The sequence below is a fragment of the Anolis sagrei genome, chromosome 10 (genome assembly GCF_037176765.1).
Source record: "Anolis sagrei isolate rAnoSag1 chromosome 10, rAnoSag1.mat, whole genome shotgun sequence".
Classification (NCBI taxonomy): domain Eukaryota; kingdom Metazoa; phylum Chordata; class Lepidosauria; order Squamata; family Dactyloidae; genus Anolis; species Anolis sagrei.
Window position 1 is genome coordinate 30,470,441 of NC_090030.1, and position 144,179 is coordinate 30,614,619.

The window sequence follows — 144,179 nt, forward strand, 5'->3', positions numbered from 1 at the left end:
AGGGTTTCCCAATTCTCCGTGTCTATGCCAGAGTTTTTAAGGTTGGCTTTAAGCCTATATATATATCATATATTTCTGTCAAACAACATTTCGTTTTCTGTTCTTGAGTTTGGAGTAGAGCAACTGCTTTGGGAGACAGTGCTCCGGCATCCGGATGATGTGGTCAGTCCAGCAGAGTTGATGGCGGAAGACCATCGTTTCAATGCTGGTGGTCTTCAATGCTGGTGGTCTTCTTCCAGCACACTGACATTTGTCTGCTTGTCTTCCTAAGAGATTGGCAGGATTTTCCAGAGGCAGCGCTGATGGAATCGTTCCAGGAGATGCATGTGATGTCTATAGACAGTCCATGTTTTGCAGGCATATAGCAGAGTTGGGAGGACAATCGCTTTATAAACAAGCACCTTGGTATCCATCCCGGTCCTCAAATACTCTCTGCTTCATTCGGAAAAATGCTGCACTCGCAGAGCTCAGGTGATATTTCAGTGTCAATGTTGACTTTTGTAGAGAGGTGGCTGCCAAGGTAGCGGAAATGATCCACATTTTCTAATATTTCATCATTAGAGCCGTAGCAAACTAGGATTTTGCGAGAGCAAACTAAGCCAGCACGAGCGATGCTCCGCCTCTTTCTCCGCCTATTTCCCTTTGCTAGGGCAGCGTTGCGAGCGTACGCTCGTGCCGCAGCAAACTACAGGAAGCTTGTGCTTGGGTTTGCTCCGAAGCCCCACCTTTTTTTCCCCCGAGGCTGCTCTCTCTCTTGCTAGCGTGCCTCTTTTCCATTGCAGAGGGCAGGGATGCGAGCGTACGCTCACAGTTGAATTCTTTCAACTGTGAGAGTACACTCGCATCACTTCCCTAGCAAGGGAAAACAGGCACACTAGCATGAGAGAGAGCAGCCTCGGGGGGGAAAAGGCGGGGCTTCGGAGCGAGCTCGAGCACAAGCTCGCTCTCACTTCCAGTAGTTTGCTACGGCTCTTAAGCTGTATCTCGGGCATTGAAGAGGGATTGGCTGGTGACTGCTGGAAGAGCATTTTGGTTTTCTCAATTTCAATGACAGGCCGAGCTTCTCGTATGCTTTAGAGTGGCTTGTAGGTCTTCTTCTGAATGCGCACAGACAGACAATGCGCACGAGGCACACATATATGGCAAACATTCAATGCTGTTTTTTTGACCTACAGGCAAGCAGACAGACAGAGGTATTTGACTTTTCCACCTTTGGCGCCTGAAAGTTATGCTCTATTCTGACCACAGGGGGTGTCATTTCATCCATTATGTCACCAAGTCATTTTGATTGTTCCACCTTGTCTCCTGTGCTACACTAATAATATAATATATTGTATATACATATAATATTTATATTATAATGTAATACAATATTACTAATAATAATACTACAATATTATAATTATATATTTTATATTATATGTAATATTACTAATAATATTACAATATAATAGTACAATATAGTAATATGAGGGTTGAATGAAAAGTAATGCCTCCACCTTCGTAATTCCTCAACATATGGCAGTACTGGACAAGTAAGTTTAAAGATGTTGAGATGGGAACATCTGACTTGTGTGATGAACAAAGCATTGGATGTCCTGTGACAGCAACCACAGAATTTCACAAGCAAAAGGTTGACAGATTGATTCAGGACAATTGTCGTATTACTTAGAGAGAAATTTCAAGCATAATTGGCATTTCAAAAGAATGTGTGGGTCACATTATTGCTTTGCTTGGCTATCGGAAGATCTATGCACGATGGTTTGCGGAGACAGAGTGTCGACTTCTTCCATGACTGCTTCAGAAAACTTGTTAATTGTTGGTAGAAATGTATCCAATTGTCTGGTGATTATGTGGAAAAGTGAATAGTGGTTTTTAAGAGCACATTCTAAGGATTATGTCTGTGTTTGATTTATTAAAATATTCCCATCCAAACCCAAGTAACGAAGGTGCAGACATTACTTTTCATTCAGCCTTCGTATATAATACTGATATTGTGCTATGCTAATAATATAATATATTGTATGTATATATATCTTGTGAGCTGCTCTGAATCCCCTTCGGGGTAAGAAGGGCAGCATATAAATGTCATAAATAAATAAATTTCCTCCTTCCTCTTTGATCACCAGCATTTTTATGGTGTCGTAAAATAACTCTCCACTTTAAGCGGTCCCTAATTTCTCTACTCACAGCTCATTTGTTTTCAAACTGCTTAGGTGGACAGTAAACTAGACTTATCAGTCGGGTGCTCAATCCGTCTCAGGCTTCAAACTTGCCATCTTCTGGTTGGCAGTGATTAACTAACTGTGCTACATCCCAATCCTTTCATTGCTTTATTTAAATTTCTTCCGTTTATTTGAGATTTTTTTTTGTGTGATTATATTTCTTCATTATATATTTCCTAATTATAGTTCTTCTGGGAACCTGATTATGATATTTATTTTATACTATCTTGGGCACCTGGCGTTTCCTGGGTTATTTGAAAAAGTATTTTTTTTAAAATTGTACAAAATGCATACGTTTGTGGATTAAGTACAACTGACATCATGCCAGGTTAACTCCAAGAAACTCCATCAGTAATTAACGTTCGTTATGTTGAGCAAGTTTGCTCTGGATGCATCATTGATGGGGTTCAGTGTGACCTCTGGCTGTAGGTTAAACTACAACTCCCACTATGGTGAGCCAGTCCTCTCAAACCCTTCACTGGAAGTAGGTTGAGTTAGTGGGGCTTTTGTGCGCCAAGTTTGGTCCAGGTCCAAGTCACAGTTTCTCTGGTTGTGGGTGAACTACAACTCCCAGAAAGGAAGGTTGCCCCCTCTCCAAACCCCTCCAGTAATCAAATTTTGGCATATCAGGTATGTGTGCCAAGTGTGGTCCAGATCCATCGGTGTTTGGGTTCACAGTGCTCTCTCGTTGTAGGTGAACTACAACTCACCCAAATGAAAAACACAACAGACAGCAAAATCATAGAGGGACAAGATCATCTGGGGGTGGACCATCTGATTTGGCTTAAACCACTTGATTCACTGAAACACAAGGCTTTTCTAATGCATTGTGTTCCATAAGTCTTCATTGTGGTACTAGAGTCCTGCAACCTCTTTGGGAAATTGTCTTTCAGAGGAACAGCCACAAGGTGGTGGTGTAAGCACGCATTCTTAACCTTATTGCTTTTCAATGTATTGTCAAAGGCTGTCATGGCCGGAATCACTGGGTTGTTGTAGGTTTTTTGGGGCTATATGGCCATGTTCTAGAGGCATTCTCTCCTGACGTTTCGACTGCATGTATGGCAAGCATCCTCAGAGGTTGTGAGGTCTGTTGGAACTAGGAAAATTGGGTTTATATATCTGTGGAATGACCAGGTTGGGACAAAGAACTCTTGTCTGTTGGAGCTAGGTGTGAATGTTTTAACTGACCACCTTGATTAGCATTTGATGGCCTGGTGTGGCTTTGGTGTGGCTTTTTCTGTGTTTGGTGTGGCTTTTTCTGTGGTGGCCCCTTGGCTGTGAAACTCCCTTCCAAGTGAAATTAGATCTGCTCCATTCCTCCTGACCTTTCGGAAACAAGTGAAATCCTGGCTATGGGATCAGGCCTTTCCAGACTAGGCTGGCCTGCTGGCAAAGCGATGGTTTTAATATAATAATAATAATAATAATAATAATAATAATAGTAATTTTTATTTATACCCCGCCACCATCTCCCCGATGGGGACTCGGGGCGGCTTACATGAGGCCAAGCCTAAACAACAAATTACAGCAAAATAATATGGAAAATGCAAACCAAAAACACAGACAATAAACAACAACATCATAATTATATAAAACATATGAATACATAATGATATAAAATTACAATAAACACAATCACAGTGACAATGGGCGGGCTTGTGTAATGATTAAAAGAAAAACTAATTAAAAAAGAATTAAAAATTCTCCTGAAGCAGGTTATTTGCGGAGGAAGGCTCATTATAGCGGGGGTTGTGGAAGCAAGTTTCCCACAAGCGGGGGGGACGGGACGGGACGTTGACAGAACGTTGAGGCTAAGCAATAGTGTGAAGATGTAAATCTATTCATCAAAGGCGCAGAGGAAGAGCCAGGTTTTAAGGTTCTTTTTAAAGGTTTCTAGGGTAGGGGCTTTCCTGATCTTTCCAGGCAATGAGTTCCAGAGTCGGGGAGCCACTGAGGAGAAAGCTCTCTTCCTTGTACTTACCAGGCAAGCTTGTGAAACTGGCAGGGGTGAAAGAAGGGCCTCCCCAGAAGATCCGAGGGCCCGAGATGGTTCATGGAGGGAGATACGGTCAAGAAGGTAGGCGGGCCCCAAACCATTTAGGGCTTTATAGGTGATAACCTGCACCTTGAATTGGGACCGGAAAATAAATGGCAGCCAGTGGAGCTCCTTAAACAGGGGTTGACCGCTCCCTGTAAGTCGCCCCAGTTATTAATCTGGCTGCCGAACGTTGGACAAGTTGTAGTTTCCGGGCTGTCTTCAAGGGTAGCCCCACGTAGAGTGCATTGCAGTTGTCCAGTCTAGAGGTAACTAAGGCATGGAGCACTATGGTCAAGCCAGACTTCACGAGGTAAGGTTGCAGTTGGCGCACGTGTTTTAGTTCTGCAAAAACCCTCCCGACCATAGCCGACACCTGCGCATCAAGTGTCAGGCTGAGCCCAGGAGGACCCCCAAACTGTGGACCTGTGATTTCAGGGGGAGGGCAATCCCATCCAGCACAGGTTGCCACCCAATACCCTGGTCAGACGAGCGACTGACCTGGAGGACCTCTGTCTTGTCAGGATTGATCCTCAGCTTGTTTTTCCTCATCCAGGTCGACACAGCAGCCAGGCACTGGTCCAGTATCCTTGGGGCTTCCTTGGAGTCTGGTGGAAAAGAGTCGTGGAGTTGGGTGTCATCTGCGTAGAGGTGGCACTGCACTCCAAAATGCACTTGGATGACCTCTCCCAGCGGTTACATGTAGATGGACTTGACAAACTGCTTTTAGGACGATGATTTAAATTGGCAACTGTTTGAATGTTTTCATACTGTTTTTATATTGTTTTTTTAATTTAAATTGTATATTTATGCTTTTGGTTGTGGGCACAATGGTGTGCTGAATGATAGCCACCCCGGTCCCTCTGCGGAGGTCAAGATAGGACAGGATACAAATGTCCGGAATAAATTTACATAAATAAAAATGTAATGTTTGTTTGTGGGATTAACAGAACTCAAAAACCAGTGGGCCAATTGACACCAAATTTAGACGGCCTACACCTAACAACCCAATGTATGTCCTTCATTTTTGATTTTGTCATTTGGGAGTTGTAGTTCTTGGGATTTATAGTTCACCTACAATCAAAGAGCATTCTGAACTCCACCAATGATGGAATTGAACAAAACGTGACACACAGGACTCCCATGACCAAAAGAAAAGACTAGAAGGGTTTGGTGGACATTGACCTTGAGTTTGGGAGTTGTAGTTCACCTGCATCCAGAGAGCACTGTGGACTCAAACAACGATGGATCTGGACCAAACTTGACACAAATAGATATAAATATATATGATTTACACACAGAGAGATATAATATCATAGATTCCAAAGGGACGCCTAAAGAAGGACAATGATATGTTGCATATTCCATAGTAGGCAAATCAGACACTCTCCACATCAACACTGACAAAAAAAACAGCAAGAAATACTGTTAACCCACAAGCATAAAGAAATTACATAGATTAGAAACCATTACTTTATTTTCCAGATCACCAGACTGGGCCACAGCAACGCGTGGCAGGGGATGGCTGGTAAATAAATAATAACTATTCAGCAAGTCCAAATTGTAAATCCATCATCCAGTTTTTATTAATTCCCCACATTCACAAGCATTAAGATGACAAGAAATTGTGCTAAAAACAGTTCTGAGCATCCCCAGAGGAGGAAACATGCGTCATAGAGTCGAGCACATAAGCCATTGTAGATTTTTCCAATTTAAAAACCTGAAGGCAACATACATTTGCAGCCATAGTTAGAATTACATCTATAGGCCGCTTACAAGTATTCCAATTGAATTCAATGTTCCCATAAGAAAAGGTAAATAAAGCAAGGCCAAGAATACATCCCTGGTAAATGAAAGGTACCAATGCTTCACCTGCCTGGGAATTGTAGTTGGCCACATAATACTAATTCCCTGCACAGGTGGTGATGTTTACCTGAGTAGTAATGTTCTTTACAGATCAAGGAAAGTCTGAGTGGTTGCCATATTTTGGTCTTTCATCAGAGGTGCACACTGGATGCAACTTTGGGATCTATCATTTTGGGATGCCCTTAGAAGTCGCTGTCCGTTTGTCCTTCCAGGGAAACAGAGTAGTGCATACAAAGGTACTCTCCTGCTGTGCGTATATATCTCCAAATTCAATAGGATGGAGAGGGCAGTTAAAGTGACACATCGAGCAGCCATTTTGGACACAAGCGCATCATACGCATAATGTGACACTTTAGAACTGGATGCTGGGAGAAGTTCCTCCGAGCACAATTTCAGAAATGCTTGATTCTCCTTATCCTTCAAGGCAAAGCACTCAAGATTTGCTGTGACATCAAGGGAGAAGAAAGCAGAACGCAACCTTGCAGAAAGAGCATTGGGTTCTATTGGGATCGGAAGGGAAAGTCATCTTGTTCTGGGAAGGTGAGCAATCCGAGATGGCACCTTCCGAAGTTGACACACAGTTGGAATTTTCCTTACATAGGAGTCTTCCTTTAGATCAAGCCTGGGCAAACTTTCTAACTTGGGGGCCGCACGCTAGTACTCCCTGCTAGGAGGACTGGTTACCTGGTGATGGAAAGAAAGAAGGGAAGGAGGAAGGAAAGAGAGAAGAAAGAAAGGAGGGAAGGGAGGATGGAAGGAGAAAGGGGGAAGAGGGGGATGAAGATAGAAGGAAGGATGAAATGGTGGAAGGAATAAGGAAAAAGAGAAGGAAGAAATGGATGAAGATAATGATGGAAGGAAGGGAAGGATAAAGGAATGAGAGAAGGAAAGAGCCAAAAGGAATGAGAGAAGGAGAGAAAAAGGAGTGGAAAGAGCTGAAGAAAGAAGGGCAAAAGGATGGAAAGAGAAAGAGGGAAGGAAAGAGAGGGAGGTAAAGAGGAAGGAAAAAGAGAAGGAAGGAAATTCAAAAGGGAGGGAAGGACAAAAGTGTGGAAGGGAAGGGAGGAAGGAAAGATGAAAGGGAAGAAGAAAGAGGGAGGGAAGGAGGAAAGAAAGAGAGAAGGGAGGAAGAATGCAAAGGAGGAAGGGAAGGATGGAAGGAGAAAGAGGGAGAGAGGGAAGGAGAATGTAATGAAGGAAAGACAAAAGGGAAGCAAGAAATAGTGGAAAGGAAGGAAGAAGGAAAAATAGAAGGAAGGAAGAAAGGGATGAAGAGAACGATGAAAGGAAGGAAGGGAAGGATAAAGGAAAGAGAGAAGGAAAGAAACAAAGGGGAAGGAAGGAGAAAGGGAGAGGGAAGGAGGGAGGAAAGCGGGAATGTCAGAATGATGAAAGGGTGGAAGGGGATTGGAAAGAGAAAGAGAGAGGGAAGAAGGAAGTAAGGACGGACGGACAGAAGGAAGGAAAGATAAAAGAGAGGGAAGGACAAAAGGGTAGAAGTGAAGGGAGGGAGGGAGGGAGGAAGGAAGGAAAGAGAGAAGGAAGGAAGGAAAGGATGATGAGAGAGGAGAGCAAAGGGCAGGATCCCACCCCCAGACCTGTGTTTCCCCATACCTTCTCTAGATATTAATGGATTAAAAACCCCAGCATGTTTGGCTCCATTGGCTAGGGATGATGGGACTTGTAGCCTAACGACATCTGGAGGGCCATCATGGGGATCAAGAACATGTGAGACAAGTAGTCAACCTAGTTTAAAAACATCATTTTAAAAGCAATGGTGGGTCATTGTTAATACGGAGGCTATGGTTGATGGCACAATGAGTATAGGGTAGACATAGACCAACTTCAGCCCATCCTTCATAATCCGGTCTAGGATTATGGGTTTTCTGCTCTCCATCGGCAATCTAGACAGAGCTTTCCTTCTCGGAGGGAGTATCCGAAGCCTGGCTAGGGACATGTCTATGCACCAGATACCCAAAGGCGCCCTCGCCTTCCGCGCTTTCGGAGTTTGCGGATTGGAAAAACCCCACCAGCGCCGAAGGGGAAAAGGCCCACTTCTCGAGCGGGTTGTCCAGATTGGGAGGCATGATGGTGACATTGGGTGGAGGTGGGTGTGGGAGGGGATCAGGGTTGTCTGGAATGTAATACACCCCCATTTCGACCACTTCGGTGGCTTCCTCCTGTCTTCGGTTCCAGGCCGGGACCACGTTGTCCTCCCAGAAGTTTCTCAGCTGAGGCCAGTATCTCTCCTTGCAGTGACGGACCGTGAGCAGAAATGTGATTCCCACAAGGAAAGACGCAAAGGAGAAAAAGATGGTCCACTCTGGAAGAAAGAGAAACCAGTTACCGTATATACTCGAGATAAGCCGACCCAAATATAAGCTGAGGCACCTAATTTTACCACAAAAAACTGGGAAAATGTATTGACTCGAGTATAAGCTGAGAGTGGGAAATGCAGCAGCTACTGGTAAATTTCAAAATAAAAATAGATACCAATAAAATTATATTAATTTAGGCATTAGTAGGTTAAATGTTTTTGAATATTTACATAAAACTGTAATTCAAGATAAGACTGTCCAATTCTCATTAAACCATTCTTCAATGTAAATATGTTTACATGTCCTCCAATAATAATAGAGTAAAATAATAATAATAATAATAATAATAATACTAGAGTAAAATAATAAATGTAACAATAACAATAATAGAGTAAAATAAGAAATGTAATAATAATTATAATAATAATAACAACAACAAAGTAAAATAATAAATAACATTGACTCGAGTATAAGCCGGGGAAGACTTTTTCAGCCTAATAAAGGGACTGAAAAACTAGGCTTATACTCGAGTATATACAGTATTTGTGTTGGAAAGCCACAAAACTCCCACCATGGTTCCATTCTGCAACACAAAATATTATACCACTTTGACCATGCTTTCTGTGACCTAATGAATGCTGGGATTTGTAATCTACTGAAGCGTTAGAGTTCTCCAGTAAAGAATATTAAATACAGGTATATTTCATTCAGGTATAAAACAGGGATGTGTTATTGTCCCAACCTTATTCTCCATCTTCATCACTATGATACTGCACCTTGTTGATGGGGCACTTCCAGCTCATAGAAAAAGTGTGGGTGACTGAGAAAATCCCAGCAGACTTCAAGGATGCCACCATCATCACCCTCTTCAAAAAAGGGGAAAGAACAGACTGCGGAAACTATCGAGGTATCTCCCTTCTAACCTCTGCTGGAAAAATCCTCGCAAGAATCCTTGCAAACCGCCTTCTGCCCCTCTCAGAAGACACCCTCCCAGAATCCCAGAACGGCTTCCGCCCCTCCAGAGGAACTGTGGACATGATCTTCACTGCACGACAGCTCCAAGAAAAATGCAGGGAACAAAACCAACCTCTGTACATGGCATTCATCGACCTTGCAAAGGCATTCGACACAGTGAATCGCAGCGCTCTCTGGACCATCCTCCAAAAAATCGGGTGCCCAAGCAAATTTGTGAACATCCTGCGGCTCCTCCACGATGACATGATGGCAACAGTCTTGGACAGCAATGGCTCCCAAAGCGACCCATTTAAGGTGGAATCAGGTGTCAAACAGGGATGTGTTATTGCCCCAACTTTATTCTCCATCTTCATCGCCATGATACTACACCTTGTTGATGGGAAGCTTCCCACCGGAGTGGAAATCATCTATCGGACAGACGGCAAGCTATTTAACCTCAGCAGACTGAGAGCCAAAACCAAGGTCACAACAACATCTGTTATAGAACTCCAGTATGCTGATGACAATGTCGTCTGTGCGCATACAGAAGAAGATCTACAAGCCACTCTCAACACCTTTGCAGAAGCATACACAAAGCTTGGCCTGTCACTGAACATCGAGAAAACCAAAGTGCTGTTCCAGCAGTCACCAGCCGCCCCCTCTCCAATGCCAGAGATACAGCTTAATGGTGTAACATTAGAAAATGTGGACCATTTCCGCTACCTTGGCAGCCACCTCTCCACCAAAGTCAACATCGACGCCGAAATACAACACCGCCTGAGCTCTGCAAGTGCAGCATTTTCCCGAATGAAGCAGAGAGTGTTTGAGGACCGGGACATCCGTAGGGATACTAAGGTGCTTGTCTATAAAGCTATTGTCCTCCCAACTCTGCTCTATGCCTGTGAGACGTGGACTGTCTACAGACGTCACATGCAGCTCCTGGAACGATTCCATCAGCGCTGCCTCCGGAAAATCCTGCAAATCTCCTGGGAAGACAAGCGGACAAACGTCAGCGTGCTGGAGGAAGCAAAGACCACCAGCATTGAAGCAATGGTCCTCCAACATCAACTCCGCTGGACAGGCCACGTTGTCCGGATGCCTGACCACCGTCTCCCAAAGCAGTTGCTCTACTCCGAACTCAAGAATGGAAAACGGAATGTTGGTGGACAGGAAAAGAGATTTAAAGATGGGCTCAAAGCCAACCTTAAAAACTCTGGCATAGACACTGAGAACTGGGAGGCCCTGGCCCTTGAGCGCTCCAGCTGGAGGTCAGCTGTGACCAGCAGTGCTGCAGAATTCGAGGAGGCACGAGTGGAGGGTGAAAGAGAGAAACGTGCCAGGAGGAAGGCGCGTCAAGCCAACCCCGACCGGGACCGCCTTCCACCTGGAAACCAATGCCCTCACTGCGGAAGAAGATGCAGAGCAAGAATAGGGCTCCACAGCCACATGCGGACCCACAAGGAAACCCATGATGGAAGACCATCTTACTCGTCCAACGAGGGATCGCCTAAGTAAGTAAGTAAGTCCTATGAGTTGGACAGATGGCAAGCTATTTAACCCCAGCAGACTGAAAGCCAACACCAAGGTCACAACAACGTCTGCTGTAGAAGTCCAATATGCTGATTATAATATAGTCTGTGCTCATTCAGAAGACCTACAAGCGCCTAAACACTTTTGCAGAAGCATATGAGAAACTCGGCCACTCATTGAACATCGAGAAAACCAAAGTGCTCTTCCAGCAGTCACCAGACAATACCTCTGCAATGCCACAAATACAGCTTAATGGTGTAACATTAGAAATGTTGACCATTTCCGCTCCCTTGGCAGCCACCTCTCCACAAAAGTCAACGTTGACACTGAAATACAACACTGCCTGAGCTCTGTGTGTGTAGAATTTTTTTGAATGGAGCAGAGTGTGTTTAAGGATCGGGATATTTCTAGGGAGACCAAGGTGCTTGTTTATAAAGCTACTGTTGTTTTTATTGCTGTTGTTTTATTGAGGCCTTGGCCTTTGTAAGCTGCATCGAGTCCTTCGGGAGATGCTAGCGGGGCACAAATAAAGTTAATAATAATAATAATAATAATAATAATAATAATAGCCGTCCCTTGCCACGTGTTGCTGTGGCCCACATGGCTGTTCTGTGTGGGAGGTTTGGCCCAATTCTATCGCTGGTGGGGTTCAGAATGCTCTGTGATTGTAGGTGAACTATAAATCCCAGCAACTACAACTCCCAAATGTCAAGATTCTATTTTCCTCAAACTCCACCAGTGTTCACATTTGGGCAAATTGAGTATTCGTGTCAAGTTTGGTCCAGATCCACAGTGCTCTTTGGATGTAGGTTAACTACAACTCCTAAACCAAAGGACACTGCTCAAATGTTCAAAAGATAAAATTCCGGTTTCGGATCAAATTTCACTCCAAGGATTTTTTGTGTGTATTATGTATTGTTATCCAGTATTTCGTAATTAACTTACATCCCCACCACAGATGAAAGTGGGTGCCCAGCTCCTTTTCGTATCTCCGACATCTGTTATTGTAGTTTTTACTGAATTTTGAGATTTGTAAGGGTGTCAGATACCAGCGAAAATATATCTTGTACCATCCTTCTATAATATTTGTGGCTTTTGTAAATCTTAGCTTCTTCTTCCAAACATTCTCCCAGTTTTGAGTAATATTGGGTGACCTATATCTATGGCCCATTTCGTCATGTTTTCTTTTATTCTCTCTGTTTCCAAGTCCCATTCTAGCAGGGTCTGGTAAAGTGTTTTAAATAGTTTTTGTTCTTTTTGCATTATCTTATCCCAGCTTGAATCCTTGGAGTTGAACCAAACTTTCAGATCCTCTTTGAAACATTCTTTTGTATGCCAGTAATGAAACCAGCTCATTTTGCTGTCAAAGTCTCTTATATCTTCTAGAGGTTTCAACTCCCAGACGTTGTTGCATTTCTTTAATAATTTTGAGTAGGGGTGCCACTTCTCACATGGTATTTCTTTATTATGAAACGCTTCAGCGGGTGACACCCACATGGGGGTTTCTTCATAGAAGAATCTCCTGTATTTCTCCCATACTCTAAGGAGGGGACCACTGATATAGTGGTTTTTGAAATTGTTCTCAACCTTGGCTTTGCCATACCATATGTAGGCATGCCAATCTCTTCTAAGGTCCCACTCCTCTAGGGTTAGCAATTTTTGTTTTTGTAGAGTCGCCCACTCTCTAATCCAAGTCAAGGCACTCGCCTCAAAGTAGAGTTGCAAGTTGGGAAGGGCAAGTCCACCCCTATTTTTTGCATCTGTCAAAATTTTGAATTTTATCCTTGGCTTTCTGCCATTCCATATAAATTTTGTTATATCCCTGTTCCATTTGGTAAAGTGTTTTCCTGATTTTAGTATGGGAATTGTTTGAAACATGAATATCATTTTTGGGAGGACGGTCATTTTAATTACCACAATTCTGCCTAACAAAGATAACTTCAGGTAATTCCAGTTGTCTAATTTCTTTTTGATATTTTTCCAGCCGTTCTCAGACAAGCATCTCAAGCTCTGAGGATTACCTGGGAAGGAATCGCACCGGAGCATTGCAGCGCACCCAAATACCTGGGAGTCACTCTGGACCATGCTCTGACCTACAAGAAGCACTGCTTGAATATCTACACCCTACACCACTGGAGAAATTGTGCTGTTTAGTCAGTATTGCACCACCTGACATCCATCAGGAAGTAGAAGCCTGTAATGAGCTCATCCCCTGTTCAGATATCAGCCAGCACGCCAATGCCTTAAATCAAGATCTTAAATCTAAGCTCTACAGAGTTATTCGCAGGAACACCTCAGCAAGCGAGAGTCCAAAAGTGGCAGGCTCAAACCCAGAACCTCAATCAGTGTCTGATACCAAATGAGAGACTCCCTCCTGGGCACACAGGAAACTGGCTGACTTGGAAGGCACCAAACAAACTGTGCTCTGGTACCACGAGATGCAGAGCCAACCCTTAAGAAATGGGACCACAAAGTGGAGTCCACGACATGCGAGTGTGGAGAAGAGCAAACCACTGACCACTTACTAAAATGTAGCCTGAGCCCTGCCACATGCACAACGGAGGTCCTTCTCATAGCAAAACCAGGGGCACTCCAAGTGGCCAGCTACTAGTCAAAGGACATTTAATAGAATGCCAAGTTTGCAAACTTTGTGTGTGTGTGTGTTTTAAATATAATACAACTGTTTGATTTGCTCCTGTCACAATAAATAAACTACTTCTGGCCTTCTTATAGCAACACCAGAGGCACCCCAAGTGGTCAGCTTCTGGTGAAAAGATATTTAGTATAATGCCAAGTTTTTAAAACGCTGTGTTTTCTTAATACATCACAACTGTACTCTCAATTTGCTTCTGATATGATAAAAACTTGAAAGCATCTTCCCAAATCAATGCAAGGATTTTTATTTTATTTTTCCTCTTTCCCTAGCCTCCACGATTGCCACTGAGTGGCCAAACTTGCAAAGAACAGGGTTCCTGTACCTTTAATTATGGCTTTGCAGAAGAGGGAATTTCAGCAGGTGCAAACAGGTAACAGCATCTGCTTCTATGCAACCACTAAAATGCAGGAAGCCTGTCCTGTATTTGGCTGATCAACACTGATGTAGATGCACCCTTGGAGATGGGACCCGAGCCTATGAAAACCGAAAGCGAAAACCAAGGTCACAGTAACGTCTGCTATAGAACTCCAATATGCTGATAATAACATAGCCTGTGCTCAGTCAGAAGACCTACAAGCACCTCTAAACAGCTTTGCAGAAGCATATGGCTCATTTTGGCTTCATGGACAGCTTGTAGACATAGCTTGAAGCTTGTCTTGTCATTTGGTGCACAACACAGAGTTTCCGTCCATTGAAACATCAGAAAGCCAAGGTGTCACTTTCTCAGCCACCATCAGATGAACCACGTGATATGATTTTGGACTTCTGAATAAGGGATGCTGAGCTTGCATTTGCAAGAGCCACCTCAGTCTACACTGTTATTGTACTAGATATTCCATTGAGCAGGTTGAATGGGGTGAGTCTCACTCTCTTAGCCTTAGAGAAGGGAAATGCACACCTTTTCTGAAATCTTCCCAAGAGAATGCTAGTTTCTCAACCTTCCTAATGCCGCGACCCCCATGTTGTGGAGACCCCCAAACACTAAAGTATTTTCGTTGCTACTTTGTAACTGTCATTTTGCTTCTGTTATGAATCGTCAAGCAAATATCTGAGATGCAAGATGTATTTTCATTCACTGCACCAAATTTGGCACAAATACCCGATACGCTCAAATTTGAATACTGGTGGGTTGGGGTGGCGGTTGATTTTGTCATTATGGAGTTGTAGTTGTTGGGATTTATAGTTCATCTAAAATCAAAGAGCATTCTGAACTCCACCAATGATGGAATTGAACCAAACTTGGCACACAGAACTCCCATGGCCACTACTGGAAGGGTTTGGTGGGCACTGATCTTGGGTTTTGGAGTCATAGTTCACCAACAACCAGAGAGCACTGTGCACTCAAACAATAATGAATGTGGGCCAAACTTGGTATCAATACTTAATATGCCCAAATGTGAACACTGGTGGGAATTTGCGGGAGATAGACCTTGACATTTGAGAGTTGTGGTTGCTGGGATTTATAGTTCACCTACAATCGAAGAGCATCCTGAACCCCACCAAAGATAGAACCCCCATGACCAACAGAAAATACTGTGCTTTCTGATGAACTTTGGCGACCCCTCTGACACCCCCTCGTGACCCCCCTCGGGGTCCCAACCCCCAGGTTGAGAACCACTGAGCTAAGGAATTGGAAAAAGCTTGCTTGAACTACACTTTCTTGTTGTAAGACTGTTCTGCAGTCTCAAGACCATGAAACTCAACCTGGGGAACATGTTTCTAGTCCTTTCCAAGTTGCAAATCAAGCCTTACTGTAAGAGACCAGGTCCGATGGCAGAGGGTTGTTCCGGGGGTCCAGCACTCCTGGGACCACCGGGCGAGGGCAGCGCTGTTGGTCCAGGCGCTGGGCCTTGGAGGAGCAGCAATAAGGGAGGCTGCAGTTGCCGCAGCAGAACTGGGCATCCGCCTTGTTGCTCCGTTGCGGGCACTGGAAGACCCAGCCGGGAGAGGCCCACACTCGGCACCATTCGCCTCCTGGGTTCAAAATAGGGTCTCCCGTTGAGGGATGCACAAGCAATGAGGCCAAGAGGAGAAGCCAAACAAAGGCATACATGACTACAACGTGCAGACCCCTTTTGCCAAACCTCTCCAAGCACCTTCCATGAGCTGTGGCTGAGATGCACTCTGTGGACTTTATATTCATTTGCGATGGCCTTAAAGCAGGCTGGGGAGGATGAGAGTAATAAGTGGCCTCAGCTGATCTGGCCCCATCCCAAAGCCTTCAGTTCTCCTTCCCCGAGGAGCACCTCTCCCATCATCCTTGCCTTCTCCATCCTGATGAGAGCCCAGTGCCTCAGCCTTGTGCTCCTGGGATCACTGGGTGGAGGGGAAAGGTTTGGTGATAGTACATTAACTAGTTGGTTACCGTGTCTTCTTGAAGATAAGCCAAGTTTTTCAGCCCCCTTTATTGAGCTGAGAAAGCCTCCCTCGGCTTATAATGGGTCAATCCCAGCTTTCAGGAATACTGGGAGTTGAACTCCAAAACACCTTGTGGCCCCCAACAATGACAGAACAAGACCAAACTTGGCACACCTCCCCCCCCCCCCCCAAGACCCACTCTACATCCTGGTGCAGTTTGAGGGGGGATGGACCATGGATTTGCACTACTTTAACTCACTACCTTAGAGCTCTGTGACCCACACCAAACTTGGCACACAGAAGTCCAATGGCCCACTTTACAACCTGGTGTGGTTTAGGGCAGGATGGGTCATGAATGATGGGATTTGCAGTACCTTCACCCGATTCCCTTCCCATAGAACACTGCAGCCCCTACAAATCACAGACCAGGCCCAAACTTGGCACACAGAGTACTCATAACCCACTCTACGTCTTGATGCAGTTCTAAGAGGGATGGACCATGGATGATGGGATTCACTCACCGAAACCACTGCGACCCTCATCCAATGAATGATCAAGTCAAAACTTGGCACACAGAGCCTTCATTACCCACTTTCTCTAATAACCCGGGCAGCAGAGCCTGAAGACCATTGCTTGCAAAATATAATGCATTTCTCTCTCTCCTTATCTCCCTTAATAGTGTGTTTTCTTTTCCAGTCCAAAGGGAGGGGAGGACGGAAAGGAGATAGTTTTCATGTCCTCCTAATTTGTATGGCTCTCTTTCAATTTCCTGGCTTTTCCTATGTGTAACTGAATGTATAAACTTTATATGTGCATTTTTGTTCCCTTGAAATAGCATTTCTCAACTTGGGGGTCAGGATCCGGGGGGGGGGGGGCATGAGGGGCTGTCAGAGGGATCACCAAAGACCATCAGAAAACTAGGAAAATGAGTTATATGGGTTTATATAAATTGTTTAGCCCAGGGGTCCTCAAACTAAGGCCCAGGGGGCCGGATAAGGCCCTCCAAGGTCATTTACCCAGCCCTCGCTCAGAGTCAACCTAAGTCTGAAATGACTTGAAAGCACACAACAACGATAATCCTATCTCATCAGCCAAAAGTAGGCCCACATTTCCCATTGAAATAATCTATCTATACAATACAAGTGAATGTATGTATGTATGTATGTATGTATGTATGTATGTATGCGGAGGGCAGAAGTGTATGTGGCAGCTTTCTGATTGGCTCTCACTTTCACAGGCCACAGACTTGCACGAGCGACGGACCTGGACCAAACTTGGTACACATAACCCCCATGACCCCCTGTACGTCCTGGTGAGGTATGGGGGAGGACGGACAAAGGATGATGGATTTGTAGTACTTTCAACCCCTTCGGCTCCTACAGGGCACTGTAGCCCCCAACAAAGACCGATAAAGACCAAACTTAGCACACAGAGCCCCCATGACCCAATCTACTTCCTGCTAGGAGTTTGGAGGAGGGCGAACCATGGATAATGGGACTTCAAGTACCTCCACTCACTTCCCGAGACCGCTGTGACCCTCATCTGATGACTGATCAAGACCAAACTTGGCACACATAACCCCCATGACCCCCTTTAGTTCCTGGTGAGGTTTGGGGTAGGACAGACAATGGATGATGGGATGTGTAGTACTTTCCAACCCTTCGGTTTCCACAGAACACTGCAGCCCCCAACAAAGACTGATGAAAACCAAACTTGGCACATAGAGCCCCCATGACCCACTTTACATACTGGTGCGGTTTGGGGAGGATGCAGCATGGACGATGGGACTTGCAGTACATTCACTCACTTCCTGAGACCACTGTAACCCACACCACTGATGGATCAGGATCAAACTTGCCACAGAGACCCACCATAACTCACTCTACATCCAGGGGCTGTTTGGAGGAAGATGGACCATGCACAATGAGATTTGCAGTACCTTCACTAACTGATAACTGATAAAGAACACCTTTGCCACACAATGCCTTTCTCAAATAACCCGGGCAGCGCCGGGTCCCCAAGCTAGTAAGTTTACATTTGTTAAAATTGTTATTCATTTTAATTATGGTATCACTTTAAAATGTTTTTGCACTAAGAATAAGATATGTTAAGTGTGCATAGGAATTCATTCATGTTTTTTTCAAATTATAATCTGGCCCTCCAACAGTTTGAGGGGCTGTGACCTGGCCCTCTGTTTAAAAAGTTTGAGGTCCCCTAGTTTAGCCAGTACTGCACCACCTGACATCTGCCGGGAAGTAGCAACCAATAGTGAAAGGACCGAGACAGTGACATCTCCAGCTCATCCCCTGTTTGGGTATCAGCCAGCACATCAACGACTTAAATCAAGAAATCATTTTCTAAGATTTACAGAGACACTTGCTGGAACACCTCAGCAAGCGAGAGTCCAAAAGTGGCAGGCTCAAACCCAGAACCTCAATCAATGGTTGATACCAAATGAGAGACTCTCCCCTGGGCACACAGAAGACTGGGCAACTTGGAAGGCACTGAACAGACTGCGCTCTGGCATCACGAGGTGCAGAGCCAATATTAAGAAATGGGGCTACAAAGTGGAATCCACGACATGCAAGTGTGGAGAAAAGAGCAAACCACTGACCACCTGCTGCAATGCAACCTGAGCCCTGCCACATGCACATTGGAGGACCTTATTATAGTAACACCAGAGGCACTCCAAGTGGCCAGATACTGGTCAAAGGACATTTAATCAACTACCAAGTTTGCAAACTTTGTGTTTTGTTTGTTTGTTTGTCAAAAAAATGCAATACAACTGTTTGGTTGTACACGATAAATAAATAAATAACAGAAGTCACAACCTCTGAAGAAGAACTTTATTTTTCTACCCCGCCTACATCTCCCCGAAGGGACTCGAGGTGGCTTACATGGGGCCCAAACCCAAGGCAGAATACAATTAATTAAAAACAAAGCAATAACAGGGTTGTTGTAGGTTTTTTTCGGCCTATATGCCCATATTCTAGACTAGAGGCAATCTGTTTATTGAAGATAATTAAAAAGCAGTAAAAGTAAAAAAACATAACAAAAGAACATTATAAAGGTATAGGTAAATCCAATTAGGTAGGAAGATAAGCCAGAACAAAATAGTCAAAAGAATTAGTCCATCAAAGTTGATGAAAAACAAAGGCAGAAACTGGGTTGTTGTAGGATCAGTTAATATAATATAGGACATCAGATTGAATGACAAGGATGCTTGCCATAGATGCAGGCGAAACGTCAGGAGAGAATGCTTCTAGAACATGGCCAGACAGCCAAAAAAAAAAAAACAAAAAACTACAACAACCCAGTGATTCCAGCTGGGAAAGCTTTCGACAATACAATATTTTCTGTTCGTCATGTGGGAAGTTTGATTGGTGGAGTTCAAGGAGCTCTTTGATTGTAGGCGAACTATAAATCCCAGCAACTCCAACTGCCAAATGACAAAATCAACCCCCCCCCCCAACCCCACCAATATTCAAATTTTGGCGTATTGGGTATTTGTGCCAAATTTGCTCCTATGAGTGAAAATACATCCTGCATATCAGATGTTTACATAACGATTCATAACAAAATTCCAGTTATGAAGTAGCAACAAAAATAATTTTATGGTCGGGAGTCACCACAACATGAGGAACTGTATTCAGGGGTCGCAGCATTAGGAAGGTTGGGAAAGACTACGTCACCCCTACGTCCCACCTCATAATCTACGATCATCCGAGGAGGCCCTGCTCTTGCTTCCGTCAACAGCACAGATGCGTCTGGTGGGGACGAGAGACAGGGCCTTCTCGACTGTGGCCCCCTGCCTATGGAACACACTCCCAAATGAGGTAAGATCCGCTCCCTCCCTCCTGGCTTTTAGAAAAAAAATTAAATCATGGTTTTGGGACCAGGCCTTCAGGCAGTAGAAGTAAATGTATGCAGCATTCCAGAAAGACAATTACTGGAACAGCGATTTGACGGGTGAGACTGTTTTATTGTTTTCATGATTGTTTTATTGCTTGTGGATGTACTTTTAAACTTGATTTATGTCTAACTAGCTGTGCCCTGCCACGCGTTGCTGTGGCCTATAGTAAAACTTATCAAAGTTGAGGTAGATATCTGGACTATTATGAAAGAGAGGTCCCTACCTATTCCTTCCCCCTTTTCCTCCCCCTTTCTCTACTTTCTTCCTTCTCTACCTCTTTCTTTCTTTCCTTCTTTCACTACTTGGTTTCATCCTTCTCTTTCCTTCATTCCCTCCCCCTTCCTTCCTTTGCCTTTCTTCCCTCCCTGTTTGCTTCCTTCTTTCACTTTTTATTTCCTTTTATTTCACCACCATCATAACAATAACAATAATGCAATGCATTGCCTCCGGGACCTGACACCTCTCCCATTCCCCCTAAAAGGGTCTCAGAGGAACAATAGCATAATAATAATAATAATAATAATAATAATAATAATAATAGAAATAACAACCTTGACCCGCCACGTGTTGCTGTGGCCAATCTTCCCTCTTTCCCTCCCTCCCTCCCTCCCTCCCTCCCTCCTTCCTTCCTTCCTTCCTTCCTTCCCATCTTTCCTTCTCCTCTTCTTTCTCTATCTCTTTCCTTCCTTCCCCCTTTTTCTTTCTCTTCTGCTGTCTCTCTTTTCTTTCCTTCCATCTTTCCTTTTCTTTCCTTTTCTTCTTCCTCTAACTTTCCTTCCTTCCCCCTTTTTCTTTACCTCCATTTCTCTTTCTTCCTTCTTTCCTTCCTTCCTGTCTTTCCTAGATTTTGACAGGGCGGGAAGGGGCGGGGTGGGGTTTGGAGGTGGCCTGAAGTAAAAGGAGGTAAGATTGGGGCAGGGGAGTGATGGAGCGTGGGGTTGCGTGTGTGTGTGCGGCGGCGGGGGGAGTGATGGAGCCTGGGGTTGCGTGTGTGTGTGCGGCGGCGGGGGGAGTGGGGTTGCGTGTGCGTGCGGCGGTGGGGGGAGTGATGGAGCGTGGGGTTGCGTGTGTGTATGCGGCGGCGGGGGGAGTGATGGAGCGTGGGGTTGCGTGTGTGTGTGTGCGGCAGGGGGTGTGTGTGTGCGGGAAGCGGCGCGGCGGGGCTTGGAGTGGGCATGGTTTCCACAGAGGGAACGTTGGCCGGAAGGCCATGTGCGCGCGCGATGGAACTTGCGGCTGGGCGCCAATGCGCATGCTCAGTTGTTTTGCCGTTTTGTGAGTGTGTTGCTGTGTTGTTTTTCATTTTGAGTAGATATGTTTGTACCTTGTGGGTTGTGTTATGGGCACGGGGATTTTAGTTAAGTTTCGTTGGGGGATTTTTGAGTTTTGTTGTTTTGCCGTTTTGTGAGTGTGTTGTTGTGTTGTTTTTCATTTTGAGTAGGTATGTTTGTACCTTGTGGGTTGTGTTATGGGCACGGGGATTTTGGTTAAGTTTCGTTGGGGGATTTTTGAGTTTTGTTGTTTTGCCATTTTGTGAGTGTGTTGTTGTGTTGTTTTTCATTTTGAGTAGATATGTTTGTACCTTGTGGGTTGTGTTATGGGCATGGCAATTTTGGTTAAGTTTCGTTGGGGGGTTTTTGAGTTTTGTTTCCTCGTTGGATGCCCCTAACAAATTTATATATATAGATTGTAATGTATAATTGTAATTGTTTTTACTGGTATTGTTCTGGTACGGCTGTACCAGGAGCTCCAACTTCCTTTTCTTTCTTTGAGTGTTTGCATGTATTCCAAAGTTCCATCCATTTTGCAATAAGGTGGCTTCCCTTGGTTTGCAATTATAGGGCCAATGACACATCAATCATTGTTAAGTTTGGTTCTGCCCCTTTCCCCAGGGCTCTGGGAGGAGAGGGAGCCATTTCAGGTCAGTCTTGCATTGGAAAGCTACAGGATGTGGATTAGCTCCACCTGTAGAGAAACTTCGTTTCTCACAGCATCCGGGGGGAAACAGTTCCAAAGGACTCCAGCTGGAGAATCTACAAAGCCTTAACTGGTAGGTCTACTCTGGACCCAAGAAGCAGTTTGGAGCTGGGAGTAGAGCCCACACCAGCAAAGTTTAGAAAGTAGATTGCCCATGGAGGGGTTACAAAGGGTTTTCCTCTTAAAGAAAAGAAACAGTTCACGAAGCCAGTTGCCTGTCCCTTGTGGACAAGATTAAGAAAGCCACCAGTTGATTCAAAGCCTTGAAGTATTTGTTTGACTTGTTGAAGATCTGAGAAGTATTTGATTGTTTTGTTGAAGACCTTGTTAAATTTTTCAAGCTTCTAAAGACTTTGTACAGGAAAATCCTTAGGGCCTCTCAGCTGAGCCACCCCAGCTTCCCGCTGGGCACAAAGAGCACGTCCTGTTCAAAAACCATTTGCTATAGGCCCTGCGCGTGACAGCATAGGCATTGAATTTTGCCATTACTTATGTGTAAACCGCTTTAAGTCCCCCTCGGGGTGAGAAAAGTGGTGTACACATACTGTAAATCTATATCTATATCTATATCTATATCTATCTATATATATAATAAAGAAGAGTGTTTGTATGGGAAGGACAGAGGAAGTGTGGAGGGCGGAAGTGTATGTGCCAGCGTTCTGATTGGCTGCCGCTGTGGTGCTATTTGCATATGGTCTCTGATTGGGCAGCTTCAATAGGAGCCCCTGGTGGAGAAGAGGGTTCATGGCAGAAACGGGGACATGACAGAAGGAAATTTGCATATGGTCTCTGATTGGCCAGCCTCAAATCCAACATTCCGAGATGACAAAGAGAGGAAAGGAAAGGCCGGGGGCTGGGTCAGAACACTCCCAATACAGACCGAAATAGGCACACAGAGCCCCCATCACCCACTCGACATCCTACTGCAGTTTGGAGGAGTATGAACCATGGATGATGGGACTTGCAGTACCACCACTCACATTCTGAGACCGCTGTTAACCTTATCCAATGACTGATCAGGGCCAAACTTCGCACATAGACCACTCATGACCCACTTTATGTCCTGGTGTGGTTTGGCCGGGAATGGACCGTGGATTATGGGACTTGCAGTACCATTGCTCAATTCTTCATACCACTGCAACCCTCATCCAATTACCAATAAATACCAAACTTGGCACACTGAGTCTCCATGACGCATTCTACATCCAAGTGCAGTTTGAAGGAGGATGCACCATGGACGATGGGACTTCCAATACCTGCACTCCCTTCCTAAGACCATTACAACTGCCAACGATGATGGATCAGGACCACAATTTACACAGAGAGCCTGCATAACTCACTCTACATCCTGGTGCGGTTTGGAAGAATTTGACAATGGATGATGGGACTTGCAGTGACTTCACTCACTTCCTGAGACCACTGAGACCCTCGCCAATGACTCATCAAGACTAAACTTGGCACATGGAGCTTCAATGACCCACTCTACATCCTGGAGCAGTTTGGGGGACGACAGACCATGGATGATGGGACTTCAAGCACCTCCACTACCCAAGACTGCTGCAAAACTCATCTAATGGCCAATCAAGACCAACGTTGGCACACAGAGCCCCCATGACCCACTCTACATCCTGCTGCAGTTTTGGAGAAGGGTGGACCATGGATGATGGAACTTCCAGTACCTTCACTCACATTCTGAGACCTCTGCAAACCTCATCCAATGACGGATCAAGATCAAACTTGGCACATAGACCTCTCATGACCCACTTTACGTCCTGGTGTTGTTTGGAAAAATTTGGAGATGGACGATGGGACTTGCAGTACCTTTGCTCACTTCCTGAGACCACTGAGACCCTCGCCAATGACTCATCAAGACTAAACTTGCCACATGGAGCTCCAATGACCCACTCTACATCCTGGTGCAGTTTGGAGGAGGACAGACCATGGATGATGAGACTTCAAGTACCTCCACTCCCTTCCAAAGATTGCTGCAACCCTCTTCTAATGACCAATCAAGACCAAACTTGGCACGCAGAGCCCCCATGATCCACTCTACATCCTGCTGCAGTTTGAAAGGGGATGGGACTTGCAGTACCTTCACTCACTTCCTGACACCACTGCCACCCTCATCTAATGACTGATAAAGACCAAACTTGGCACACAGAGCCCCCATGACCCACTCTATATCCTGCTTCTGTTTGTAGGAGGATGGCCCATGGATGATGGGACTTCAAGTACCTTCACTCACTTCCTGAAAATAATGCAGCCGTTATCCAAAGACCAATAAAGACCAAACTTGGCATACAGAACCACCATTACCCACTTTCTCTAATAACCCGGGCAACGCCGGGTCCCCAAGCTAGTATATATAATAAAGAAGAGTGTTTGTTTGTATAGGACAGAGGAATTGTGGAGGGCGGTGTATGTGCCAGCGTTCTGATTGGCTGCTGCTGTGGTGCTATTTGCATATGGTCTCTGATTGGCCAGCTTCAATAGGAGCCCCTGGTGGAGAAGAGGGTTCATGGCAGAAACGGTGCATGACAGAAGGAAATTTGCATATGGTCTCTGATTGGCCAGCCTCAAATCCAACATTCCGAGATGAAAAAGAGAGGAAAGGAAAGGCCAAAGGGGGCGGGGTCAGAACACTCCCAATACAGACCGAAATAGGCACACAGAGCCCCCATCACCCACACGACATCCTACTGCAGTTTGGAGGAGTATGAACCATGGATGATGGGACTTGCAGTACCACCACTCACATTCTGAGACCGCTGTTAACCTTATCCAATGACTGATCAGGACCAAACTTCGCACAGAGACCTCTCATGACCCACTTTACGTCCTGGTGTGGTTTGGCCGGGGATGGACCGTGGATTATGGGACTTGCAGTACCATTGCTCAATTCTTCAGACCACTGCAACCCTCATCCAGTTACCAATAAATACCAAACTTGGCACACTGAGTCTCCATGACACACTCTACATCCAGCTGCAGTTTGAAGGAGGATGCACCATGGACGATGGGACTTGCAATACCTGCACTCCTTCCTAAGACCATTATAACTGCCAACAATGATGGATCAGGACCACAATTTACAGAGAGCCCGCATAAATCACTCTACATCCTGGTGCGGTTTGGAATAATTTGACAATGGATGATGGGACTTGCAGTCACTTCACTCACTTCCTGAGACCACTGAGACCCTCGCCAATGACTCATCAAGACTAAACTTGGCACATGGAGCTTCAATGACCCACTCTACATCCTGGAGCAGTTTGGAGGACGACAGACCATGGATGATGGGACTTCAAGCACCTCCACTACCCAAGACTGCTGCAAAACTCATCTAATGACCAATCAAGACCAAAGTTGCCACACAGAGCCCCCATGACCCACTCTACATCCTGCTGCAGTTTTGGAGAAGGGTGGACCATGGATGATGGAACTTCCAGTACCTTCACTCTCATTCTGAGACCTCTGCAAACCTCATCCAATGACGGATCAAGACCAAACTTGGCACATAGACCTCTCATGACCCACTTTACGTCCTGGTGTTATTTGGAAAACTTTGGAGATGGATGATGGGACTTACAGTACCTTTGCTCACTTCCTGAGACCACTGAGACCCTCGCCAATGACTAATCAAGACTACACTTGGCACATGGAGCACCAATGACCCACTCTACATCCTGGCACAGTTTGGAGGAGGACAGACCATGGATGATGGGACTTCAAGTACCTCCACTCCCTTCCAAAGATTGCTGCAACCCTCTTCTAATGACCAATCAAGACCACACTTGGCACACAGAGCCCCCATGATCCACTCTACATCCTGCTGCAATTTGAAAGGGGATGGACTTTGGATGATGGGACTTGCAATACCTTCACTCACTTACTGACACCACTGCCACCCTCATCTAATGACTGATAAAGACCAAACTTGGCACACAGAGCCCCCATGACCCACTCTATACCCTGCTGCTGTTTGTAGGAGGATGGCCCATGGATGATGGGACTTCAAGTACCTTCACTCTCTTCCTGAAAATAATGCAGCCATTATCCAAAGACCAATAAAGACCAAACTTGGCTTACAGAACCACCATTACCCACTTTCTCTAATAACCCGGGCAACGCCGGGTCCCCAAGCTAGTAAATAATAATAATAAATAAGACTGACTTAAAGCTTGTGAGAGCTTCTGTTCAATCATTTCAAAGCTCCTTGCTTGGGTGGTGATGGCATGATTGTCAGCATAGATGAAATGAATCGGCCAATATTATATATTTTATGTATTCATTTATTTATTTAACTTGTATACCGCTACTCTCAATTTGGCTTGGAGTGGTTTACAGAAGCAGATTAAAACAATACAATTAGCTTTAAAAATAACAATAACAAAACAATAGGCGGCAAGAACAGGCATAGTCCCCATTGTTCACCCATCAAAAGCCTGCTGGAAAAGAAAAGTTTTGCAGGCTTTCCGAAAAGCAAGTAGGTCTCGGATGGTTCAAGTTTCAACCGGCAAGGCATTTCATAAATAAGGGGCCACGATCGAGAAAGCTCTATGCCTAGTAGATGACAAATGATAAGTCTGGATGTTGGGGACTACAAGCAAATTTTGGTCTTCAGACTGGAGTAATTTCTGGGGTTGGTAGGGGGATAAGCGGGCCCTCAGGTACGCCGGCCCCAGACCATGTAAGGCCTTAAAGGTTAGTACCAGCACCTTGAAAGTGATCCGGTACTCAATCGGAAGCCAGTGCAGCTGTTGTAGAACTGGGGTGATACGACACCTCGCTGGCACCCTGGCAAGAAGACGAGCCGCCGCATTTTGCACCAGCTTCAGTTTCCGGATCACTGACAAAGGAAGGCCAATGTAGAGGGCGTTACAGTAGTCAAGCCTCGAGATGACCGTCGCCTGGATCACCGTAGCCAGGTCGTTCCTAGATAGGAAGGGAGCCAGTCGCCTAGCGTGACGTAGATGGAAAAACGCGGATCTGCTCATAGCAGAGACCTGGGCCTCCATTGTGAGCAGAGGGTCCAATAAGACACCAAGGCTTCTTACAGAAGGTGACGGACGTAGTGTCTCGCCATCCAGGCTAGGCAGCTGGATCTCCCTCCCACCCGGACGGCCCAGCCAAAGGATTTCTGTCTTCGCTGGATTCACCCTCAACCTGCTGACACGCAACAATCCAGTCATGGCCTCAAGGCACTGATGGAAATTTTTGGGTACGGAGTCCGGCCAGCCCTCCATCCTCAGAATGAGCTGAGTGTCGTCAGCGTACTGGTGGCACTCCAGCCCAAAGCTCCGCACCAGTTGGGCAAGTGGTCGCATATAGATGTTAAATAACAGAGGAGAGAGAATAGCTCCCTAGCGGAGACCTCTCGGAAACCATCCCTCCCCTCACCACACACTGTCCCTGATTCTGGAGGAAGCCATGACTGGGGTTAGGGGGATAACCCTTAAGTGAGTACTAGGCGGTGGGTTAGTAGATTGTGATCAACCGTATCAAAAGCTGCTGTGAGGTCCAATAACACGAGCAGCGCTTATCCGCCTTGATCCATCTGGCAGCGAAGCTGATCTGTGATGGCAACTAGCACAGTCTCCGTCCTGTGCCCACTACGGAAACCGGACTGGAAGGGATCAAGTCTGGCTGTGTCATTTAGGAACTGCTGCAACTGTTCCACTGCTGCCCTCTCCACCACCTTGCCCAGAAATTGAAGGTTCAAGACTGGGCAATAGCTAGAGGGAACCGAACGATCGAAGTCTGGTTTTGCCAGCAGCGGAGATACCATTGCCTCTTTAAAACCCTCTGGAAAAACTGCTTGCTCAAGGGAGCTATTTATTATATTCAACAGAGGTTCACGTAATCCCTCCAGGCAATATTTTACTAGCCAGGAGGGGCACGGATCGAGGGCACAGGTGGTCGGCCTAGCTGCAGTCAGGATCCTATCGACGGCCTCTGCATCCAGCGGGGTAAACGGTTGAGGATGTGCCCAGCGAGTGGCCACGGAGTCTCAAGTTCACTTACTGTATCAATCGTGGCAGGGAGATGCCGGGGGAGAAGATGCTATATCTGTGATGTTTTTTTTTTTTTTGTTGTGTCAGGAGCGACTTGAGAAACTGCAAGTCGCTTCTGGTGTGAGAGAATTCGCCGTCTGCAAGGACATTGCCCAGGGGACGCCTGGATGATTTGATGTTTTTTTAATCATCCTTGTGGGAGGCTTCTCTCATGTCCCCGCATGAGGAGCTGGAGCTGATAGAGGGAGCTCATCCGCCTCTCCCCGGATTCGAACCTGTGACCTGTCGGTCTTCAGTCCTGCCGGCACAGGGGTTGAACCCACTGCACCACCGGGGGCTCCGTGATGGTGAACCTATGACAAGCATGTCAGCACTGACACACATGGCTATTTTCGATGACACGCAGCCACATGCGGCCGCATACAGAGAAGTGCACCTTATAAGAGCCAATCTAATTCCATCCTTAAATTTGTAAAAGGCTCTACAAATTTAACATCTGCATGTTTGAGCATGGTTCACTCCATAACTCAGCATGGAATATACATTTTTCTTATTTAAACTATAAGTATATTTTATTTATATATTTATTTTTTCTCAAAGTGACACCCCACCCAAGTTATGCTCAGGTTTTTGGCAAATGTTGACACACCAAGCTCAAAAGGTTGCCCATCACTGTGCTATGTAATATTGGCCGATTCAACTCCTTTTCGTTGCAGGTGTTATTCCAGCTTCGGCTGCTTAGTGTCAACTGAGAAAAAAAAATACATCTCCCCCCCCCCTTCATTAAAGTATGGCCTTCAAGCTGCAGGTGGAGATCCAAAGCAAAGAAGGAAATATACTCCAAGGATTTGCTTCTTTTCTGGGGCTGGGCGTCTTTAAGTTGTAGGAAACAAGCAATGAAAGTGGCAGTGAAAATAATGGGGTGGAAGGTGCATCCACACTGTAGAATTAACACAGTTTGATACCACGTTCTCCTGGGGGTTTCCCCAAGGCAGTTCCCAAAAGTGCAAGCTGCAACTCCCAAAATCCCACAGCACGGAGTCATGGGAGTGAAAGTGATGCCAGTCTGCATCCATCCTCAGCCCAGTGGCCTCCTTGGCTCTTCTCTGCTTAAGCCAAGGGCAACGGTGCCCTTACTAAAGATGGCGCCTGAGGCTTCTCTCTCACGTCGGCAAACGCAACAGCGCACAAAACCCCGTCCAACCCGGAAGTCTCGCGATGTTTGGGTTGGAAGTCGGGGTAGGAAAGAGAGAGAGAGAGAGAGATAGAGAGGCCCGTGGCGGGCGAGAAGCGGGAGGGCTTCGCCATGGAGCACATCACGACGCCCAAGGTGAGTGCCTGTGGCCTCTGAGCATGGGCAGAGTGTATTCCATATGAATAGGGGGAGTCGCGTGGCCTCTGAGCATGTGCAGCGTGTCTTCCCAATGGATGGGAGGAACAATGTGACCTCTGAGCATGTGCAGAGTGCATTCCCCATGGATAGGGGGAGTCGCGTGGCCCCTGAGCATGTGCAGAGTGACTTCCCAATGGATTTGAGTGCAATGTTCCTGCTTCTTGGCAGAATGGGGTTGGACTGGATGGCCCAGGAGGTCTCTACCAAGACTTTGATTCTAGGATTCTTTGATAGGAGAAATAGTGTGGCCTCTGAGTATGTGTAGAGTGTATTCCCAATGGACAGGGGAAGTGGTGTGCCCTCCGAGCATGTGCAGAGTATATTCCCAATGGATGGGAGAAGTGGCGTGGCCTCTGAGCATGTGCAGAGTACATTCCCCATGGATAGGAGAAATAGTGTGGTCTCTGAGCATGTGTAGAGTGCATTCCCAATGGATAGGGGAAGTGGTGTGGTCTCTGAGCATGTGCAGAGTACATTACCTATGGATAGAAGAGGTGTAGCTTCTGACCATGAGCAGAGTGCACTTCCCAATGGATAGGAGAAGTAGTGTGGCCTCTGAGCATGTATTTAGTGCATTCCCCATGGATACGGGAAGTAGTGTCACATGTGCAAAGTGTATTCCTAATGGATGGGAGAAGCAGTGTGGCCTCTGAGCATATGCAAAGTGTATTCCCAGTGGATGGGGAAGTGGCGTAGCCTGTGAGCATGTGCAGTCTTCTCAATGCATAGAAGTAGTGTAGCCTCTGAGCATGTGCAGAGTGCATTCCCTATGGATATGAGAAGTGATGTAGCCTCTAAGCATTGGCAGAGTGCATTCCTATGGTAACTTCGCCCTGAGAAGTCCTTATGTCCTATCTGAGCATGTGCAGAGTGCATTCCCAACAGTAGCTATGAGCATGTCTAGTGTTCCCAATGGTATTGTCCTAGAATGGTTAGAATATAATATCTGAGCATGGATAGAGTGTATTCCCAGGGGTGGCGTCCCCAAGTAATCATAATTTAGTATGCGAGCACATACAGAGTACGTTCCCTGAGTAGCCATGGGCCACACCCTGATAATGTGCAGAATGTTTTCCCAATACTATTTTCCTGGATAGTACTGGGGGTGTGGCATTTGAACATGTGCAGAGAGTCCTCCCAACGGCAGTTTCTCTGAGTCGTGATAATGTGGTATCTGAGCATATATAGAGTATATGTCCAATGGTAGTGTCCCTGAATAGTCATAATGTAGTATCTGAGCATATGCAGAGTGTATTCCCAATAGTATTATCTCTGAATGGTATCTGAGCATGTGCAAAGTGTCCTCCCCATAATCCTGTCTCTGAGTATTCATGATGTGATCTTTGAGCATGCATTGAGTGTATTCCCGAGGATATTACCTCTGGGTTGTAGAAATGGTCTGGTCTCTGAGCATGTGCAGAATGCACTCCCAATAGTAGTATCCTGGATAGTACTGGGGCTGTGGCATCTGAGCATGTGCAGAGTGTCTTCCTTATAGTTCTGTCCTTCAATAGTAGATGCCATGTGGCATCTGAGCATGTGCAGAGTGCATTTCCCCCGAGTAGACATCATGTGCCAAAGGAAGTCTTCAGGAAACCTGGAATTGTAGCTGTGTTTACATAATATTTTCTGGATGTTCCATACTATCCTTTCATTCCTAAGCCAATGACACCCTTGAATTATTTTTGTTTGTCTACTTCGTTTTACTGCTGTTCTGTAAATATTATACTACTGAAGGGCAGTTGTTAACTTGTCACTTTATTGTGGTTTGTATTTTCAGGAAGTGATTCGATCAAAGAGAGGCCAACACAGCTTGGGGTGTATCTACTAGGACTGTGCTTTTGGGGTAAACCTTGACCTGTTTCGTGACCTGGCTTTCAGTGCGGGGCCCCATCCGTTTTTTTAGAAGCCTCCCAAAATTGGGAGGGCAGGTATCTTTTTTTGTTCTGGGGTGCCGAAAGATCAGTTTTCTATCAGCCTATTATTGGGAGGGGGTGGCTTCCCAGGCTCCCCTTCCTGTCATTGAAGCTATTTTACTCTAGAGGAGAGGCACTCAGCTGCAGGCAGGCACGTGCTTTAAGGAGGCTTATTACCTATTTCTACTCTAGAGGAGAGGCACTCGGCTGCAGGCGGGCATGTGCTTTAAGGAGGCTTCTTACCTATTTCTACTCTAGAGGAGAGGCACTCGGCTGCAGGCGGGCATGTGCTTTAAGGAGGCTTCTTACCTATTTCTACTTTAGAGGAGAGGCACTCGGCTGCAGGCAGGCACACTCTTTAAGGAGGCTTCTCACCTGTTTCTACTTTAGAGGAGAGGCATTCGTCTCCAGGCAGGTACACGCTTTAAGGAGGCTTCTTACCTGTTTCTACTTTAGAGGAAAGGCATTCGTCTGCAGGCAGGCTCACACACATGCTTTAATGAGGCTTCTTACCTGTTTCTACTCTAGAGGAGAGGCGCTCAGCTGCAGGCTGGCACGCTCTTTATGGAGGCTTCTTATCTGTTTCTACTATAGAGGAGAGGTGCTCGGCTGCAGGCAGGCGCACACTTCTTACCTGTTTCTACTCTAGAGGAGAGAAACTCAGCTGCACGCAGGTGCATGCTTTAAGGAGGCTTCTTAGAATCATAGAGTTGGAAAAGACCTCATGGGCCATCCAGTCCAACCCCATTCTGCTAAGAACCAGGAAAATTGCATTCAAAGCATCCCCAACAGATGGCCATCCAGCCTCTGTTTAAAAGCTTCCAAAGAAGGAGCCTCTACCACACTCCGGGGCAGAGAGTTCCACTGCTGAACGGCTCTCACAGTCAGGAAGTTCTTCATAATGTTCAGATGGAATCTCCTTTCTTATAGTTTGTAGCCATTGTTCCACGTCCTAGTCTGCAGGGCAGCAGAAAACAAGCTTGCTCCCTCCTCCTCCCTGTGGCTTCCTCTCACATATTTATACGTGATTATCATATCTCCTCTCGGCCTTCTCTTCTTCAGGCTAAACATGCCCAGCTCTTTAAGCCGCTCCTCATAGGGCTTGTTCTCCAGACTCTTGATCATTTGAGTCGCCCTCCTCTGGACACATTCCAGCTTGTCAATATCTCTCTTGAATTGTGGTGCCCAGAATTGGACACAATATTCCAGGTGTGGTCTAACCAAGGCAGAATAGAGCATGGGTAGCGTGACTTCCCTGGATCTTACCTGTTTCTACTCTAGAGGAGAGGTGTTCAGCTGCAGGCAGGCGTGCGCTTTAAGGAGGGGTGGCGCAGTGGATTAAAGCACTAAGCTGCTGAGCTTGTTGACCGAAAGGTCGCAGGTTCGAATGTGGGGAGTGGCGTGAGCTTCCGCTTTCAGCCCCAGCTTCTGCCAACCTAGCAGTTTGAAAACATGCAAATGTGAGTAGATCAATAGGTATCGCTCCGGTGGGAAGGTAACGGCGCTCCATGCAGTCATGTCGGGCACATGGCCTTAGAGGTGTCTACGGACAATGCCGGCTCTTTGGCTTAGAAATGGAGATGAGTACCACACCCCAGAGTCAGACATGACTGGACTTAATGTCAGGGGAAAACCTTTACCTTTACCTTACCGGTTTCTACTCTAGAGGAGAGGCACTCAGCAGCAGGCAGGCGCACGCTTTAAGGAGGCTTTTTACCTGTTCCTACTGTAGAGGAGAGGTGTTCATCTGCAGGCAGGCACATGCTTTAAGGAGGCTTTTTACCTGTTTCTACTCTAGAGGAGAGGCATCCAGTTGCAGGCAGGTGCACATGCTTTCTGGGCCTGTACACCACACATGCACACACTCTCTTTCCAAGACAAGGATGCAAGTTTACTCCAGAGGAGGTGCTCAGCTGTAGGCAGGTGCACACTTTCTGGGTCTGTACACTACACACACATTCTTTCCAAAGCAAGGAGGCTGCCCACGAAAAGCAGGCACAGAGCTAGGATCGGCTCCCACTTGCTTTTGTGTCAAGCTGATTTTCGGACCAGGAGTGGGCTTCTTGTTTCGTGCTCCTGAAGGTGCCGGAGGTGCTGCAGGTACCAGAGGAATGTGTATAACCCTAGCATATACGCTGTGGACTGAATGTGGTTTGACCCCACTTTAGCCTTGTAAAACTACAACTCTCAGGATTCTATCGTGTTGGGTTGTGACAGTTAGAGTGGTATCAAACTGCATTAATTCTACAGTGTAGATGAAGGCCTAGTGAGAAGATTTTGCATTAATTCTGAGCATCTGTCCACCTTTCTGCAAATTAAGAAAGTAAGCAAAGCTGAACAGAAATTAGAATGGCTGTGTGGGAAATAATTAACTTACAGAGTTAATTTCTAGTTTATGAATGTTTCTGGCGCAAATTAGTTACTAAGGTGGACTATGAATCTGATATCTGTTTTCCTACTGTCTGTTAAATGGCAAATGTATTATCAATTTGTAATTGCACATTTCCTGTAGTATCAATGAGCATGGAATCCTTGTCACTTGAATCCTTAAAGAGACAGAACATTAAATGTGTTTTGTCTTCAGTCCTGGCGGCACTGTTTGCTGTGTACTAATCTTGTTGTTATTATTATTATTATTATTAATAATAATAATAATTAATAATAATAATTAATAATAATAATAATAATAATCACTTGGGAAGTGTCCAATGTGTGATCCAATACAACAGCCAGCAGAGTGATCTTCTCTGCTGTGGACTTACCTTGTTATGTTTCTAATGATGATGATGATGATGATGATGGAAGCCAGATATAATTCAGTGTATCTTTGCTGTTTTCTGATTGCTTAAGAAACTTGGGACAAAATCAGGAAAAACAATTTCTTACCAAGGCTGATTGACTTTTGAATTATTTTTCATTCAAACGAATCCTCCCCTAGTATGAGTTTTGATTTATCTTTGCTTTCTGCAGCTGCAAAAATGCCTTCTAGTTAATGAGGTTGAGATGGTAATCCTGCCCTGAGCTGGGGCCGTGGATGACGCAGGAATAGCTTTTTGTACAACGAGGATCCAGTATTTGAACCACCCAGTTAATTCTGTCTTTGATCCAGCATCCGACGTTCGTGCAGCTGGATTTTTAGAATCATGTTCAGCCATTTTTAAGAACTAAATGGCATGTCATAAGAATGTTATGTAAACAAAGGCTTGCTGTCTTCTATTCCAAATTGCAAGAGAGAGAGAGATTTTCCTAAATATTAGAGTTGGAGTCTGGGGGTCCCTTCCTTACTGAGATTCTATGATTCTGAATTTCCAAGAAAAAAACACCTTAATGCAAACAAATACAGCGTTGGTTATCATGTCCAGTGCTGAGGTTAGGTCTCTATAATTCATGGCTGATGATTTGAACTCAAGACTTTCCAATTATCCGTTTATTCTTTGTGGTGTTTCTTGTTTCGCTGCTTGATCTTTGCATGCAAACAGTTCTTTTCCACATCTTCCTGAAAAAGTTGAGACACATAAAGAAACTCCATTTGATTAATTGATTAATTTGATTAATTTTGTGCATAGTTACATAGATTGATCATATTCAATACTGGATTCTGAGGGTGAAAAGAGCATGCCTGTCCCCAGATCTGTCTTTCTGTCTTCCTTCCTTTCTTTCTTTGCATTCACCTGTCTATCTTTGCACCCAGGCATGTAGCCGGGGGGGGGGGGGGGGGGGGGGGGAGGGGGGGCCTCGAGGGGCTTCAGTCCCCCCCCCCCCCCCGAAATTCTCATGGTGGTTCGCGAAAAGGCCTTACTGGTGCATTATTTAAACTGTTATGTTTATTCATATCATGATCTGATCACCATACTCAATATATCCCATATGCATGGGGGTATTGGGTAATGATACAAAAGGTTTGCTAGGGTAGACCCTCTTTCACTCAGACTCAGCCCCCCCCCCCCCGAAACTCAGCCCCCCCAAAGCCCCCCTGAAAAAAACTCAGCCCCTCTCGAATCGACATCCTGGCTACGGGCCTGTTTGCACCTATGCATCTATCTATCTATGTATGGATGCATGCATGCATGGATGCATTCATATGGATAGGTGCATCTATGGCACCTATCCATATATCTCTGCATACTTATCTATATCTATCTATGCATCTAACTATGCACCTGTCATCTTTGCACCTCTCTCTCTCTCTCTCTCTATATATATCCATGCGTATCTCCCTCTGCCTGTCTATCTAGCTATGCATATCTGTCTCTCTATGCATCTATCTATGCATATCTATCTATTTATCTATATATCTATGTATGCTTGCATACATGCATCTATCTACGCACCTATCCACACATATCTCTGTCTGTCTGTCTGTCTATCTATCTATCTATCTATCTATCTATCTATCTATCTGTGCATGCATGCATGCAGCTATCTGTGCACCTATTTATCTTTGCACCTATGTTGTTCATTCGTTCAGTTGTCTCCGACTCTTCGTGACCTCATGGACCAGCCCACGCCAGAGCTCCCTGTCGGCCGTCACCACCCCCAGCTCCTTCAAGGTCCGTCCAGTCACTTCAAGGATGCCATCCATCCATCTTGCCCTTGGTCGGCCCCTCTTCCTTTTACCTTCCACTTTCCCCAGCATCATTGTCTTCTCCAGGCATTGCTGTCTCCTCATGATGTGGCCAAAGTACTTCAACTTTGTCTCTAGTATCCTTCCCTCCAGTGAGCAGTCACGCTTTATTTCCTGGAGGATGGACTTTGCACCTATGCACCTATCTAAATATCTATTTATCTATGTGTATCTATCTATGTCTCTATCTCTGCACCTATCTTTGCACCTATGCACCTGTGTATATATCCATATCTGTCTGTCTGTCTGTTTATCTATCTATATCGATCAATCGATCTGTCAATGCATGCATACATGCATCTATCTGTGCACCTCTCTATCTTTGCACCTATGCATGCATCTATCCATCTATCTATCTATCTATCATCTATCTATGCATGCATTCATATGGATAGGTGCACCTATGCACCTATCCATATATCTCTGCATAGCTATCTATATCTATACATCTAGCTATGCATCTGTCTCTGCACCTATGCACCTGTGTGTGTGTGTGTATCTTTCTGTCTGTCTATCTATCTATCTATCTATTAGACTTGGTTGATCCAATTTGTTAATTTCTTAATTCGTTATTAATTCGTTATTTTAATACCTTTAGAAGCGATATCGACGCGTTTTGGCAACCCGAAAGTGTTTTTGCAATATCGAAGCCACGTCCGCCATCTTCCTTACGACTTCCACCAGTGAATCGTAAATGCTGGGGGCGTGGCCTTTAGGAACAGCTGTTCTTACCCACGCCCACCTCCTTCCTCTTTGCATTGCCGGCTTTGCGAGGTGGGCGTGACTACCTCCCTGGCGACAAGCGGCGATGTGGAAGAGCTGGGTGTAGCCACGCCCACCTCTCAAAGCCGCCGATGCAAAGAGGATGGAGGTGGGCGTGGCCAAGCACAGCGATCCTCGGAGGTGGCTGGGGGCGAGGCCTCCGAGGAGCTCTGTGCTTGGCCACGCCCACCTCTCCCTTGGACAGCTTGCCAGGGAGGGGAAAGAAAGGTGAGAGATTTAAAAACCAACACTTTTAAAATCTCTCACCTTTCTTTCTCTTCCCTGGCAAGCTGTCCAAGGGAGAGGTGGGCGTGGCCCCAAGCACAGAGCTCTTCGGAAGTCGCTGGGGGCGAGACCTCCAAGGAACTTGCTTGGCCATGCCCACCTCTCCCTTTTGCTGCAAGGGATGGAAGGGAAACTGCGAGATTTTAATGTTTCTGGGGGGAGGGAAGGGCATCTTCCATTAACGAAACAAAGGAAACGATTTGTATTTCCTGGTAATTTCGATCTTTTTTAAAAGAAAATTTCAGAAATAATTTAAAAATCGAACCTCCAGCACTCCCTACATACGAAACAAGTTTAGAACCATTTTTTCTTTTTTTTTAAATTAAATTTCAAAAAGATAATACACCAACCATATATGTTGCGAAAATATACACATACACAAGCAAACACACATACACAAACAACCCTCCATACAGTTACCCCTCCACCCACCCCCAGTGCTACCCACCACCTTGACTTCCGTCACTAATCCACGCAGGATTTATGCACAACTTATTTAACCCTCTATACTTCTAATTCAATAAATTCCTCTTGTTTTTATTTCTTTAGCTCTCCCGCCAAGTATGCTAAGGCCAGCTTCCACTTTCTTTCAAATATTTCATTATTTTCATATTTCAAATTGCTTGAAATCTTAGCCATCTGTGCATAATCCCACAATTTATCCTTCTATAACTTCCATAACTCCAGCCCTCCTAGCCAAAATGGACAGTTCACAAACAGGATCCTGTTGGAGGTGCAAAAGAAAGAAAGGGACTTTCTTTCACGTATGGTGGTCGTGCGAACTGGTGCAGATCTATTGGAAAAGAATAATAAAGGAAACAAATAAAATGATTTACAACAAAGTAAAAAAGAACCCAGGGATGTGTCTATTAGGGTTATTCAGAGACAGTTTAAAACAATCAGAGAGAGAAATTTGTTTGTACAGTTTTGCGGCTGCACGCATTACAATTGCCAAAAATTGGAAAGGGGAAAAAACATTAAGCATCAAAGATTGGAAGGAAGGAAGAACCATTTTTTTCTTGATCAACCAAGCCTACTATCTATCTATCTATCTATCTATCTATCTATCTATCTATCTATCTTTGCCTCTATCTATCTATCTATCTTTGCACCTATGTGCCTATATATATATCTATGCATATCTATGTGTATCTATCTATGCATCTGTTTGTTCACCTATTTTTTGCACCTATGCATCTATCTATGCATGCATACATGCATCTATGTGTGCACCTCTATCTTTGCACCCAAGTGTCTTCCTCCCTTAACCTCATTGCCTTTTTATCTGAGTGATAAAGATCAGAAAACCAAATGTTGCACGGAGGAATAATAGGCAGTGGCTTTTGGGTGGAATTCAGGGTTTATTTGCCATCTCGTGATAAGATGAGTGTACGCTTTCCTGTTTTGCTGGTTCTCAGCTTTGCAGAAGGAGGCAAACAGACCTCTTTGCTTAACCTGTTACCACTGCAGCCTGGCAAAGAAAAGAACTAAAATTTCCGTCCTTTTCCTTCCGGCCTGTCCTTCCTTCCTACCAGGGACTGAGGCCAGCAAATCTTTAAAGCTTTCAAACTAGTGTCAAAGTTGTCACTGATGGCACAATCACATTGGAAGGATATTCTAGAGAAGCGTTTCTCAACCTGGGGTTCGGGACCCCTGGGGGGGTCGTGAGGAGGTGTCAGAGGGGTCGCCAAATATCAGAAAATGTATTTATTTTATTTATTTCATGCATTTCTACCCCACCCTTCTCTCCCGAAGGGCAGCCTCACACAAGCGCCGAAAAACACAGTATTTTCTGTTGGTACTGGGAGTTCTGTGTGGGAAGTTTGGCCCAATTCTATCATTGGTGGGGTTCAGAATACTAGTTGATTGTAGGTGAACTATAAATCTCAGCAACTACAACTCCCAAATGTCAAGGTCTATTTCCCCCCAAACTCCACCAGTGTTCACAGTTGGGCATATTGAGTATTCGTGTCGAATTGGGTCCAGATCCATCATTGTTTGAGTGACCCACAGTGCTCTCTCGATGTAGGTGAACTACAACTCCAAAACTCAAGGCCAGTGCCCACCAAATCCTTCCAGTATTTTGTGTTGGTCATGGAAGTTCTGTGTGCCAAGTTTGGTTCAATTCCATCGTTGGTGGAGTTCAGAATGCTCTTTAATTGTAGGTGAACTATAAATCCCAGCAACTACAACTCCCAAATGACAAAATTAATCTCTCACCCCCAACCTCATCAGTATTCAATTTTGGGCATATCAGGTATTTGTGCCAAATTCGGTCCGGTGATTATTATTTTTTGTCGTGTCAGTAGCAACTTGAGAGACTGCAAGTCGTTTCTGTTGTGAGAGAATTGGCCATCTGCAAGGACGTTGCCCAGGGGACGCCTGGATGATTTTTGATGTTTTATCATCCTTATGGGAGGCTTCTCTCATGTCCCCGCATAATGTGCTGGAGCTGATAGAGGGAGCTTATCCATGCTCTCCCAGGAATCGAACCTGCAACCTGTCAGTCTTCAGTCCTGCCGGCACAGGGGTTTAACCCACTGCGCCACCGGGGGCTCTAGTGAATGAAAAAACACCCTTGCATATCAGATATTTACATTACAATTCATAAAAGTAGTAAAATTACAGTTATGAAGTAGTGATGGGGAGATATTGGAAAAATAGATATTTATTTATGTATAAATTGTATGTACTTTACAAGCATTGAAATGTATAGAAAAATCTGGTTCTCTCTGTGTAAGAAAGCCAGCAGGACAGAGAAGGAATGTTGAAAGGGGGAGAAGAGGGGGACATGTTATCTATACATTCCAGATACAGAGACTGGTGCCAAGGAGCCTATCCCCCCTCCCTCCTGACAAGTCAAAGGAGGCCCCTTGATTGATGAATGTAAGCTGTAAGCTGTACACTTCTCTTTAGAAAGAAATACAGAGACATGCGTTTTGTATGTTGGAAGATAGAATTTGATATTCCTGTGATGCTAAAGTGACACAGAGAATGTTGTCAATATATGTAGAAGCATGTTTTTTGTTTGCCTGCATGTGAAGGGTATAAAAGGCAGTCAATGCATTTATCAGATGCTCTTGTTGCTTTTGGACACAGCTCCACTCCAGAGTCCCAGCTGGAAATAAAACCATGCTTTTTCAGACCTCAGGAACTCTCTTTGTCTCTTTTCCTCAAACTTTCTCCTTGCCATTTCAGTAGCAGCAAAAATAATTATATGGTTGGGGGTCACCGCATGAGGAACTGTCTTAAGGGGTCGAGGCATTAGGAAGGTTGAGAACCACTGTTCTAGAGGCTTTTTTTTCTAATTTTATTGTTATTTTTGTTATAGGTAGAAAATGTCAAATTACTAGATCGCTACACCAACCGGAAGCCGGCAAATGGAACTTTATACCTGACGGCGACTCATCTTATTTACGTCGACGCTTTGGCCGAAGTCCGGAAGGAGACCTGGGTAAGAAGAGAGGCATCTGAAAGTGCATCTGCCTTATAGCATTAATGCAGTTTGACACCCCTTTAACTCAATGCTATGGATTCATGGGCGTTAGTTGGTTTCTAAGGTCTTTAGCCTTCTCTGCTGCAAAACCCGAGATCCCGTGGAACTGAGCCAGTTCAGTTATAGTGGCATCAAACTGCATTAATTCTACAATGTAGATGCACGCTAAATTGGGGACATTTATGTTTTTATCGTTTTATCTTGCACATTTGGCTCACCCTGTGTGATTGATTTTATTGTGATTTTATTGCGTTATTTTACATTGTCTACTTTATTTGTCGCATTATGTATTTTGTTGTGTTTAATTTTCTGTTGTTTTGTATTTTGTTTCGTTGTAGCCGCCCCGAGTCCCCACTGGGGAGATGGTGGCAGGGTATAAATAAAGATATTATTATTATTATTATTATTATTATTATTATTATTTTCCTGACACAAAAGCACAGTATGTCACAGCAAACAAGATCTATATGCTGGATTTCGTATCACAAAATCACAAGTCGAACACTTCCCAAGTGTCTAGGACTGTGATGTATTATTATTATTATTATTATTATTATTAGCTGTCCCCTGCCAGGCATTGCTGTGGCCCAGTGTGGTGATCTGGAAAATAAAGTAATGAGAAAGTGTTAGTTTCTAATCTATGTAATTTTTTATGCTTGTGGGTAAACAGTATTTCTTGTTGTTTCTTTGTCAGTGTTGATGTGGAGAGTGTCTGTTTGCCCACCCTGGAACATGCAACATATTATTGTCCTTCTTTAGGGGTCCCTTTCAAATCTATGTTATTATATCTGTCATATATGTGTGTGTATGAATCATTATCTATCTATCTATCTATCTATCTATCTATCTATCTATATCTTTGGCTGGATGGCTCTTTGTCAGGAGGGCTTTTATTATGTTTTCTTGCCCTGGTGGAGGGAGATGGACTGGGGTCCCTGGAGGGGGGATCATGAGGGGTGTCAGAAAGACCACCAGAAAACACAGTATTTTCTGTTGGTCATGGGGTTTCTTTGTGGGAGGCTTGGCCCAATTCTATCGTAGGTGGGGTTCACAGTGCTCTCTGGAGGTAGGTGAACTATAAATCCAAGTAACTACAACTCCCTAATGTCAAGGTCTATTTTCCCCAAACTCTATCTGTGTTCACATTTGGGCATATGGAGTATTCGTGCCAAGTTTGGTCCAGATCCATCATTGTTAGAGTCCACGGTGCTCTCCAGATGTAGGTGAACTCCCAATCTCAAGGTCAATGCCCATCAAACCCTTCCTATGTGCCAAGTTTGGTTCAATTCCATCGTTGGTGGGGTTCAGAATGCTCTTTGATTGTAGTTGAACTGTAAATCCCAGAAACTACAACTCCCAAAATGATGAAATCCATGTTTTTTGAAGGACAAACATTGGGTTGTTAGGTGTCTTGTGTCCAAAATTGGTGGCAATTCATCCAGTGGTTTTTGAGTTATGTTAATCCCACAAACAAACATTACATTTTTATTTATATAGACTAGCTGTACCCACTACGCGTTGCTGTGGCCAACCTTCCCTCCCTCTTTCTCTCCTTCCTTCCCTCTTTCCTTCCTTTCCTCTTTTTCTTTCCCTATCTGTCATCTTTCTTCCATCTCTACCTGTTTCTTCCCTCCCTCCCTCCCTCCCTCCCTCCCTTCCTTCCTTCCCTATCTTTTGTTCCTTCTCTCCTTCCTTCCCTCTCTTTTTCCTTTCACTTTTTTATTTCCTTCTCTCCTTCCTTGCTTCTCTATCTTTCTTTCCTTCTTTCCCTCCCTGCTTCTCTCCTTCCTTCCCTTTTCCCCTCCTTCTCTTGTTACTTCTTGACTGTCCCTTCCATTTAATATTGTATTTATCTTAGAAAGAAGGAAAGGAAGAAGGAAGGAAGGAGGGACAGGAAGGAAGGAAAAGAAAGAAGGCGGGACAGGGAGGGAGGGAGGGAGGGAGGAGAAGGAAGGAGGGAAAGAGAGTAGGTGATGAAGAAAGGGAGGGAAGGAAATGAAGGGGAAGGAAATGAAGAAAGGGAAAGAAGGAGGAAAGGGAGGGAGGGAGTAAAAGAAGGAAAGAAAAAAAGAAGGAGGGACAGGAAGGGATGGAGGGAGGAGAAGGAAGGAAGGAGGAAGAAAGGAGGGAGGGAAGGAAATGAAGGGGAAGGAAATGAAGAAAGGGAAAGGAGGAAAGGGAGGGAGGAAGGAAAGAAAGGAAGAAGGAGGGAGGGACAGGAAGGAAGGGAAGGAGGGAAAGAAAGGAAGGAAGGAAAGGGAGGAAAGAAGGGAAGGGAGGGAGAGAAGGAAGGTTCTTCATTCAAGCACTGTGGACCTTCCTCGCCTCCTCCCCCTGCCCCTCCCCCCCTCCCCTTCTTCCTTGCATGGATGCTCCGTTGCTGCTGCCGTTGCTGCTGCTTTCCCAACAGGGAAAGGAGGAGGAGGAGAATGCTCTCTTGACATAGGAGGGAAAGAGAAGGGGCTGCATGCCCCTTCTCTCCACCTCCACTCCACTCGCTTGTGTGTGTGTGTGTGTGTGGCCGAGCACGTGCGCTTGGCTTTAATGGCCGGCTGTTTCCCTGCAAGGAGGAGGAGGAGGAGGAGGAGGAGGGGGCGTGGCCATGAGTCTTTGTAGACATGCAGTTTCCTCTTTGTGGACATGCAGTTTAGAAGTCCTTTTCTGCTTTTTGTTTTCATTGTTTTTTTGAGTGGAGAACATACATTGGGTTGTTAGGGACATAGTGTCCAAATTTGGTGGCAATTCCCCCAGTGGTTTTTGAGTTCTGATGGTATCACAAACGAACATTTCTGGGAGTTGTAGGCCAAAACACCTGGGGACCCACAAGTTGAGAACCACTGTGGCAAACGCATCAGAGACGGAGGCGGGACTGAGAGCAGGGCCTCCCTAGGTGGTTCATAAGGGGAGATTTGTTCAGACAGTTAAGCTGTCTGAATGAATGGCCTTGCAGCTTCAAAGCCTGGCTGCTTCCACCATGGGGGAATCCTTTTTTGGGAGGTGTTAGCTGGCCCTGATCTGTCTCCCAGTATTTTAAAAAAACTAGAATCAATACAGTAAATAATGTATTGGGAGGGACCTCCCAACTGATGATATAGGCAGAAGACAAGGTGGAAATGTCTTCTGCTACCCTCTGTCTTCACTCTGGCCATTTATATAGTATATTGTATATACGTATAATGTTTATAATATTATAATGTAATACAATATAATACTAGTAATAATAACTATAATTATAATTATATATTTACATGACATGTAATATTACTAATAATATTACAATATAATAGTATAGTGCAATATAGTAATATATAATACTGACAAGCTGTCCCCTGCCACGCGTTGCTGTGGCCCACATGGGGGTTCTGTGTGGGAGGTTTGGCCCAATTCTATCGTTGGTGGGGTTCAGAATGCTCTGTGATTGTAGGTGAACTATAAATCCCAGCAACTACAACTCCCAAATGACAAAATCAATTTTTTTGAGTGAAGGACATACATCGGGTTGTTAGGTGTCTTGTGTCCAAATTTGGTGTCAATTCGTCCGGCGTTTTTTGAGTTCCATTAATCCCACAAACGAACATTACATTTTTATTTATATAGATATTGTATTATGCTAATAATATAATATATTGTATGAAAATATATTTGTAAGCCACTCTGAGTCCCCTTTGGAGTGAGAAGGGCGGCATATAAATGCCGTAAATAAATAAATAAATAAATCAATAAAGAGCAACACTCATAAAATAGGGGAATTCCAGACAGGAAACAATCAGGGCCAGCTAACACCTCTTTGGGCTTCGGTTGCTATTGAACCCCATCCTCCTGACTTGCACCAAGGTTAAGGTTTGCAAGCAGATAAGCTCCCAATCATCGTCCCTTCTCTTTCTGTTCCCAATAGATTCTTCACCACCACATTGCATCCGTGGAGAAGTTGCCACTGACCGCCTCGGGATGTCCGCTGCTGATCCGTTGCAAGAATTTCCGCACAGCGCACTTTGTTGTTGGGCAAGAGCGGGACTGCCATGAAGTCTACGTCTCCTTGCTGAAGCTCTCCCAGCCAGGTATCAGGCAGAAACATAACTCGTTTCCTGTGTTGTTGAAGGCTTTCATGACCAAAATCATTGGGTTGTTGTGAGTTTTCTGGGCTGTATGGCCATGTTCCAGAAGCATTCTCTCCTGACGTTTCACCCACATCTGTGGCAGGCCTCCTCAGAGGTTGTGAGGTCTGCTAGAAGCTAGGAAAATGGGGTTTATATATCTCTGGAATGTCCAGGGTGGAAGAAAGAACTCGTTTGTTTGAGGCAAATGTGAATGTCGAATATTTATTTATTTATTTGCGACATTTATATGCAGCCCTTCTCATCCCGAAGGGGACCCAGAGCAGCTTACAATATATATATATATATATATATATATATACACACACACACACACACACACACACACACACGCACACACACACACAAAATACATTATACCATTAGCACAGTACAATATCAGCGCTATACTTCACTATATTGTACTATACAATTATATTGTAATATTATTAGTTAATTTTACATGTAATATAAAATTTATAATTATAATATCATATAATAATTATTAGTATTATACTGCATATTATATATTAGAATAGCACAAGAGACAAGGTGGAACTGTCCCCTGGCCTCCCCTGTCTTCATTCTGGCTCACCTTGATGAACATGTAATGGTCTAGCAGCTTCAAAGCCTGGCTTCTTCCTGCCTGTGGGAATTCTTTGCTGGGAAGTGTTAGCTGGCCCTAATTGTTTCATGTCTGGAATTCCCATTTTTGAGTGATGCTCTTTATTTACTGTTCTGATTCTAGTTTGTTTTTTAAAAATACTCGTAGCTAGATTTTATTCATTTTCATGGTTTCCTCCTTTCTGTTGGGCTGTATGGCCATGTTCCAGAAGCATTCTCTCCTGACGTTTCGCCCACATCTGTGGCAGGCATCCTTGTGGATTTCAATGGCTTCTTTGTGTAGTCTGACATGATGGTTATCAGACATGATGGTTATCAGAGTGAATTCCCAGACTCCCCATTGGACATGCAGGTTAAGAACCATAGATTTGGAAGAGGCCGTAAGGAACATCTGTTCCAAGCATGGACCAACTTGCTCCCTCCTGGTAGACTGTTAGGAGTTGTCGGATTTGGAGTCCAAAACACCTGGAGGAAGGGCCGAAGAAATCTTATTTGCTCTTGACTTAATAAAATGGCTTCTTTTCTGCTTCAGTGAAACCCGAAGAGCTGTATGCCTTCTCTTACAATCCCAAAATGCCCAAAGACAACCGGGAAGCCGGCTGGAAGTTGATTGATGTCAGAGTGGATTACCAGAGGATGGGGATCCCCAATGACTACTGGGAAATGACCGACTTCAACAAAGACTATGAGGTAATACAAGGTTTTCTTTAGCCTGTATGAATGGGGCATTAATGCAACACACTCACAGCATATTATATAATACTTATTTATTTATTTATTTTCCGCTCTATCTCCTCGAGGGGACTTGGAGCAGATTATAACATACATAAAGAGTGTTTCACTCCAGACCAGGAAGAGCCCTCTGACTTTAAACACCACAGAAATGTAATCCGTTTATTGAAGATAATTAAAAAGCAGTAAAAGTAAAAAAACATTTTACAGGTATAGGTAAATCCAATTAGGTAGGAAGATAAGCTGGAACAAAATAGTCCACAGAATTAGTCCATCAATGTTTTTCATGGACTTTGATGGACTAATTCTTTGGACTATTTTGTTCCAGCTTATCTTCCTACCTAATTGGATTTACCTATACCTTTGAAGTGCTTTTTGCTTTGACTGCTTTTTAAGGCAGAAACTTCTATAGTAAAATCCAAAACACTGGAATCATGAATCCAAAGCACTTAAGCACTTAATCATAAAATCCAAGAATCAAGACATGAATCAAAGGCACTTAGAACATGAATCTTTCCAAGGAACAGGGACAAGATCTTGACTTGATTCCAAACGATGTTTCATCTGACTATAGATCCTGTACTTGGGACTTTTATCTCCTCGTTAAGCTATGTCCCAAGCGGCCAGAAATTGGTTTCGCTTTAACTTTGAATCTCTTATCTTTTGTCCTATGAGCACGGCAGAACACCGGAGTCACTGATCTATTTTCCTGTTTTGACTAATCACAACCCGTCTATCTATTTGCTCATTAATTTCTGCAGCTGGGCCAGGTGCCGAGCTGTTCTCAGTCTCCAAATCATGGGAATCCTCTGATAGCAATTCAGGGAGCACGCCATCATCCCCACACCCTTCAGGGACATTCTCATGAGAAAATACAGTTTGAACAGGTATCTCCTGGTCATTCTCTGCATCAATATCATTGGAAACACCATTACCTTCATGAACCACATTGTCATCGCTCTCCACATCCAAAGCATCCTGATCCTTAAACACAATCACAGGCAAACATTCAATGCCTTTAATACAGTGGGATAACAGTGACATACAAATATCACCGAACAAAGGTAAAGGCTTTGTCAGAAATTTTAAAAATTAACTAGGAATTTTTCATTACACAAATGTGTCTCAAGCACTGAAAGAGTTGGTAGGCCAAATCCTGTTAGAGTCAGTGGGCCAAAGCTAGTGTCATCCTGAGGAGTGTGAAAATGCCTCAGTGTGAGAAAGCTCCAGTATGAGAAGCCTTATGTTAGAAAACTCCAGTATAAAGGCTGCTGTGTGTAAAAAGCTACTGTGTGAAGCTCCAGTATCAGTTTGGTCTGAGAGAAGCCTGTGTGAGAGAACACCTCGGGGAAAATAGGACAGAGTGTGAGGGAGATCTCATTATGAGAAAGCCTCGTATGTAAAGCTCCAGTGTGAAGGTTGAGCTTTATTTGTGTTATGGAAACCTTGTTTTTGGATACCCACCTCAGCTCATTGGAAGTTGTAAATTACCTTATGCTTATGATTTTAATGCCTCTTTGTTTACTCTGTAATCAGTAGGATTTTACCATGGTAAATGTGTGTGATGTGTTAGATTTGTTTATTTCAAGTTTAATTTTGATTAATTTTGGTTTAGTTTTGTTTATAGGTTTATATTGAGATTGTTTGTTTTGATATGATTAATTGCTCGTCTGTTTGGCATTGAATTTTTGCCATTTCATTAGTTGTATCTCCCCTCAGTCCTTGAAGTGACTGGACTGACCTTGAAGGAGCTGGGGGTGGTGACGGCCGACAGGGAGCTCTGGCGTGGGCTGGTCCATGAGGTCACAAAGAGTCGGAGAAGACTGAACGAATGAACAACAAATCTCCCCTCAGGGAGATAGGGCAGGTTATAAATGAATAATAATAATAATAATAATTATTATTATTATTATTATTATTATTATTATTATTATTATTGGAAAGCCTATGGAGCTGTCTGACATATCCAGTCCTAATGCTAACCTCTTCTGAGATTTAAAAAATTGATACCACTTGCATCTTGTTGGTGCGTTTTGGTTACCGTAGATACCCAAGTATAAGCCAACCTGAATATAAGCCAAGACATCTAATTTTAACACAGAAAACTCTGGGAAAATGCATTGACTCGAGTATAAACTGAGGGTGGAAACTTCAGCAACTACTGGTAAATTTCAAAATAAAAATAGATACCAATAACATTACATTAATTGAGGCAACTGTAGGTTAAATGTTTTGGATTATTTACATAAAACTGTAATTTAAGATAAGACTGACCAACTCTGATTAAACCATTACTTTAACCTTCTTCAATCTAAATGTGGTTACATATCCTTCCAATAATAATAGAGTAAAATAATAAAAGTAATAAAATAATAATAATAGAGTAAAATAATGTAAATGTAATAATAACAATAATAATACAGTAAAATAATAAATCATAATAAAATAGAGAAAAATAATCAATGTAATAATAATAGAGAAAATAATAAATATAGTAAAATAATAATAGAGTAAAATAATGAATGTAATAATAACAGTAATAAGTAGAGTAAAATAATAAATATAATAATAGTGACACTAATAAAGTAAAATAATAAATATAAAATAATATTTATTTATTTATTTACTACGCTTATATACCACCCTTCTCAGCCCGAAGGCAACTCAAGGCGGTTCACAATTGGCAACAATTTGATGCCTCCGTAACTATAAAATGCAAGTTACAAAAACAATTAAAACATTAACATATAGTATGAAAAACAAAGCCATAAAACGCAATCTTCAACGTCTCCTTACTAAAGTCATTATCGAAGTGCATCGTCAATCTTCCGAATTGTTACAACAACAACAGTAATAGTGAAATAATAAATGTAAAAAGAACAATAATAAACCGGGTAAACTAATAAATAGAATAGTAATAATAATAAATAGAGTAAACTAATGAATGTAATAATAATAAATAGAGAAAATAATAAATGTTGTAGTAATAATAATAATAATAATAATAATAATAATAATAAATAGAGAAAAACAATAAATGTAATAATAATAATAAATAGAGAAAAATAATAAATGTAATAATAACAATAATGGAGAAAAATCATAAATGAAATTATAATAGAGAAACATAATAAATAACTTTGACTTGTGTATACGCCGAGCAGGACTTTTTCAGCCTTAATAAAGGGTTGAAAAACTCGGCTTATACTCGAGTATATAAGGTACTAGCTGTGCCCTGCCATGCATTGCTGTAGCCTATAGCATGAATTTTTGAAGTAGCGGTAGATATCTGGACTATTATGAAAGAGCACCTATTCCTTCCCCCCTTTTTCTTCCCCTTCCTCTTCCCTCTTCCTTCTCTACCTGTTTTTTCCATTCCTTCTTTTGCTCTTTGGTTTCATCCTTCCTTCTCTCTTTCCTTCTTTCCCTCCCCCTTTCTCTACTTCTTCCTTTGTCTGCTTTCTTCTCTCCCTGTTTCCTTCCTTCTTTCACTTTTTATTTCCTTTCCCCCTTCCTTCCTTCTTTACCTATTTCCTGCCTTTCCTTTCCTTTCTATTTTCTCTTCTTCCTTCCTTCGGTACTTCTTTCTTTCCTTCCTTCTCTCCCTTCCTTCCCCCTTTCCTTCCCTCCTTCCTTCTTTCCCTCCCTCCTTCTCTCTTTCCTTCCTTCCCTCTTTCCCTCCTACATTCCTTATTATTTATTTATTTATTACTTGCACTTATTTACCGCCACTCTCAGCCCAGGGGGCGACTCGTGGCGGTGAACAACAACATAGAAAAGACAATTTACAGTAATCAGAACAATACATAACATGCTACTACTATATACTTATACTAAAAATCCGCTTCGTCATATCATGGGTCATAGTCAGTCTCATAGTCGTGGTCCATTCCGGTCATCATTGCCAAGATATAGCACTCAGTTAAAGGCCAACTCGAAGAGCCATGTTTTCAGGCTCTTACGAAAGGCCATAAGGGAGGGCGCCTGTCTAACTTCAGCAGGGAGGGCGTTCCACAGCCGGGGGGCCACCACCGAGAAGGCCCGCTCTCTCGTCCCCGCCAGGCGTGCCTGTGAGGCAGACGGGATCGAGAGAAGGGCCTCCCCGGATGATCTCAAGGTCCTCGTGGGCTTGTAGGCCAAGATGCGGTCTGCAAGGTATTTTGGGCCGGAACCGTTTAGGGCTTTGTAGGATAGTACCAGCACCTTAAATTGGGCCCGGTAGCAAATCGGCAGCCAGTGGAGCTGGGACAGCAGGGGCGTTGTGTGCTCCCTACGCCCTGCTCCTGTTAACAACATGGCTGCCGCGCGCTGGACTAGCTGGAGCTTCCGGGCCGTTTTCAAGGGCAGCCCCACGTAGAGAGCGTTGCAGTAGTCGAGGCGGGATGTGACCAAAGCGTGTACCACCGTGGCCAAGACAGACTTCCCAAGATACGGGCGCAGCTGGCGCACGAGCCTGAGCTGTGCAAATGCTCCCCTGGTCACCGCTGAAACCTGGGGATCCAGGCTCAGCGACGAGTCCAGGGTCACACCCAAGCTGCGAACCTGAGCCTTCAAGGGGAGTGCGACCCCGTCCAGCACAGGCTGTAACCCTATACCCTGTTCGGCCTTGCGACTGACCAGGAGTACCTCTGTCTTGTCTGGATTTAATTTCAGTTTGTTCGCCCTCATCCAGACCATTACAGCGGCCAGGCACCGGTTCAGGACTTCGACGGCCTCCTTAGTAGCCTTTTTCCCTTTTTCCCTCCCTCCTTTCTTCTTCCTTCCTTCCTGCCTATTCTCCCACAATACTGTGGTAGAGTCCCTTCTAACTCTATTGTATGAGTCTATTTAATATAGTAATATTTTGAATTTAAAGGTATTTTTGTGGGGTTTTTTCAGTAATGGTCACTCCTTGGATTGTGAGGAGTTTTGTTGCTAAATTTGGGGTCATTTGGCCCAGTAGTTTTTTGTTTTTTGTTTTTAAGGTACTAATTACGCACAGCATTTTTATATACTCGAGTATAAGCCTAGGTTTTCAGCCCCTTTTTTAGGCTGAAAAATCTCCCCTCGGCTTATTCTCGAGTCAATGTTATTTACTATTTTACTCTGTTACTAGTATTATTTTTATTGCATTTATTATTTTACTCTTTATTGTTATTATAACATTTATTATTTTGCTCCCTTTATTATTATTGGAAGGATATGTAAGCACATTTACATTGAAGAAGGTTAGAATAATGGTTTAATGAGTTGGACAGCTTTATCTTAAATTACAATTTTATTTAAATATTTTTGAATATTTATTCTACTGATGCCCCAATTAATGTAATTTTATTGGTATCTGTACAGGAGTTGATTATAAATTGTATGATTTTAACTGTATTTGTGTTTTAATTGGCTGCAGTAATGCTGGAGCGGCCTAAGTCAGAGGAGTCCTCCATGTGCGTTGCCATGGAGACCGATGCAGGAGAGAGGGAAGTGGGAGGAGTTTAGAGGGGAGAGTTTGAAAAAACGAGTTAAAAATCAGTTAGGGTTTAAGTTTAGAGGAGTTAGGTTCAGAGGAGTGAGGAGTTCAGAGTTGGGAGAGAAGGAAAGGAAAGGTGGCGGAGTGACTTGTGAAGCAAAGCTTTGGGGCTTTGAAAAGCTGGGCTTGGCTATTGGAAGTTTCTCAGGCTAGTGCAGCCGAATGGTGAAACAGAGCTGGTATTCTTTTAGTCTAAGGAGAGGCTAAAGAATAGTTTACTTAGTATTTGATCTAGGGAGGCTCAAACAAGTGAAACATCCCTGTATTGAAACTTTGTCTGAAACAAGTTCTCTACGTTAAAAAGATACTGTGTTACTTGAAAGAATGAACTGTTAAAAGTTACAAGTATTATTCCAAGTGCAACAAGGAAAAGTTACGTCTTGCAACCACACGCTGTGTACTTAATAAAATTGTTAACTTTTATTTGAAGATTGCCTCAGCTCCGTCTATTCTGTGTCCAAAGTGCCATTTCTCACAATATTACAACTTACCTCACGTGGTGGCAGAAACTCAGGGAAAAGTAACCAAATAAATCTACATTCTTCTCTCCAGTCACGCTACAATATATACAGTGTAATTACTACTAAGTTATTACTTTCTTTATAAAGGAGGAGGTGCAATTGAACAGCCTCCCTTCCAACTTGATGGTAAATTTGGTTCCTAATCGGCAACCTCCATTGCAAATCGGCCAGTTCTTTTAAAATTGGGAACTGGGGTAAAACCTCCTGAATACTGGTTCTTTTCAGTATCTATTTCTATTTTGAAACTTACCAGTAGCTGCTGCATTTCTCGCCCTTGGCTTATACTCGAGTCAATACATTTTCCCAGTTTTTTGTGGTAAAATTAGGTGCCTCGGCTTATATTTAGGTCGGCTTATACTCGAGTATATACGGTATATAGGTTTGCAATAGCAAGATGTTATAGGCACTGTTGTGTTTAAATACCATTGAATGGACTTCTCTTCTTGCAGCCGATTTTGCTTAAATAACAGTGCGGGGTGTATGATAGTCAGCAAGCGCTCCGCTGCAGGTCTGTAATAACTGTTCCAGCGAGTTAATATCACACTGATGAATAATTTAACCTTGGAGCCCTCCTATTTATGTCTTTTCTTTGTGGCTTCAGGTCTGCAGTACTTACTCCCCGCATCTCGCCTTGCCCAAAGCGGCCACCAGGGGGACGGTGCTGGCCAGCGCAAAGTTTCGGAGCCGAGGTCGGATCCCAGTGCTTTCCTACTTCCACAAAGAGAATAATGTTAGTCGTGCATGTTCTGTTCTTTATGGGGTTGTAGTTTGACAAGTTATTTCACCTTCCCTTTCAAATAGGGCTCACCAAACTACAACAACAATGTGTTTCCTCCTCCTCCTCCTCCTCCTCCTCCTTCTTGAAGAAGGCTTTCATGGCTGGAATCACTGGGTCATCCCACAAACGAACATTACATTTTTATTTATATAGATTTAAACCCTACCTTTCTCCCTAAAAACACGGTCCTGGCTTACAAAAAATATATCCTATTACAAAAGTCAAAACACAATGAAGCCAGATTAAAATAGGTTCGAAGCATAGTAAAATAGAACAATCCTCCCCATTAAAAGCCTGGATGAAAGATGCTTGTCATTGCTTTTTTGCTTCTTGTGACCTTTTCCTGGAATTCCATCTGGATTGGAGGCAACCCAGATCTGCATCTGAAACAAGGAAATAGCTTGGGACCGGAAGGGTGGGGTGTTTTGATGTTTTCCAAAATGCAACTTGATGAAAAGGAAGTCCTTGCAGAATAAAATGCTGAATTCTGAGTTTTTCTCTCTGCTGGCTCTGCAAAGAGGGGCAAAACTCTTTCACAACCGAGTTTCCTGAAATGCCATTGTCTTCCTCTCTGAAATTGCACACAGATTTATTTTAATGTTGAGCAATACATTTATTCTATCCTACCTTGGGTATCCAGGTTATTTGAAAAAGTCAGTTTATTTGTTTATTTTTTTTGGTCGTGTCAGGAGCAACTTGAGAAACTGCAAGTTGCTTCTGGTGTGAGAGAATTGGCCATCTGCAAGGACATTGCCTGGGGGACACCCGGATGATTATCATCCTTGTGGGAGGCTTCTCTCATGTCCCTGCATGAGGAGCTGGAGCTGATAGAGGGAGCTCATCCGCCTCTCTCTGGATTCGAACCTGCGACCTGTCGGTCTTCAGTCCTGCTGGCACAAGGGTTTAACCCACTGCGCCACCGGGGGCTCCAGTCAGTTTATTAATTGTACACAATGCATAGGTTTGTGGATGAACTACAACTCCCATCATGCCAAGTTAACCCCCAGAAACTCCATCAGTACTTAAAGTTTGTTATGTTGGACAGGTTTACTCTACACGCATCATTGGTGAGATTCAGCATGCTCTCTGACTGTAGGGTAAACAACAAATCCCACTATGGTGAGTCAGTTCCCTCAAACCCCTTCAGTAGGTTGAGTTAGTCATGAGGGTTCTGTATGTCAAGTTTGGTCCAGGTCCATCATTGGTGGAGGTCACAGTTTCTCTGGTTGTGGGTGAACTACAACTCCCAGAAAGGAAGATCAATCCCCCCAAGCCCCTCCAGTAATTAAATTTCGGCATTTCAGGTATGTCTGCCAAGTTTGGTTCAGATCCATTGGAGTTTGGGTTCACAGTGCTCTTTGGATGTAGATGAACTTCAATTCCCTTAAATCAAGGTGAATTTCTCCCAAAGATCTCCAGTAATTTTTGCTGCTCGTGGGGGCTATGTGTACCAAGTTTGGTCCAATTCCATCTTTGGTGGAGTTCAGAATGCTCATTGATTCCAAGTGAACTAAAAAGCTCAGTTCCTACAATTCCAAAATGTTCATGCCAATTCCCCTCAAAATCCACCAGTATTCAAATTTGGGCAAATTGAGCATGCATGCCAAGTTTGGTACAGATCCATCGTTTGGATTCATAGTGCACTCTGGATGTAGGCGAACTACAAATCCTGTAAATCCCTCCAAAGACCTCAAGTATGTTTTATTGGTCATGTGGGTTCTTTGTGCCAAGTTAGTTCCAGGTCCATCGTTGGTGGAGTTCAGAGTGCTCTTAGATTGCAGGTGAACTATACATCCCAGGACTATACATCCCAACTCCTATAAATCATGTGAATTCTCCCCAAACCTCACTAGCAGGTTCAGCTGGTGATCAATGCCTCGGTTTGTTGTGTGGCATAGAAAAGAATAGGCAAGGGTTAAGGAAGAGGTAGTGGGCGGGGCCATGCAAATTCTACACCAAAGGAGAGAGTCAGGAACACTAGGATGTCTGTGGTGGAGGAAAAACAGAAAATCTAGGACAAAATTGTCCCTTTATAAAAGCCTTCCCTTGGGTGGTGGGCAGTATGGTGTTTGTGGAAGACATTGGTACATGTTTACGGCGCTCACTATAACCCGCAATGTCATTGGAGGGAGAGCCTTTGGTGCCTCCTGAATAGTCGGAGCTATAGCTGTTTGTAGAGGCAGGAGCTTGTCTGTGTAAGGGGTGGTTTTACCAATTTCTCACTCTGATATAGAGCCAATTATCCATTCAATAATAGAGTAAACTTATAAATGCAATAATAATAAATAGAGTAGGCTAATGAATGTAATAATAACAATAATAATAGATGTAATAATAATACAAGAGAAAAATAATAAATGTAATAGTAATAATAATAGAATAAAATAATTAATATAATAATAATAGAGAAAAATAATAAACAACTTTAACTTGAGTATACGCCGAGCGGGACTTTTTCAGCCTTAAAAAATTAGAGTAAACTAATTAGAGTAAACTAATGAATGTAATAGTAATAATAATAAATAGAGAAAAATATACATGTAATAATAAAAGAGAAAATAATAAATGTAATAATAGCAACAATAAATAGAGTAAAATAATTAATATAATAATAATAGAGAAAAATAATAAATGTAATAATAACAAAAATAATACATGTAATAATAATAAAAGAGAAAGATAATAAATGTAATAATAATAGGGAAGAATAATACATAACTTTGACTCGAGTATACGCCGAGCGGGACTTCTTCACATTTAAAAAATTAGAGTAAACTAGTTAGAGTAAACTAATAAATGTAGTAATAATAAATAGAGAAATATATACATGTAATAATAATAAAAGAGAAAAATAATAAATGTAATCATGGCAATAATAAATAGAGTAAAATAATAAATATAATAATAGGGAAAAATAATAAATGTAATAATAACAAGGGAGCCCCCGGTGGCTCAGTGGGTTAAAGCACTGAGCTGCTGAGCTTGTTGATCGAAAGGTCGCAGGTTCGATTCCGGGGAGCGGCGTGAGCTTCCGCTGTCAGCCCTAGCTTCTGCCAGCCTAGCAGTTCGAAAACATGCAAATGTGAGTAGATCAATAGGTACCGCTCCGTCGGGAAGGTAACGGTGCTCCATGCTGACTGCCACATGACCTTGGAGGTGTCTACGGACAACGCTGTCTCTTCGGCTTAGAAATGGAGATGAGCACCACACCCCAGAGTCAGACATGACTGGACTTAATGTCAGGGGACTACCTTTACCTTTTTTAATAATAACAATAATAATACATGTAATAACAATAAGTAGGATAAAATAATAAATATAATAAAATAATAAATATAATAAATAAAATAATAAATATAATATTAATACAGAAAAATAATAAACAACTTTGACTCGAGTATACGCTGACTTTTTCAGCCTTAAAAAATTAGAGTAAACTAATAAATGTAGTAATAATAAATAGAGTAAACTAACGAATGTAATAATAATAATAAAGAGAGAAAAATAATAAATGTAATAATAACTCTTTCCAATTTTTGGATGGAGTTTCACTGCAGACCATATATGCTCAACATTTAGCATTTGCTGTTTCACAGATACACATACCTATATTTATGTGTATGTCCTCCATTGCTGCACCTGGAGGAGCATTAGAATGCCTTGATTCTGCATTGGGGAATTTTTTTCTGTGACCTGCATCTCATTCTTGTATGTTTCTTTCAGGCCGCCATCTGCCGCTGCAGCCAGCCCTTGTCCGGCTTCAACGCTCGCTGCCCGGAGGATGAACAGCTCTTGCAGGCCATTGGGGAGGCAAACCCGGGAAGCCCCTTCATGTATGTCGTAGACACAAGGCCAAAGGTATCTTCTATAGGGGAAAACAGGGAGGCACTTACATAATTTGCATTTCTGTTGCTACTTCATCCTCATCCTCATTATCACCATTATCTTCTTTTTTTTAAAAAAAAACTTAATCTTTATTGATAAAATTTCCATAAAAACACAAAATAGTATATATAAAATCTTTGGATAGCCAAAGAAAAGAAAAAGAAAGTGAAGAATATATATATATATATATATATATATATATATATACTTTCAGAACTCTAACACAACTTTCAAATTTTCATTATAAATGGCAGTTCCTAATTGGTTCTGTCATAAAAATCATCAATAATGACATTTTGAAAGTTTTGTTAGAGTTCTGAAATTTTCACCACCAGAACTTTAGCAACACTGTAGAAGCAAAGCACCAGCGCCCCCTAGTTATGGCTTTATGGCTCCGGCCCAGCGTACCTGTCCGAACGTATCTCCTTCTACGTCCCACCTTGGAGTTTGAGATCTGCTGAGGGGGCCCTGCTCTTGGCCCCACCTTTATCGCAAGCGAGACTGGTGGGGACGAGGGACAGGGCCTTCTCGGTGGTGGCCCCTCGCCTGTGGAATGCACTCCCCGGGGAAATTAGGACATCAACATCCCTCCTCTCCTTCAGGAAGAAGCTAAAAACCTGGATGTGGGACCAGACCGTCGGGTAAGCTGGCAGAGGGTCAAAGACAACCAATAATGACCAGAGTAGGAAAGGATAATGACAATGCTAAATAGTTTACGGAATTGGATTTGGTGAACGCTGACCACAAGATTTTTTTATTGCTGTTAGTATACTGTCTGATTGTTTTAATCAGTTATAACTGTGATATTATGTGGTAAATTTGTGTATTGTATATTGCATTGTATATTTGTGTATTTTATTGTGTATTTATTTATTGTGTATTTGTAAATTTGTGTATTGTATATTGAACCGGGGGAGGAGCCCCCGGTGGCACAGTGGGTTAAAGCACTGAGCTGCTGAGCTTGTTGATCGAAAGGTCGCAGGTTCGATTCCGGGGAGCGGCGTGAGCTTCCGCTGTCAGCCCCAGCTTCTGCCAACCTAGCAGTTCGAAAACATGCAAATGTGAGTCGATCAATAGGTACTGCTCCAGCGGGAAGGTAATGGTGCTCCATGCAGTCATGCCGGCCACATGACCTTGGAGGTGTCTATGGACAACGCTGGCTCTTTGGTTTAGAAATGGAGATGAGCACCACACCCCAGAATCAGACATGACTGGACTTAATGTCAGGGGACTACCTTACCTATATTGCATTGTATGTTGTAATTGTTAGGCATCGAATTGTGCCTTTTGTAAGCCGCCCTGAGTCCCCCCCTCGGGGGTTGAGAAGGGCGGGGTAGAAGCACCCCAAATAAATAAATAAAATAAATAGTTTCACAAGCAGAACTTTAGTTTTGTCAGTACTTTAGAACCATTTAGTACCATGGATTGCACATGCCTACTATAAATCCCAGCAACTTCAACTCTCAAATGACAAAATCAACCCCCCCAACTGTCCTCCCTTCCTGAATTAGACTGCACCTGGCTCTCAGTAGTTTCATTATCAACAGCATCATCCCTTGCTGTGGGAAACAACTGAACTTCGGATTGATTTTGTCATTTGAGAGTTGTAGTTCAGCACCCTTCATCTCATTTGCAAGTCCATGAGGCATGAAGCACCGTGGATAACTATTTTGTGCCATTTCATCCCTCCAGTTGAATGCCATGGCCAACCGAGCAGCCGGGAAGGGCTACGAAAACGTGGACAATTATGACAACATCCGCTTTAAGTTCATCGGCATCGAAAACATCCACGTGATGAGGAGCAGCCTGCAGAAGCTGTTGGAAGGTGTGTGTTTTTACCATCTTGTAGATACGAAAGCCTGTGTACTTTGGGGGTGTAGGAGCAGAAAGAGATTAGCCAAGTAAATACCTTGGCTTACTCATGCAGCAGAAATTGATAAGTGGCATTATGGGTTGCTGCAAGGAGCTTACCTGGAAGGGACAGATTTTGGTGTAAGGAAGGCTCCTTGGAATAAAAGCCATTTAGCCTCAAGACTAGAAGACTTCAAACTACAACAGGAAGAATGTATTGTCGAAGGCTTTCATGGCTGGAATCACTAGCTTGTTGTAGGTTTTTTCGGGCTATATGGCCATGTTCTAGAGGCATTTTCTCCTGACGTTTCACTTGCATCTATGGCAAGCATCCTCAGAGGTAGTGCCATAGATGCAGGCGAAACATCAGGAGAAAATGCCTCTAGAACATGGCCATATAGCCCGAAAAAAACCTACAACAACCCATACAACAGGAAGGTGGATTGTTTATTCTTCCAGTAAATTGTTCAGATCTAATCAGCCAAATGGAATGTGAATGTATGAGAATCAGAAGCTGGTGTCCTCACTTTTCTCGCTAGGGCAGTATTTCTCAGCATGGAGGTCAGAACCCCAGGAGTGGGGTCATAAGGGGGTGTCAGAGGGGTCACCAAAGACCATCAGAAAATACAGTATTTTCTGTAGGTCATGGGGTTTTCTGTGTGGGAAGTTTGACCCAATTCTATCATTGGTGGGGTTCAGAATGCTCTTTGATTGTGGGTGAACTATAAATCCCAGCAACTACAACTCCCAATGTCAAGGTCTATTTTCCCCAAACTCCACCAGTGTTCACATCTGGGCATATTGAGTATCCGTGCCAAGTTTGATCCAGATCCATCATTGTTTGAGTCCACAGTGCTCTCTGGGTGTAGGTGAACTACAATTCCAAAACCGAAAGTCAATGCTCACCAAACCCTTCTAGTATTTTCTCTTGGTCATGGGAGTTCTGTGTGTAAAGTTTGGCTGAATTCTATCTTTGGTGCAGTTCAGAGTGCTCTTTGATTGTAGATGAACTATAAATCCCAGCAACTACAACTCCCAAATTTCAAGGTCTATTTTCCCCAAACTCCACCAGTTTTCACATCTGGGCATATTGAGCATTCATGCCAAGTTTGGTCCAGATCCATCATTGTTTGAGTGCACTGTACTCTCTGGATGTCGGTGAACTACAACTTCCAAACTCAAGGTCAATGCCTACCAAACCCTTTCTGTGTTTTGTGTTGGTCTTTGTGCCAAGTTTGGTTCAATTCCATTGTTGGTGGAGTTCAGAATGCTCTTTGATTGTAGGTGAACTATAAATCCCAGCAACTACAACTTCCAAATGACAAAATCAATCCCCACCCAATCCCACCAGTATCCAAATTTGGGTGTATCGAGTATTTGTGCCAAATGTGGTCCGGTGAATGAAAATACATCCTGCCTACCTGATATTTACATTACAATTCATAACAGTGGCGAAATGACAGTTTTGAAGGAGCAATGAAAATAATTTATTTTATTTATTTACGCTATTTCTATCCTGCTCATATCAGCCCTAAGGTGACTCATAATGTTATGGTTGGGGGTCACCACAATCTGGTGAACTGTATTAAGGGGTTGCAGCATCATGAAGGTTGAGAAACACTGCTTTAGAGGCCTCATCTTTGGTCTGCTGTACTTGCAACCTTGACGGTTATGAAAGACACATGTTGAAAACATTCTTAAATGCCTGTTTTGCATGAACAGAGTAAGTGGCGTCCATGTGAACAGTCTCTCCATGCAAGGAAGAGACTTGATGGAAGGCTGGCGGAGACTGTTCTCTCAAAATTTCTGCATTTCTTCCCTTAGTGTGCGAGACAAAGTCTCCTTCCATGAGCGACTTCCTGACGGGGCTGGAGAACTCCGGCTGGCTGCGGCACATTAAAGCCGTGATGGATGCCGGCGTCTTCCTCGCGAAGGTAATCCCTTATGTCTCATCGGTCAAGGGATATATGGTCCTCCGCTTCTCCCCGAATCTTTGCTTCACAGCTGGGCTCTGGACAAGATAATTTGTCCAGATTACAAGCGGAGCGCCGCAGGGTTCCGTCCTGGGCCCAGTCCTGTTCAACATCTTTATTAATGACTTAGATGAAGGGTTAGAAGGCAGGATCATCAAGTTTGCAGACAACACCAAATTGGGAGGGATAGCCAATAGTCCAGAGGACAGGAGCAGAATTCAAAACGATCTTGACAGATTAGAGCAGTGGTTCTCAACCTGTGGGTTCCCAGATGTTTTGGTCTTCAATTCCCAGAAATCCTAACAGCTGGTAAACTGGCTGGGATTTCTGGGAGTTGTAGGCCAAAACACCTGGGGACCCACAGGTTGAGAACCACTGGATTAGAGAGATGGGCCAAAACTAACAAAATGAAGTTCAACAGTGACAAATGCAAGATACTCCACTTTGGCATGAAAAACGAAATGCAAAGATACAAAATGGGGGACGATGCCAGGCTCGAGAGCAGTATGTGTGAAAAAGATCTTGGAGTCCTCGTGGACAACAAGTTAAACATGAGCCAACAATGTGATGTGGCGGCAAAAAAAGCCAATGGGATTTTGGCCTGCATCAATAGGAGCATAGTGTCTAGGTCCAGGGAAGTAATACTACCCCTCTATTCTGCTTTGGTTAGACCACACCTGGAATATTGTGTCCAATTCTGGGCACCACAATTCAAGAGAGATATTGACAAGCTGGAATGTGTCCAGAGGAGGGCGACTAAAATGATCAAGGGTCTGGAGAACAAGCCTTATGACGAGCGGCTTAAGGAGCTGGGCATATTTGGCCTGAAGAAGAGAAGGCTGAGAGGGGATATGATAGCCATGTATAAATATGTGAGAGGAAGCCACAGGGAGGAGGGAGCAAGCTTGTTTTCTGCTTCCCTGGAGACTAGGACGCAAAACAATGGCTTCAAACTACAAGAGAGGAGATTCCATCTGAACATGAGGAAGAACTTCCTGACGGTGAGAGCCGTTCAGCAGTGGAACTCTCTGCCCTGGAGTGTGGTGGAGGCTCCTTCTTTGGAAGCTTTTAAACAGAGGCTGGATGGCCATCTGTCAGGGGTGATTTGAATGCAATATTCCTGCTTCTTGGCAGGGGGTTGGACTGGATGGCCCATGAGGTCTCTTCCAACTCTTTGATTCTATGATTCTATGATTAATAACTGGGGCAACCTACAGGGAGTGGTCAACCCCCCTGTTTAAGGAGCTCCACTGGTTGCCATTTATTTTCTGGTCCCAATTCAAGGTGCAGGTTATCACCTATAAAGCCCTAAACAGTTTGGGACCCTCCTACCTTTGTGACCATATCTCCCTCCATGAACCACCTCGGGCCCTCCGATCTTCCGGGGAGGCCCTTCTCTCACCCCTGCCAGTTTCTCAAGCTCGCCTAGTAAGTACAAGGGAGAGAGCCTTTTCCGCTGTGGCTCCCCGACTCTGGAACTCACTGCCTGGAGAAATTAGGAAAGCCCCTTCCCTAGAAATCTTCAAAAAGAACCTTAAAACCTGGCTCTTCCGCTGCGCCTTTGGTGAGTAGTTATATAATCCCACATGATTGCTCTGCCTCAGAGTTCTGTCATTGGAGTATACATCCCCCCTCATGGGAAAGCTTGATTCCACAACTCCGGCTAAAATGAGCCCTCCTCCGTAAATTACCTGCTTCCCTCTTTTATCTCGCCTGAGTTTTTAATCAGTTTGTCCTTTTAATTACTACATGTTGCCCGCCCATTATTATTGTGCCTGTACATATTATATATATATTATATATATATATATATACACACACACACACACACACATACACACACACACACACACACACATACATACATATACATATATACTAGCGGTCCGCTGCAGGGCGTTACTGTGGCCCAGTCTGGTGATCTGGAAAATAAAGTAATGAGAAAGTTTTGGTTTCTAATATATGTTATTTCTTTGTGCTTGTGGGTAAACAGTATTTCTTGCTTTCTCTTTGTCAGTGTTGATGTGGAGATTGTCTGGTTTGCCTACTCTGGAACATACAACATATCATTGTCCTTCTTTAGGGGTCTTTTTCAAATCTCTGATACTGCATCTGCCATATACATATGTTTGTGTGAATGGCTGGATGGCCCTTTGTTAGGAGGGCTTTGATTATGTTTTCTTGCCCTGGTGAAGGGAGTTGGACTGCATTTCTCAACCTGGGAAGTTAAGACCCCGGGGCGGGGGTTACCAGGGGGGTGTCAGAAGGGTCACCAAAGCCCACCAGAAAACACAGTATTTTCTGTTGGTCATGAGAGTTCTGTGTGGAATGTTTGGCCCAATTCCATCATTGTTGAGGTTCGGAATGTTCCTTGATTGTAGGTGAACTATAAATCCCAGTAACTACAATTCCCAAATGTCAATTTCTATTTCCCCCAAACTCCATCTGTGTTTATATTTGGGCATATTGAGTATTCGTGCCAAGTTTGGTCCAGATCCATCACTCTTTGAGTCCACAGTGCTCTCTAGATGTAGGTGAACTACAACTCCAAAACTCAAGGTCAGTGCCCACTAAACCCTTCTAGTGTTTTCTGTTGGTCATGGGAGTCCTGTGTGCCAAGTTTGGTTCAGTTCCATTGTTGGTGGAGTTCAGAATGCTCTTTGATTATAGGCGAACTATAAATCCCAGCAACTACAACTCCCAAATGACAAAATCATAATTTTTGAGTGATGGTCACTCCTTGTGTTGTGAGGTGTTTTGTGGCCAAGTTTGGTGTGATTTCGTTCATTGGTTCTTTTGTTTTTAAGGTACTCATTATGCACAGAGCATTTATATATATATAGATATTGTTATGTATTTATGTGTGTTATGTAATTTTGATGTTATTGTTTGTTGTTCACGTTTTCGGTTTGTGTTTTTGGTTTTTCTTTATTGCAATTGTCATTTGGGCTTGGCCTCACGTAAGCCGCTCCGAGTCCCCATTGTGGAGATGGTGGTGGGGTAATAAATAAAAATGATGATGATGATGATGATTATTATTATTATTATTATGCTCATTGCTGCAGAACTCAAGGCTTAAGCAACCACCGGGTGCTTTGCTTTGAGAATAGAATAATAATAATAATAATAATAATAATAATAATAATAATAGTAATAAGTGTCCGACGTGTGATCCAATTCAACAGCCAAGAGAGTGTCTGCTGTGGACTCATCTTGTTGTGTTTCAAATAATCATCATCATCATCATCATCATCTTGGGAAGTGTGCGATGTATGATCCAATACATGTGTCCGCTGTGGACTCATCTTGTTGTGTTTCAAATAATACTAATAATAATAATCTATATAAATAAATATGTAATGTTCGTTTGTGGGATTAACATAACTCAAAAACCATTGGGTGAATTGACACCAAATTTGGACACAATATACCTATCAGGCCAACCAGTTACCATCACCCCTAAAAACACACAAAAACCCAGCACAACGGACTTTAAACCCCTCCCCCCCAAAATAAACCATATATACATATACGCATACGTTCATACACATGTACAAAAACACACATACATACACACACACATATATACACAAGCACACACAAATATACACACCTACACACATATACATATACACATGCATCCACCATATAAACACACACATATGCATATACACAAGCACACACATATAGACAATATACGTATACACATATAAACACAGAAATATACATGTACACATGCACACATACATGCATATACACCTACACACATATACACATACATTCGCACATATATATGCATATACACAATATACATATACACATATAAACACAGAAATGCATAAATATATACACGTGTATACAATCACATATATACATATCACATATATGGGAAGTCTGACTTGGCCACGGTAGTCCACGCTCTGGTTACATCCCGTTTAGACTACTGCAACGCTCTCTACGTGGGGTTGCCTTTGAAGACGGCTCGGAAGCTCCAACGTGCGGCAGCCATGATACTAACAGGAGCGGAGCGCAGGGAGCATACAACTCCTTTGCTGCACCAGCTCCACTGGCTGCCGATTTGTTACCGGGCTCAATTCAAAGTGCTGGCGCTGGCCTATAAAGCCCTAAACGGTTCTGGCCCAAGCTACCTATCCGAACGTATCTCTGCCTATCAGCCCGCCAGGACCCTAAGATCTTCTGGGGAGGCCCTGCTCTCGATCCCGCCTGCATCACAGGCACGGCTGGCGGGGACGAGGGACAGGGCCTTTTCTGTGGTGGCCCCTCAGCTGTGGAACACCCTTCCCATGGACATTAGATCAGCCCCTTCGTTAATGGTGTTTTGAAGAAAACTAAAAATCTGGCTGTTCGAACAGGTGTTCGGTTAAACAATGCAATGTACACGATGAATATAGGAAACGGAATTATGGAAGACGAATTGGATCACGATTCTAGTTACGAGACATTAATGTGTTGTTATTGATGTGTCATTTTGTATATTATGCTGTTAATGGTTTTTAAATGTTGGATTGACTTTTGCTCTTGTTGTAAACCGCGTTGAGTCGCCTACAAGGCTGAGAAATTGCGGTATACAAGCAAAGTAAATAAATAAATAAATAATAAATATACACACAAGCACACATATATACACATATAAACAAATATATATACACAACTTTACAACGCATGTGCAAAACCACATAAATATAATCAAGCACACATATATACACATATACACAAATATATATATACACACACATATACACACACAAAACACATATACACAGACTGGGCCACAGCAATGCATGGCAGGGGAAGGCTAGTAACAATAATAATAACAGAAACAACAAGAATAGCAACAATAATAACACTTTGCTTATATCCTCCCTATCTCCCCAAGGGGACTCAGGGCGAATCACAGTACACATACAAATACAGGACAGAGACAGACAGAACAGAAAGGAGGTATGTTGTGTCAGCATCCAGCTTTTTGGCGCCTTGGAGGTTGTGCTCAACTCCAGCCACGGGGAGTGCTGTTGTTCCATCCTCTATGACAAAGAGCCATCAGGAATTCCTTCCTCCTTTTGGTCGCTGGGCATTTTCTTGATCTTTTTCTTTATGGTGTCGTAAAATACCTCCCCTGCTTGTTTAGCGATACCTAATTTCTCTAGGCATATAACAGGGTTAAGAGACAATAGCTTTTTGTAAACAAGCACCTTGGTATCCCTACGGATGTCCCTGTTGTGACTCAGCTGGAACCACAGAGTGTCTCTGATGAGGATGATGGGCTTCAGGTTCACAGCCTGGTTCAAAATGCCCCTGTTATAGACAGTGAAGAAGTGAAGTTTCCCGCAGCAAGGAATGAAAGTGTGGATACTGAAAATAGCCAAGTGCAGGTGCAGATTGACTCAGAGAAGGAGGACAGTTCTCAGCCTGATAATGATAATGAGCAAGCAGGGAAACAGGCTGACACTAACGAGCAGACTGACCCTTGATGAAATGGGAACCTTAGATTGGGCTGACCATTTGGAATTCAGAGGTCGAAGGAGTGTGAGGATAGCTAACAGGAAGGAGGCCAGAGGCCAGAGAAACACCTTTATGTTTTGCAAAGGTTATTAAGCAGTGTGTTTGAGACCAAACCTTTGTCAAAGCAGCTTTGCGTTTTACCAAGAAATTTGCCTTTGCTTGTATGGATTATCTTGCAGTCCTTGTGTTCATGTTTTCAGGACTTTGTGAGGTTCTCTTGGGTTTTTGTTTTGCTGGTGCCTTTTTGGATTAATCTTCAAAGTGCTTTTTTATATTGATCTTTTGAAACATTACCTTTGCTTTTAACCTTTTATTTTTAGTAAACTATAAAGACTTCTGGCTGTGTACAGTTTGGTGTTTTTCAGCAAGGTGAATCTACTCTGAGGTGCGACAGTCCCCACCCTCAAACACTCCCTGCTTCATTGGGGAAAATGCTGCACTCGCACAGCTCAGGCGGTGTTGTATTTCAGTGTCAATGTTGACTTTTGTGGAGAGGTGGCTGCCATGGGAGCGGAAATGGTCAACATTTTCTAGTGTTACACCATTACGCTGTGTAACGTCAGTGTGCAAAGACTTCTATCAGATTGTTGCCCTGCACCATGAGAGTGGCTGATCCACCTCATCCCCTTTAGAGATAAGAAGCCCTACCATGGTTGTTTCAGCTGCGAATTTGATGACAGTGTTGTGCAGCATCCTTCTCTGTGATTTATTTCGCCCATCTGTCTTCTCAGGCTGTGAAAGAGGAGAAAGCCAGCGTCTTAGTCCATTGCTCTGACGGCTGGGACCGCACGGCCCAAGTCTGCTCCGTCGCCTGTCTCCTTCTGGACCCCTTTTATCGGACCTTCAAAGGATTCATGGTAAGAGAGAGAAGGGGATCTCTGAGGATGTCAACCAAAACAACCCATTCGCTGTTGTGTTCTCTCCAATTATTTCTGACTTATGTGACCCTAAGGGGGTTTCTCATAGAGGGTTTCGTTTGGGCTGAAAAAATGTGACTTGCCCAAGAATCGTTCAGTGGGTTTCTAAAGCTGAACAGGGATTTGAACCCTGCTTTCCAGAGGCCTAATTCTAAACTATAGAATTAATACAGCTTCATGCCACTTGAACTGCCATTGCTAAATGCTGTGGAATCCATATTGTCTCCTGTGCTATTCTAATAATATGATATAATCTATATAAATAAAAATGTAATGTTAGTTTGTGGGATTAACATAATTCAAAAACCACTGGACGAATTGACACCAAATTTGGACACAACACACCTATTAGGCCAACGAGTGACCACCACTCATAAAAACACTGAAAAACACAGCAGAAGAGACTTAAAAACAAAAAAACCCATTATGCATGCGCAAAACCACACACATATATATAGACGCAAACACACATATACACAAATATACAACACATATACACACACAAAATACATAAACACAGACTGGGCCACAGCAACCGCAAGGCAGGGTATGGCTAGTATAATATAATTTTTATATTTTTTATATTTATAATTTTTTTTCGTGTCAGTAGCAACTTGAGAAACTGCAAGTCGCTTCTGGTGTGAGAGAATTGGCCTTCTGCAAGGATGTTGCCCAGGGGAAGCCCGGATGTTTTTGATGTTTTGCCATTCTTTTTGGGAGGCTTCTCTCATGTCCCCACATGGGGAGCTGGAGCTGACAGAGGGAGCTCATCCACGCTCTCCTCGGATCTGAACCTGCGACCTGTCTTCAGTCCTGCCAGCACAGGGATTTAACCCACTGCACCACCGGGGGCTCCATTATAATATTATAATGTAATGCAGTATAATACTAATAATAATAAGAAGATATTATAATTATGTATTTATATTGCATGTAGTATTACTAATATAACAATATAATGGTATATTACAATATAGTAACATTTAATGCTGATATTGTACTATGCTAATAATATAATATATTGTATGTATATATATGTTGTAAGCCGCTTTGAGTCCCCTTCGGGGTGAGAAGGGCGGCATATAAATGTCATAAATACATAAATACTCCACTTAGGCAGAAAAAATTAAATGCAACGATACAGAATGGGGGACGATGCCTGGCTCAAGAGCAGTACGTGTGAAAAAGATCTTGGAGTCCTCATGAACAACAAGTTAAACATGAGCCAAAACCACACACACACATATATATAGGCGGCAAAAAAAGCCAATGGGATTTTGGCCTGCATCAATAAGAGTCTAGTGCCTAGATCCAGGGAAGTAATGCTCTCCCTCTATTCTGCCTTGGTTAGACCACAGCTGGAATATTGTGTCCAATTCCGGACACCACAATTGAAGAGAGACATTGAGAAGCTGGAATGTGTCCAGAGGAGGGTGACTCAAATGATCAAGGGTCTGGAGAACAAGCCTTATGAGGGGCGGCTTAAAGAGCTGGGCATGTATAAGCTGCAGAAGAGAAGGTTGAGAGGAGACATGATAGCCATGTATAAATATGTGAGAGGAAGTCATAGGAAGGAGGGAGCGAACTTGTTTTCCGCTGCCCTGGAGACTAGGACGCAAGGGAACAATGGCTTCAAACTACAAGAAAGGAGATTCCATCTGAACATTAGGAAGAACTTCCTGACTGTGAGAGCTGTTCAGCCGTGGAACTCTCTGCACCGGAGTGTGGTGGAGGCTCCTTCTTTGGAAGCTTTGAAACAGAGACTGAATGGCCATCTGTCGAGGGTGCTTTGAATGCAATTTTCCTGCTTCTTGGCAAAATGAGGTTGGACTCTGGCCCATGACGTCTCTCCCAACTCTAGGATTCTATGAATCCTGGGAGCTGTACTTTGGTCAGGTGCCAGGACTCTTTGCCAGAGAAGGCCTTGTAAAACTGCATGCCCTTGAGCCATTGGTTTGAAACTGCATTAATTCTACAGTGTAGATGCACCCTTTGTCCAGTACCCAAACCACTATATGATGTTGCTAAAGCAGAGCCCTAAAACATAATTAAATTATGAGTTGCTGTGAGATTTTTGGGCTGTAGGCCCATGTTCCAGCAGCTTTTTCTCCTGGCGTTAGAAAGGTAATATTTGCCTGTTGTAAACTATGAGAAAAAGGGCTGTGTTTGTCATTTCCCAATTTAGTCCACCCCGTTTTCTCTGCAGGAATATGTTATTGCCATAACATAAGTGTTGCTGCTTAATTCACCTTTCCTCATTTATTTATTTACTAGCTTGAGGACCCGGCACTGCCCGGGTGATTTGAGAAAGGAATTGTGTATTTATCAGTTATTTATATGGCTCACAGTGGTCTCAGGAAGTTAATGAAGGTACTGCGAGTCCCATTATCTGTGGTCCATCCTCCTCCAAACTGCACCAGGATGGAGAGTGGGTCATGGGGGCTCTGTTGCCAAGTTTGGTCTTGATCAGTCATTGGGTGAGGGTCTCAGTGGTCTCAGAAAGTGAGTTAAGGTACTGCAAGTTCCATCATCCATTGTCTGTTCTCCCCCAAAACTCACCAGAATGTTGAGTTGGCCATGAGGGCTCTCTGTGCCAAGTTTGGTCTTTATTGGTATTTGGATGAATGTTGCTGTGGTCTCAGGAAGTGAGTGAAGGTACTGCGAGTCCCATAATCTGTGGTCCATCCTCCTCCAAACTGCACCAGGATGGAAAGTGGCTCATGGGGGCTGTGTGTGCCAAGTTCGGTCTTGATCAGTCGTTGGATGATGGTCACAGCGGTCTCAGAAAGTGAGTGATGGTATTGGAAGTCCCATCATCCATGGTCCATCTTCCTCCAAACTGCAGTAGGGTGTAGAGTGGGTCTTGCTGGCTCTGTGTGCCAAGCTGGCTCTGATACAGCCTCAGGCCTTTTCCTCTCTTTGTCACCTCAGAATCTTGGAGACCAATCAGAGACCATATGCAAATTGTACCACAGTGGCAGCCAATCAGAAAGCTGCCACATACACCTCTGCCCTATGTCTGCCGCACTTCCGCCCGCCGCCACATACAAACACTGACTTTTATTATATACATAGATTTATTTATATGCCGCCCTTCTCACCCCGAAGGAGACTCAGAGCAGCTTACAAGGTATATATTAAATACAATATTTTATATTATTAGCATAATGCAATATCAGCATTAAACATTGCTATATTGCACCATACCACTATATTGTAATATTATTAGTAATAAGTAATGTAAATAGTGCAATCTGGTAATGGAACATAGGAATGGAACAATGGACGACGAACCTGGACTACGCTTGGATGATGAGAAGATTGGGTACGGTTGTTTTTTGTAATAATTGTGCATTGTAATTGCTTATTGGTAATTTATGGATAATGTGTTAAGTCAATTGTTATATGTTGTATGGAACCACTGCTGTTTCTACTGTTTTTACTGTTTGTGAACCGCTGTGAGTTGCCTTCGGGCTTGAGATACAGCGGTATATAAGCAAAGTAAGTAAATATTATTATTATTATTATCATATTGTGGTACATTATAATATTATAAATATTATATATATATATATATATATATATATATATATATATATGATTTCTTTTTTCAATTTCTCTTTCTCTGCCTCAAAGTTCCTGATAGAAAAGGAGTGGATCGCGATGGGCCACAAATTCTCACACAGGTAAAAATGAGATCAGGTTTGTATCTTTAAAATCGACTTGAGGGAAAAGGCTTTTCTGTATTGATCGTGGTTGGATTTCAATCTCAAATTTATTTGCATCCGTTTTTTGCACAGTTCGTTAGGCTTCTTACTTCTTACTTACTACTTAGGCAATCCCTTGTTGTCCGAGTAGGAAAATCTTCCAGGGTGGGTCCGTAGGTGACTGTGGAGCCCTATTCTTGACCTGCATGTTCTGCTGCAGTGAGGGCATTGGTTTCCAGGTGAAAGGTGGTCCTTTCACCTGGTCAGGGTTGGTTTGACGTGTCTTCCTCTTGGCACGTTTCTCTCTTTCGCCCTCCATTCGTGCCTCTTCAAATTCTGCAGCACTGCTGGTCACAGCTGACCTCCACCTGGAGCGCTCAAGAAACAGGGCTTCCCAGTTCTCAGTGCCTATGCCAGAGTTTTTAAGGTTGACTTTGAGCTCATCTTTGAGCTCATCTTTAAATCTCTTTTCCTGCCCACCAACATTTCATTTTTTGTTCTTGTGTTGGAAGTAGAGCAACTGCTTTGGGAGACGCTTTTCAGGCATCCAGACAACGTGGCCGGTCCAACGGAGTTGATGGCGGAGGACCATCGCTTCAGTGTTGGTGGTCTTTACTTCTTCCAGCACACTGACATTTGGCAAGGATGAGAGTCCATACCTAGTGATAAAAGTGTGCAGCTTCCCATCAGAATGGGCTGAGAAATGGCTTTCTGTCCTCGCAGGTGCGGTCACCTGGACGGCGACCCCAAGGAGGTCTCCCCAGTCTTCACGCAGTTCATTGAATGCACCTGGCAGCTGATGCAGCAGTTCCCCTGCGCCTTCGCATTCAACGAACGCTTCCTCCTCGAGATCCACGACCACGTCTTTTCCTGCCAATTTGGCAACTTCCTGGGCACTTGCCACAAGGAACGGGAGGATTTGAAGTAAGTTGGTGTTTCCAAGGAGCCCAAAAGCTGGTTTGTCTTTTGCTAGTCAGACTTGAAGAGCTGAGTTGGTGCATCAAAGTTGGGTTTAGAAACCATGTCTTCCTAAAGCCAGAAGGGACGTATCCCCCCCACCCCAAAAGGCCATCTAGTCTGACCCCCTTGATATGCAGGTATACTGAATTAAATTACCGTATATTCCGGAATACAAGGCCACTGGGGCTATAAGACGACCCCCCAACTTTTCAACTCAAAATATAGAGTTGAGGATATACTCACCTTTTAAGACGACTCCGCATTCAGTGCCTCTGTAGTTTCCTGACTCCTTTGTTGGGTTCAGCGAGCCATGGCCATGTTTCAAAGTAGGGGCTGTCGCCAAGGCAGCAAGGATTCCTGCCTTCTCAGGCAGCTCCAGAGCGCCCTTGCTATTGCACTGGCGATCCTGGGCTTCAGCCCTCTTGGATGGAGATGTGCGTGTCGGCGGCACAAGGAAGCCCTCGAGCCCGAAGGCAGGGGGAAGGAATGGCCCAAAGGTGGAGGTGGGGCCAGCGCCAAGCTCTCCGCCTCCTCCTCACATGCCTCTAGCATGGAGGGACTCGGCATGGATGACGTGGGAGAGTCAATGCCAGTGGAATAGCAAGTGACTATCATCCGAAGGTGCAAGGAAGCGCTTTCGGATGACTTCCTGCAGCCCTGGGCGGAGGCGTGCCTGGGATGGGCTTGCTGAGGCATTCTGGAAGCAGTAGTTTCCTGACTCCTACGGCTCCCAGAGTGCCTCAGCAAGCCTATCCCAGGCACGCCGCCACCTGAGGCTGCAGGAAATAGTCCGAAAGCGCTTCGTTGCACCTTCGGATTATAGTCTCTTGGTACTGCCTGAACAAAAACTTTGCACTAAATGACCTCAGTAGCACTTTATTTAAGCTGATGAGGAAACACAACATACAAACAATCTACAAACCCACCAAGAAAATCCAACAAATGCTACATTCAGCAAAGGACAAGAGGGATCCTCTCACCTCTGCAGGAGTCTACTGTGTACCATGCAGCTGTGGACAAGTCTCCATAGGGACCACCAAACGCAGCGCCCAGACACGCATCAAGGAACATGAAAGGCACTGAGACTACTTCAACCAGAGAAGTCAGCCATAGCAGAGCACCTGATGAACCAGCCTGGACACAGCATATTATTTGAGAACACAGAAGTGCTGGACCACTCTCACAACCACCATGTCAGGCTACACAGAGAAGCCAGTGACATCCACAAGCATGTGGACAATTTCAACAGAAAGGAAGAGACCATGAAAATGAACAAAATCTGGCTACAGTATTAAAAAACTCTAAAATTACAACAGCAAAACAACAGAGAGGAAACAACCAGGCACAGATTAACACCTCCCAGCAAGAGATTTTCCCAGGCTCAGGCAGGCCTTCAAATGCTAATGAAGGTGATCAGTTGAAACATTCACACCTAGCTGCAGCAGACAAGAGCTCCTTGCCCCACCCCAGTCATTCCACAGATATATAAACCCATTGTCCTAATTCCAACAGACCTCACTGCCTCTGAGGATGCTTGCCATAGATGCAGGTGAAACGTCAGGAGAGAATGCCTCTAGAACATGGCTCTATAGCCCGAAAAAACCCACAAGAACCTAGTGATTCCAGCCATGAAAGCCTTCGACAATACTTTATTTATGGTTTGTGCAATTGAATCCTCCTCATCCCCGGACCCCCTCCTGATGTTTGACATTGTCCTATCTCCCAGTGTTTTAAATTTTATATAATTTTATTCTGAATTTGGCCCTGCCCAGCGAAATCTTTTGTATCTAATGTCTGATTTTATATTGTTGTGTTGCTATTATATTGTTTTGCATTTGTGTATTTTATTTTTTGGTTTTATTATGTTCTCGTGTTACATTGGTTGTGTAATGTACTGATGGGCGTGGCCTCATGTAAGCCGCACCGAGTCCCCCCGGGGGAGATGGAGTGGGGTATAAATAAAGTTTTATTATTATTATTATTATTATTATTATTATTATTATTATTGGCGCAGGCCCCGCCTCCACCTTCGGGCCGTTCCTTTCCCCTGCCTTCGCGCTCGAGGGCTTCCTTGCACTGCTGATGGAGGGTGTGTGCGTTAGCTGCGCAAGGAAGCCCTCGAGCCCGAAGGCAGAGGGAAGGAACGGCCCGAAGGTGGAGGCGGGACCAGCGCCAAGCTCTCAGCCTCTTCCTCACATGCCTCCTGCATGGAGGGGCTTGGGATGGACAACATGGGAGAGTCAATGCCGGTGAAATAGCAAGAGGAGGGTTTAATTGCACAAACCATAAATAAAGTGCTCCTGAGGTCATTTAGTGCAAAGTTTTTGGTCAGGGAGTAACAAGCTCTCTCCCTCTTCCTCACATGCCTCCAGCATGGAGGGACTCAGGATGGAAGACGTGGGAGAGTCAATGCTGGAGGAATAGCAAGCGACTATCATCTGAAGGTGCAAGGAAGTGCCTCTGGACGATTTCCTGCAGCCCCGGGCGGCGGAGTGCCTGGGATGGGCTTGCTGAGACATTATAGGAGCCGTAGGAGTCAGGAAACTACTGCTCCCAGAATGGCTCAGCAAGCCCATCCCAGGCACACCTCTGCTCGGGGCTGCAGGAAGTCGTCCGCAGGCGCTTCCTTGCACGTTCAGATGATAGTCGCTTGCTATTCCTCCGGCATTGACTCTCCCACGTTGTCCATCCCGAGGAGGTGAGCGGCGGGGGCCATGGGGACAGCCAAGCGGGCGATCACCTTGGCAATACGGCTGCCGCTCCTCCTCCCAGTGCCCTCCCTCCACCCTCCTCCTCCTCCCTCCCTCCCTCCTAAGGTAGTTGGATTTTATTATTTTCTTTTATTTACTATTATTTTAATTTTATACCCGGCATACCAGACGACCTCCAACGTTTCTTAAGATTTTCCAGGCCTAAAAAGTCGTCCAGTACCTTATTTACTCAAATCTAATGGGAATCTTAGCCAAAATTGAGGTGCGCATTACAGTCGAGGGCGTGCTAGATTTGAGTTAATAGTACTAAATAATAAACTAAATTGCTACACTAAGTTACACCTGGCCAAAGAAGGAGAGTCCACCCCTCTCCAACACAGTTCGTGCCTCTGTTATATTCATGTATCTATTTATATTTGCATTATATTTCACTTTTATTTCAAATGGGATTCAAAGTGGCTCGCAAGACAAATGAAAACAGAACAGCTACCGCAATACCACCCTCATTCCTTTTTTTAAAAATTTCAGAATCTTTGAGAAGACGCATTCCTTGTGGCCCTTCCTCCTGCAGAGGAAGCAAGAATTCAGGAATCCACTCTATAAGGGATTTGCCACGTACAAGGAACTTCGGCCCAACACTTTGCCATACAGTTTCCAGTAAGATTGCTATTGTTATTATTTCATAGAAAGTGTCAGGATCTCGGTATCAGCCTCGGACTGGCTTCTTGGGTACAATTGGGGATGGTAGTGTAGATATGATATCAATTTTGTGAAGGAAATTGACACTGCTGTTAACAGACTGTGTGCAGATGGGAGTTGGGCCTGATATATACAGGAGGTTTGAGTGGGAAAACTTTAGAACTGTCTTTTTAGGATTGCGGAAAGAAGGAATGAACCACTTGTCTCCAGCGTTTATTGTTGTGAGCTTGATTTTGACTCCAAGATCTTAGAAAGTGAGTTCCTTTGTAATGCAGTTTCTTGCTCTCACCTTAAATCTGAGTAGCTCCATGACCAGATCTTGTGAAACTGCTAGACGCTTGCATTTTGCTTATCCTTCACAAATGGTGATTGCTTATCAGAGTCTAATTCATCCTTTCTCTTTTTCCCCGAGGTTCTGGTGTGGCCTGTATAACCGGTTTGACAAAGGGATGCACCCAAAGCAGTGTGTGTTGGACCACCTCCTGGGCTGCATCCGCCAGAGACTGGAGTTGGAGGATGCTGCAGTAGAGATGGAGGAGGTGAGTTTTTCAAAACATTGATGGAATATATTCCCACCTTCATTACTAATACAGGGCTGGAAAAGCCTTCCCCTAAAGATCTCAAAACTCAACCAGGCGTAGATTGGAGGGCATGCTGTCTTTTTGGAGTCAAGCTGTAGCCTAAAGCAGGGCTTCTCAAACTTTTTCAACCATGGAGCGCTTTTGGAAGCAAACGTTCCTCGTGGAAAGAAACCAGAGACATGTATGTGTGTGTGTGTGTGTGTGTGTGTATCTTAGGCATGGTTAGGTTCGGTCACAATCTTCGTAATTCGGAATAAATTTGGAAAGATATGCTTTTTGAAGCGATTTCAAAGTTTTTAAGGAAACCGGAAGTCCCTTTGCCCTTCCGAAGCCTTTTCTGCCATTTCTCTTACGAATCAGTAAGTGAGTTGGATTCTCCAGAGATGTCGATTTAAACCAGAGTGGATGAATTCAAAATATGAAGGGGCTGAAAATTAAGTACAGCGCTATAACAGACTAACGGCAATAGCAGGTACGGGTCTTTGGCTGCTCATTTCCAGGGCCTGTTAGAGGGATGACTGGGGTAGTAGGTAAGAGTGCAAGGCCATATTCAATAATGTTTGGGGCTGGACTAGAACTGGTAATTCTCAAAGTCATGTCGAAACCACCAGGTCTTCAAGCTCTTACGAAAGATGGGGAGGGATGGGGCCTGTCTTATTTCCCTTGGAAGGGCATTCCAGAGGCAGGGGGACACCACCGAGAAGGCCCTCTCTCTCGTCCCCACCAACCATACTTGTGACGATGGTGGGAGCGAAAGGAGGGCCTCCCTGGAAGATCTTAAAGTTTGCGCCGGTTCATAGAGGAAGATGCGATCGCGAAGACAGCAGACCCCGAACCGTCATGACCTGCACCTTGAATTTGGCTCGGCAACTTATCGGCAGCCAATGAAGCTGTTTTAATAGGGATGTTGTATCCTCCCTATAGTTTGCTCCAGTAAGGAGCCTGGCTGCTGCTCGATGTACCAATTGGAGCTTCCGGACCATCTTCAAGGGCAGCCCCACATAGAGCGCATTGCAGTAGTCCAGTCTGGATGTAACTACTGCAGTGTCAGACTTCACAAGGCATGGTCGTAGCTGGCGCACAAGTTTGAGTTGTGCAAAGGCCCTCCCAGCCACTGCCGACATCTGAGCATCAAGCGACAGCGTTGAATCCAGGAGGACCCCCAAGCTATGGACCTGCGCCCTCCGGGAGAGTGTAACTCCGTCGAGCACAGGTTGCCACCCAATACCCCGGTCGGCCCCGCGACTGACCAGGAGGGCCTCTGTCTTGTCTGGATTAAGCTTCAACCTGTTAGCCCTCATCCAGTCCATCAGAGCTGTCAGACACTGGTTCAAGGCCTTGGAATTCAGTGGAAATGAGTAGTAGAGTTGGGTGTTATTATTATTATTATTATTATTTATGCACTTGTATACCGCTAATATCTCAGCCTAAGTCGGCGACTCATAGCGGTTTACAACACTTAAAAAACAATATACAATTTAAAAGCATAAAAACATGAAACACATATACACTACAAGTTATTGGGCCACCAATAACAATCCCAAGCATCTCGTAACTGAAATCGCAATCCAAAATTCATCGTCCATGAGTACCAATCCTTAGTCATCAAATTCGTCGCAACGGATTAACCGAATGCTATAACAACGCAGCTGAGTAATAGAGAAGATTTTAAATTTGATTTTATCCGACGTGGAAATATAGAAAAAGAATCCTAATGCTGCTCAGCCAAATTATAACGATGACATCTACAGACTAGCTCACCAAAATATAGAGGGAGTATGGTTGTTGAACCAACAGAACATTTAGAAGTTAGAAACTGGGAACCACTGGAACTGAGAGACTTAAAATGATTCTTCAAAAGATATCCGCTGCCACCATATTAATAATAAACAGGCTGAGGTATTATCAAGAGGTTGTTCAGTACCACACTCTGTGTCACTATAGTTTTCTTAGAGTCTGCTGAAAATTGACTTGAATAATGATTTTAATATTCACACTGAGGCTGGTATCAGTTGATAAAAATAACAAGAACGTTTATTGAACAGGCTTGAATTATTCAGGTACAAATGCGTAATGGTTTCAGTAGAATATTGGCATAAAAAGCTTGTGGTTGCGTTTGAGTAAAGATCTTAAAAACTTCTGGGTTACAAGTCTTAAGAGTTTCAACACAGAAAATTACTTCAGGAAATGAATCTCTGAAAGTAACTGCCAAAAATCCCCCTTAGGAATCTAGCCAAAACCCTGAACTAGCCTTCCTTAGGAAATGAACAGACCACTAACGGGGTGCTGCTCCACACAGTATTCTAGCTATATTCTCAATAGCTATTCTGAATACTACACAAAGGACTGACCCAAAATTCTTCAAAACCCGAACTGCTTTCGCTAACACCCACACTTCTCTCTACCCTTTCCAAACTTCAACCCGCAAACTGGGACCTCAAACCTCAGTTTAAAAGATACTTTTTCCTTCAGACCACTTAGGCTCTGCCCCATCTTCCTAACCAATCCTAGCCTTCTAACTTTCCCTCCAAGACTAGAACACGCCCCCCCTCAGGCAAACCTAACCTAAGATGGCATCTCCCTGTCTCCCTTTCCTAAAATGAATGCCGTGGCTTCGCCAGGCCCACTCCCTTAGGCTTTTGCCAGCTAGCTAAGGAAAGGGATTCATTACAGGTGTCATCTGCGTACAAACTGCCAAACTCCGGATAACCTCACGCAGTGGTTTCATGTAGATATTGAAAAGCATGGGGGATAGAATGGAACCTTGCAGAACCCCACAGGTCAAAGGCCATGGGTCCGAGCAGGTATCCCCAGCTTCACCAACTGGGAGCGACCCTCCAGGAAGGAGGGCCGTATATAAACACAGTAACTAAATAAATTGTTTCCCATTTAAAACTGATTCCTTTCTGTCCATCCAGAAGCTGCCTCTCGCCGACGGTCTGCCGGAAGAGGAGACGTCCACTTTATCCAAACGGACCACTGCCTCAAGCAGTTGCGCCAAATCCCCGATGCTCAACACTCCCCAGGACTATGGAGAAAACCCTCCTCTGATTCTGGCCAACGGCAGCTTAGCCAGGAAAGAAAGCGAGGGACCCAACCGCCTGCCGAAGAGCCAAGAGGGCCTTGCGAATCCCCTCGGCATTTTGGAGAGCGAGGTCATGGCCGCCAATGGCACTGCGCAGCTTGATGCTCCAGCACTGGATCTCCAGGACCATTGAACTGAGCCTATTGCCGCCACGAAATGCTGTCTACAGAGCACGCAAGAGCCTTGGCCCACATATGGCTACGTGTTGTGTCCTGTGTATTGAAAGTGGGCAAGGGGAAGGAAAGGGGGTCCATATTGGAGGCCCTTTGAGGATGGAGGTCATTGTGGGGCTGGGCATACATTGAGCTGGGAAGATCTGCCAAAATAGCCACCGTCCACGCCATCCAATTCTTCCCACCATGGCTCATGTCGGAGGCTATGTGGCCCTCTTTTCCATAATTTTTAAAGGACATCGCGCAAACACAGTGTCCGATCCTTGGAATGGAAAATGGACGGAGTTGGTGCCGAATGGGTTGGTCCATTTGGAAGACGCTTTTTGCTTGTGACACTTTGCATGGGGTATTCCGTATTGCGGCACCATCGGGTTGAATTTATTTGGCACTGCACTTAATTTTTTAATCTTTTTTTTTTTTTGGTCAGTTGTCGTGCCTTTTAATGCTGTCCTTTTTTTCAAAGTGTGGTCTGTCCAGCCGTTTGCGAGGAGTGCTTCGATTCATGTGACTTTAGTGGCTGTAATGTGCAAGGGCCGGCTCCTGTCTATATTTTAAGAAAACATGCCGATAGTGAGCCCTCTATTGACATTCATGGCACTGAATGATCTAGTGCAGTGGTTCTCAACCTTCCTAATGCCGCGACCCCTTAGTACAGTTCCTCATGTTGTGGTGACCCCCAACCATAACATTATTTTCATTGCTACTCCATAACTGTAATTTTGCTCGTGTTGTGAATTGTAATGTAAATATCTGATATGCAGGATGTATTTTCATTCACTGGACCAAATTGGGCACAAATACCCAATATGCCCAGATTTGTACATTGGTGGGGTTCGGGGAGATTAATTTTGTCATATTGATTGGGGGAGGATTGATTTTGTCATTTGAGAGTTGTAGTTGCTGGGATTTATAGTTCACCTACAATCAAAGACAATTCTGAACTCCACCAACGATGGAATTGAACCAATTTTGGCACACGGAACTCCCATGGCCAACAAAAAATACTGAAAGGGTTTGGTGGGCATTGACCTTGAGTTTTGGAGTTGTAGTTCACCTACATCCAGAGAGCACTAAAGATCCAAACAAGGGTGGATCTGGACCAAATTTGGCACGAATCCTCAATATGCCCAAATGTGAACATTGGTGGAATTTGAGGGCAATAGACATTTGACATTTGGGAGTTGTAGTAGCTGGGATTTATAGTTGGCCTACAATGAAAGAGCATTCTGAACTCCACCAATGATGGAATTGAACCAAACTTGGGACACAGAACTCCCATACCCAACAGAAAATATTAGAAGAGTTTGGTGGGCACTGACCTTGAGTTTTGGAGTTGTAGTTCACCTACATCTAGAGAGCACTATAGACTCAAACAATGGTGGATCTGGGCTCAATACGCCTGAATGTGAACATTGGTGGAATGTGGGGACAACAGACCTTGACATTTGGGAGTTGTAGTACCTGGGATTTATAGTTGGCCTACAAATGAAAGAGCATGCTGAACTCCACCAATGATAGAATTGGACCAAACTTCCCACTCAGAACCCTCACGTACTCTCCCTTGCTTGCATATGCATACCACGCTGCCATGCACTGAGCATGCCTGCTTGAAGTCCGCCACTGTGATTGACTGAGAGGCTGGCCAATCACAGCAGAGGAGAACTTTTGGTGGGAGCATTTGCCATCTGTTTCCAAAAAGGATGAGAAGGGCAGGCGGTGAGATCTTCAGCCTTCTCTGTCAAAGGGGTTCCTAAGATCATCAGAAATATGTTTTCTGATGGTCTTTGGTGACCCCTTTGAAATCCCCTCGTGACTCCAACAGGGGCCCCGGCTTCTAGGTTGAGAAACGCTGCTTTATACGATTTGATGCACTTTGAGAGTAAACTTTCCTCTTCTCTTGGGAGTTTGTGGGCTTCAGAAATCTGCTGACCAAATCTGCTGGCCAAACTGCTGATCAAACAGATGGCAGGCGCTGCCCTTGGAGCAGTGCTGGAATCATAGTTCTCCAAACTTTTAGGATCTCTGGGGACTCCAGCTCACAGAAGCTCCAGCCTCTTGACCAATGGCCAAGGATTTTGAAAGCCAAAGAGGAAAAACACCTCTGTTTGATTTACAGCCAATCTTTGAGGTTTGCCTATTGTACCAACCCAGCGTCTTCTTACTTTCAGACCGTTTGAAGTGTTTCCTTAGCATGCAGCTTTGGCCAAATGGCATGTGTTGTCCCAAATCCATTTGTAATTTGTGCATTTGGCCCTCTTTTCCTCTTTGCCCTGTTGACCAGAGATCCCTTGGAGATGGAGAGCATCCTATGGCTTTGCATGGCTGTTTTCCTTGCTTTTGCTGATCTAAGAACGAAATGTTTAATGTTCAAAATGTGAAAAAAGACATGAAAACTCAGGACTCAAAGGGTTCATCTGAAGCACAGGATCGTGGTGGAAGAGGTGAAATAAAGCACATACTGACCAAACCTGTAGAGGCAAGCCATGTTCACTGACAGTTATGTATACTATGAGGGTTGCATGAAAAGTAATTTCTCCACCTTCATAACTCCTCAACAGATGGCAGTACTGGTATGCAGCAGGTACTGGCTTGTTCAGTAGACTCTCCTCTACAGTTCCATTTTGGCAGGAAGCCTTAGCATTGAATGGACCTTCATAACTCCTAATCAGATGGCAGTACTGGTATGTGGCAGATACTGACTTGTTCAGTAGACTCTCCTCTACAGTTCCATTTTGGCAGGAAGCCTTAGCATTGAATGGACCTTCATAACTCCTAATCAGATGGCAGTACTGGTATGTGGCAGATACTGACTTGTTCAGTAGACTCTCCTCTACAGTTCCATTTTGGCAGGAAGCCTTAGCATTGAATGGACCTTCATAACTCCTAATCAGATGGCAGTACTGGTATGTGGCAGATACTGACTTGTTCAGTAGACTCTCCTCTACAGTTCCATTTTGGTGGGAAGCCTTAGCATTGAACGGACCTTCATGACTCCTCAACAGATGGCAGTACTGGTATGCAGCAGGTACTGGCTTGCTCGGTAGACTCTCCTCTACAGTTCTATTTTGGCAGGAAGCTTTCGCATTGAATGGTTGTGGTGTTAAAGTGCAAAGTATGGAACCTTGCGCAGATGGTTGGTCAATGCAACTTAAGCAACGTGCAGTCATTGAATTCTTGACAGCAGAAGGTGTCACCCCAAAGGAGATTCATCAGAAAATGCAAGCCGTGTAGGGTGAATGTGTTGATGTGAGTACTGTGCGTCGTTGGGGGAGTAAGTTTAAAGATGTTGAGGTGGGAACATCTGACTTGTGACAAACCACCAAGTTTTCACAAGCAAAAGGTTGACAGATTGATTCAGGGCGATCGTCTATCACTCAGAGAGGAAATTTCAAGCATAATCGGCATTTCACAAGAACATGTGGGACACATTATTGCTTTCCTTGGCTATCAGAAGATCTGTGTATAATGGGTTGTGGAAACAGAGAGTCGACTTCTTCCGTGATGGCTTTAGAAAACTTGTTAATTGTTGGCAGAAATGTATCCAATTGTCTGGTGATTATGTGGAAAAGTGAATAGTGGCAGTTCAAGAGCACATTCTAAGGATTATTTCTGTGTTTGATTTATTAAAATATTCCCATCCAAATCCAAGTAATGAAGGTGGAGGCATTACTTTTCATTCAACCCTCGTATTATCTGAAAAGACATGTTGACCTCCTTTTCATTGCTCTTAAAGCATTCCAGTTCAGAGGCAAATACACAACACACTCCACAATGTTTTGCATCACAGGTATCCAAAGTGTTCCATTGTGTTGTGTCGCCTGCCATTCCATGTGAGTTGGACTACCATTCCCGTCGCTCTTTTCTCCCAAGTCATTTGAATGCAAAATCCAAATTGTTCCTTCTTGCTCCTATTTTAAGTATCACCAGGAACTCCTTCAGTGCAAAATATGTTCTGTTGTTATCTATCTATGTATAAAAGTGAAATTGTGTGCGTATGTTTGTTCCTCAAAGGGTCCTCCATGGTTTGCTGGATCAGGATCAAATTAAGTGCACATACCCATCATGATGCAACTTAAAATACTATATCTATAAACTCCATCCCATTCAGGGCTGGGCCTCCCAAAACAAATAAATAAATTTGTATGCATGTAGTGCTCAAACACAACCACTAGATGGCACTATGTAGAAAGGAGAGATGACAAACAGAAGTAAGTTAGAGAGCCTCACCATGGCAGTACATAGAGAGCATTGCCATGGAGATGTAAACAATGCAGATCTATATAAATGAAAATGTAATGTTGGTTTGTGGGATTAAGAGAACTCAAAAACCACTGGACGAATTGCTGCCAAATTTGGTTTAATCCTAATGAGATGCCTTAATAAACTAAGTTTGTTGGGTCCACCAATATGCATGGTGACAATGTATTGTCGAAGGCTTTCATGGCTGAAATCACTGGGTTGTTGTAGGTTTTTCGGGCTATATGGCCTTGTTCTAGAAGCATTCTCTCCTGACATTTCACCAGCATCTAAACCCAATTTTCTTAGCTCCAACAGACCTCACAACCTCTGAGGATGCTTGCCATAGATGCAGGCGAAACGTCAGGAGAGAATGCTTCTAGAACATGGCTATATAGCCCGAAAAACCTACAACAACCCACTGTATGGTGATAGCTTACAATTTCATCTTTACATGCTTTACTCTTAATAAGCTGTCTTGATAAACAAGATAAACGTAGTTTAATAAGCTATCCCAATAATTAGCTTTGTTCAATACACATGGGTTGATTTGGTTCATCAATGACTGGTAAGCATGTGCAATCCATGGTTCTAAATGGTTCTAAAGCACTTGCAAAACTAAAATTCTGGTGGTGAAAACTAGGGGGCGCTGGTGCTTTGCTTCTACAGTATTGCTAAAGTTCTGGCGGTGAAAATTTCAGAACTCTAACAAAACTTTCAAAATTTTAGTATTTCTTTACTAGCTGTACCTGCCACACTTTGCTGTGGCCAACCTTCCCTCTTTCTCGCCTTCTTTCCCTCCTTCCTTCACTCCCTCTTTCCTTCCTTCCTTCCTTCCTTCCTTCCTTCCTTCCTTCCTTCCTTCCTTCCTGTCTTTCCTTCTCTTCTTCCTTCCTTCTCTATCTTTTTCCTTCCTTCCCCGCTTTTCTTTCTCTTCTGCTGTCTCTCTTTTCTTCCTTCTCTCTTTCCTTCTTTCCTTCTCTCCCTCTTTCTCTACTTCTTCCCCCTTCCTTCACTCCCTCTTTCCTTCCTTATTTCCCTTTTTTCTTTCCTTCTCCCCTTCTTTCCTTCTCTAACTTTCCTTCCTTCCCCCTTTTTCTCCCCCCTCTTTCTCTCCTTTCTTCCTTCTCTATCTCTTTCCTTCCTTCACTCTTTGCTTCCATGCTTCCTCTCCCTTTCCTTCTTTCTTTCTCTCCCTCCCTCTGTCTTTTCTTTCTTTGTTGCTTTCTTTTCTCCCCTTCCCTCACTCTTCTCTTTTTTCTGTATTGTCATTTAGCTTTTCGTCATTTTAATTTTGGGGGCATTGAAAGTCCCTTCTGCTGTGTTTTTCAGTGTTTTATGAGTGAAGGACATACATTGGGTTATTAAGTATATTGTTTCCAAATTTGGTGTCAATTCATCCAGTGGTTTTTGAGTTCTGTTAATCCCACAAACTAACATTACATTTTTATTTATATAATTGATTATTTTTGTGACAGAACCAATTAAGAACTGCCATTTATAATGAAATTTTGAAAATGTTGTTAGAATTCTGAAATTTTCACCACCAGAACTTCAGCAACACTGTAGAAGCAAAGCACCAGCGCCCCCTAGTTTTCACTACCAAAAAACTTTAGTTTTGTAAGTACTTTAGAACCATTTAGAACCATAGATTGTACATGCCTAATTACAGGATACCTTAATTAAGCAGTTTAATCTTAACATGGTTTAATAGCAAGCTGTCTTAATAAACCAGATTCGTTGGACCCATCAATACATATGATGAGTCGATTTGGTCCATTGATGCACCTGATGACTTGATGGCTTAATTAAACATGGCTTAATCTTGACATGGTTTAATTTTAATAAGCTGTCCTAATACACTAGGTTTGTTGGGCCCATTGATACACACAATGAGTGGCATTGGCAAGAGTTGCCCTGAATTTTACATACTTTTTATGCCTCTTCTCAAATACTGTTTTAGATATAAATGTGTCCATATGTCTATGTATACATCGTGGTAGAACTCCGTAGTGGCTGCATTGTGTGGTGTTGTGTTTTCGTAAACGTTTTCAGTTATTTCGGAAATGACTCGAAAGGCGAAACTCGTCTTGAGATTAAATCCAAAATAGTTTGCAGTTTCTGAGAGTTTGCTGGCTGAGTATCACCTTAAAACGTATCTGTCAAAAAAGTGTGATGAATGGCTCCTTTGTCTCACCTTGAATCCATGTTTTGAGTCGAGTTTCAGTCAATGCACTGTTTCAAATGTCGTTTCTGACCCTTAGTGTTGAGAGTGTGGTCTGATGGAGAGCTTGATTTGTAAGTATTACATTTTTTATTACCAAAAAGAATAAATCTCTTGCATTTTTAACGCACAGCCTCTCTCTGCTGACTTCTTGGCTCAGTTTTTGATTTTTTTTCTTCATTTGTTTTTTTTTTTTTGTTAAAAATTGAATGGAAAATAGTTGTAGTATTGAAGGCTTTGGCCCTACCTGTCGTACACTGGAGCAAGAACAACACCACACCAACTTGGTAAAATCAGCAAGCAGTTTATTGAAGAATATATGTAGGCAAAGCAGTAAAATTTGCAGTAAAACAGTAAAGTTCCCAAAACAAAGGTTAGTCCATGAGTTTCAAGGCAAAACGAGATCCATAATAATAATAATAATAATAATAATAATAATAATAATAATAATAATGTAAGGATGTGCTACCAATTTGTAGAGAAGCCACCAATTTGTCACGAAGCCACCAGTTTGTAACGGTTTGTAAAGGAGCCACCACTTTGTAATGACTTACTAAGTTGATAACACAGCTAATAGCTTGTAATATTGATTTGGTCTTTCTTCAATGTGTAGTGCGGCTTGACTTGGAAATATTTGTAACAGAGACTTGGCTTTAAAAGAAACTGTAACAAGTTTATTGAAGTATAGAAGAAGCTTAATGGTTTCAATGTTTCTTAACTCTTAGAGGCACATTTCTTCAGAGGTTACATTTATAACATTTCATAAAACAACTCTTGAGAGGACTATTCCTTCCACTAAACAGGTTTTAATCTTATTTGCCTTCAAAATGTGTTTCTTTCTTTAACAGATCACTTCAGGTACAGCTTATTCTTTCCTTATGTTATTTCTGTTTCAGTAAAGATTCTTATTAGGTTTTTTTTTCTTTTTTGCTCATATGCTCCAGCTCCACTGGCTGCCGATCTGCTACCGGGCCCAATTTAAGGTGCTGGTGTTATCCTACAAAGCCCTAAACGGTTCCGGCCCAAAATACCTTTCGGACCGCATCTTGGCCTATGAGCCCACGAGGACCTTGAGATCGTCTGGGGAGGCCCTTCTCTCGATCCCACCTGCCTCACAGGCACGCCTGGCGGGGACGAGAGAGAGGGCCTTCTCGGTGGTGGCCCCCCGGCTGTGGAACGCCCTCCCTGCTGACATCAGACAGGCGCCCTCCCTTATGTCCTTCCGTAAGAGCCTGAAGACATGGCTATTCGAGAAGGCATTTAATTAAGTGCTACAGTAACTGGAAATGACAACTGGAACGGAATATGACTACGAGACTGATTATGATTCTACGATAAGACGAAGCGGATTTTTTAGTGTAATTTAGATGATTGTATATTATGTTGGCTCATTGTAAATTGTCCTTTATATGTTTGTACACCGCCGCAAGTCGCCCCAGGGCTGAGAGCGGCGGTTAATAAATGCACCAAATAAATAAATAAATAATAAATGCTAACTACTAACATAAATAAGTCAACTTGACCTATCTAAACTACCTAGGCTAAAAGTCAAAACCTTCCTGATTCTCAACACAGTAGAATCAGCCTTTCCCTGTAGTTCTTACTGGTTCTCAATACACAACAGAACCAGCCTTCCTGCAGTTCACAGATTACAGACTGCTTTCCTGGTTCTCAACACAGTGGAACCAGTTCATAGACTGCAGACTGTTTTAAAATGGCTGCCCTACCAAGTAGCAGTTGGCTTTGCCCTTTTTTCTATGGCAACCCAGCTCAGAGTGAGCTGAGCTGGCTACCATCCCCCCAGTTACCCTTTTAAACACCTATCTATAACTATACATAACTGTAGATTAAAATTCACACTTCACCACAAATAATAATTATTTTATTTATTTATTTATAGCCTGCCACCATCTCCCCAGGGGGACTCGGGGCGGCTTACATGATGCCAAGTCCAACAACACATCAGTAAAAACAAAACAGAAAGCAAATAAAACAGTACAATTAATATAACATATAAGCAATAACACAGAGAAATTAAAACCTTATGACCGAGCCAAATGTAATAATTTTTTTTAAAATAAACACGGCGTGAACTGAGGTAGGATGTATCTAAGCAGGAGGGTTTTAAAAGATAATGTAGGGAGACCAACCCAACGGGTAGTAAAGTGCTTCTGAGGACAATTGCAGAGAATTGATCAGAGCAGGGCATTGTTTCCTTATTCAGGGAAGGCACACTGGAACAGCCACGTTTTCAGTCTCTTCCTAAAGACTGCCATTGTGGGGGCTTATCTGATATCCTTTGGAAGTGAGTTCCAGAGCCAGGGGGCCACCACAGAGAAGGCCCTCTCCCTTGTCCCCACCAATTGCACCTGCAAAGGGGGCAGGAGAGCAGGGCCTTTCCAGATAATCAAAGAGATTGAGTGGGTTCGAACACAGAAATGCGGTCACACAGGTAGGCGGGTCCCAAACCGTTCAGGGCTTTGTAGGTAAGAACCTGCATCCATAGGGGGAAAAAACCATGAAACAAAGCACGAAACAAGGCAGCATGAAAAATCCAATACACAAATCAAGAGCTTGGCAAAAACTTGGTGCATGAAACTAAGAACACTTGAAAGTAAGACCGTCATGAAATTCCAACGTTGACCCAACAGAGGCAACTCTTTCTCATGAATCAATATAAAGCTTTTCCAGATCCCAAAACCATAAGGAAATCATTTCTCATGACCTTACCACCAGATAATGGTTTCTTATCTCTCTTTTCCTGTAACGAACTGATTTTTGCACCTGAGCACTCGCTGTTTTAAAAAGCCTTGCTTTCTATCTTTCTATCACTAACTTGACTCTCATTAACTTCTGCACCTGACAAGTCATCTTCAGACAGTTACTGTGAGAAAACTGAAGGACTGTGATCCAAAATATCTGAAGCTTGAACCAGGTTATGTGCATCCACACTACCTTATAATCTGGTTCAATGTGGATTTTATACGGCCTTGTTGGAAGGGGCCTTCAGGGGCCTTCCCCACAGCCATAGCACCCAGAATATCAAGGGAGAGGAGATGATCCACAAGATCTGAATCTAGAACTGGATTAGGTGTGTCCACACTACCTTATAATCCGGTTCAATGTGGATTTCATACAGCTGTGTTCAGGGCCCTACCCCACAGCCATAGCACCCAGAATATCAAGGGAGAGGAGATGATCCACAAGATCTGAATCTAGAACCAGATTAGGTGCGTCCACACTACCTTATAATCCGGTTCAATGTGGATTTCATGCAGCTGTGTTCAGGGCCCTACCCCACAGCCATAGCACCCAGAATATCAAGGGAGAGGAGATGATCCACAAGATCTGAATCTAGAACCAGATTAGGTGTGTCCACACTACCTTATAATCCGGTTCAATGTGGATTTCATACAGCTGTGTTCAGGGCCCTACCCCACAGCCATAGCACCCAGAATATCAAGGGAGAGGAGATGATCCACAAGATCTGAATCTAGAACCAGATTAGGTGCGTCCACACTACCTTATAATCCGGTTCAATGTGGATTTCATGCAGCTGTGTTCAGGGCCCTTCCCCACAGCCATAGCACCCAGAATATCAAGGGAGAGGAGATGATCCACAAGATCTGAATCTAGAACTGGATTAGGTGTGTCCACACTACCCTATAATCCGGTTCAATGTGGATTTTATTCAGCAGGGCCCTTCCACATAGCTATAGCACACAGAATGTCAAGGGAGATGAGAATGATCCACAAGATCTGAATCTTGAACCGGGTTATCTGCGTCCACACTGCATTATAATCCGGTTCAATGTGGATTTTATTCAGTGGGGCCCTTTCACATTGCTATTGCACCCAGAATATCAAGGGAGAGGAGATGATCCACAAGATCTGAATCTAGAACTGGATTAGGTGCGTCCACACTGCATTATAATCCGGTTCAATGTGGATTTTATTCAGCGGGGCCCTTTCACATTGCTATTGCACCCAGAATATCAAGGGAGAGGAGATGATCCACAAGATCTGAATCTAGAACTGGATTAGGTGCGTCCACACTGCATTATAATCCGGTTCAATGTGGACTTTATTCAGCGGGGCCCTTTCACATTGCTATTGCACCCAGAATATCAAGGGAGAGGAGATGATCCACAAGATCTGAATCTAGAACTGGATTAGGTGCGTCCACACTGCATTATAATCTGGTTCAATGTGGATTTTATACAGTAGGGCCCTTCCACATAGCTATAGCACCCAGAATATCAAAGGAGAGGAGATGATCCACAAGATTTGAATCTTGAACCGGGTTATCTGCGTCCACACTGCATTATAATCCGGTTCAATGTGGATTTTATACAGCAGGGCCCTTCCACATAGCTATAGCACCCAGAATATCAAGGAAGAGGAGATGATCCAAAAGATCCGAATCTTGAACCGGGTTATCTGCGTCCACACTGCATTATAATCCGGTTCAATGTGGATTCTCCCCAGTTGTGTTGGAAGGGGCTGCTTTGGGGGGAGGAAAGCGAGCTCCAAAGTCAATGGAGGGGGCCAAGAGGAGAGCTGTGCCTCCTGTCCAAGAATGGCTTGGCAGGCACTGATAAGATGGGGCTAAAATTAGCCCCAAGGGGAGGGCGAGGAGCCCTTCTTCTCTGCGGGGGGGGGGGGGGGGCGGGGGGTGTTCCAGGCGCAGCTGTCCGTCGGGGGCTGGGCTGGCCTCTGCCTCCTCTTGCTGGCCATGGAAGCCTAAGGGCCCCCCAAGCCCCTGGCCCTTGGCCCCGCCGCCTTGCAGCCCACCTCACAGAGGGGACCCCCTGCGACACACACCTTGCCCGCTCGCGTCCCCTTTGGCCACCAACAGCCAGCCACACGCCTCCGCCGCTCGCCACCAACCCGTGAGTAGTAGCCACAACCCCCCTTTCCCCAAGAAACGACCACCCTGCCTGGTTCACACGTGCGCGGAGACACGCGACACGCTTCTTTGCGGGTCGGGCTTTGGGTGGATAGCCAAGGACGCCCAGGCGCATCTTCCCTATGGGGGGAGGCAGGGGAACCGCCTTCAAAGCACCCCCGACAGATGGCCACCCAGACTCTGCTTGAAAGCCTCCAAAGAAGGATCTTTGGAGGCCCTCGGGGTCACTTTGAGGCAGAGGCTGGGTGGCCATCTGTCGGGGGTGCTTTGAAGGCGGTTCCCCTGCTTCTTGGCAGAAAGGGGCTGGACTGGATGGCCCACCAGGTCTCTTCCAACTCGAGGATTCTCTCATTCCCTACAGAATGAATTCCCTGCAAGTTGGATCCCACCACTCTCACTGCCTTTGGCTCCATGCTCTGAGATAGAATCATAGAATCCTAGAGTTGGAAGAGACCTCGCGGGCCACCCCGACAGATGGCCGTCCAGCCTCTGTTTCAAAGTCTCCAAAGAAGGAGCCTCCAAAGATCCTGGGAATTGATAAGTTTGGGGAGGACTGATCAAGTGCATCTATTGTTGTTGTTGTTGTTGTTCTTCTTCTTCCACTTTCTCCTCCTCCTCTTCTTCCTCTTCATCTTCTCTGCTTTCGCTTCTTCTTCTTCCTCCTCCTCTTCTTTCTCCTCTTCATCTTCTTCTTCTTCCTCTTTTTCTCCTTTTCCTCCTCCTCCTCCTTCCTCTTCTTCTTCCTCTCCGACTTCCTCTCCTACTTCCTCTTCTTCCTTTTCTTCTTTCTCCTCCTCCTCCTCTTCTTCTTCTTCTTCTTCCTCTTCTTCTTCTTCTTCTTCCTCTTCTTCTTCTTCCTCTTCTTCTTCTTCTTCTTCCTCCTCTTCCATTTTCTCCTCCTCCTCTTCTTCCTATTTTCTGCTTTTGCTTCTTCTTCTACCTCCTCCTCTTCCTCTTTTTCTCCTTTTCCCCTCCTCCTCCTTCTTCCTCTTCTTCTTCCTCTCTGACTTCCTCTCCTACTTCCTCTTCTTCTTTCTCCTCCTCCTCTTCTTCTTCCTCTTCCTTTTCTTCTTCCTCCTCCTCCTCCTCCTCCTCCTCCTCTTCCTCCTCTTCTTCTTCTTCCTCCTCCTCCTCCTCTTCCTCCTCCTCCTCCTCCTCTTCCTCTTCTTCTTCTTCTTCTTCTTCTTCTTTGAAACACAACAAGAGCAGACAAGATCACTCTGCTGACTGTTGTATTGGATCACAGTCAGACACTTCCCAAGTAGGTCCAAAACAGCTGGAGGGAGGGCCAATGCCCTGATCTACTGTACAGAATTAACAAAGTTTGACTTCACTCTCACAGCCCTGGCTCCATGCTATTGGATACTAGGAGTTATAGTTTATATTAGGAGTTATAGTTTATATTGGGTGCATCTATTATGATGATGTTTATTTATACCCCGCAGCAGCCACCCCTTTTGGTAGAGAAGGTTGAAGACAAAAATGGCAACCCCCACAATTCCATAGTATTGCACCATGGCCATGAAATGGGGTCAAACTATTAATCCTACAGTGTAGATGCATCCCAAGAAGAGGCTATTTTTGCATTTTGCACGCATAAATGAAGTCAATAGGTGCATCTCCTCTACTCTGTAGAATGGAGGCAGTTTGACCCCAAGTGAACTGCCAAGACTCAATGCTATGGAATAATTGTGCTCAGATACCAGTGGCCCTTATTTCTCATGCCAGGAAGGTAATGCTCAAGATCCTGCAAGGAAGACTCCAGCAAGACATGGAGATGTACAAATTGGGTTTAGAAAAGGCAGAGGAATGAGAGACCAAATGGAAAATATCCGGATGCTGGATAATGGAGAAAGGCAAGGAGTTTCAGAAAAACATCTATTTCTGTTTTATTGACTACTAGCTGTCCCCTGCCACGCGTTGCTGTGGCCCACATGAGGGTTCTGTGTGTGTGTGTGTGTGTGTGGGGGGGGGGGGGGGGTTGGCCCAATTCTATAGTTGGTGGGATTCAGAATGCTCTTTGATTGTAGGCAAACTATAAATCCCAGCAACTACAATTCCCGGATGTCAAGATTCTATTTTCCCAAACTCCACCAATGTTCAGATATTGAGTATTTGTGTAGAGTTTGGATGGCCATCTGCTGGGGTGCTTTGAATGCAATTTTCCTGCTTCTTGGCAGAATGGGATTGGACTGGATGGCCCATGATGTCTCTTCCAACTCTAGGATTCTATGATTGTTTGAGTCCACAGTGCTTTCTGGAAGTAGGTGAACTACAACTCCCAAACTCAAGATAAATGCCCAGCAAACCCTTCCAGTATTTTCTGTTGGCCATGGGAGTTCTGTATGTCAATTTTTGGTTCAATTCCATTGTTGGTTGGAGTTCAGAAAGCTCTTTGATTGTAGGTGAACTATAAATCCCAAATGATAAAATCACACCCCCCCCCCCCCAACGTCACCAGTATTCAAGTTTGGACATCTAGAGTATTAACTGTACCCACCACACGTTGTTGTGGCCAACCTACCCTCCCTCTTTCTCTCTCTCTTTCCCTGTTTCCTTTGCTCGCCCCCTCCCTCCCTCCCTCCCTCCTTCCTTCCTTCCTTCCTTCCCTTTTCTTCTTTCCTTCCTTCTCTACCTCTTTCCTTCCTCCTTTTGCTTCTTGCTTCCATCCTTCTCTCTTTCCTCCCCTACCTTTCTCTCCTTTCCCTCCTTCCTTCGCTCCCTCTTTCCTTCTTTTCTTCTTTCCTTCTCTCCTTCCTTCCTTCTCTGCCTCTTTCTTTCCTTCCTCCCTTTTTCTTTTCTTTCTCTTTCTCTCCTTTCTTCCTTCTCTATCTCTTGCCTTCATTCCTTTGCTTTTTGCTTCCATCATTCCACCCCCCTCTCTTGTTCTTACCTTTCTTCCTTCGTTCCCTCTTTCCTTCCTTCTTTTGCTTTTTGCTTCTTTCTTTCTTTCTTTCTTTCTTTCTTTCTTTCTCCCCTTCCTTCCCTCTTCCTTCCCTTTTTTCTGTACTGTCATTTAGCTTTTCATCATTTAGCTTTTTTGGGTTTTTAAGTCCTTTCTGCTGTTTTTTGGGAGGGTCTTATGACTGATGGTCACTCGTTGGCCTGATAGGTGTATTGTGTCCAAATTTGGTGTCAATTCGTTCAGTGGTTTTAGAGTTATGGTAATCCCACAAATTATCATTACATTTTTATTTATATAGACTAGCCGTCCCCTGCCATGTGTTGCTGTGGCCCACATGGGGTTCTGTGTGGGCGGTTTGGCCCAATTCTATCATTGGTGGGGTTCAGAATGCTCTGTGATTGTAGGTGAACTATAAATCCCAGCAACTACAACTCCCAAATGTCAAGATTCTATTTTCCCCAAACTCCACCAGTGTTCACATTTGGGCATATTGAGTATTCATGTAGAGTTTAGTCCAGATCCATCATTATTTGAGTCCACAGTGACCTCTGGATGTAGATGAACTATAACTCCAAAACCAAAGAACTCTGCCCACCAAACCCTTGCAGTATTTTCTGTTGGTCATGGGGGAACTGTGTGCCAAGTTTGGTTCAATTTCATCGTTGGTGGGGTTTTGAATGCTCTTTGATTTTAGGTGAATTATAAATCCCAGCAACTACAACTTCCACATGGCAAAATCAATTTTTTTGAGTGAAGGACATACATTGGGTTGTTAGGTGTCTTGTGTCCAAATTAGGTGTCAATTCGTCCAGTGGTTTTTTGAGTTCTGTTAACCCCACAAACGAACATTATATTTTTATTTATATAGATTTGTGTCAAATTTGATCCAGTGAATGAAAAGACATCAGATATTTACATGATGATTCATAACAGTACCAAAATAACATAATGTTATGGTTGGGGCTGAGGTCATTACAAATGAGAAACTGTATTAAGGGGTCGCAGCATTAGCAAGGTTGACAAATACTGATGTAGATGCAACCGTAGGACATTGTGTTGCTCCTGTAGCTAAGTGGCGGGGCACCTGATATTCTTACCTATTTGTTGCCAATAATCCATCTTTTTCTTTTTGCTCAGCCCAGCTTTGCAGTGTAGTATATGGGGACATGTTGCCTTTTGTGATCCCCCAAAAGGTCCCTTTGGTTGCCTGGTTTGGGACTTTGGAATGCAGCATATCTCCCGAATGCATCACATGTGCCGGAATCAAAATAGCCTTCAAAAATCCTGGATTCAAAGAGGCTCAGGAATAGCCAAAGGGAACATGATACTATGATTCTCCCCATTACCTGCCATGGAATGGAAGCTGCTCCTCATGGAAGGAAGTTTTCAAAAAATGCAAGCAGATGCCTCGATCTCTGTCTATTTGTAGTGTCTTTCACCCAACGTACTTGCAGAACTTTTCGTTTACGTTAGATGGATCTGTACTGCACAAATAGTGTTGTTTGGCACTACTTTAACTACAGTGGCTCGGGCTATGGAATGCTAGGGCAATGGAATACTTACTTGCGTAGGCAATCCCTCATTGTCCGAGTAGGATAGTCTTCCAGGGTCAGTGTCTGGACGGTGGGTCCGTAGGTGACTGCGGAGCCCTATTCTTGATCTGCATCGTCTCCCGCAGTGTGGGCATTGGTTTCCAGGTGGAAGGCGGTCTTGGTCAGGGTTGGCTTGATGCGCCTTCCTCTTGGCACGTTTCTCTCTTTCGCCCTCCATTCGTGCCTCTTCAAATTCTGCAGCACTGCTGGTCACACCTGACCTCCAACTGGAGCGCTCAAGGGCCAGGGCTTCCCAGTTCTCAGTGTCTATGCCAGAGGAAGTCACAGGGAGGAGGGAGCAAGCTTGTTTTCTGCTGCCCTGGAGACTAGGACCAGGGGCAGCTCAACTCATTGTGCAAAGTAAGCATTTGCAGTATAGTTGATGTTGCCCAGGGGCGCTCTTGAGGCACTCTTGGGGGAAAATAGACCTTGACATATGCGAGTTGTAGTTCCTGAGATGTATAGTTCACATTCTGAACTTCACCAATGATGGAATTGAACCAAGAACTCCCACGACTAACAGAAAATATATATCAGTAATTGGTTGGGGGGGGGGGCAAAATACTCTTTGCTTACCATTGAAAATAACCTAGGGCCGCCTCTGACTAGGACGCGGAACAATGGCTTCAAACTACAAGAAAGGAGATTCCATCTGAACATTAGAAAGAATTTCCTGACTGTGAGAGCTGTTCAGCAGTGGAACTCTCTGCCCCGGAGTGTGGTAGAGGTTCCTTCTTTGGAAGCTTTTAAACAGAGGTTGGATGGCCATCTGTTGGGGGTGCTTTGAATGCGATTTTCCTGCTTCTTCGCAGAATGGGGTTGGACTGGATGGCCCATGAAGTCTCTTCCAACTCTGTGATTCTGTGTGTGTGTTCAGGCTGTATTGTTTTAAAGCAAAACTGCACCCTTTCAAATGCTTCGCTTCCATACTCTCTTACGGACCCAGTTGGATATCCTCTGTCATTCCACTTCTGGAATGGAATGCACCGGAAATAGTTTTGCTCCCCTTCCCCCTTAACGTCTCGCATTTCACAGCCAAGCAGGTGGAGTTCAAGCATTTGTCTGCTTGCAAAAGACAAACTGTTTATCGTATCAGAAGCAAATTGAGGTTACCGTTATAATGCATCTAAAAACGACAAATAAATGTAAAGACTTGTCATTATATTAAATATCTTTTGATCAGAAGCTGGCCACTTGGAGTGCCTCTGGTATCGCTGTAAGGAGGTCCTCCATTGTGCATGTAGCAGGGCTCAGGTTGCATTGCAGTAAGTGGTCTGTGCTTTGCTGTTCTCCACACTCACATGTTGTGGACTCCACTTTGTGGCCCCATTTTTTAAAGTTAGCTCTGCATCTTGTAGTGCCAGAGTGGAGTCTGTTCAGTGCCTTCCAAGTCGCCCAGTCTTCTGTGTGCCCAGGAGGGAGTCTCTCATTTGGTCGCAACCACTGATTAATCTTCTGGGGTTTAGCCTGCCACTTTTGGACTCTCGCTTGCTGAAGTGTTACTCAGAGTATCTCTGTAGATCTTAGGAAGCTGTTTCTTGATTTAAGGCATTGGCTTGCAGGCTGATATCTGAACAGGTAATGGGCCAGAGATGTCCATGCCTTGGTCCTTTCATTACAGGCTGCTACTTCCCGGTGGATGTCAGGCGGTGCTATACCGGATAAGCAGTATACTTTCTCCAGCGATGTTGGGCATAGACATCCTGTGATAATGCGCATGTCTCATTAAGAGCCACATCCACTATTTTAATGTGGTGAGATGTGTTTTACACTGGGCATGCATACTCAGCAGCAGAGTAGCAAAGCGCAAGGGGAGATGTCTTCACTGTGTCTGGTTGTGATCCCCAGGTTGTGCCAGTCAGCTTTCGTACAATATCATTTCTAGCACCCACATTTTGCTTAATATTCAAGCAGTGCTTCGTAGTAGGTCGGAGCATGGTCCAGAGTGACTCCCAGGTATTTGAGTGTGCTGCAATGCTCTGATGGGATTTCTTCCCAGGCAATCCTCAGAGCTCAAGATGCTGGTCTGTTCTTAAGGTGAAAAGCATTTCAGATGGATTAAGAATCAGTGGATTTTCCCTGTAATAGGCAGCAAGAGCACCTAAAGCAGCAGTTCTCAACCTGGGGGTCGCCTGGCCATTTCGGAGGGGTCGCAAGGCCGCCTCCGTTGGCCCTGCTCCAAGGGTGTGAGCCAGACAAGGGCTCCTTTGCGCCTGGCCTCGCCTGCCTCGCTCTCTCGCCATCTGGCAAGGGGCAGACAAGGGGTTCTCCACGCAAGGCCTGACCTCGCGCAAAGCCCGCCTTGCCTGCCTTGCTCTCTCTGGTGAAGTTCTGAATGCTCTTTGATGGCAGGTGAACTATAAATCCAAGCAACTACAACTCCCAAATGTCAGGGTCTATTTTCCCCCAAACTCGTCTAGTGTTCAAATTTGGGCATATTGAGTATTCGTGCCACGTTTGGTCCAGATCCATAGTTGTTTGAGTTAACAATGCTCTCCAGATGTAGGTGAACTACATCTCCCCTAAATCACTGTCAATTCCTCCCAAACCCCTCCAGTATTTTTTGTTTGACATGGGAGTTCTGTGTGGAGGTCTCAGTGGTCTATGGAAGCCAGCCCTGAATCGGTCAAAGGTACTGCAAATCCCATCATCTGTTTTCCATACTCCCCCAAATATATTTTTTTTCTGATTAATCGTGATTCTTTAATTATGTTGAATTTGTAGCATTGAAAACACATCCTTCATATCAGGTATTTACATTACGATTTGTAACAGTAGCAAAATTACACTTATAAAGTAGCAACGAAAATAACTTCATGGTTGGGGGTCATCACAACATGAGGAACCATATTTAGGGGTCCCGGTGTTAGAAAAGTTGAGAACCACTAACCTAAAGCTTCAGAGAGCTTCTGTTCAACCATCTCAAAGCTCCCTGCTTTAGCGGTAATGGCACGATCATCAGCATACATGAAACTCTCTGTCCCTTCTGGCAATGGCTGGTCATTTGTGCGAATGTTAAACATTAATGAAGCAAGCACTCTTTTCAAAAGGCAAAGAAAAGCTAGCAATTTCCTATATCAGTGTCCGTAGAGCTACAGATATCTTTAGGTGTAAATAATAATAATAATAGTAATAATAATAATAATAATAATAATGCTTCATTTATACCCCGCCTCCATCTCCCCAAGGGGACTCGGAGTGGCTTACATGAGGCCATGCCCATCAGTATAGTAAACACAATATAACATAAAGCATAACAAAACCAGAAAATAAAATACATTAAAAATTATTTATTTATTTTATTTATCGTGTCATCAGCAACCATACCATTGTATTAGAATTCTAACAGAGCAAAACAAACACACAGATTAAAAAGAAAAAGAAAAAAAACCCACAGATTTTGCAAACTTGGTAGTTGGTTAAATGTCCTTTGACCAGTATCTGGCCACTTGGAGTGCCTCTGGGGTTGCATGTGCATGTGGCAGGGCTCAGGGCGCATTGCAGCAGGTGGTCAGTGGTTTGCTCTTCTCCACACTCGCATGCCGAGGATTCCACCCTGTAGCCCCATTTCTTAAGATTGGCTCTGCATCTCATGGTGCCAGAGCAACTCCGACATTGCGTTAATATATGGAGGCAATGAGTTCCACAGAATTGGAGAATAGATCGAAAAAGCTCTACACCTTACGTATCTCCTTCCAACAATAATAGAGAAAAATAATAAATGTAATAATAATAATAATAATAATAATAGAGTAAAATAATAAATGCAATAACAATAACAATAATAAATAGAGTATTAAATGTAATAATAATAATTGGGCAAAATACTGTAAATGTAATAATAATAGAGTAGAATAATACATGAAATAAAAATAATACTAATAACAGAGTAAAATAATAAATAACCTTATAATAATAATAATAATAATAATAAATGTAAAATTTATTATAATAAATGTAATATATGTAATAATAAATGTACCGGGCTCAATTCAAGGTGCTGGCGTTGGCCTATAAAGCCTTAAACGGTTCCGGCCCAAGATACCTATCCGACCGCATCTCGACCTACGAGCCCACCAGGACTTTGAGATCTTCCGGGGAGGCCCTGCTCTCGATCCCGCCTGCTTCACAAGCACAGCTGGCGGGTACGAGAGATAGGGCCTTCTTGGTGGTGGCTCCTCAGCTGTGGAACACCCTTCCCGTGGACATTAGTCTGGCTCCTACCCTGATGATATTCCGGAGGAAATTAAAGACTTGGTTGTTTGAGGTGTTCGAACAAGAAGTGCAATGATTGGTAATGAGTATAGGAATGGAACAACAGAAAATGATACTGGATTGTGGTTTGGACGATGAGATGACGCTGAATGGTTTTCGTAGTAATGACGATGTTTTTGTGTAATGTTGGATTGTGAATTGTTTTATACTGTGTCTTGAATCTTGTTCTTCCTATGTTGTACACCACTGTGAGTCGCCCCTGGGCTGAGAACAGCGGTAAATAAGCAAAGTAAATATTAAATAAATAAATAAATAAATAATAGAGTAAAATAATGGAAATGCAATTATAACAGTAATAATAGAGTAAAATAATAAATGCAATAACAATAACAATAATAAATAGAGCATTAAATGTAATAATAATAATAGGGCAAAATACGGTAAATTTAATAATAATAGAGTATTAAAATAAAATAATACTAACAACAGAGTAAAATAATAACCTTGACTTGAGTATAAGCCGAGGGGAGCTTTTTCAGCCTAAAAAAGGAGGCTGAAAAACTAGGTACTCAAGTATATACAGTAAGTACCTTGTGTTGACTTCTCTTTTAACAGATATTGGTTTCCAGTTAGTAATTAGAGGTAAATAGAAGTAAACACTTGTCACTGTCACAGTTCTTATCACAGTTTACGGGGTTTGGAACTTGCTTTATACATACAAATGTTGATGCCTCTTCCAACACTTTTATGTTGAATGGGTTTTGAAACTTGCTTTATACATACAAGCATTGACGCCTCTTCCTTTCCAACAGTTTTATGTTGTATGGGCTTTGGAGCTTGCTTTATACCAGTGGTTCTCAACCTTCCTAATGCCGTGACCCCTGAATACAGTCCCTCATGTTGTGGTGACCCCCAACCATAATATTGTTTTCATTGCTACTTCATAACAATCATTTTACTACTGTTAGGAATCATAATGTAAATATCTGATCTGCAGGATGCATTTTCATTCACTGGACCAAACTGGGCACAAATACCCAATACACCCAAATGTGAATGCTAGTGGGGTTGGGCGAGGATTGATTTTGTAATTTGGGAGTTGTAGTTGCTGGGATTTATAGTACACCTATAATCAAAGAGTTTTCTGAACTCCACCAGCAATGGATTTGAACCAAACTTGGCTCCCAGTGCAAAAAAAAAAACATTTGATGGGCATTGACCTTGAGTTTGAGAGTTGTAGTTCACCTATATCCAGAGAGCACTGTGGACTCATGCAATGGTGTATCTGGACCAAACTTGGCACGAATAAGCCGTATGCCCAAATGTGAACAATGGTGGAGCCTGGGGAAAATAGGCCTTGACATTTGGGAGTTGTAGTTGCTGGGATTTATAGTTCATTACAATCAAAGAACATTCTGAACTCCACCAACGATAGAATTGGCTCAAACTTCCCACATGGAATCCCCATGACCATCGGAAAATACTGCGTTTTCTTATGGCCTTTGGCGACCCCTCTGACACCCCCTCGTGACCCCCTCAGGGGTCCCGACCCCCAGGTTGAGAAACACTGCTTTATACATACAAGCATTGATGCCTCTTCCCTTCCAACAGTCTGACATTGTGTGTTTTTTGTGGGCCTTGCAGCTTTCCAACACTGCCCAGTTCATGATGAAAGTCACCCTCAAGAAACACATCATGAGCCTGCTGGATATCACCAAGATCTTCTCGATGTTCCAGCCCAGAGAAGATGAGGAAGGGGAAGAAGAAAGGCAGGAGCTGAACCTTGCTGTCTCCCAAGACAACGACCGCCATCTGGACGACCTGCTTCGCCAAGAGCGCTTCCGTCGGTTCATCAACAGCCGGAGTGGGTGGGGGGTCCCCGGGACGCCACTGCGCCTGGCTGCCGCCAAGGGCCACACCAGGTGCGTAGAGGTGCTCCTGGCCCATGGAGCTGAGGTGGACAGCTTGGACGTCAAGGCCCAAACCCCGCTCTTCGTGGCTGTCAACAATGGTCACCTGGATTGCGTCAGGGCCCTCTTGGCAGCTGGAGCGAACCCGTTGGGGAGCGTCCACAACAACTGCACGCCAGTCCTCACCGCAGCCAGGGACGGTGACGTGGACATCCTCCGGGAGCTTTTGACCCACGGGGCAGACGCCAACGTCAAGGCCAGGGTCCCCGAGTGGGCTGCCAACTCCGTGGCTTGCTCTGGCCCCTTGTACCTCTCAGCCATCTACGGGCACCTGGAGTGCTTCAAAATGCTGCTGCTGTACGGAGCCGACCCGAACTACAACTGCAACGACGAGAAAATGATCAGCCGCATCAAAAACCCAAAGACGCTTCTGGAAATCTGCCTGAGGCACGGCTGCGGAGTTGAGTTTGTCCAGCTCCTCATAGATTTTGGAGCCAATGTGTATTTGCTGGGAGTCGCACTGGATAAGATCTCAGCTAACTCTGAGGTGCTGGATTTGTTAGTCCGGGAAAGAGGTAGCACACTGACTTCTAACTTCTTAAAATGTATGCTTATTGTTATTAACAAAAGACCCCCCCCCCCCCCCATAAATGCACAGCAGAGTAACTCATCAGCTCAGTGTGACCCAGCACCAGTAGCCCAAAGTGATAAAAATTTAACAAAAAGATACAGGCCAACATTATTTCTTCCATAGGAGGCTTTTCTTTATAGCAAAATAATATGGTTGCACTATTTACAAGAACAAGGTTTCCATAATACAAACAAAGTTCTTTATACTTCCTTCTTTGCTTCATACTAGGCTTCTTTCTCATGCAGATGAACAGTTTCACTCTCACAGAGCCTCTTCTCACACCAAAGTTACACAGTAGCTTTTCACACAGCTTTACATGCGAAGCCTTCAACCTAGGGCTTCTCTCACTGAAGCTTCTCACAGACTAAGGCCTACCTCACACTGTGAGGACTTCTCTACAGGTTAAGGCCTGTCTCACACTTACTCGCAGCAGCATGACCCAGCACTAGTAGCCAAAAAAGTAGTAAAAAGCTACTGTGTGAAGCTCGGTGGTAAGTTCGGTGTGAGAGGAAGCTCATTGAGAGCAAAGCTGTTTATCTGCATGAGAAAGAAGCCTAGCGTGGAAGCAAAGAAGGAAGTCTAAAGAACTTTGTTTTATGGAAGCCTTGTTCTTGTAAATACTGCAACCATATTATTTTGTGTCAAAGAAAAACCTTCTAAGGAAGAGATAACATTGGTCTGTGTGTTTTCGTTCTTTTTATCATTTTGGCTACTAGTGCTGGGTCATGCTGCTGCGAGTAAGTGTGAGACAGGCCTTAACCTGTAGAGAAGGCCTCACAGTGTGAAGTAGGCCTTAGTCTGTGAGAAGCTTCAGTGAGAGAAGCCCTAGGTTGAAGGCTTCGCATGTAAAGCTGTGTGAAAAGCTACTGTGTAACTTTGGTGTGAGAAGAGGCTCTGTGAGAGTGAAACTGTTCATCTGCATGAGAAAGAAGCCTAGTATGAAGCAAAGAAGGAAGTATAAAGGACTTTGTTTGTATTATGGAAACCTTGTTCTTGTAAATAGTGCAACCATATTATTTTGCTATAAAGAAAAGCCTCCTATGGAAGAAATAATGTTGGCCTGTATCTTTTTGTTAAATTTTTATCACTTTGAGCAGCCTTCCCACTGGAGCTTCACACACGAGGTCTTCAACATGGGGCTTTGCTCACCGAAACCTTCTCACACTGAGGCCTACCTCGCACTGGAGCCTTCTCAGACTGAGGCCTCTCTCAGACTGAGGCAAACTAACACAGAAGCCTACTAACCTACAGGCATACCTGCTTATATTGAACTGCAGCTTTTGCTGATTCATTGCATCCATTTAACCCTTTCAGTGCTGGACTCACATTTTTGTAATTAAAAATACCTAGTTGATTTTTAATATTTCGGACACTTATGTAGCATGCTTATGTTCCAGAAGAACTTAGAGCCCTTACAGACAGGCCCTATATCCCAATATCGGATCCCAGGTTTTCTGTTTACCCCAAATTATCTGGCAATGCAGACTCATGTAATCCAGTTTAAAGCAGAAAACCTGAGATCAGATCCTGGGATATAGGTCCTGTCTGGAAGTGCCTATAGAGTGTATCTACACCAGTGGTTCTCAACCTGTGGGTCCCCAGATGTTTGGGCCTTCAACTCCCAGAAATCCTAACAACTGGTAAACTGGCTGAGATTTCTGGGAGTTGTAGGCCAAAACACCTGGGGACCCACAGGTTGAGAGCCACTGATCTACACTGTAGAATGAATGCAGTCTGAGGCCCCTTCCATACAGCTCTATAAAATCCACATTGAACTGGATTATATGGCAATGTGGACTTAGATAACCCAGTTCTGCCTTGATATTCTGAGTTATATGGCTGTGTAAAAGGGCCCTGAGACCTCTTTAACCACCATGGTTTAATGTTATGGAATCTAGGGAGGCCCTTTCTACACTGCTATATAATCCAGATTATCAAATCAGATAATCCACATGATCTGCTTTGAAATGGATTATATGATGCCTCTTCTACACTGCGATATAAAATCCAAATTATCTGCTTTGAACTGGATTATATGACACCTCTTCTACAGTGCGACATAAAATCCAAATTATTTGCTTTGAACTGGATTATATGGCAGTGTAGAAGGGGACTGAGTCTACACTGCCATATTGTCCAGTTCAAAGCAGATAATCTGGATTGTATATGGCAGTGTAGATGATTTGTGGATTTGGTTAAAAGGTCCTTTGGAGATCCTAGAAAAAATTCTCTTGGAATTTCTAGACCCTTCAATGTGTTTCTATAGTTAACTTCTGACAGGTTCTCTACTGGAGAATGCGGACATTCCTAGAGAGGTATTTTTGCAGGTAAAGAAGAACAGCACTTTTAAAAGTCACTTTCGTGGGGGTCCTTTGCCCCTAACCATAGAAAATGTGATGGGTGGACTACACAATGAGGTAAATAAGCTGAAATCAGGAATAGGAGTGATGTGACATCCCAGATGTTGCTGGATTCCCATGATTCCTCATTGTCTGTTTATGGTGATGTCTCAAGCTTTAGAGCAGCAGCTCTCAACTGGGGAGGTCGCAACCTCCAGGGGGGTTGTTTGGCCATTTTGGAGGGGTTGCAAGGCCACCACCTTCGTCTCCTAAGAATGGCTGCCTCCATTGCCTGGCTCTTGCCGTGGAGTCGCGAGCCAGGCGAGGAAGGCTCTGCAATAATAATAATAATAATAATAATAATAATAATACTTTATTTGTACCCCGCTTCCATCTCCCCAAGGGATTCGGTGCGGCTTACATGAGGCCGAGCCCACAACATAACAATAAAAACAATAGCAACAGTAATACAAACATTCCGAATAGATTACTGCAACACGCTCTACGTGGGGTTGCCTTTGAAGACTGTTCGGAAACTTCAATTAGTCCAACGGGTGGTGGCTAGATTACTCACCGGAGCATCATACAGGGAGCACACCACCCCCCTGTTATGTCAGCTCCACTGGCTGCCGATCCAGTTCCGAGCACAATTCAAAGTGCTGGTTTTGACCTACAAAACCCTTTACGGCTCTGGCCCAGTGTACCTGTCCAAACGTATCTTCTTCTACGCCCCACCTCGGAGTTTATGATCTTCCGGGGAGGCCCTGCTATCGGCTCCACCTTTATCACAAGTGAGACTGGTGGAGACAAGAGACAGGGCCTTCTCGGTGGTGGCCCCTCGCCTGTGGAATGCGCTCCCCGGGGAAATTAGGTCATCAACATCCCTCCTCTCCTTCAGGAGGAATTTAAAAACCTGGATTTGGGACCAGGCCTGTGGGTATTTATTTATTTATTTGCTTTATTTCTATACCGCATATTTCAGCCCAGACAGGGTAAGCTGGCAGATGGACAAAAGACAATGACGACCAGAGTAGGAAAGGACAATGACAATGCTGGATCGATTATGGATTTATAAATCGATGAACATTGACCACAAAATGATTTTATTGCTGTTATTGTATTGATTTGATTGTTTTAACTAGTAATAACTGTTGATGTTAAATTGTAAATTGTATATTGTATTTTGTGAATTGTTGGGCATCGAATTGTGCCTTTTGAAAGCCGCCCTGAGTCCCCCCTCGGGGGTTGAGAAGGGCGGGGTAGAAGCACTCCAAATAAAATAAAAAAAATAAAAATAAATAAATAAATAAAACTCATAAACAAAATAGCAATAAACATTAACAATAACACAACGGCGTTTAAAAAACCTATGGCAGGGCCAAATGTACTAATTAAAAATTTAAAAAATAATGCTGGGCGTGACCAGGTGACATATAAACAGGATAGAAATTTTGGAGAAGGATAGAGAGTGCAGACAATCCTAGATAAAGTGCGTTTAGGGACATATTGCTGGGAGTTTCCTTATTCTGGGAAGGCACACTGGAACAACCACGTTTTCAGGCTCCTCCTAAAGACTGCCAGCGTTGTCTTGGCCTTTTGCAAAGCCTCCCTCACCTGGCTCGTACCGCTCGCTGCTGGCGGGGTTGCGAGCCAGGCGAAAGAGGCTCCGCTCAAAACTTGGCTTTGAGGCTTTGAGCAAAGCCTCCCTCGCCTGCCTCGCGCACTCACTGGCCAGCAAAGTACTGCAAATCCCATCATCTGTTTTCCATACTCCCCCAAACATCTATTTTTTTCTGATTATCATGATGCTTTAATTATGCTGAATTTGTAACAATGAAAACACACCCTGCATATCAGATATTTACATTATGATTCGTAACATTAGCAAAATTACAGTTCTAAAAGAGCAACGAAAATAATTTTATGGTTGGGGGTCACCACAAACTGAGGAACCATATTTAGGGGTCATGGTGTTAGAAAGGTTGAGAACCACTGCTTTAGAGGTTCTGTTGAAACCTGAAAACTTTGCAAGGTGCTTAGGATTCACCACTTCTTTTTCTTCCCGCTCCCTTCCCTTCCTCGCTAGCTGTCCCCAAATCCTTGATGTCTCAATGCAGACTCGCCATCAGGAAGTTCCTCAAACCACCGAACCAACCCAATGCTGCGGATCAACTGGAAATCCCGTCTCCGTTGCTCAGCTACCTCAAACACCAGTTGTAATGGAAGACCCAAGTTGGAACTGCTCAGGGGTGATCAAGGACTGTAAGGAAGGAAGAAAAGAGAAAATCAGAACCACTAAGAATTGGGAAACGAGTGCTGTAGTCTCCTTGTTTAGGTTGTGTGTTGTGAGTTCCTTGGCCTTTTAGGGTCTCGTCGAGTCTAGAGACATGCCATGTGGCACACCATGATTTCACGTTGGTCCCTGAGAGGTCGGCCCCATCTCTGCTTCTGTGAGGTCATCTACCTTTGCTTTTGTGGGGTTCTCCACCAACAATACCATCTCTCCTTCTGAGAAATCATCTGCCTATCAAAACCTTTGCTCCTTGGATGTCATCCACATTTATGTATTTATTTACTGTATTTATTTTCCACCCTTCTCACCCCGACGGGGACTCAGAGTAGATCATAGAACACATATATGGCAAACATTCAATGAAGTTATACACTGACAAGAAGACAACTGGACATACGAGACAGAGGTATATATGGGCTTTCCCATCTTCGGCATCTTGGAGGCTGTGCTCGGTTCCAGCCACAGGAGGGTGCTGTCAGGGAAGGGATAGGTCAATGACATCATAAAAGTAGAGGTGGGATAGGCTGATGACCTCACAGAGCCGAGATGGGATTGATGGAAGACTTCTCAGAAGCCAAGGTAGGATAAATGGATACTCCGTTGAAGTAGGTCGGGATTGGTGGAAGACCTCTAAACCAAAGTAGAATTATTATTATTATTATTATTATTATTATTATTCCTCTTTATCACTCTTAAAAAAGAGACCTTAAGTAGATAGAGGACCTCATAAGAAGCAGGAGTGGGATTGGTGGAGGACCTCTCCAAAACCAAGGTAGAATTATTATTATTATTATTATTATTATTATTATTATTATTCCTCTTTATTTCTCTTAAGAAGAGATCCACAGTGGATAGAGGACCTCCTAGAAGCAGGAGTGGAATTGGTGGAGAACCTCTCCAAGACCAAAGTAGAATAATAATAATAATAGTAATTATTATTATTATTTGAAACACAACAAGATTAGTACACAGCAAACAAGATCACTCTGTTGGCTGTTGTATTGGATCACACATCAGACACTTTCCAAGTATCTAGGACTGTGTGATGTATCAGCAAATAATGTGTGCAGATCCCAGTAAGGTGGCCTTCTGCAGCTGGCAGATGGTCATCTTGTCAGCGCCGATTGTGTTTAAGTGCAGGCCAAGGTTTTTAGGCACTGCACCCAGTGTGCCGATCACCACTGGGACCACCTTGACTGGTTTGTGGCAGAGTCTTTGCAGTTCGATTTTTAAATTCTCGTATCGCATCAGCTTTTCCAGTTGTTTCTCTTCAATCCTGCTGTCGCCTGGGATTGCAACATTGACAATCCATACTTGGTTTCTTAACACCATTGTGAGGTCAGGAGTATTGTGCTCCAAAATTCTGTCTGTCTGAATTCGAAAGTCCCAGAGGAGTTTGACTTGCTCATTTTCTGTAAGCTTTTCTGGCTTGTGATCCCACCAGTTAGTTGTCGCAGGCAGTTGGTATTTGTGGCACAAGTTCCAATTATTATTATTATTATTATTATTAATAATAATAATAATAATATGCAGAGGCGTAATACTGTTGCTCAGATGATCCATTGAAACTTGTGCCACAAATACCTTCTGCCCGTGACAAGGAATAATAATAATAATAATAATAATAATAATAATAATAATAATTGAATAACCAACACACCAACGTCTGCTAGCTAGAATCCCTGGTGGAATACTCAATTCTAAAGCTGGACTAATATTTTGGGCTGAGCAACGGCTGCAATGCAGAACATCTGTTTCGGCCTTAAGCAATAATAATGCCCACTTCACATAATCCTGGAATGGATTGTGAGCTATTTTTAAAAGAAGACATTACAAATGCAGCCAATCCCAACCGGCAGGTGCCACTGTCGAGTCAAACTCAGAACCAAACTACGCTTGGATCCCTTGATGTTTGTAATTAAATTTTTAAAAACTTTAAAGAAGCGCTATGCCTTCCGACACAAGTTGGAAACACTTCCAGTGCACACAACTATGACAAAGGGCTCAATGTTTTAGTCAGCAATGTGTTCAATTTCTTTGCATCTATACTGTTTTCCTGATTTGCATTTTTCTTATAATGCCCTTATACATTTAATAAGTAAGGATTAGGAAAATGTCACCAGGGCAAGGAGACTCGCTTTTATTTATTATTTATTTACAGTATTTATATTCCGCCCTTCTCACCCCACAGGGGACTCAGGGCGGATTGCAATGTACATATACATGGCAAACATTCAATGCCATAGACACACAACATATATAGACAGACACTCAGAGGCCATTTAACAATCCAGTTTTTTCTCCTGAGGGTATTCTGGCCACCAGGAGAGCTGTTGTTTCACTGTCCATTTGTGACACTGATGAAGCACTTCCTCATTTTTTGCATGCTTGCTGGAGATTTTTATGGCCTCGTAAATTAGTTAAATTAGCCTTGTGCTGTCATACACTGGACCTGTAGCAATTGTCTATTAATAGGACGTGATCATTATGTGCCCAGCGGGACGCCGGGGTGCCTCGGCTGAGAGGCCCTATGAATTTCCCTATACAAAGTCTTTAGAAGCTTGGAAAGTTTGACAAAGTTCTTTATCGGTACAACAAATCAGTCAAATACTTCTTAGATCTTCAACAAATCAACCAAATATTTCTTAACTTGTCCACAATGGACAGGCAACTTGCTCCATGAACTGTTTTTCTCTTCTGTGAGGGAAACCCTTTTGACCCCTCCCTGGGCAATCTGTCTTTTAGGCTTAGCTGGCGTGGGGCCCTACTCCCGGTTCCAATTTGCTTTATGGGTACACGAGTAGACCTTACCGGCTAAAACTCTGAAGATTTTCCAACTGGAGTCCTTTGGATTTTTTCGACAAATGCTGTGGATCTGTTTCTTTAACCCCAACAAGGGCTGTGCTGTATTTCTTAGTAAAGCTGTAAGAAACTTGTAAGAAACGAAGCTTTTCTACAGGAGGGAAAAGCTCACATGTCCTGTAGTTGGGCTTCAAACTGTAAGACTGAACAAACTGTCCCCTTTTCCCTCCTGAACCTGGGGGAAAGGGCAGTTCCAAAAGACCCAACGATGATAGGCAGGCTGCTAGCCTATGACTGCAGCCAGAGGCGGCCCTAGGTAATTTTCAACGGTAAGCAAACAGTATTTTGGTGCCCCTCCCCCCAAACTAATCACTGATATATATATTTTCTGTTCATCGTGGGAGTTCTGTGTGCCATATTTGGTCAATTCCATCATTGGGGGAGTTCAGAATGCTCTTTGATTGTAGGTGAACTATACATCCCAGTAACTACAACTCACATATGTCAAGGTCTATTTTCCCCCAAGATATACTGCAAATGCTTACTTTGCGTAATGGGTTGAGCCGCCCCTGACTGCAGCCTGGGGGAAGCTGCTTAACTGCAAAATGCCTGGCTAACAGAAACACGTGCAAACTAACCATGCATAGAAAAAGAAAATTTAGCTTCTGACACAGCTCTGCCAGCACAAGCCTCCCCACATAAGTGGTACCTAAATTTCCTACTTGACAGATGCAACTGTCTTTCGGGTTGCAAAGGTCGACAGTAAGCTACACAAATTGGTTGGAAGCTCACTCTGACCCGGGCTAGCTTCGAACTCATGACCTTTCGGTCGGTAGTGATCTTAATGCAGCTGACTCCCAGCCAGCTGTGCCACAGTCCCAGAGCTTTGCTTGCTATTTGCTGTCAAGTCAGTTTTGACTTATGGCATCGCTGTAAATGAGAGGGGAAGGCACTATATTCTGTCTGATCTTGGAAACTGAGCAGGGCAAGTGCTGGTTAGGACTTGGATGGGGGACCACCAGTGGATCCCAGGTTCTGTAGGGTATGTTTCTGAAGAAGGAAAGGGCAAAACTACCTCTGGGTGTTCCTTGCCTAAGAAAACTCTATGGAATGCATTGCGTCACCATATGTTGGAGGCAATGCAATGGCACATGTAAACACACACATAAGCGAGAGGCCTATAGGAATCCCATTAATCTATTATTTATTTATGATATTTCTATCACGCCTTTCTCGAACCCAAAGGTGACTCAAGGTGGCAACTTGATGTCTAACTACAATTAACAGAATTAAAAAATTCATTCAATTAAACATGTTAAAACATGTAAAACCAATGCATTCATTGTTAGTCTCATTGTCCATAAATTGTCATCTGAGCTTTTCCCAATGTTCACTTTTGTCTAATACCATGTTGTTTGTTGCAGCAGATTACGAAGGCTTGTTTAAATAGCCACATTATCACTTTTTTCTAAAAGGTCAAGAGGGAGGGGGCTGATCTAATATCCCTGGGGAGGGCATTCCACAACCGAGGGGCCAATACTGAGAAGGCCCCGTCTCTCGTCCCCGCCAGTTGCTCCTGAGAAGAAGGCGGGATCGAGAGCAGGACCTCTCCAGACAATCTTCAACTCTTAGATCAGCATTTTAAAACCTGGGGGTCGGGACCCCTGGGAGGGTTGCAGGAAGGTGTCAGAGGGGTCACCAAAGATCATCAGAAAATACAGTACTTTCTGCTGTGCTGTTCAGGTCTTGAAAATTCAGGGCTTCCTTTATGGAGTGTTATCTATTTGTAATGGGGCCTTCCTCTTTTCCTACTGCCTTGTGCCTGCCCAAGCAATGCAGCCTTTTTTGTTTCTAGTGGGTCATATCTTCTCGTGATATGGCCAAAGTATGACAAAGTACTGAATGTAGCCTACAAAGACTTCTGCTGAATTCCAGTGCCAAATCAATTCACAGAACAAGAAAGAATTCGGGAAGAAGAGCAGCAATAAAAAAATAATATTGCAGGGAGCTTGGAACGTTACTTTTTTGGGGGAAAAAATAATTTGTTGCCTGTCTTCAATATATATTTATATAAAAACAGATAATTTGTTGTGGATTATGTGTTGCAGTATAACCAAAGTTGTTTGTCACATAATTTGTTGCGTGGTTCATTCCAAACTAAAGGCCAATGCTCACCAAACTCTGCCAGTATTTTCTGTTGGTCATGGGAGTTTTGTGTGGTTCAGTTCCATAATTGGAGTGCAGAATGCTCTTTGATTGTAGGTGAACTATAAATCCCAGCAACGACAACTCCCAAATGAGAAAATCAATCCCCCCCCCAACCCCGTCAGTATTCAAATTCAGGAATATCTGGTATTTGTGCCAAATATTGTCCAGTGAAAGAAAATACACCCTGAGTATCAGATATTTACATTTGGGCATATTAGTGTTTGTGCCAAGTTTGGTCCAATTCCATCGTTGGTGGAGTTCAGAATGTTATTTGATTGTAGGTGAACTATAAATCCCAGCAAATACAACACCCAAATATCAAGGTTTATTTTCCCCAAACTCCACCAGTATTCAAATTTGGGTCATATTGAGTATTTGTACCAAGTTTGGTCCAGGTCCATCTTTGTTTGACTCCACAAAGCTCTCTGGATATAGGTGAACTACAACTCCAAAACTCATGGTCAAGTCCCACCAAACCATTCCAGTATTTTTTTGTTGGCCATGGGAGTTCTCTATGCCAAGTTTGGTTCAATTCCATTGCTGGTGGAGTTCAGAATGCTCTTTGATTGTAGGTGAACTATAAATCCCAGCAACTACAACTCCCAAGTGACAAAATGACCCCCCCCCCCAACCCCGCCAGTATTCAAATTCAGGGATATCAGGTATTTGTGTCTAATTTCGTCCAGTGAAAGAATATACACCTTGAGTATCAGATATTTACATTACTATTCATAACAGGAGCAAAATTACTGTTCTGAAGTAGCAATGAAAATAATGTTATGGTTGGGGGTCACCACAACATGAAGAACTATATTAAGGGGTCACGGCATTGGAAAGGGTGAGGGACTTTGGACTGTTGATTATAAGAAAGATGCCCTGTGTTACATACACAGAGAAACTACTTCAAATCTATTTGTAACTGGATTGATAAACAATGTACCTTTATGCTGAATGCATGAAGTTTGTGAGTAAACCAGCTATGTTACAGAAGTCTACTTATTTTGTGTCTTGAGAGCATGATTTAAACCAGGATGTTTTAAGGGAGAGTAGCTCTTTTTGGGCAATTGCAACTGAAGCAACACTTCTAAAACTCATATATAATATATGCGCATTGGTACATCTTTGTCCCTAACAGGTATATCAGTTGAATGATGCGGAAACCTAATTGCCTTGCATGAATACTAGTATATATTTACCACTAAGAAGAAGATTGACTCAAGCAAGTATTAAACTCTTTTCAGGGTGGTTCCCAATTTACCCAAATGGAAATGAATGCCATTTTTCAAAAGGTTACTTTACTTTATTTAGGCGATCCCTCATTGTCCGAGTAGGATTGTTATCCAAGATGGCAGTGGGTTCGTAGGTGACTGTGGAGCCCTATTTTTGATCTGCATGTTCTCCTGCAGTGAGGGCATTGGTTTCCAGGTGGAAGGCGGTCCCGGTCGGAGTTGGCTTGATGCGACTTCCTCTTCGCACGTTCTTTCACCCTCCATTCGTGCTTCTTCGAATTCGGATCAGACTTCCCAAGGTACGGGTGCAGCTGGCGCACAAGTTTTAATTGTGCAAAAGCTCTCCCGGCCACCGCTGAGGTCCCAAGCTCAGCGATGAGTCCAGGATCACTCCCAAGCTGCGAACCTGCGTCTTCAGGGGGAGTGTAACCCCATCTAACACAGGCTGTAACCCTATCCCTGTTCGGCCTTGCGACTGACCTTTAAACACTACAAGTTGAATAGGAAAACAATCCTTTTATTGGAGATAATTAAAAAGCAGCAAAGTAAAAAGCACTTTAAAGAAATAGGTAAATCCAATTTGGTAAGAAGATAAGCAGGAACAAAATAGTCCAGGGTAAAGCTCAGCAAAGCCCATGAAAACAAAGTCCACACTTCTCTAATATAATCCAGAAAACCAGGAAACATTAATCCAAGGCATGAGTATGTAGTCATAAAATCCAAGAATCAAAACCATGAAATAAGAAATACTTAAGCATGAATCTTCCAAGCTAGGCTTCCAAGAAACAAGGACAAGAATTTAACATGATTCCAAACAATGTTTCATCTGGCTACATTTCCCTTACTTGGGACTTTTATTCCCCCATTAAGCTATCCCAAGCACTCAGAAATTAGTTTAGCTTTAATTGAGATTCCCTTATCTTTTTTTCTGTCGGGGCCTGCAGAGCATCAAAGCCACTGTTCGGTTTGTCCTTTTTGACTAATCTCCTGCCGTCTATCTATTTCCTCATTAACTTCTGCAGGTGCCAAGTTGCTTTCAAGCCCCAAATCCTGGGAACTCTCTGGTAGCAATTCAGGGAGTAAACTATCACCCCACACCCTTCAGGGACATTCTCATGAGAAACTACACTTTGAACAGGGATCTCATGTTCATTCTCTGCATCATTATCATTGACCATCCAAATTAGTCCAAGGTAGAGTTCAGCAATGCCCAAAAACAAAGTCCACAACTCTCTGACAAAATCCAAAGAACCAGGAAACGTTGATCTAAGGCATGAGCAGGTAATCACAAGAGACAAAAAACCAAACCAGGAAACGAAAAATACTTAAGCATTAATCTTCCAAGCAAGGCTTCTCTAAGATGAGTACAAGAACTTAGCATGATTCTACACGATGCTTCATCTGACTATATTTTCCATGCTTGGAACTTTTAAGCCTTTCCAAGCACTCAGGAACTGGTTTCGCTTTCCTTGAGCGGCCCTTATCTTGTTCTGTTGAAGCCTGGCAGGATGCCGAAGGCATTGCTCGGCCTGTCTGTTTTGGCTAATTTCCACCTGCCTGTATATATGCTCATTAGTTTCTGCAGGTGCCAAGTTGTTTTCAAGCCCCAAATCCTGGGAACTCTCTGGGAGCAATTTAGGGAGTAAACAATCATCCCTATACCCTGTAGGAACATTCCCATAAGAAACTACACTTTGAACAGGTGCCTCTCTGTCATTCTCTGCATCAATATCACTGACCAAACCATTGCCATCTTGAAACTCATTAACATCATTCCCCACATCCAAAGCACCCTGATCCTGAAACACAATCACAGGCTGAGCTCCAACACTTGGTTTGAAAAGCTGTGAGGATGACAACAACAATAACTCCAAGGCACCATCTGCCTCCTCGAAGCCCATCAAGATTTTCCCCACCCTCTTCCTTCCTTCCTGAGCCTTTTGATTACTCCGGTGGCAGGAAATCAGATGGATTTTACAAGGGATGAGAGTGATGCAAATGAAAACTGACTGGTGGGCCTAAAGATTGGCGAGGAGAAGTGTGAAGCGCAAGCGGAGAGTGACTTTTCTCAAGCATTCTGGGGATAATCCCAAAGCACAAAACGACACATGTTTGGGGTGCATTTACACTGTATTTATTTACAACATTTCTACCCCACCCTTCTCAACCCCTGAGGGGGGACTCAGAGCAACTGGCAACAATTCGATGCCGCAATATCACAATATAACAACAATATAAAAGCATAAATACATAATAGATTAATTATACAGTCATATAGCTGTTTCCATTATCATAACAATCATCATATGGTCCAGTTCAATATCCAAAGTGCTGTTGTGCCTGCTAGCCAAAAGCCTGGTTCCAAAACCACAATTTCAGTTTTTTTCTAAAGGAAAGGAGGGAGGACACCGATCTAATCTTGCTGGGGAGCAAATTCCACAAGCAGGGGGTCATCACCGAGAAGGCCCTGTCCCTCGTCCCCGCCAGACTCGTTTGTGAGGCCGGTGGAACCGAGAGCAGGGCCTCCCCGATGGATCTTAAACAACGAGGCGGAACAGAGAGGGAGATACGTTCAGACAAGTAAGCTGGGCCGGAGTCGTATAGGGCTTTGTAGGCCAAAGCCAGCCTATAACCACTGTAGTATGAACCGGGTTGGACTCCACTTTAGCTGCCGCGGCTCAATGCTATGAAATCCTGGGAGTCGTAGTTTGGGGAGGCCCTAGCACTCTTGGGCAGAGAAAGCTACATACAAGGCAAAACTTCAAACTCCCGAGATTTCATAACATTGAGTTGTAGCACTTCAAGTGGGGTCAAACAGCATCTGTTTGGCAGTGTAGATGCGCCCTGGGACAATGGGAGCCCCGGCTTCAAATAGTCATTCTGCCATTGAAAGTGATAGGGTCATTTTAGGCAAATCTTGGTTTTGTCCTTCAAAGTCCCGGTCCAATGCCCCAATGGCAACACTACACTGTCTCGCTTGTGTGATCCTTACCTACACTTTCAACAAAGTTTCCCAAATTGCCATCCAATGTTTTAATATATTTATTAATGCTGTGCAAATGCCATAGACCACTGCAACCCTCACAAATGATGAACCTGAACCAAACTTGGCACACACACACCCCACGACCAACTTCATGTCCCGGTGAGGTTTGGGGGAGGATAGACTATGGATGATGGTATTTGCAGTACCTTCAACCACATCTGCTCCAATCTGCACAGACTACTGCAACCCCTACAAATGATGGACCTGAAACAAACTTGGTACACAGACTCCCCATGACCAACTTTATGTCCCTGTGAGGTTTGGGGAAGATAGACCACGGATGATGGTATTTGCAGTACCTTCAACCACATCTGCTCCAACTTGCACACAAAGACTACTGCGACCCCCACGAATGACGGACCTGAACCAAACCACCTGTGGACCCAGGTGGCTGCGACAGCCACAAGCTCCATAGCATTACAACCATACTAGCAAAACCTGTGAAAGTTTCATTTACCACGGCTGCGATGGCAACAAAAACCGATTCCATACCATGGAACAATGCCTCACTGCCTGCTTTTACCCTGGTTAGACCATGGAAAAGGGTGATGGTTGTTGTAGTCCAAATGGGAAAGGGCACCAGCTTGAGGAAAGATGGTTGTTTTGTAGTCAATTGTAAAGATAGGACCACAGTTAAAGAGGGTCTGTGCCTGGCAAGCCATATGCTAAACACCAGATAGAGAAACCAACTCACCAAGTTGAAGATAAGCCACAAAGATGTATTTCAATTTGACCAAAAGGGATGCACGCACAGTACTTTTCCTTCAAAATGTATAAGTATAAACATACAGAAAAATATAATATATCATATACCTTTATCAGAAAGGTGTAAGATATACCTTTCAGACTTCCTGCCCCCTCTCCTGATTGGCCAGAAAAGAGGCTGGCTAGGATACAAGCCAAGATTGGTTGGCACCTGGTCCACAGGTGGGTCACTGACCCCCTCTCCTTGTGACCCACTTTACATCTTGGCGAGACTTGGGGGAGGATGGACAATGAGATTTGCAGTACATTTATCTTCACCCGGAGACTTCTGCTAAACCCATCAGCCCATGGATCTGGGTCAAACTTGGGACACAGACCAACCCACACCCAACCCATTTTATGTCCTGGTGAGGTTTGGGGAAGGATGGACGAAAGGCGATGGGATTTGCAGTGCCTTCACCTGCTTCCACAGACCTCTGTGACCCCCCCACCAATGATGGACCTGGAGCAAACTTTGAACACGGACTGTCCCTGGCCCCTCTGCCCCCATGATCAACTGAACATACTGGAGGGGATTGAGTTGCATTGACCTTGATTTTGGAGATTTGTAGTTCATTCACATCTAGAGCTGTGACCCTCACCGACAATGGACTGGGATCATACTTGGAACAGAGAACCTCCATGGCCAGCTGAAGATACTGGAGGAGCTGGGGTGTGTGAGATTGATCTTGAATTCGGGGAGTTGCAGTTCACCTTTATCTAGAGAGCACTGAACTCAGCCGACGACAGATCTGGACCAAACTCGGTACACAGACCCAATAGAGGGGTTTGGGTAGGATTGACCCACTATTTTGTGTATTGTAGTTCACCAACTCCTTATGCATTTTCAAAGGGGAGCAGTCATAAAAAACAAAAACAAAGGCTGGTTTTTCCCTAATATATAGTGTGACAAATAACCCAAGTGATATTCCCTAACATCACCTGTGCACATTCAGAAGAAGACCTACTAGCCACTCTAAACACCTTCACAGAAGCATACGAGAAGCTCGGCCTGTCATTGAACATCGAGAAAACCAAAGTGCTCTTCCAGCAGTCACCGGGCGATCCTTCTCCAATGCCAGAAATACAGCTTAATGGTGTAATGTTAGAAAATGTTGACCATTTCCTCTCCCTTGGCAGCCACCTCCACAAAATCATAGAATCATAGAATCATAGAATCAAAGAGTTGGAAGAGACCTCATGGGCCATCCAGTCCAACCCCCTGCCAAGAAGCAGGAATATTGCATTCACCCCTGACAGATGGCCATCCAGCCTCTGCTTAAAAGCTTCCAAAGAAGGAGCCTCCACCACACTCCGGGGCAGAGAGTTCCACTGCTGAACGGCTCTCACAGTCAGGAAGTTCTTCCTAATGTTCAGATGGAATCTCCTCTCTTGTAGTTTGAAGCCATTGTTCCGCGTCCTAGTCTCCAAGGAAGCAGAAAACAAGCTTGCTCCCTCCTCCTCCCTGTGGCTTCCTCTCACATATTTATACATGGCTATCATATCTCCTCTCAGCCTTCTCTTCTTCAGGCTAAACATGCCCAGTTCCCTAAGCCGCTCCTCATAGGGCTTGTTCTCCAGACCCTTGATCATTTTAGTCGCCCTCCTCTGGACACATTCCAGCTTGTCAATATCTCTCTTGAATTGTGGTGCCCAGAATTGGACACAATATTCCAGATGTGGTCTAACCAAAGCAGAATAGAGGGGTAGCATTACTTCCTTAGATCTAGACACTATGCCCCTCTTGATGCAGGCCAAAATCCCATTGGCTTTTTTTGCCGCCACATCACATTGTTGGTTCATGTTTAACTTGTTGTCCACGAGGACTCCAAGATCTTTTTCACACGTACTGCTCTCGAGCCAGGCGTCCCCCATTCTGTATCTTTGCATTTCATTTTTTCTGCCAAAGTGGAGTATCTTGCATTTGTCACTGTTGAACTTCATTTTGTTAGTTTTGGCCCATCTCTCTAATCTGTCAAGATCGTTTTGAATCCTGCTCCTGTCCTCTGGACTATTGGCTATCCCTCCCAATTTGGTGTCGTCTGCAAACTTGATGATCATGCCTTCTAGCCCTTCATCTAAGTCATTAATAAAGATGTTGAACAGGACCGGGCCCAGGACGGAACCCTGCGGCACTCCACTCGTCACTTCTTTCCAAGATGAGGAGGAAGCATTAGTGAGAACCCTCTGTGTTCGTCCACTTAACCAATTACAGATCCACCTCACCGTAGTTTTGCCTAGCCCACATTGGACTAGTTTCCTTGCCAGAAGGTCTTGGGGGACCTTGTCAAAGGCCTTACTGAAATCCAGGCACGCTACATCCACGGCATTCCCCGCATCTACCCAGCTTGTAACTCTTTCGAAGAAAGAGATCAGATTAGTCTGGCATGACTTGTTTTTGATAAATCCATGTTGACTATTAGCGATGACTGCATTTGTTTCTAAGTGTTTGCAGACCGCTTCCTTAACAATCTTTTCCAAAATCTTGCCCGGTATCGACGTGAGGCTGACTGGACGGTAGTTGTTTGGGTCATCCTTTTTTCCCTTCTTGAAGATTGGGACCACATTGGCCCTCCTCCAATCTGCTGGAACTTCTCCCGTTCTCCAAGAACTCTCAAAGATGGTTGCCAATGGTTCCGAAATGACTTCCGCTAGTTCCTTCAATACTCTGGGGTGTAGTTGATCTGGCCCTGGGGACTTGAACTCATTAAGAGCGGCCAGGTATTCCTGGACGACTTCTTTCCCAATTTGGGGTTGGATGTCCTCCAATCCCTCATCCACTCCATCTTGCTGAGGTTGAAGACTCTTTTTGTGAGAAGACCGAGGCAAAGAAGGCATTAAGTAGTTCTGCCTTTTCCCTATCCCCTGTCAGCATTGCCCCATCTTCTCCGCGAAGAGGTCCTATCGCCTCCTTGTTTTTCCTTTTTCTACTGACATAATAATAGAAGCCCTTTTTATTGTTTTTAATGTTCCTGGCAAGCCTGAGCTCATTTTGTGCTTTAGCCTTGCGGACCTTTTCCCTACAGGTGTTGGCTAATTGTTTGAATTCTTCTTTGGTGATTTCTCCCTTTTTCCACTTCTTGTGCATGTCTCTTTTGTGTCTTAGCACAGTTAGAAGTTCTTTGGACATCCATTCTGGCTTCTTTGCACTTGTCCTATTTTTTCTCTTTGTTGGCACGGTTTGCAATTGCGTCTTGAGTATTTCACTCTAAAGTCAACATTGACACTGAAATGCAATACCGCCTGAACTCTGCGAGTGCAGCATTTTTCCAAATGAAACAGAAAATGTTTGAGGACCGGGACATCCGTAGGGAGACCAAGGTGCTTGTTTATAAAGCGATTGTCCTCCCAACCCTGCTATATGCCTGCGAAACATGGACAGTCTACAGATATCACATGCAACTCCTGGAACGATTCTATCAGTGCTGCCTCCGGAAAATCCTGCAAATCTCTTGGGAAGACAGGCGGACAAATGTCAGCATGCTGGAAGAAGCAAAGACCAAAATATTCTTTGATTGTAGTGAAGCGATGATCCTCAGCCATCAACTCTGCTGGACCGGCCACGTTGTCCGGATGCCCGACCACTGTCTCCCAAAGCAGTTGCTCTACTCCGAACTCAAGAATGGAAAACGGAATGCTGGTGGGCAAGAAAAGAGATTGAAAGATGGGCTCAAAGCCAACCTTAAAAACTCTGGCATAGACAGTGAGAACTGGGAAGCCTTGGACTGTGCACGCTCCAGCTGGAGGTCAGCTGTGACCAGCAGTGCTGCAGAATTTGAAGAGGCACGAATGGAGAGTGAAAGAGAGAAACGTGCCAAGAGGAGGGCGCGTCAAGCCAACCCCGACCAGGACCGCCTTCCACCTGGAAACCAATGCCCTCACTGCGGAAGAAGATGCAGATCAAGAATAGGGCTCCACAGCCACCTACGGACCCACCCTGGAAGATTATCATACTCGGACAACGAGGGATTGCCTAAAATGAAATATATATATATATATATATATATATATTCCCTAACATCCAAAAACAAACTAGGCATTTTTCAAATGGCCCGGGCATCGCCGGGTACCCAAGCTAGGATATAATAAATGCAGTCTGGGAAAGCGGATTACATACAGATTTGGTTTAATAACCGAGAAAGGACTTTTTGTGCTTAAGCTTCCAGTCAATTGCTATGGAATTGCAGGACCAACACTGTGAAATGAGCCAACTTGGGCCCTCCCTCCCGGTGTTTTGGACTTCAGCTCCCACAATTCCTAACAGCCTACCTGCTGTTGGCCCATTTATTTATTTATTTCCTGTCAAGAGCATTGCATAAATAAACAAGTATAAAACTGATGATATACTTTTTATTTTTTATCAAAAGCATTGCATACATAAGTATAAAAATGATAGAAATAGAAGTAGCTTACAGAGTCTATCAACTAGGGTAGATTTAAGACATTCTGTGAATATGTGTGAAGTTTGGCCCAATTCTATTGCTGGTGGAGTTCAGAATACTCTTTGATTGTAGGTGAACTATAAATCCCAGCAACTACAACTCCCAAATGTCAAGTTCTATTTTCCCCAAACTCCACTGGTGTTTGGGCATATTGAGTATTCATGCCAAGTTTGATCCAGATCCATCATTGTTTGAGTCCACAGTGCTCCCTGGATGTAGGTGAACTACAACTCCAAAACTCAAGGTTAATGCCCACCTAACCCTTCCAGCATTTTCTGTTGGTCATGGGAGTTCTGTGTGCCAGGTTTGGTTCAATTCCATCGTTGGTGGAGTTCAGAATACTCTTTGATTGTAGATAAACTATAAATCCCAGCAACTAAAACTCCAGGATATCAAGGTTTATTTCCCCCAAACTCCACCAGTGTTCACTTTTGGACATATTGAGAATTCATGCCAAATTTGGTCCAGGTCCACCATTGTTTGACTCAACAAAGCTCTGTGGATGTAGGTGAACTACAACTCCAAAACTCAAGGACAATGTCCACCAAAGCCGTACAGTTTTTTTCCCTGTTGGTCATGGGAGTTCTGTGTGCCAAGTTTGTTTCAATTCCATTGTTGGTGGAGTTCAGAATGCTCTTTGATTGTAGGTGAACTATAAATCCCAGCAACTACAACTCCCAAATGTCAAGTTCTATTTTCCTCAAACTCCACCTGTGTTTGGGCATGTTGAGTATTCACGCCAAGTTTGGTCCAGATCCATCGTTTGAGTGCACAGTGCTTTCTGAATGTAGTTGAACTATTATTATTATTATTATTATTATTATTATTATTAACTTTATTTGTACCCCGCGAGCATCTCCCGAAGGACTCGATGCGGCTTACACAGGCCGAAGCCACAAAACAATACAATAGAGAACATAACAAGTAATAACAAAGCAAATCAAAAATCAAAGAAGCAAATCAAAATCAGAAATTAGTGAGACAGCAATAACAATACATCAAGACATATTAAAACTGGTTCGGCCGGCGAGAGGGGTACAAGGTTAAAAGTGCTGAAATGGCAGGAGGGGCGTAGGAATTAAAGTACGGTGTGCAGCAATGTTAATTGTGCTAAAGTGCTACTAGGACTTGGGATAGGGATTCCTAATCTGGGAAGGCACAACGGAACAGCCAAGTTTTCAAATTCCTTCTGAAAACTGCTAGTGAGGGGGCTTGTCGGAGATCTTTTGGAAGGGCGTTCCAGAGTCGGGGGGCCGCCACGGAGAAGGCCCTGTCCCGTGTCCCCACCAAGCGCGCTTGTGACGTGGGTGGGATCACGAGCAGGGCCTCCCCAGATGATCGAAGCGAGCGTGTGGGTTCGTAGATGGAGATGCGGTCACGCAGGTAGGGTGGTCCCAAACCGTCAATGCCCACCAAACCCTTCCAGTATTTTCTGTTGGATGTGGGAGTCCTGTGTGCCAAGTTTTGTTCAATTCCATCATTGGTGGGGTTCAGAATGTACTTTGATTGTAGGCGAACTATAAATCCCAGCAACTAAAACTCCAGAATATCAAGGTTTATTTCCCTCAAACTCCACCAGTGTTCACATTTGGACATATTGAGTATTCATGCCAGATTTGGTCCAGGTCCACCATTGTTTGACTCCACAAAGCTCTGTGGATGTAGGTGAACTACAACCCCAAAACTCAAGGACAATGTCCACCAAAGCCGTACAGTTTTTTTTCTGTTGGTCATGGGAGTTCTGTGTGCCAAGTTTGTTTCAATTCCATTGTTGGTGGCGTTCAGAATGCTCTTTGATTGTTGGTGAACTATAAATCCCAGCAACTACAACTCCCAAATGTCAAGTTCTATTTTCCCCAAACTCCACCAGTGTTTGGGCATATTGAGTATTCACGCCAAGTTTGGTCCAGATCCATCATTGTTTGAGTGCACAGTGCTTTCTGAATGTAGTTGAACTACAACTCCCAAACTCAAGGTCAATGTCCACCAAACCCTTCCAGTATTTTCTGTTGGTCATGGGAGTCCTGTGTGCCAAGTTTTGTTCAATTCCATTGTTGGTGGGGTTCAGAATGTTCTTGGATTGTAGGTGAACTATAAATCCCAGCAACTACAGCTCCCTAATGTCAAGGTCTATTTTCCCCAAACTCCACCAGTATTCAAATTGGGTCATAGAACCAGCCAGGGTGGTTCAATTGGGGTCAAACTGCATCTGGATGAACCCAAAGTGGCATGCAAAGGGGAAGGTGGGAGCTCCAGGAGGAGGGAGAAGCAACATCGGCCTCCTATTGGCTGATGCCTGGCGCCCGTCACTCCCGCCGGCCAATGGGAACGCCGTGGCGCTGGCAACGTGGCCCCGCCCTCGCCGGGCTCTCTATTTTCCCGGGGAGGCGAGGCGAGGAAGCATTGCAAAGCAAGGCCTGCAATCCGGGTGAGTATTTCCCCCTTAAAAGGCTTCTAGGGCTCCCTTTTGGGGGCTGCTTTTCCCCATTCCCCCCTTTCCAAGGCTCTTTCCCTCCCCCTGCCTTTGTTTCCCCTTTTTTTCCTCCTCTTGCTTTGCATCCCTCCCCCTTTTTCCTTTGGCCTAAGTGCCTTTGAACGTGGGAATGCCTTGCTTTTGTCCCTCTCCTTGCAGTTATCGCCTTTGCAAGCTTTGCACGCGTGTCGTTGCTCGTGGGAATGCCTCCCTTTTGTCCCAACCTTTTGCATTCAAAGCCTCCCCCCCCCTTTATCCCTCTTGTTGACATGCGTGTCGTGATTGCTCGTGTGAAGGCCTCACTTCCGTGTTTGCAAGAAACACAACAGCCTTTTGCTTCATTTTCTCTGTAGAATGAATGGAATGACTTCTTCCCCTTTGCAGGGATTTATAGTTTGGTGGAGAGGCTTGCAAAACTACAACTCCCAGGATTCCCATAGCATTGGGGCTAAAGCCCTTGCAAAACTACAACCCCCAGGATTCCCATAGTATTGGGGCTAAAGCCCTTGCTAAATTACAACTCCCAGGATTCCCATAGTATTGGGGCTAAAGCCCTTGCTAAATTACAACTCCCAGGATTCCCATAGCATTGGGGCTAAAACCCTTGCAAAACTACAACTCCCACGTTTGCATTGGGACTAAAGCCCTTGCAAAACTTCAACACCCAGGATTCCCATAGCATTGGGGCTAAAGACCTTGCAAAACTGCAAGTCCCAGGATTCCCATAGCATTGGGGTTAAAGCCCTTGCAAAACCACAACTCTCAGGATTCCCATATCATTGGGGCTAAAGCCCTTGCAAAACTACAACTCCCAGGGTTCCCATACCATTGGGGCTAAAGCCTTGCAAAACTACAACTCCCAGGATTCTCATAGCATTGGGGCTAAAGCCCTTGCAAAACTACAACTCCCACGTTTCCTATAGCATTGGGACTAAATCCCTTGCAAAACTGCAACCCCCAGGATTCCCATAGCATTGGGGCTAAAGCCTTTTGCAAAGCTACAACTCCCAGGATTCCCATAGCATTGGGGCTAAAGCCCTTGCAAAACTACAAGTCCCAGGATTCCCATAGCATTGGGGCTAAAGTCCTTGCAAAAACTACAAGTCCCAGGATTCCCATAGCATTGGGGTTGTTAGGTGTCTTGTGTCCAAATGTCAATTAGTCCAGTGGTTTTTGAGTTCTGTTAATCCCACAAATGAACATTACATTTTTATTTATATAGATTTATTTATTTATGACATTTATATGCTGCCGTTCTCACCTCGAAGGAGACTCAGAGCGGATTGCAGGATATATATACATACAATATACATTCATACATATTATTACTGCCAATAACTAGCACCAAAAGATGGTGAGCACTGCATTCTGGGAAATGTAGTCCAGGGCAGGGCCTTTTGCATTCTCTGCCACAGGGGGCCTTCCCTTCCCAAACTACATTTCCCAGAATACTGTGTTACCAGTCTCCCACTCAACTTTGTCCTTCTTATGGCGAGTGGCAAGTAGCCTGGGTATTCATTGAAACACTAGTAATGGCTTCTTTGGCTTTGCCAAAGTTGCTTAATATTATATTGTACTATGCTAATAATAGGCAGTAAGGGCACCTAGAGCTTCAGAGAGCTTCTGTTCAACCATCTCAAAGCTCCCTGCTTGAGCGGTGATGGCACCATCATCAGCATAGATGAAACTCTCTGTCCCTTCTGGCAGTGACTGGTCATTTGTGTAGATGTTGAACATGGATGGAGCAAGCACGCTCCCCTGAGGCAGGCCGTTCTTCTGTTTCCGCCATCTGCTTCTCTGGCCCTGGAACTCAACAAAAAAGCTCCTGTTTTGTAGCAGGTTTCCTATGAGGCGGGACAATAAACCCTAATGGAGCGAAAAGTAAGACCGGTCTTATTTTGGGGAAAATACAACAACGAGGAGGATAGACAACCCAAAACTTCCCACTGACACATGGCTGGTCTCTGGCCAGGTTCATGCGAATGCTTTGGATATTAAGGGATTTGTAGATCTGCAGACCTAAGACCATAACACTGCAGAGACTCAATTTAGAGGATTATGCTTAGGACCATCATCCGCTTAAGAAGCCTGGACTTGAGGTGCGTCTACATTGTAGAATTAATGCAGCTTGACATCACTTTAACGGCCATGGTTCAATGTTATGGAATCCTGGGGGGCGTGGTTTTATAAGAATAGGGCTCCACAGCCACCTACAAACCCACAAAAATAGTCATCAAGGAAGACCATCTTACTCATCCAACGAGGGATCGCCTAAGTAAGTAAGGTTTTATAAGGTCAGCCAGAGAGCCAGTGCTCAATAAACTACAACTCCCAGGCTTCTGTTGCAGTTAAAGTGTCGTCAAACTGTGTTAATTCCACAGTGTAGATGCACCCACGGAAAACCCTAGCAGAGCCTGACCCCAAAGTTTGAACTAAACTATATCTAAAACCCAACACCAGTGTATGGATGTAATAAAATAATAATAATAATAATATAATAATAAATAAAACTTTATTTATACCCAATCACCATCTCCCCAAGGGGTCTCGGAGCGGCTTACATGAGGCCAAGGCCGACAACACGTCAATAAAACAAAAAAACAATAAGCAAAAACAATACAAACACATATAAACAGTAACACACAAGGATTTAGAAAAACCTAAAATGTTGTTGTTGTTGAAACCCAACACCAGTCCAAATCTGTGCAGAGACTTTGTCGTTTGCACTTAAACTGCTGTTTTGTGCCGGCTTTGTGTTGCTATACTTTGGGTAGGCAATAAAAAGATACACAAGAATGGCTCGGATCTGCACCCCCTTAAAACATGGGCTTCTGTCTGCACGCTGCGAAATGGTGATTTTGTATGGTGTGTGTTTGTGCAGAGTTAATTAAAACATGTAGAATCAACATTCTGATGAAAGGCTGTTGGGTTAATTGCCCTAAAAGTAATTTGTTGGGGGGGGGAGGGGAGTGGTTGTGTTACAAAAATAAAAAAAACCTACCATATAATTTGTGTGTTTTGTAGTTGGGAGCTATATAGTAGGCTTGGGTAACCACGGAAAAATTTGGTTCTAAACTCGTTTCGTTTTTAGGTTTTTTTTGCGTTTCGTTTTTTTAAAAAGAATTCCAAAATTTTCCTTTAAAAAAGTTCGAAATATACGAAATTTTGTAAAATTACGAATCGATTCGTTAATGGCGGACGCGATTGCGCAATATGCAAAAAAACACCTCCAAATGGGACAGGGGGAACTTCTGAAGCTTCCCTCTCCCTCTGTTGTTGACTGTTGGTGTGATAATTTATTTTTTATCACTGATAAAACAAACAACTATAAAACTTGCACCAGACATACGGAAATAATTACGAAACAATTACGAAACAATACGAAATAAATGGAAAAAATTGTTTCGATATTTAATTACTCCTCACAATAGTCCTGCATGGCTCAATATTGGATCGTAAGCTAATTTAAATACGAATTAATAACGAATTACGAAATTAACGAACGAAACCGCCCAAGCCTACTATATAGTCGCTGGCTGAAATTGTGATTATTTGGGTGTCCAGTTTAGGAAATAAAAAAGTCCTTGGAGTTGCAGTGGAGGACCTACCAACGTCTTCTCTAGGTATTTCCGAAGTCCTGGAGTGACAGATCTATAGTATATTTCTACTAGAAGTCATCCATTCAATAGGGTTCCCTATTATTTATTTATTTACTTTTATCCAGCTTTCCCCCCACATATAAGACTTAAAGCAGTGTCCAAAATAGAAAAAAGACAACTACATAATACGGAAAAGCAATCATTCCACCTACCCAAACATCCCATCCACCCAACATCTATATAAATAAAAATGTAATGTTCGTTTGTGGGATTAACAGAACTCAAAAACCACTGGACGGATTGACACCAAATTTGGCAGCAAAACACATTCTAATCCGATCTATGTCTTTCAAACAACAAAAGTAAAAAATGAAGGGGAAATAACTTAAAACTCCCCCCCCCCCAAAAAAAATTCCTTACAGAGCATGTGCAAAAGCGAGAAGAATGAAGCATCAACCGTTGTGAGGGAAGAGAAGCCTCGCCATTGAGTCCCTTTCATTCAGGAAGGCAGAGTCCTTTTTCTTTTGGGAGGGGAGGGATTGAGGAAAGGAAAGAGGGATGGAAGGAGAAGGCTTGGCCCCACGGAGGGGTGGGGGCTTGGCGAGGCAAGCCCCGGCAGCAGCTAGAGCCACCGCAGCAGCTCCATGAAGCCCACGTGGCTATCAGGCAAGTCTTCCCCCAAGACCAGAGGTGAAGGGAGGATGCGAACCATGAGAAGACCAGCAACTCTCCCACATCCCCCCCTTTCACTCCCCCCCCCCAAAAAAAAACACTTTAAAAACCCTTACAAACTGTCCCGGAGGATGGGGGGGAAAGAAACGTAAAGGAGAGAAGAAAGGAAGAAAGGGATTGGTGAAGCGAAGATTATGAATGGAAGGAATGGTTGAAGGAAAGAAAAAGGAAGGGAAAGGAGGCAGGGATGGGAAAGGAAGGGAAGAGGAAGGGAAGAAAAAGGAAGGGAAAGGAGGCAGGGAAGAGGAAGGGAATAAAGGAAGGGAAGAGGAAGGAAAGAAAGGAAAGAAGGAAGGGGGAAAGTGTTGAAGGGAAGAGAAGAATATAGAACCAGCAAGCCCTAGAGTTGGGAGAGACCTGGTGGGCCATCCAGGCCAACCCCATTCTGTGAAACAGGAAAATCATATTCAAAGCACCCCCAACAGATGGCCATCCAGCCTCTGTTTCAAAGAGGCTTTTTTGAGTGTTTTGGCCAGCATGAATATAACTGAAAAGCCTTGCAGCTTCCGTTGCTGCTTCTCATTACTTTATTTTCCATGCCACCTTGCACCTTAACAGCCTGGCTCCTACTAGCCAGCAGGAAACCTTTGGTGGGAGGAGTTCCCTAGCCCAGATTGCTTCATGTCTGCAAATACTCTGTTTTCTGAGGGCCACAGCAACGCGTGGCTGGGTACAGCTAGTATCTATATAAATAAAAATGTAATGTTTGTTTGTGGGATTAACAGAACTCAAAAGCTACTGGACGAATTGACACTGAATTTGGACAGAATACGGCTAACAACCCAATGAGTGAACATCACTAAATAATTATTTTGTCATTTGGAAGTTGTAGTTGCTGGGATTTACAGTTCACCTACAATCAAAGAGCATTATGAACTCCACCAATGATGGAATTGAACCAAACATGGCACACAGGATTCCCGTGACCAACGGAAAACACTAGAAGCGTTTGGCGGGAGTTGACTTTGGGAGTTGTAGTACACCTACATCCAGAGAGCACTGTGGACTCAAACAATGATGGATCTGGACCAAACTTGGCACAAATCCCAGCAACTACAACTTCCAAATGTCAAGGTCTATTTGGGGAAAATGTAATGTTTGTGGGATTAACCTAACTCAAAAACCACTGGACGAATTGACACCAAATTTGGACACAATATACGTATCAGGCCAACGAGTGACCATCACTCATAAAAACACTGAAAAACGCAGCGGAAGGGACTTTAAAAGCCAAAAAACGCATTACAACCTATGTGCAAAACCACATATATACACAAACACATATATGAAAGACAGATTTTTTCTATTTTTTGGGTTTTTCCTTTTTTATTTCCTATATATATATCTATATATAGATATATAAAATTTTCTCTCTCTCCTTTTCCATCTATTGTTTATTTTTTCACTTTTCTTTATCACTATTGTTCTCCCATTTTCTATGTATATACAAAACACCCCTTTCTCCTCCTTTTTACCCTTAATAAAAAAATTAATTAAAAAAAACACAGCTAAAGGGACTCCAAAAGCCAAAAAACAAAAAATGCATTACAACACATGTGCAAAACCACATATATACACAAACACACATATATACACATACAGAAATATATACACACACACATACACACACAAAACACATATACACAGAAAGGGGGAAGGAAGGAGAGAGAGAGAAGGAAGGAAGGAAGGAGAGAAAGAAATAAAAAAGTGAAAGAAGGAAGGAAAGAGAGAGGGAAGTAACGAGAGAAGGAACAAAAGAAAGAGGGAAGGGAAGGGAAGAAAAAGTTGGAAGGAAAGAAGGAATGAAAAAGAAGGAAGGAAAGAGAAAAAGGGAAGGAAGGAAAGAATCAGAAGGAAGGAGAGAAGGAACAAAAGAGGGAAGGAAGGAAAGAGAGAGAGAGACGGAAGGAAGGAGAGAAGGAACGAGAGAAAAAGAGAGATGAAAGGAAGGAGAGAAGGAACGAAAGAGGGAAGGAAGGAAGGAAAGAGAGACAGAAGGAAGGAGAGAAGGAACGAGAGAAAGAGGGAGAGAAGGAAGGAAAGAGAGATGAAAGGAAGGAGAGAAGGAACGAAAGAGGGAAGGAAGGAAGGAAAGAGAGACAGAAGGAAGGACAGAAAGAGGGAGGGAAGGAAGGAAAAGAGAGACAGAAGGATGGAACCAAAGAGCAAGGGAAGGGAGGAAAGAGGTAGAGAAGGAAGAAGAAGGGAAAGAAAAAGAGGAAAGGAAAGAAAGAGGGAGGGAAGGAAGGAGAGAAAGAGGGTTGGCCACAGCAACGCGTGGCAGGTTCAGCTAGTTATTATTAAAAAATAAAAGCGGCTAACACTATAAATAATACAATATACAAGGTTTTTTTTTAAAAAAAACATGCAAACCCTAAAATAAGATTAAACATTGAAACCTAAATGATGATGATCTTATCTATGTTACCCAAGGCATATAATCTTCAGAGTTGGAAGGGACCCCCAAAGGCCATCTAGTCCACCTTTCTCTGCCAAGCATAGCCAACTACAGCACTCCAGAAAGATGCCCATCCAGCCTCCATTTAAAGATCTATATGGAAAGGATATTTTATCCTCCAAAGCAGTCAAACATTTCTAACAGTCATATACTTTCTCCAAGGTTATGTTTGTTGTAGTTCAGAAGCAAGGAAGGGAAATCAAAGTGCACAAATGTGACCCATTTCCCTTTTGCCAGGTATGAGATTTTAGCAACTCAGGCACGTTAATTCCCCCTGAATGTTCTCAGCCTTCGTTTCTTTTTCTTTTTTCCACCTGCAAAAAATATCCAACAAAGTACACATAGGAGCCCCCGGTGGTGGTAGGACTGAAGACAGACAGGTCGGAGGTTCAAATCTGGGGGGAGCGCGGATGAGCTCTCTTTGTCAGCTCTAGCTCCCAAAGCGAGGACATGAGAGCAGCCTCCCACAAGGATGGTAAAACATCAAAACATCCTGGGCAATGTGCTTGCAGACGGCCAATTCTCTCACCCCAGAAGTGAATTGCAGTTTCTCAAGTCTCTTCTGATATGGAAACACTAGTCATAGAATCATAGAATCATAGAATCATAGAATCATAGAATCAAAGAGTTGGAAGAGACCTCATGGGCCATCCAGTCCAACCCCCTGCCAAGAAGCAGGAATATTGCATTCAAATCACCCCTGACAGATGGCCATCCAGCCTCTGCTTAAAAGCTTCCAAGGAAGGAGCCTCCACCACACTCCGGGGCAGAGAGTTCCACTGCTGAACGGCTCTCACAGTCAGGAAGTTCTTCCTAATGTTCAGATGGAATCTCCTTTCTTGTAGTTTGAAGCCATTGTTCCGTGTCCTAGTCTCCAAGGAAGCAGAAAACAAGCTTGCTCCCTCCTCCCTGTGGCTTCCTCTCACGTATTTATACATGGCTATCATATCTCCTCTCCTAGTCTGGATGATGATGAGAAGGACTTCAAAACCCATTTACCTGATCAATGTTATGATGCATCCTTCTGAGGCCATAAGAGGCAGGGTGAGTGTAATGGATTGGCCTACCTTAAAGGGTTGGTGTGAAAGGTAGAAACCAGGCCCAGCTTGCAGAAGCTAAGGAGTAAGGTGGGTGGAGCAATCAGGCAGCCTCTTAGCCAGAAGTACAGTCTGATTGGCTGATTAAATTGGAGGCAAAAAACTCAGTAACTGGACATGGCTGGAGCCAGAGGAAAAAAGGAGCAAGGCAGCCACTTTTGGGCAGTTAGGAGTTTGGTGGGGAAGAAAGCAGTCAGGAGTTTAAAGGGGGAAGGAAGGAAGGAAGGAAGGAAGGAAGGAAGGAAGGAAGGAAGGAAGGAAGGAGGAGTTTGGGAACTGTTTGTGATTTACAAGATACCTCTTTGAGGATAATAGTTAATAGGCCTCTATAGGGATTAGAGTGCTGTGGAAGGAAGGGAGAGTCAAAACGTTTTGGATTTCTGTGTGTGGAACTTTGTTTTAAGAAACTCAAGATATAAGTACCATCCTCTGTAAGAAATAAAACCTGACAAGTTATTTGAAACCATTACACTGTTCAAAATAAACAACATTTTCCCGCTTCATTTTTTTTAAAATTTACCTGTTGAAAGGGAACACAAATGCGTGTTGCATTTCCCCAACATTACTGTGAAGTCAGGAACAAGAAGGGATTGGGGATTTGGGGGGGGGGGGTGTAGTCCCCCAAAATGGCCCTTTTCTGTGCCAAAAGAGACCTAGAGCTGGAAATGTGCGGGTTTTCTGCAAAGTTGCTTTCTTTCTGCTGAAACCTGGGTGTTCAGTGGAACGACTGGTGTTTGCATGCGTTGTGTGCTGTGAGCTCATTAATTTAGAATGTGTGGACCTGGCAGATAGCTAGCAATTGTTGAGGTCATTAGATGAAGGGGGTAAAAGGCATTTCCATTGTGGCTCCCACATGAGAGAGCGATTTAGCCACACTATTAATGTTGGCATGCACAATTCCCTTTAATCCGTCGGGATGAGGCTCTGCTCAACCTGCTGATGACTTCAAGCTGATTTTGTTGGGCGCGGCAGGATATCAGGAGGATGGGTTGCATTTGCAACCGTCCCAGTCAATAGGGCTTCGGGGTGACCGTTTTGGATTTGATCCCTATGTCTTTTCTAGGACTGCATCTAATGCAGTTTGACACCACTTCAAGTGCCACGGCTTAATGCTATGCAGTCCAGGGATTTGTTGTATTGTCGAAGGCTTTCATGGCTGGAATCACTAGGTTCTTGTGGGTTTTTTCGGGCTATAGAGCCATGTTCTAGAGGCATTTCTCCTGATGTTTCGCCTGCATCTATGGCAAGCATCCTCAGAGGTAGCCCGAAAAAACCCACAAAAACCAGGGATTTGTTGTTTGGCAAGGCCCCAGCTCCCTTTGGCAGCAAAACTACCAACTCCCAGGATTCCATAGCATTGAGCCATGGTGCTTAAAGTGGTATCAAACTGCATTAAACCTACAGTGTAGATGCACCCTATTGTTTATCATAGAATCATAGAGTTGGAAGAGACCTCGTGGACCATCCGGTCCAACCCCTTTCTGCCAAGAAGCAGAAAATCGCATTCAAAGCACCCCCGACAGATGGCCACCCAGCCTCTGCTTAAAAGCTTCCTACCAGCAGCGCTAACCTTCTCCCTTCCAATGAAAGAAGGCTTAATGGGTGGCCCCCTTGGCTACATACTTTCTTCTCCAGCGTCCCGCTGAGAAACTCCAAGGCATCCAGTTCCTTCTCTTGATCAGTTCTCCAGTTGCGGCAAAATGTTGTCCAGGAAGGAGGAGAAAGGGAATCAGCAATGTGTTGTCAAAGGCTTTCATGGCCGGAATCACTGGGTTGATGTGAGTTTTTCGAGCTGTATAGCTGTGTTATAGCAGCATTCTCTCCTGACATTTCACCTGCATTTATGGCTGGCATCTTCAGAAGTCTGTTGGAGATTGAGGCAAGTGTAGTGTGTGTGTGTGTATGTATGTATATATAGAGTTTTCCCTCACTTATTGCGGGGGTTTCGTTCCAGGACCACCCGCGATAAGTGAAAATCTGCAAAGTAGGGACGAAGAGAGAGGGGAGGAGGAGAAGGGAGGCGGGTGGTCCTGGAACAGAGCATCTGTGATAGAGAACACTGTATCTCTGTCTGTCTTTTAAAAAAAGTTTCCAAAATGGGCAGCTTTAGCCTTGGAAGAGAAACGGAGTGAGAGGGAGTATTTGGAAAACAAAACACACTCTTAAGGGAGCAGAGGAAAATATATCATACTAGCGTTCCCTGCTCCACGTTGCTGTGGCGCAGTCTGTGCATGTGTGTTTTGTGTGTATATATATTTGTGTGTGTGTGTACATATGGTTTTGCACATGTGTTGTAATGTATCTTTCTTTTGTTTTTTGAGTCTCTTTTGCTGTATTTTTCAGTGTTTTTATGAGTGATGGTCACTTGTTGGCTTGATCGGTGTATTGTGTCCAAATTTGGTGTCAGTTCGCCCAATGGTTTTTGAGTTAGGTTAATCCCACAAATTAACATTACATTTTTATTTATATAAATACTAGCTGTCCCCTGCCACGCGTTGCTGTGGCCCAGTCTGTGTATAGGTGTAGTTATGTGGTTATGCACATGCATTGTAATTTTTTTTTTTTGCTTTTTAAGTCTCTTCTGTGGCCAAACCTTCCGTCGCTCTTTCGTTCCTTTCTTTCTCTCCTTCCTTCCCTCCCTTTCCTTCCTTCCCTCTTTTTCTTTTCCTTCTCCTTTCCCTTTTTCTTTCTTCCTTCTCTACCAGTTTCTTTCCGCCCTCCCTTTGCTCTTTGGTTCCATCCTTCCTTCTCTCTTTCCTTCCTTCCTTCCTTCCTTCCTTCCTTCCTTCCTCCCTTCCTTCCTTCCTTCCCTCCCTCCCTCCCTCCCTCCCTCCCTCCCTCCTTCTCTCTTTTGTTCCTTCTTTCCTTCCTTCCTTCCCTCTCTTTCTTTCCTTCTTTCACTTTATTTCCTTCTCTCCTTCCTTCCTTCCTTCCTTCCTTTCTTTCCTTCCTTCCCTCCTTCCTTCCCCCTTTCTGTGTATGTGTTTTGTTTGTGTATATATGCATATATGTGTGTGTATATATTTGTGAATGTGTGTTTGTGTATATATGTGGTTTTGTGCATGCGTTGTAATTGTGGGATTTTTGTTTTTTGGCTTTTTAAGTCCCTTCTGCTGTGTTTTTCAGTGTTTTTATGAGTGAAGGACATACATTGGGTTGTTAGGTGTCTTGTGTCCAAATTTGGTGTCAATTCGCCCAGTAGTTTTAGAGTTACGTTAATCCCACAAACTAACATGACATTTTTATTTATATAGATACTAGCTGTCCCCTGCCATGTGTTGCTGTGGCCCAGTCTGTGTATATGTGTTTTGTGAGTATATATATGTGTGTGTATATATTTGTGTTTGTATGTGTGTGTGTGTGTATGTGTGTGTGTACATATTTGTGTGTTTATGTGTACATGCATATTGTATATATGTGTGTGCTTATCTATATGCATGTGCGTATGTATATGTGTGTATATTTGTGTGTATTTGTGCATATATATATATGTGTGTGTATGAATGTGTGCATGTGCTTATGTGTATGCGTGTGTGTGTATATGTATATATGGTGTATTTTGGGGTATTGAAGACTGTTCTGCTGGGGTTTTGTGTGTGTGTGTGTGTGTGCACGTGTTTGTGGATGATGGACACTCGTTTATGGGTGATGGACACTCCAGTGGTTTTTTAGTTATGTTAATCCCACAAACGAACATTACATTTTTATTTATATAGATTTCAAGGAAGTGCTGGAAACAGCTGTAACACCAGAGGCGGCATTGAAGCCTTGACCCCTTTATAAGCCGAGGGAGGCTTTTTCAGCTCAAAGAAAGGCTGAAAAACTTGACATATTCAAGTATATACAGTGATAATAATAATAGACAGAGAAGGCTTTATCAAACTACAGCTTGAGTAAAAGCAGGGTCAAATTGCTTATTGTAGACACACTCTCAGACTATTGTTGCTGGTTTCCCATTCTCTCTCTTTTTTTTAATTTTAGGATAGCAACTATGGTTTTGTGGAAACTTGTTGCGGAAGATGTGGCTGCAGGAATATTCAGTTCCCGTTGAAGTAGTCACGCTGGAATGGATGCTTCCGAAAGTGCCCGCTTGGAGCCGAAATTGGGAGCCAAGTCCCCTTCCGTTGAGGATGCCAGCCGGGCGCCGCAAGAGGAGAACGGGGCCGCCGACCGCCTCTCGGAGCGCAGCGACCCCTCCTTTGCCACGGCTGAGCCAAGCCGGCCACAAGGCAAGCTGAAGAAAACAGCCTTTAAGCTCTTTGGTGGGAAGAGGAGCATTTGTACCTTGCCGAGCTTCTTTGGGGGGAAGAATAAAGGCCAAGGAAAGGCGTCGTCGAAAAAGGGTCTGAGCAAAAGTAAGACGCACGATGGCCTCAGTGACATTGGCTACGAAGACTCGGGGCCTCTTAAGGGCCCCTCGAATGTCGGGGAGAGTTTCCCTTCGCCACAGCTGCCGAGTTCTCAAAGCGCCCTCTTGGCAACAGAGGCCAACCTGAGGGTCAATTTCATCCGCCCGTCAGCCTCTTTGTCTGGAAGTTCGGAGGGCTTCGAGAAGAAACCCGCCGGAGAGAAATCCTTGTTCCTCCCCAGGCCTAAGAAAGGGCTGAGGGGGTTCTTCAACAGCATTCGGCGCCACCGGAAGAACAAAGCCACCGAGCCGGAGAAGACCGAGCTGCAAGAATGGAGGTCTTGCGATGTCGTGATAGAAACCGGAGTCAAAGCAGTAGAACAGAAGAGTGTGAAGACTCACGAAGACAAGGAGGACTCTGGAAGGGCTTCTCCTTGTGATGTTTCTCCAAGCATCAATGAGCCACAGGAGAAGGAACAACCCCCAGAAATTGTAGGAGATGCAGTGAGCGGAGGAGAAGTCTCTCGGGATGTGGATTTGGACACAGATGGCGTCTTCTGTACCACCACAACTTATCGTGACCTTCCTGACACTCTTGAGATGGAGTATCCAGACCGCAGCCCCCCGCGTGTGCCTTCTGGAGAGCAGCTCAACTTGTTGTTTGGGGACGTGACCTCCCTGAAAAGCTTTGATTCTTTCACTGGCTGCGGGGATATCATCGCCGAGCCGGATATCGACAGCATTGCGGGGAGCTGTGCCTCGGCCGAGAGGAGTAGAGATGCCGGCAAAAGGGGTTCCTGTCTGGTGACTTACCAGGGCGGCGGGGAGGAGATGGCCTTGCCGGACGGGATTGAGGAGTATCTCCAGCAGGTGTGGGAAGGGGCCGTCAAAGCAGGAGAAGCCTATGAAACACACCTGGAAAAATGTGAGCATCGGGGCACAGACGGGGCCAAGCAGGAAGCTCGACTCTACGTGGAAGGTGTGGATCTCTTAACACCGCACAGCGACCAGCAAGAGTCTGCTCCCAATAGCGACGAAGGTTACTATGACTCGACTACTCCAGGTCCTGAGGATGAAGCTGGAGAAGGGCTGGAGGAAGTCAAGAAAGACCGCCTTCCAAGGGACAGTTACAGCGGTGACGCGTTGTATGAGTTCTATGAACCCGATGACACCCTCCTGAGCCCCTCTCATGGAGGAGAGTCCTGGTTTGATCCTAAAGCGTCCCCTCCGGACATCGTGAGCCACTTCTTTGACTTTGGTCTCCGCGATCAGAAGGACTTGGTCGAGGTGATGGGTCAGAAGAGGGAGGTGATGGAGACGGAGGAGGAACGGATGGCTGCCATTCAAAAGCAGCTGCTGTTCTGGGAGTTGCAGAGGGAGCCTGCCTTGAAACACCTCGAGGTGCTTCGCAACACTCAGTTTCCCAGGGAAAAGCAGCACGGCGAATGTAATCCAAAGTTGGGTGGCCTATTGGGGGAAAGCCAAAGTTGCCTAAGTTGCGAGGAAGCCTCCCAGCATGTCGCAGCCGAGGGTCTCAGTGCTGGAAAGGCAGCAGAGAGCCGAGATCACAAAGACCTTCAAGAGATGCTGTGCCTGGAAAAACGGTACAGCCCCAACCGCCTTATGCAGTTCATGGGAAATGACTCGGCCTTGGATGCCGAAGTGGAACGTATGGTGCTCGAGTCACGTGGTTTAAGTGACTTGGCTCTGGAAAAACCAGTGGCTTACCCTTTCTTTCAGGATGACGGCTGCTGCGACTCCCCACCAAGTGAGCAGTCCAGCAGAGCAGACGCGGACCGGAGAGAAGCCCTTGAACCGGACGGTTGCTGCGAAATGGAGCAGGCCGTCAACTTCTCCCAAGCTTTGGTGGAGTTCACCAGCAGTGGCACCCTGTTCTCCAGCCTCTCCGAAAGCCTGGGGAGCTCCGACTCTGGGTCGGCCTTCACCCAGAACCTTCCCGCCCTCCCCACTATGGTGACATTTGACATTGTCGATGTGGAGCAAGACGGGGAAGGCGAATGCGAGCAGCACCTGGAGAGGAACACGGGCGAGGAGCTGTCCGCCTCCTTCGAGGCCTTCGAGGATCGCTGCTACGTGCCGAAGGAATCCTTTGCTGAATGCGACGAGCGAATGTTTACCGGCTCTTTCCAAAGCTGCAGTTGGGGCATCGCCAGCCTTCCCCGCCGCCTCCGCCTCCAGGAGTTGTGTCCACCGGCACCGGAGCCGCTCTCGTTGTGCCGGAGGAGTCGCTCCCTCGACACCGAGAGTTTGGAGTTTGAGCTGGCGAGCTTGCAGCTGTCCAAGAATGGCTTCAAGCCCTGCGAGCTCTGGTCTCAGTGGAGCAGCTGCAGAAAGGACCCTGCTTCTCCGGACGTCGGTCAGGCGAGCGCTCCGTGCTCTCCGGCTGGAAAAGGGGGAGATGGCGGGACCCTTTCTTGGCCAGGACTACAGAATGTACCCAGTGGGGAGGTATTTCCCTCGCAAGGTGCAAAACTGTGGGGCCGAGAGCTGAATGCACAGGCCTTGCGGAGTGTATGGGGTGCGCTGGAAGAGCCTGGCCTGGTGCAAAGCTCTGTTGGAAAACCCCGCACTGATGGGGATATGGCGTTTCCCATGCCGAGACCATCTGACCTGCCCCTTCAGACTCTGCAAGGCCCCCAAGTGGGATGTGCCTCCCAAAGGCCGAGTGCGAGTGGCAGTACGGCTAGGAAACTGGCTTGGGTTCTCCCTTTGGGAGAGAGACCCCCAAACTTCGATTTTGTCCCTTCCCCGGAGAAGCCGGCTGCTTACAGACCAATGGATGTTAATGCAAAGAATGTCCCGGCTTCCCCACAACACTGAGGCCACCGTTGTAAGGGCAAGGCATTGTGGGAGCTCTGAAATCAGAACTGCTGGATTTGGGGAAATTCCCCGGCTGGATTTGGGAATGTCATTGTGAATGTAACAAAAAAGCCAAATATTTTTGGCGGGGCTAAAAGGAGGCAAACCTAACTATTTTGGGGAGGCTCAAGACTTGGCTATTTGGATGTAGTTACTTAAATTTAGAGCAGAAGAGGGACAGATTGAAACCTTCTTGTGGTGCTAATTTTGAAATCACTTCTGCTATGGAGTTGAGCCGCTATTTAATCCAGAATGCAACAGGAAACAGGGTTCGGAGGAAGTGTGGAGTGTTTTTTATTTAATACAGTCGAGTCTCGCTTCTCCGACATACATGGGCCGGCAGAACGTTGGATACTAACAGAAAATACTGTTTTCTGATAGTCTTTGGCAACCCCTCTGACGCCCCCTCGTGACCCTCTGCTCTAGAGTCTCACTTAACCAACATAAATGGGCTGGCAGAACTTTGGATGAGCGAAAATGTTGGCTGATGAGGGATTAAGGAAAAGTCCATTAAACGTCAAGTTACGTTATGATTTTACAAATCAAGTACCAAAACATGTTTTACAACAAATTGACAGAAAAAGCAGTTCAATACACAGTAACATTATGTAGTAACGAGCTAAATATTTACGAATTTGGCACCATAACATTGCAATGTATTGAAACAGCTGTGGATCCAGCTGTGTTGGATAATACAGAATGTTGGATGAGTGGAGATTGGATAAGCGAGAATCTACTATATTTCAAATCCACACTTATCAAATCTGCACAGCATTGTGAAACTACAAGTCCCATAATCCTAGCATATTAAGCCATGCAATTAAAGTGGTGTTAGACTGCATTAATTCTACAGTGCAGATGCACTCTTGAGTGTTACGTTCAAAGAGGAAGGTATGTAGATACAGATTTTCACAAATGCACATTTAACCTGCGGGTCAGGACTATTGTAAGGGGCCTTCCATCCCAGTAGACCTGTATAGGGTTGCTTTGTGAAGCAATGGCCTGCTCTGTACGGCTCTGAGAGGGAAGAGATAGCAAAATGTTTGTGGACTTGCAGCCTTCAAGGGATGCTCTATGTATGTCTCTGCCAGTGATCTGCTTCAAAACACCCCCATTTAAAATGCAGCCTTGTCCTGCACTGTCTCATTAGTTTAGTAGAGCCACTCTGCCTGAAGAGTCCCAAACTGGTTGTGCTTGGAAACTGGGACGCAGGTCGAGTTCAAGGCTTGGGTTTCACTGCGTTGTGTCGACTGCCATTCCGTGTGGGTTGGACTACTGTTCCTATCGCTCTTTTCTCCCAAAGAGGTTATTATCCCCAATGCAAAACCCAAATTGTTCCCTCTTGCTCCTATTTTAAGCCTCACCAGGAGCCCCTTCAGTGCAAAACATGTTCAATTGATAGCTATCTATGTATAAAAGTGAAATTACGTGTGTATGTTTGTTCCTCAAAGGCTCCTCCATGGTTTGATGGATCTGGACCAAATTTAGTATGCAAACCCATCATGATCCAACTTAAAATACTATAACTATAATCTCTATCCCGTTCAGGGCTAGGCCCCCCAAAATAAATAAATAGGTGTGTATGTACGCAGTGCTCCAATGCAACCACTGGAGGGCACTATATAGAAAGGAGAGGTGACAAACAGAAGTGGGTTAGAGGGCATCACCAGGGCAATACATAGGAGTCCCTCTCAGGGCCAGAGCATTGCCATGGAGACGTAAAGCTAACAATACAGATTTCTAATAAACAGCATTAGGAAATGCATACCCAGGCAATGCAGAGTTTAAGATTATGGCAAGAAAAGTGAATCTCAGAGTGGGCAAAGCAGAAAGGGAACAACCGCCAGTCCCATGTCTGGCCATCCATCAGTTCTAGCAGAGGAAGTAAATGAGCTCAACCCTTGCAAACCTTATAACGGTGGTTTGATGGTATATAGTCGAATGTACGATCAAAAGTGCAGTGGCACTGATTTCTCATGCCAGAAAGGGAATGCTCAAGATCCTGCTAGGTAGACTCCAGCAAGATGTGGCGAGAGAGATGTCCAATTCTGGGCACCACAATTGAAAAGAGATATTGACAGGCTAGAATGTGTTCTCAAATGATCAAGGGTCTGGAGAACAAGCCCTATGAGGAGCGGCTTAAGGAGCTGGGCATGTTTAGCCTGAAGAAGAGAAGGCTGAGAGGAGATATGATAGCCAAGTATAAATATGTGAGAGGAAGTCACAGGGAGGAGGAGGGAGCAAGCTTGTTTTCTGCTTCCCTGGAGACTAGGACACGGAACAGTAGCTTCAAACTACAGGAAAGGAAATTCCATCTGAACATGAGGAAGAACTTCCTGACTGTGAGAGCTGTTCACCAGTGGAACTCTGAGTGGTGGAGGCTCCTTTGGAAGCGTTGAAACAGAGGCTGAATGGCCATTTGTTTCCTGCTTCTTGGCAGGGGGTTGGACTGGATGGCCCATGAGGACTTTCCCAACTCTATGATTCTATGTTTCTAAGCTGGGTTTAGAAAAGGAAGAAGCACATGAGACCATGTTGCCAACATCTGGATAATGGAGAAAGGCAGGGAGTTTCAGAAAAACACCTTTCTGAAGCCTTTGAATGTGTGGATCATAATAAATGGTGGCAAGTTTTTGGTGGGATGGGGAGACCCATGTCACCTTGTCTCTCTCCTGAGGAATCTGTATAACAAACATATAGCAACAGTAAGAACAGACCATGGACAGACTGGTTCAAGAACTGGTTCAAGACTGGTTCAAGAACAGACTGGTTCAAGATTGGGAAAGGCGTACGGCCGGGTTGTATCCTCTCCCCCAACCTATTCAACTTGTATGCAGAACACATCATGCGATGGGTGGGGCTTGACGAATCCAGGACTGGAATTAAAATTGCTGGAAGAAACATTAACAACCTTAGATATGCAGATGATACTACTTTGATAGCTGAAAGTGAGGAGGAGCTGAAGAGCCTTCTAACCAAGGTGAAAGAAGAAGGGTCAAAAGAACCAAGATGATGGCAACCAGATTGATTGATAACTGGCAAATAGAAGGAGAAAAAGTGGAGGCAGTGACAGACTTTGCATTTCTAGGCACGAAGAGGACTGCAGACTCAGCCAGGAAATCATGTTTCCTTCTTGGGAGAAGAGCAATGGCCAATCTTGATGAAAGAGTCAAGGGTAGAGAAATCACACTGGCAACAGAGATCTTCTTAGTTCAAGCAATGGTACTCCCCATAGTAACCTATGGATGTGGGAGTTCGACCATAAGGAGAAATATCAGGAGAGCATGCTTCTGGAACATTGCCAGATAGCCCAGAAAACTCACAGCAACCCAGTGATTATGGCCACGAGGGCCTTTGACAACCCATTAGGAATTTTCCAGGTCTTCCAGCATGACTCTGAATGTGATCATTGGAGAACTTAAGGGATCCCTAGATGATGATGATGATGATGATACTTTTTATTTCTTACCTCCTACCAATCTCTGGATCCTACAAATCTCGAGGTCCTCAAGGCTCTGGAGAACAAGCCCTATGAGGAGAGGCTTAAAGAGCTGGGCATGTTTAGCCTGAAGAAGAGAAGGCTAAGAGGAGACATGATAGCCATGAATAAGTATATGCAAGGAAGTCATAGAGAGGAGGGAGCAAGCTTGTTTTCTGCTGCCCTGGAGACTAGGATGCAATGGAGCCATGGCTTCAAACTACAGGAGATTCTATCTGAAGAACTTCCTGACTGTGAGAGAGCTGTTCAACAGTGGAACTCTCTCCGCACCTTGTGGAGTGTGGTGGAGGCTCCTTCTTTGGAAGCTTTGAAACAGAGGCTGGATGGCTATCTGTCAGGGGTGCTTTGAATGCAATTTTCCTTCTTCTTGGCAGAATGGGGTTGGACTGGATGGCCCATGAGGTTTCTTCCAACTCTATGATTCTATGATCCAGCATGAATGGAGCAAGTTGTCCAAAGTATCGCAATGGAGAGCATCAAATCCATGCAAAAGTCCAAATGAAGGGTGAGGAAACCCTTCTCAGTTGGAGGACCAAACTCTATTTCCAGAGGTTGTTTTGGAGGTGTGGCCAATGGAAAGGAGGTGTGGCCTAACCTAGAAGCACCAGCATATTGCCAGTCACCAAGTCATTGGGGAAGCATTGAAACCTTTGAGATTGAAAGCAGGGTCAATTGCAAAATGAATGCGCCAAATGGGGACTCTGAATGAGCCACATTTATTTGTTTTCTTTGTATTTATTGCTGTATCTGGAGCTCTTGGGGATGTCCTACAAGACAACCAACACAAAATGATGTAAAGCAATGTGAAAATGACACTTAAAAGCCAGAAAATGCATCCAACAACATGGCGAGTTTAAAAAGACAGATGGAAAAGGGGGTTAAAATGGTTTAAAACTACAGTATGGTCTCACTTATCCTTCATTCAGAAAAATGCTGCACTCGCAGAGCTCAGGCGGTATTGTATTTCCGTGTCAATGTTGACTTTTGTTGAGAGGTGGCTGCCAAGGTAGCAGAACTGGTCAACATTAGAAATAATGTTTCACGATTAAGCTGTATTTCTGGCATTGGAGAGGGATTTGGCTGGCGACTGCTGGAAGCCGTCCTGAGTCCCTCTTCGTACGTTGAGATAGGACGGGATATAAAAACCCTAAATAAAGAGCATTTTGGTTTTCTCGATGTTCAATGAGAGGCCCAGCTTCTTGTATGCTTCAACGCAAGGTGGATAGAGTGGCTTCTAGGTCTTTTTTTGAATGTGCACGGACAACGTTATCATCAGCATATTGGAGTTCTATAACAGATGTTGTTGTGACCTTGGTTTTGGCTTTCACTCTGCTGAGGTTAAATCCTGGAACCCTCTGGAATCCATAGTTTCAGGTGTCTGAATCTAATTGATCATTTCCCAAAATGGACTAGTTGAATGGTCAGTTTCTCTTATCCAACGTGAACAGGCCGGCAGAATGTTGGATAAGCGAAAATGTTAGATAATAAGGGAAAGCGACAAATTATGTTATGATTTTACAAATTAAGCACCAAAACATCATGTTTTACACCAAATTGATAGAAAAAGTAGTTCAATACACAGTAACTACTGTATTTACGAATTTAGCACCAAAACATTGCAGTGGATTGAAATGGCTGTGAATCCGAGTGGGAGGCAGACTGCATTGGATAATACAGAACGTTGGATGAGCGAAGGTTGGATAAGCGAGACTCTTTTGTATTTTCAAAGTCTTAATTACTCGCCGCATCCTTTGAGAAGGATTCTTGGAATTGAATGCGCCTCCTTTCTTACTCTGCATTGCACTTGTCCACAAAACCACAACTTTTCCATGCTCGCACTGCCACGGATTCATATTTTGGGACGTGTTTTGGGTCAAAGGGTGGGTGGGAAAGAAGGGGTTTTGTGGGGATGGGACGTCTAGGGGGGTTTATATGCCGATTGTTATTTTCCTTTGGAACATATCGCCAAAGACATCTCGTGAAATGTGTTGTCCATGATGGATGTAGTTCTTGCTGAACTTGGGGCGAATCGGGGATCATGTGTATGTATGTAAAAAAGAAAAAGGATGAGAGGAATAACCTCGCAAGAATGTTCATCTGCAAACATGTGTCTAGTCGCATTTTGGTTGTACACAGTTAATGGGAAATATTGTTACTATCATTGTTATTTTGTAAAAGAAAAAGAAAACTGTTTTATAATACATCAATGCATACAAAGTTGGAAAAGTGATCTGTTTTCTGATGCATGCGCCACATAGGATGACAGTGATGCAGAATCCGAAATGGGAGAGAGATCACTGACCCTCTAGGTATGTTATAACAACACTGCGAGTAGTAGAGAAGATTTTAAATTAAATTCCAATGTAGGGAAAAATATATATAATAATCCCAACGCTGCTCAGCCAAATTATGATAAACACCACTACAGACTAGCTCACCAAAATATAGAGGGAATATGGTTGCTGAACCAACTGTATATTTAAAAGTTAGGAACTGGGAACCACTGGAACTGAGAGACTTAAATTGATTCTTCAAAAGATATCCGCTGCCACCATATTAATAATAAACAGGCTGAGGTATTATTGAGAGGTTGTTCAGTAACACACTCTGTGTCACTATAGTTTTCTTAGGGGCTGTTAAAAGCTGACTTGAATAATGCTTTGACCCCAAAGTTATTCACACTGAGGCTGGTATAAGTTGATAAAAATAACAAGAATGTTTATGAACAG

General features: G+C 44.1%; 2 protein-coding genes across 3 annotated transcripts; both read left to right on the top strand.

Annotated features, from left to right (window-relative positions):
- Positions 1–29,070: 29,070 nt before the first annotated feature.
- LOC132763085 (myotubularin-related protein 8-like) lies at positions 29,071–105,910 on the top strand. 2 transcript variants are annotated; one of them, XM_060756456.2, is made up of 14 exons: positions 29,071–29,176; positions 40,158–40,280; positions 44,218–44,380; positions 45,573–45,730; positions 52,398–52,526; positions 56,298–56,432; positions 58,152–58,284; positions 60,135–60,244; positions 66,538–66,663; positions 70,360–70,409; positions 71,154–71,354; positions 74,630–74,758; positions 75,213–75,339; positions 78,300–85,229. In XM_060756456.2, the coding sequence occupies exons 1-14, from the start codon at positions 29,153–29,155 to the stop codon at positions 78,597–78,599; spliced, it is 1,908 nt and encodes a 635-aa protein (XP_060612439.2). In that variant the 5' UTR covers positions 29,071–29,152; the 3' UTR covers positions 78,600–85,229. The 2 variants fall into 2 exon arrangements, with proteins under 2 accessions (XP_060612439.2, XP_060612440.2); XM_060756457.2 differs by lacking the exons at positions 29,071–29,176; positions 40,158–40,280; positions 44,218–44,380; ... (9 more) ...; positions 75,213–75,339; positions 78,300–85,229 and adding exons at positions 89,791–89,991; positions 100,365–101,205; positions 105,687–105,910.
- Positions 105,911–122,705: 16,795 nt separating this feature from the next.
- Positions 122,706–143,676, top strand: AMER1 (APC membrane recruitment protein 1). The gene is made up of 2 exons (XM_060756458.2): positions 122,706–122,792; positions 134,705–143,676. Exon 2 carries the CDS (start codon positions 134,790–134,792, stop codon positions 137,910–137,912), a length of 3,123 nt encoding a protein of 1,040 aa, XP_060612441.2. The 5' UTR covers positions 122,706–122,792; positions 134,705–134,789; the 3' UTR covers positions 137,913–143,676.
- The last annotated feature ends 503 nt before the right edge of the window (positions 143,677–144,179 follow it).

Excerpts from the sequence above, each read along its gene's own strand:
- LOC132763085 (XM_060756456.2), top strand. The coding sequence starts at position 29,153 with ATGGAGCACATCACGACGCCCAAG. Across the intron at positions 45,731-52,397 it reads ACTTCAACAAAGACTATGAG|GTCTGCAGTACTTACTCCCC; the intron begins GTAATACAAGGT and ends TTGTGGCTTCAG. Across the intron at positions 56,433-58,151 it reads TCGTAGACACAAGGCCAAAG|TTGAATGCCATGGCCAACCG; the intron begins GTATCTTCTATA and ends TCATCCCTCCAG.
- AMER1 (XM_060756458.2), top strand. The coding sequence starts at position 134,790 with ATGGATGCTTCCGAAAGTGCCCGCTTGGAGCCGAAATTGGGAGCCAAG.